Genomic DNA, 121896 nt, shown 5'->3' on the forward strand with positions numbered 1-121896 from the left:
CACCTGCATCTCCTTCTGAAGCATCAACAGTGAAATAATTCTCATCTGAAGCTTTTGTCTCTTTATCTTTCTTAAAATGATAAAGGTGTGAAAAGAAGAAAGATGTTCTTCATGAAAAAGTAACGACGGAGCGTGAAGAGGTCAAAAATAAAGAGGAGGAGGAGCGATACATGAAAGAAGAGAGAGATAAAATGGCCTTAGAGATGTATGAGAACTGGCTGGTAAGTAGAACTACTTCTGTCGCCACTGAAAAATGGCATCAGAGGTCTCGTTTATTTGTTTTTGAAACAAATGGTCTGACTTAGCAGCTACCACCAGCCTGTAGTGTGAACTCTTGGTGTTGATTTCTTCTATAATGCTGACAGTTTTCTGAGAAGAAAAGTGTTTCTAATAAAGCATCTGGAAGAGTTATTATGTCTTATTGTTGATTTTCCTTTTTCCAACAGGCACGGAAAGAGCTGGAACAAATGAGACAAAAAGAAGAAAGGCGAATAAAAGAGATACTTCAAGGCAGTCCACCTCCACCGTGGAGCCCTCCTAATAAAACAATACCATTTCGAAGATAAATTGGAAATGTAACAAAGCACCCCAACAGTATCTGTGGGTTGTATTTTACATTTGAAGTTTTTTAAAATCATAGTTGATGAAAGATGTTTTATATATTTATATTTTTGTCAGCTTTGTATTAGCTAGCAGCTTGAGTTAATATTTTTTTTATATGTTTTAAGGTAAAATTCTGCAGTTTATGAAATGTAGCAACTAGTGACAGTATGAATTACTTGCAAATACTAAACCCTTTTATAAATGTGTGGACTGGCATTGCCATGTTATATATCAGAATGTGACGCAGCAATAAGGAAACATTTTCATGTAAAAGGCTCATATATAATTAAACTGCTCATGTTCATGTTGAACTGCTGTAAATTTCCAAGTTTAATTTTGGTTTTAGATAACAAGAGGTCCAAAACATCACACAATCTTGGAAACTAAACACTCAGCACTGTTTTATGTAAAAGATTTCATTTTTTATGTAATTGGTGGATTTAATTATTATTTTTTCTGTTTTTACTCATCTTCCATCTTTCAAAACATTTACTTCAGAGTAAAAAAAAAAAGTAATCTTTAAGAAAATGATGAACCAGCACAATAAATTAGTTTCTTCCCACCAACTTGAGGGCGAAACAAGTTACTACAAAGATAGTCATTTTGGATTTACAACCTGAACACAGTGAAACCTAGTTGTCTTAATGAATGAGTGCTGTTAAATGATGTGTTTATGGCCTGTAATTAGGTCTGCTCCTACTTTATTATCCAATAAAAGACACTCCCACAAAGCTGGGAAAATGTTTTCATCCTACTACTTACGTCAGTGCTATTTGACTCCACTGAAGACAATGCATGATGAGATGAAAGATACCTGTATGTAATGGCATACTTACAGAACGTACTATACTATAAACTATAAAATGTGATGTTCAGTTATAAATGAATCTACCCAACAGTATAGGGAATTGCCTACTATTTCAGTCATCTTTAAAGTAATTTTTCATACAAAAACATATAATGGTTCCAGTTTCTCAAATGTGACACATTCACACACATTTTCTTTATATAACTCATTAATTCTGAATATTTGGGAATTTTGCACTATTGGTTGGACAGAACAGGGTTGTGAATGTGTCACTTTGGGCTTTGAGAACATTTCCTGATTACACTTAAATCTTTTACTCAAGTTGAATGCAGGACTTTTACTTGTGACAATATATTTTCACAGTGTTGTACTAAAACTTTTACTTGATTGAAGGACCTGAAAAATTCCCCCTCCAGTGTTTATATGAAAACTTATTAACTGTTGAAGTTATACTTGGTATAGTGTGTTAAAAACATTACTTTGGTAAAGGTGAAAGTCACCCAGACAAATAGTACTTGAGTAAGAGTCTTAGTTTTCTGGCAAAAAGTACCAAAGATACAAGTAAAAGTAAATTATATGATCTGATGTTCTGCAATTTTCTGATTATCTGAACCAGTGTTCTATCATGTTTTGTTTTTATTGGATTGCGGATCCATTGATCTACAAAATGCACTGCTTTGGCTCAGCTGCAGCATGTAACCTGCAAAATAACTAGTACCTAAGGTTATTATATGTAGTGAGTAAAAAGTGCAATATTTGCCTCAAAAATGTAGTAAAGTGGAAGTATAAAGCAGCAGAAAAAGGTACCTGAAGTACAGGTACCTCAAAATTGTACACAGGTGTTACATTGCTTACTGACAACTTCTTTTATTTTGCCCGTCCCATTTATATTAAAGCAACTCTATGTAACTTTCTGGAGTAAGATAATTGATTGTTGGGTCTCATTCCATCGATCCGTCCGTCCATTATCTGCGAGCACTTATCCATGACCTGGAAATGAGACTTATCAATCAACTTTCTTTCTCCAGAATCACTTTAAAGTCACATAGTGTTGCTTTAATGAAGGCAGCACAGGAATAATCTGGCGCTCTTAATCTGAAAATTCCACGCCGGAAGTGCCTCTTCCGCTCCTCGGTGTCATGAAGGAGGTGCTGGTACCGACGCCTCGGCAGAAGCGCTTCAGCGTAGGTAAAGGTGGAGCTGGAAAAGTTGCCGGAGAAGCCCTGATGGTCCGAGCTTGTTCGCCGAGCACTGGTTCAAGTTTTAGTTTGAGATATTTATAATTTATTAAAACAAGACGGTCCTTCCGGAACCGACGGCTGCCTCCGACTGGACACGGTAAAGAGAGGAGCTCACATAATCTGCGCATTCCTGAAGTTCGGTGGCTGTCGAGTTGGCAGAGGTAATGTAACGTTAGCTTAATGGTTGCTAGCCAGCTAGCTGCTTCAACATAGACGTCCATTCATTTGTTTCTTGTGTCCGGTCCGCTCACCGCCAGCTTTAACGGAGAAGAGGCAAACTAGAGGCAATCACGGTTCTGTTAATGAGTGATTTTACTTTACGAGCTGACATTTGACTTGTAGGGCAGCTAACGTTAATTAGCTGAAAGGTTTGTGGGGTGGGAGGGTGGTTCATCTGTGCCAGACGTGGCTGAGATGCAATGAAAAGGCTCTTTATTTTCTGCCAGGCTGGTACTGTAGCGCTGATGAATCATTACATGTGAAGACTGAGCAGGATGAATGAAATGATTCAGGAAGAAGAAACCAAACTTAACTTTTTACCGACAGAGCTTTGGAGAGTGTATTTTAAAAGTTGAAGTACGTTTTAGCATAGTGAAACATGGACAGATGAATGGAAATGCTCTGTGAAGTGTAGCATAGGCTGCAATTACTGGTTATTTCCATTAATAATTAGTCTGTCAGTTGTTTTCACAGTAAAAACCAAAAGCTTTTAAGTTAACTGACTCAGAGATGCATCTCTTGATCTATACATTGATTAATTGACAATTTAGTGATCAGAAATATTCAAACTGGGAACCTACTTAATAAATCATAAGAAGCCTGACTAACTTTCTGATGGAGTAAATCTACACATGGAAGTTATAAGGTCAAAGTTTAGACACTTTAGTTTTGACCTATAAACTGGTCAGGCTGTTATATCAGTCATTATCATTGCAGATTAAATAGCAGTGGTGTATTTGTCAGCTGATAAGTATCAAGAACGGTTAATGCAGAAGTGGTCTTACATAATGTGTCCACCATAAAGCACCGACAAATTGATTATAACTCTATACATGTCCCACTCAGTATGTATCTTGGCCACACTTCTTCATCCAGTTTATTTATTCTGTCATGCATTTTTTCTGTGCTCTTTCCCCTCTACACATTTGCAGATGTTTCAGATAAAGAGAATCTGTTGCATTGGTGCTGGGTATGTAGGAGGCCCAACGTGTAGCGTGATCGCTCACATGTGTCCAGAGATCACGGTGACTGTCGTGGATGTCAATGAGTCCCGCATCAAGGCCTGGAACTCGGACACGCTGCCCATTTATGAGGTATCGCATCTGTGTAATTATTCAAAGAAATCATTTGATTATATATTGATAAGATATGCTGTGTGTTTTTTCCCCTACATACTTATCTCACTTTGGAGGCAGATATCATGAAGGAGTGGTTGGCTTCATTAGTTGAACTAAATAACAGTGCTGAAACAGTAGATGTAGCTAAGCAACTGTCCTCCCTGTCATTGTTTTTGTGCAATATTACTCCACCATGGGCTGAATGAAACATAAATTAGTTCCAGACTTGCAGCTTCTCTGCGTCAACCACAACCACAAGGTATTACATCATCATGACTAGAGTAAAGGGCAGTTACTGACCAGTCATTGAGAAGTCGTATTACATTCGTAACTGTTTGTGCTACGTTTGTCCAACGCATTCACTGACACACCCGCCCTGTCTCGTTTTCCCACTTCCTCTCCCTCCAGCCGGGTCTGAAAGAGGTGGTTGAATCATGCCGAGGCAGAAATTTGTTTTTCTCCACAGACATCGACTCAGCCATCAGGGACGCGGACCTCGTCTTTATCTCTGTGAGTTCATCAGTTAACCCCACACACGCATACTCACACACACTTTCTGCTGTTTAAATAAATTTACGGCCCATAAATGAATTCATTATGAGGGTTGTACTTCCTCCACAGGTGAACACCCCAACCAAGACCTATGGGATGGGGAAAGGTCGCGCGGCCGACCTCAAGTTCATCGAGGCCTGCGCTCGAAGGATTGTCGAGGTGTCTGACGGCTACAAGATTGTCACAGAGAAGAGCACAGTCCCAGTTCGAGCTGCTGAGAGCATTAGACGGATATTCGATGCCAACACCAAGCCCAGCCTCAACCTGCAGGTGTGTATCATTGCAGAAGTATGATAATTGAGATATTTTGTTCTGCAAGTTTCTAAATCTGTACCGCTTCTGTAGGTGCTGTCAAACCCTGAGTTCCTTGCGGAGGGAACAGCTGTGCGAGACCTGAAGGAGCCAGACCGCGTCTTGATTGGTGGAGACGAAACAGCTGAAGGGCAAAGAGCGATCAGAGCGCTTTGTGCTGTCTATGAGCACTGGGTTCCCAAAGCACGGATCATCACCACCAACACGTGGTCTTCGGAGCTGTCCAAACTGGTGAGTGCAGAGCTGCGACTAATGATTATTTTCATTGTTTGATTTTCAATTAATTAGCTGAATTAAAGGGGCTTTATTTATTGCAATTTACACGTGTTAATCACTTTTTATTGACCATATGTGAGCAAACTGTAAGGTGATGTGAGACCTTCACCGTCTTTCTCGGTTGTCTAAACAAGCCTGTAGACGATTTGTTTAAGTTGTTTAATGCTGCTGAATGACTTTATACATTTTCTCGAGTGCCTTGTCTCTGTGCCTCTCTCCACTAACAGAGAGCAACAGTAGCTAACGTTAGTTTAGAAATGTAGTCCGCTAACTATTAATTAAACTAATGACAGGCTTCCAGTACAACACAGAAGTTCCACAGCACCCCTTTAAGAAACTATTGAAAAGATTGCATATTAATGGATCTCTTGCCTTATTGTTTTCTTTGTGTTTCTTTGAGTGGCCTTTAATATTTTTATAGAAGTCATAAGCACAATCTAAAATCGTAACTATGGTGTGTGTGTGTGTGTGTTTGTGTAGGCAGCCAACGCTTTCCTGGCACAGCGAATCAGCAGCATCAACAGTATCAGTGCTCTGTGCGAAGCCACAGGAGCCGATGTGGAGGAGGTAGCCAAGGCAATTGGTATGGACCAGAGAATAGGGAGCAAGTTCCTCAAGGCCAGCGTAGGTAAGAAACACATCCAGAGGATGTTTGAAGCGAGCCTCTGTGTACATTTTTAACCAGTTAAACACAGATTAAGTCGTCTTGTCCTCTGACTCCCTGTTCAGGTTTTGGTGGAAGCTGTTTCCAGAAGGACGTGCTTAATTTGGTGTATCTCTGCGAGGCCCTCAACCTGCCTGAAGTAGCCTCCTACTGGCAGCAGGTGAGACGCCTCACAGCACCTTCTTTTCCCCCTGAATGTCTCTGCTCGCTGTATTCACCTCATTGTTGCTCTCTGTTTGTAATTTCCTCAGGTGATCGACATGAACGAGTACCAAAGGCGGCGGTTTGCCTGCAGGATAATCGACTGCCTCTTCAACACTGTCACCGGTAAAAAGATCGCTCTGCTGGGCTTCTCTTTCAAAAAAGACACAGGTGACACAAGGTTGGTCTCATTTCATGTTGTACATTTTTCTCACACCCTTGTAGAAACACGTCACCTCCCAGCTCTTTCTTTCCAACAGCTTTATGTGAATCAGTAACCTGGCATTGTTTGTGTGAGAAGCCTCAAGAGCTTCCACGGTGTTTAATCTTGGTGCATATAAAACCTGCAGCGTCACCGTGATCACAACATACTGGGGTGAACTATGACCCTGATCAGAGTTGACATTAGAGTGTGTGTTTGTGTTGCAACTCCAGGGAGTCATCCAGTATCTACATCTCTAAATATCTGATGGACGAGGGCGCCAAGCTGTTCATCTATGACCCCAAAGTTCTCAAGGAGCAAATCATCCATGACCTTTCCCAGCCCAACATCTCAGAGGACAACCCAGAACGAGGTGTGTGTGTGTGTGGTTGTGTGGGTGTGGGTGGGTGTTTAACAAGGTTTAAATGAAGCTATGGACGGCTTGCAAAGTATTATAAGTATCTTTGGGGATTTCTCACCTTTTTTTTAAACATAAAATACAGCAGACTGTTTACAGGAATTAAGGGGGAATGACATGCAAAGGGTCCAGTGTGTAGGAATTTGGGGAAATAAGGAGGATCGATTGGCAGAAAAGGAATATAATATACATCAGTATGTTTTCATTAGTGTATAATGACCTGAAACTAAGATCCTACACACTGGACCTTTTTTAAATCCAGTGCTTCCAGTGCAACCCACAATTAAAATCAACTATTTTGTCAATCAATATTTAAGTCATTTTAGTTCCAGCTCCCTAAATTATGAATATTTGCTGGTTTTCTGTGCCTTCACTGATCTTTTGATTTTGGCTTTTAAACTGTTTTCTGACTATTTATAAACCAAATGATTGGGAAAATAACCAGAACATTAATCACTAATTAAAATAAATTAGTTGCAGCCTTTGGTAGAAGTTTATGTTTTTTGCTCGCCATTCAGCGATTCATTGGTGCCACATTTTATGATGACATTTTGAAACAAATTGAAATTAGTATAACCCAGGTATTTCCCATTTGTTTCTAATGGTTTTTAACTGTCTTTGATCAGATCAGACACTCAGCCTAATGTTTGTTTCCAATGCGTAGCTGTAGTGATCACTTCTAACTCTTCACTAACATACTTTTCTTTCTCTTAGTGTCAGAGTTGGTGACTGTGACCTCAGACCCTTATGAAGCCTGTCAGAGTGCACATGCACTGGTTATCTGCACTGAGTGGGACATGTTTAAGGTCTGGATCACACTTTTTTCTCCCATCTTTCTAAACATCTTCATCTGTTGTTTGTTTTTTAAAAAACCTTTAAGTCATCATACCCCTCTTAATTTGACCACAGGAACTGGACTATGAGAAGATTTACAAGAAGATGCTGAAGCCGGCCTTTATATTTGATGGCCGCAGAGTGCTGGACCACCTCCACGCTCACCTGCAGAACATCGGCTTCCAGGTGAGCAGACAGGAAACAGACCACACCAGCGCTGTACCCAATGTCACTATGAATTGTGGAAATTTTTGTTTAGAGTTTTTCAATAAATGTAAAATAAAAATGAACATGTTAGGTTTGGGATTGAGGCAGATATTTTGGGAACTGCAGATCAGATTCTATTATTTTGCTGCTTTTTCCGTCCACAGATCGAGACCATCGGTAAGAAAGTGGCCGCGACACGGATCCCCTACACCCCGGCAGCTGTGTGTCCTCGCATCACTGCCACAGAACCTCCCCCGAAGAAAGCCAAAGTCTAAAACTCTATTCACTCCCGCACACACATGCAACACATTCCTCTCTCAGCCTTTTTTTTTTTTTTATTGCTGGTGAAACATTTCATTCAGGTCCAACCCCCTCTGGTACTGTGCACGCCTCATCATCAACTAATTGCTCCCTTGCAGTATGAATGAACGAGAGGAAGACGTTGAGTGAATGTGACCCATGAATGTGTTTGACTCCCTGGAAGAAGTTTAGTGATAAACCATCCAGACACAAACAGCTACTTTTATACATTTCAATGTCAGGAAGCATTTATCAACCAAACATTTCAGATAGTTATACCAGTCTGTCGACAGTTTAAACACTATGAGTGTGAGTCTGCTTTCTTACAGTATTTACTATATAATCCAGTATCGTTATGAAAGCGCAAAATTTTATACTATTTTTTAAGATATTTTTATAAATCATCTTACTGTATGTTAATCAGTATTTGTCCTCTGCATCAGTGATTGTTTACTAAAAACGCCCATGCAATAAAATGTGATGCGTGTCCTTTAAACTGTGCCTGTTGATTTATCCAAATCAATGTAGAAAAATAATAAAAGTGACACAAAAATAAAAACCAGAAGATGTGGACTGATCAGTTTTAATTCTTTAAATATAAATGTACATTTTTAAAGATTTACTTTATCTAAACAACCAGTGTGTAAGACAAACGAACAGGTGTGAAATATTTTTATTACGTTAGAAAAAGTAAAGTTTGAGCTCAAATTGGCACAGAGATATTAAAAACACCTCCTGATAGTTGAAAAGCCAGTTTGGGCTTGAATCCCACTTTTTGTAATGTAATAGAAGTTTAAAACGGTGTTACAAGTCTTCAACAACCATAATTTGTTTTTGAATCATACGTAATTTCACCTTGAAGCTGCTGCAAGAATCCTCAGACCAAGAAAAAAAAACTTGTCCCTTGCTCCACTGAATAATCAGTCCTGAAGCAGCAGACATCAAAGAGCTCATAAACTGAGTGTCTGGTTAAAGGTCAGTAGCTCTTTACCTGAAGTCCAGGGCCCCTGAGGGGAGGGAGTTCATGTGATTTAGGATCTCCCTCCCCCTGAGGTTAACAGATTGCACTTTACACCCACTGCCAACAGCAGGCCGCATTTTCTGCTGGCAGAAGAACACAGACAGAGGTTATCTGCATATCTGCAGGCCTCTACCTGCTGCCTGCTCTCTTTGATCCCCTCTCCTCAAAGTGTAGAGCTCTGGGCTGTCACAGAGGACAACGGTAGAGGACAAGTGCAAGGGAATGGTCTCTGTACTGACATCAGTCTTTTTTGAATTGCTCAACTGCTGTTTCTGCTCGTATGTTAAATGTGTTTCTTGTGCTACGGCTACAGGATTTAAGCTGTGACTGTAAATGTGCGTGGTTATAAGAAGGGCAGAAGCTGCTGGTTTGGTGCCGTTCACTCAGCCACAGTGACTTCTGCTTTTCTCTTCTCCAGTAGATTCTTCAGGAAGAACTCGCCTGTAAAGAGAAAAGACATAGATAGGAAAAAAATATATTCTCTCTCAACCATATGAGCTTAATGAAAAAGTTGATCAGGCTCTCTATTAACATTTTATTTTGCTTTACAATGTATATTAATAAATGGTGAGTGTTTTGGTCGCACATGCGCCCAAAAATCTGTCCGGTGCGACTAAACATTCAGTGGTTGCCCTGGTGTGCCCGATTATAGTCAGGTCAGGTTAAGTACTTTTTAACAACTATAAACTGGGTGTGTAGACAGTTGCAGCATTTGGACAAATATCAGCCTACAAAAATTATAAACAACTGTGAGTCACTTCTTATGATTTCAGCTCACCATCTACAAACATTGTGTAATTGTAGAATAAAGTCGTAATCAGAAAAAGTAAGCTGAAGTATGTTTCTCACCTGCTTTGTAGGAGGATCGCACCAGTGGCCCACTGGCTGTGTAAACGAAGCCCATATCATTCCCAACTTTCTCCCAGTGGGCAAACTTCTCTGGAGTGACATATTCCTGCACCTAAACCCAAACACACATTATCATAGTGTGCATTAAGGTATCAAATCTGCAGCACTGTTGCTTTAATTAATGTGGAAACACTATCAGGTGCCCTGGTTCTTACCTTCAGGTGGCGTTTGGTGGGTTGCATGTACTGACCCAGTGTTAGACAGTCCACTTTGGACTCTCGCAGCTCTGCAACATCACCACAACAGCGTGGTCAGGAAATTGCTGTACTTCACATCGAAAACATTTCTGGAAGTATGTCACAGGAGTGTACGCACCAGTCAGGGTGTCTTGTATCTGTTGGTCAGTCTCTCCCAGTCCGAGCATGATGGACGTCTTGGTGAGCACGGTGGAGTTGACCTTTTTAGCGTGCCTCAGGACGCTCAGAGACTGGTCAATGTTAGCTCTGGGGTCACGGACGTGTCTGGAAACAGATGGGACAGATGGACAATAGATACTTTTAAAAAAGGTGAATTATATACCTCTATACTGAAATATATCCAGGTTATCATGAACAAGTAACACTTCTACAGTGTGCCTTCCCTGTATGTCCACTTGTGTAGTCCACACAGTTTGTACTCTAACAGCAGTGAAATGGCTCTTTTGTTCCACCTGCTGGTCAGTGTGTGGATTAAAGCCCTCCTGCCTACAACTGACGGCCCTCTCGTGGCAGAGCTGTGAGCAGCAACTCAAGTTTATTCAAGTATAGCAATTATTTTGAAAAACACAAACTAGATTTTATACCAGCTAGCTAGATGATAGATCATTCAAAATGGGCAAAATCAGACTGGAAAGCTGATGAAATCAAAGCATTCAGGATTTTCTTCATGTTGAAACAGAGATCAGATGCTCAGCTTCTCACTTTGAGCATTCATCATATTATCAAAACACCATTAATTACAGCCAGCATATAAAGAATCCTATCATTACCTCTGCAGCTCTCGCACTGTCTCCACATTGTGGGCGTACACATCTAACCCCGACAGGGCGATCTTCTCTACCGCTGCCAGATCACCACGAAAATCAGGGGTCAGACATTCCACCAGGATCCGAGGCTCCCTTTGATGAGGACGACAGATGTGCAGATTTATTAATTCTGCACCAACATTAAGATACAAACATCTGATAAATCCAAAAGGGATGGTAGATTACTTTTCCTTCAGGGTGGAGACTGTTTTAGCAAAGTGCTCTGCCCCTCCATCAGCAATATCTGCAGAACAAAAGGAAAAGTGGCGTTAGGAAAAAAATGTTATTTTAGAGGTGGGGACATTTATATTTTGAGGAAATGTGTTCTTTAAAAAACGACTTTGGAAAATATGATTCTAAGTTTTTTAATACCTTGTAATACCCAAATAAAATCCAGAATCCAGAATAATTTTACCTCAGTTTATCTCCTGTCTATAAACGAGTTTCCTCATTTCCATGTAAAAATAAATATTTCAGAAGAATGAGGTAGATAGACCAAGTAATGAAGCTATTACCGTCTCTGTCGACTGAGGTGAGAACCACGTAGTCCAGCCCCCAGGCAGCGATGGCCTTGGCTGTGTTGTAGGGCTCATCTGGGTCGAGAGGTGGAGGCCGACGAGCCGTCTTAACAGAGCAGAACCTGCACCCACGGGTACACGTGTCCCCCATCAGCTACATACAGAGAGAGGAAAAACCCTTAGCCGTATCCATGTCGTATCATAAGACGTTCTCGTACACAGGCAACAGGTGTAGTCATACTAAATGCATGTATTAAAACAGCACAAAAATATGATTGAGTTTGACTTTTTTGGAAAATATTAGCTTTCGCAGACAGATGCACACATTGTTGATGTACAGAGATGATATCAAAGTGTTTTTTTTAATCAAAAATTTGCACCACAAAGTCCCAGTGTGCCCTGAAGACTTACCATGATGGTAGCTGTGGCTGTAGCATACTCTCCTCCTCCCCAGCACTCCCCAATGTTGGGACACCTGGCCTCCTCACACACCTGAGAACAGACAGACTCACAGTCGTAAATGTACAAGAACTGACACAAGATCACAGGACTTTTCTTCAGTGAGTCATCAGACATTTTATATACAGATAGATCCTGATATAAAGCCGATGTTGTTTTTGTAAAAAGAACAAAATCACATTGTATTGACCCAAACTTGTCTCGCCCTCCAACCGTTACAAGAATCTGCCTTCATTATGTTTCTCCACTCACATATGCAGGTAATTCATTTAACTTGTGTCACCTGTCTGTACAACTCACCGTGTGCAGGTTGAGGTCTCTCAGTGTGCTCTTCAGCCTGTTGTAGTTTTTTCCGATGGGGATCTCTGTCTTCAGCCAGGGAGGAAGTCGCAGCCTGTCACAAAAACAGCAGCAGAGCCATTCATTAAATGAGAGAGTGGTCTCGTCTCCATGTTAAAAACCTTCCATCGCAGTTTACACATTGTTATTCACTAATTTATGAGAAGATTTTATTGAGAAACCATCTTTAGCTAAAATAACCAGATGGGAATGCCACCTAAAAAATGCCACAGAGCCCTCCTGCTGAATAATCTGCAACACTGCACAAAATAGACTAATACAACTGGAGATATTGCAGGGTGAGCCATCTTAGTATAAACAAATGGGTTGGGTGAATCAACATCACCCAACCCATCCCAGTTTTGTGGTTAGGAAACTAAAACAGATCTGACTGGTTTGTCCCTGCTCTACACACACACACACACAATAGACCCCTGTGTAATAGAGGACATGATGCTACAGGAAGCTCAATGGAGATCTTGTGAGTGAGAACAGAAGTTAATATCATTCGGATTTGCATGTCCCACACCCCCACTGAAATTCGCTGCTAAGTCAGCAGTCAATGACCATCTCATGAAGACAATCTCATAGAACCGAAACTAGACATCACTTTCCCCACAGATGTCACTGATCCTCTGTGAAGTGTAATGACAAATACATGATTTACATCAGTTTGCATCACCCTGATACATCCCACGTCCACTGATTTGACTTTATTCATAATTCCACAATCTGATTTGTTTATATTTATGTATACAAAAGTTTTTTTTATTTTACTCTAACTATAAACCTGCCATAAAAAGGCATAAAAACAATTTGTAGTGTACATATGCACACACAATGTACATACACACATAAATCTAAATATGTAGTACAAGTATACATCCTTCACTGTTGTTTCTTCAGCCTTATATACAACTTGCTCCTAGCACTGTTTGTGTTTACTTATACTAATGTCTTAAACTGACATGCTTTGGTTGTCAAACCAATGACAATACAACTACGTTCTAGTACTTGTACTGTACCTATACTTAGTTTAAAAAAAGATTTAGATTCAAGTGCATCAATGAAGTCTATGCAACAGTGGGTATTTTGTGAAAAAGCAAGGTGTCCAAAAGTGTTCAAGCAGGGGTGGGCCAGCTGGTCTGAGATAACATACACACTTGTTACACTTAAAATAAATAAAACAACAACCAATGGGGAAAATGAGCAGAAGAGCCATCACACACAGCAAGTATCAGAGTAAGATGATGATCTGGATAGCATGCCACCTCTACAATTTTGTTAAAAGTATGGCAGCAGGGACACGTAGACTTTACAGTGATTCTGCTTAACACTCTCAGGTAGATAAGATTGCGTCTGATCTGGTCTTTGAACCCTTTTGATAAAACTATTAGCTCACAGATAAACCAGCAGTCATTCTCGAGGTGCCCACTTTCTCACTCCTGTTCACCACAGCTGCAATATGTCTCCTGTCCTACCTCTCTCCCTTCTCTCTCTTCAGGTTGCCTCTGTACTCTGCCCACTTGGTTTTCTCCGACAGGTCCCCTGAAATGAAGTCCTGTAGATCAGGCCCGTCATCAGCCAGAAGCTCCTTCTTTCTGTCAGCCCGGTCTGGGGAGGATTTCGCCACAGTGGTCAGACTGCTGGTGTAACTCTGTCAAAGAAGGACTGGTGGTCAGTTCAAGTGTCACTGCTTCACACAGAGTCTTTGTACAATCACACACTTCCATGATGTTGAAGAGTTTGTGCACCACACCACTTATTTGTGAGTTATAACCAACCTAACTGTCCCTAAAGCTGAGTTTCAAAACATACGTAACGTTACTTCCAGGCCTTTGACCAGGCTCACTACCGACGGTAGCCACTAGATTAACGTCACCCATACCTTTAGTGAGGGTTAGTGGGATCATGTCCGAGCAGTGAAGTAAATACTCACATGTGGGATGCATCTTGGACTCAGCCATAGATGATTTGTGGAGAAACGGCCAGCTACACAACAACTTTGCTTCAACAGCGCCATGACTTTAGCTAGCAGGCGACTGTCATTGACAACAACGCTCCACGAGCGGCTGCTTTGGTCTGGTGCTGCATTCACGCGATGTCCGCAGAATGGGAAGATAGAAAATCCTGTTTTTAAATCAGGTAACAGTTTAAACGAAAGCTAGAAGACAGATAACAACAACAACAACAACAATAAAAATACTCATCTAGCAACAGAAACACATGGCAAATGAGTCGTTACCATAAAAAACGATTATGTTGAGGTGATGTGAACTCAGTTACTAGTTTATTCTAGGGCGTAACCACGCGTTCTTTGTGGGTGTTGTCTCTCCCCCAATAATGACAAAATGCCAACCTGTTCCCTATTAAAATATTTTAAATATGCCCCCCTGAAATGAAGCCTGCCCACGGATTTTCTTCTTCTGTGCTCAAGCACACCTATATTTCATCTCAGCATCCCTTTTTTATTTAGGCCTATTATATCCCCTGCCCCCCGTAAGAAACAAAAAAAACAACATTTATTTATGTTATTTCCCTCATTAACAAGCACTCATTTCAGCACAGTGTAAGAGTCATGACTGCCTTCTGATGTCATTTCATGTGGCATTAGTTGTCTCTTCCTCGTCTGTCTACTGTGCAGCAGACACCTGATACCCGGTAGAGTTAGGTGTGGCTCATGCGGGCAGGACTCCTGGACCCGTGAAGAGACAGGTAAAATATGCTATTTTAATTTCATATATGATTCCAAAGAAATGTCTTTTTTTAATAGATGGATATAGACTATGATGCTTTTACGTTTACATTGCCCAGGAAGAGGGAGAGGTAGAGAGGGAGAGAGAACAAGACTCAGGTCAGGAAGTGAACAGGTACTGATAAACAAAATGTCAGCTACTGTTTTGCCCACATTTATTGCATTTGTTTTACTTGTTGTCAAATTATATGTCATCTTCCCCTCTCTACTATTTCTAGGCTGATTTTCTAGTTTAAAAGGGGCACGATGTAACTTTTTTTTAGACATTTATTCTTGAACTGTATGACCGCTAGATGGGCAATTGGCTCTTTTTAATCTCATCCCACCAAAACTATAAAACACACACCTGTTTTTCTTTCAAGTACATCTTGAAATTCATGTTTGGTTTTAGGATTAAGACTTGGTCGGTAAACCCCTCACAATACAAAATAATCTGGGCTGAACAATAGTAGTATTATACCTGTGCCAATGTGCGTGCATGTGGAATATGCTGTTTGAGTTGAAGAACTGAACGATGAACGATGAACTGAATGATAATGATGAACTCTACATCAAACCAGTAGTGGAGGAATCGGGGGTGTTCTCATTAGGCAAATGTGCTAGCTGTGTATGGTTAGGAGACTCAGAAAAAAAAAAAAAGTTTTGTGTCTGAATGAGTGATAATAGTGTAAAAACTTGTTTATATTCTTTTGGTGATTTGTTTTATCCGATATAGGACACTTTTACTTTTGAGTTAAAGAATGGTGGTTAAATATATTTTCCATTTGTGGTTCCCTGTTACTATTCAGCGCATGTCTAGGTGTGAAGACCTGAGAGTTCGAGGGGATATAAGTATATGTTATTATTATTATTGTTAGAAGCTATCGATGAGTGGTCTCGTTGCGAAGCTTTTTTAATATATGCTTGTTTTCTTTTCTTATTGTTTTATTCAACATATATTGTGTATAGTTATGTGTTAAAGAGTACTGGTTAGATTTTAAATTTCTCAATACTCCTTTTCCACCACTACAATTTAGGGTTACGCCTATCGTGGTGACGTGTGATACCGCCCCCGGTGGAGGTGTGATTATCTGAGAGTGTATATAAGCTAGCTGTAAAGTGTCGGTCTTTCTCTCTCGCTTTTTGCGCTCTCGACAGGCCGTGGCTCGTACTTTCTGGAAAGACTTTTTTTTTTTTTTTTCTGGTGTGTTGATACGATGGATCTTCTGAATGGTGAGTTTAATTTATTCATTTTGTTTGTTATTATCTTATTCCTAATAGATTTGTTTATCTAGTGTTATTAATACGGTGATAGCATAGTAAACATTGTATGTATCCTGTTTTTAAAGGTTTTACGTAATAGGTAGCCTTTGGGGTCAAGAAGAAACACAGCAACCCAGAGTTAATAGCCTAACTCTTAAAGCCCGCTGGGCAGAGTGGTATGTAGTGAATTTTTATTTGGTTTGTGTTTGAATATATCGTTACATACTACTTTATCTATGTATTTATTGTTAAATTTTTATTAACACATGTAGTCATAAGACAGTGTGTGTGTGTGTGTGGCTATGGTCTTTACGCCAGAACAGTCACAAAATGTATCATCTTCTCTCAGTGAAAAGGCGTGGAGAGTGATAGCGGGGGACCGAGAGGACGCAGACGGTAAAACTTATTTATCTACTCTATTTACTTGACTAGTAGTCATCAATATCGGTTAATTATTACCATATGAGCTAACTATTTTGTGTGTTTGTATAGATTTCCAAGAAGAAACACGTTGACCCAGAGTGAATAGACTATCTCTTAAAGCCCACAGGGCAGAGTGGTATATAGTGAAATTTTATTTAGTATTGTATTTTGTTTGTGTTTGAATATATCGAGATGTATACTGCTTTATTTATGTATTTATTGTTAGATTTTTTTGTTAACACACGTAGTCATAAGACAGCCAAGTAAATAGAGTAAATAAACAGGTATAACCAACTGCGTCTTCACGGCCCTCCTCTATCGCTCTCAACGCCTTTTCACTGAGGGAAAGGCGTCATTTCACTGAGGGAAAGTTTTACCGCCCTTTCCAGTGAAAAGGCGGTAAAACTTAACGGGAATATGATACATTCACGTTAACGCCTTTTCACTGAAAAGGCGTTAACGCCTTTCCCTCAGTGAAACAACGCCTTTCCCTCAGTGAAAAGGCGTTGAGAGCGATAGAGGAGGGCTGTGAAGACGCAGTTGGTAAAACCTGTTTAATTACTCTATTTACTTGGCTAGTAGTCAGGGGTGGACTGGCCATCTGGCATACCGGGCATCATCCCGGTGGGCCGTTGACCCAACGTGGGCCGGTCCGGTCCTGTCCGCTATGTTTTTCTCTAAATTCCCTCACATTGGGCGGCCAATTGGCTACAGTGGGCTAGCAGTGTGTTACCAGCATCGACACAATTGGTCTATTGTTTGTCATTGTCAATCAATCATGGGCTGACAGTGCTGTCAATCACGACACGAACCAGGGCGGGGGCATAACATACTGATGAATGCAGCTGCCACTAATGCTAACGTAGCTGCCGCTAATGCTAACGTAGCTGCTGCTAATGCTAACGTAGCTGCTGCTAATGCTAACGTAGCTCCTCAGGGACTGAAGCCATTATTTTCTAACTTTGACAATCTAACATGTGGCAGCACATCAGCCCAGAGTTAAAGGGCTGTGATTGTTGGTAGCTGTGGTTGATTTTGTTCAAATACGCCGAATTGTGATATTATGAGTTATTATTGTTCAGATGATTTAGCTAAGCTAGCTAACAGATGCTAACGTACACGGTCTCTTGTTGCCATAGTAAACCTATAGCAAATAATACGTTTAATTTGCAATATTTACCATTGAATTTATTGTAATCTTTCAATTCATTTATTGTTTACTGAGGTGATAACTATTTAATAGGTATAATTTGTGTGTAACTAATTTGTGCGTGAATGTGTTACTTTTACTGTAGTTTTCAAATGGCTGTGTATAGTGTTGTCTTGAGCATTTTCAGGCCACAAAGATCTGGCTGTTTTGCACTGGGAAACACTAGTAAAGTGTTCTAATGAAAACATGACAAAGCCATTTGACTATCTTGTTCATAAATGATGGTGTCAGGACTTTTTTTTATGACACACACACTTTCATTGATATGATAAGTCCTTGAGCTTTATTTGTTAACTGCTATCAAGGAATATGACTCTCCTTTGTAGTATGTGTGAGAGAAGACGCCCCGAGATTTGTGGACTGCTACATAGCGTCTGCTGATAATGTAGTGGGCTGGTCTGGACAGAAAATGCCAGGGCTGAATTTTTGTCCCAGTCCACCCCTGCTAGTAGTCAATAATATTGGTTAATTATAACCATACGAGTTAAATATTTTGTGTGTTTGTATAGATTTCCAAGCTCCAAACAAGAAACCCGGCAGGACGGGTCATCCTAAAGTCATTAGAACCAATGCGGTATTGTCCAAAAAGCGCAAGAGGCAGAAGGCCATACAAACTGTCCCTGATACAAGGTATGTAACAAATATTTCGGTTGTATGTATTATCAGGATGTTCTTTTTATTTTATTTTTTTACTTATTTTACTTTCTAACTTTATCGTCTCATCACAGGTTGGTGAGCAATGTGTTGCAGCTGTGTCACCGATTACACCTCCTGATTTTAAATACCCAATACCTTGATGTCTTGATAACGGTGATTGGGTGCCCGGCGTGGACACAGCGCCTCAGAGGTGTCTACAGACTGCGTTCAGCGATTTTCAACCCCCAATACTCGAGCGTCTTGATAACGACGATTGGGTGGCCGACGTGACCATCACACCTCTGGAGTGTCTACAGCCACCCGATTCTTCTGTCTTACCAGTCGTGTCAGATAACCCAGAATTATTGGATATAAGTGGATTTTGTGAATACTATTTAGGCCCAAATGCTTTTGATCATGTCAAACTACTAAACACAGAGAATGATAGGTTTGACATAGTGAATAACAAACTAGACAAATTGGAAAGCTCTATGATTAAAAAAATAGCAGTGTTAAAAAAACAAAACCAAAACTTGTTAAAAATAGTCCGACGGCAAAGACGTGCTAATACACTATACAGACGGCGAACCACAGAGGCATTAGGTGATCTGGGTGTTAGGTTCACAGCAATTCTGCCCACGATTGACCACGCGTGGCAAAAAAATAAAAAATAAAATAAATAAATAAATAAATATTCATAGCTCTCGGTGTGTCAATAATGTTGCTTATTAGTTATTAAAATGGCCCCTCCCAGAAAAAAAATCAGACGTAAAGCCGGTACCTTGTATGTTTTAGATACCAGTGACAGTGATGAATTGAATACTGATGATGATGAGCAAACAATGTCTCACAGTATTAGTATTAGTAATAATCCTGTTGATATTAGTATTGATGATGTTGGTATGGGGACTGCTGGTGCTGACAATGGAGATGTAGGCAATGCCATTCAGACTGGATCTGCATCGGTACCAAGGCAGGTAGAACTCCGTAGTGTTGTTGTTGATGAGCCTTGTTCTGCAAATCAGATAGGTGGCGGTAGTGAAGATAGGGATTTACAGCAGAATGATGAGATTGATCCTGTGCGTGGTGCCGATTCATCCCGTAATGATGATGATGATGATGAAAACGGGCAGGATCAGATACAAGTCAGGAATATACCTACTTTCAATGCCTATGAACTGCGTCAGCGCCTTGATTTCAGAGACATCAGTCTCGATAGTCCTGAATTGGTACCCATGAGAGTTAGGGATAGGTTGTCTGGTGTAATCGATCGAGCCTTAGAGGGAGCGAATACTGGTAGTATTTTAAATGCAGTATTGAGAGGTCCATCCCTGGCCAGTGACGTGCAGGCTATTTTATACGCCGACAATCAATACAATGCAGATTTGTTTATGGAAGAAATTTCACAAGTTTTGCAAAGTAACGACACCTCCATGACTGATGACGAATTGGAATTTATTGTTACGGTGGTACAGAATAGAAGCGGTGGAGCCCGTCTCCGTTTGGGTAAAGTACCTTATGATAATATTTTGTCAAAGAAAGGACGCTTTCTGTACAACCCTGACAATAGTGGGGATAATAATAATTTGTGTTTCAGTCTCTGTCTGGCCCGTTTTAAACACAAAGATGATAAGACTTTGGCCGAACAAATTGTGTATGCGGAAAACAAACATAGGAAGGTGATGCACGATCTCACTCGCCGTGTATCATTTGATGATATCGCAAAATTCGAGGAGGAGATAAATGCAAAAATCATAATCTTCCACCATGCCGCTGACCGTAAACGATTGCTGTGTTACAAAACACATGACGCATACAACAGAGACACTGTATGGCTCTATCTACACGATGACCATTATTATCTGATAGAAAACCAGACGGGGTTCTGGGGTGTCTCATATGTCTGTCATTATTGTTATGAAACATATGAAGCACCCCTGTACCATAACTGCGATCTCAGATGTAATGTTTGTTTTACAACAGAATGTCTTGGTCAACCAAACAGTGCCAGGAAATGTGATAAGTGCAAGCGTATATGCAATTCCACATTTTGTTACAACCAACACAAACAGCTTGAGAAAGAACACCAATTGGTACCTTGTGACAGACTTAACTACTGTGAGACGTGCGGTAGAATCTACAAAGTAGGAGAAAAAGCTCACAAGTGTCAACCTATTAGGTGTCGACACTGCGGCGAGAACAAATTGGATGGTAAGGCACCGCATCAGTGTTATATCCAACCTTTGAAGAAGAAAGAACTGCATGAAAAATACAAAATATTTGATTTTGAGACACGGTATAACAACGGTAAACACGAGGCAAATTACGCGTGTATAAAAGATCTCGATGGAAAGAAATGGTTCTGTTGCGAGGGAACTAACTGTGTTAAAACTATGATTGACCTCTTCAGAAAACCCCAATATAAGAACCATACATTCATAGCACATAACGCGTCAGGGTTTGACAACTACATACTGCTGGAATACTTTGTCAAACAAGGAATCACCCCACAGCTGACGATGAGAGGCAGCAGGGTCATTCTAATGTATGACAAAGTATACCAACAACGTTGGATAGACTCCTTTAGCTTTCTGCCTATGCGCTTGTCGAAAATACCCGCAGCCTTGGGGTTTGAGGATATGTCGAAAGGCTATTTCCCCCATAAGTTCAACACAGAGGGCCACGAGTTATATGTAGGTCCCTACCCAGAACCGCACTACTATGGCTATGACAGCATGACTGCCAAAGAGAAAACAGCATTCATGACCTGGTATGACACAGTGCGCACTGAAACCTTTAATTTCAATACAGAGATTCGTCGCTACTGTATGAACGACGTGGAAGTGTTGCGCAGAGCTTGTGTGATTTACAGAGATACTTTTCTCAAATGCACCCAGCTCGACCCCTTTGCATACACCACCTTGGCCTCCAGTTGTATGGGGGTATTCAAAACGTTGTTTCTACCTAAAGACACACTCGCTCTCACGTATGATGGGGCATACCTTGAGCAGAATAAGACATATTCAAATGTGTCTATAGAATGGCTTGAATACCTGCGTCACACTGAGAAGATCGAGATAGCTCATGCGCTCAATCATGGCGAAAAGGAGATAGGTCCATACTATGTGGATGGCTATCACGCTGATACAAATACGTGCTACGAATTTGCAGGTTGTTTCTACCATGGGTGTCTCAAATGCCACGTCCAGTCAGCTGTAAATCCAGTCAGCGGAAACACCTTTGGTGAGCTCTCCTGTGCATTCTTTACAAAGATTAAAGCTTTGAAGGATGTTTATGGTAAAAAAGTCATAGTGATGTGGGAGTGTGAATGGCTCAGGCTTAAAAAGACTAGCCCTAGTCACCAGACGTTTCTGAAAGATTACCAGAAACCAGAACGTTTGGACCCCCGACAGGCTCTGTTTGGAGGTCGTACAAACGCCATGAAACTGTATCATAAGGTGTCAAATGGTGAGAAGGTAAGATATTACGACTTCACCAGTTTGTACCCGGCTGTGAACTCGCAAAAACAGTATCCAATAGGTCACCCCAAGATTATCTTTAGGGATTTTGATTCCCTTGATAACTATTTCGGGTTTGTGAAGTGTGTTGTGCTCCCGCCGAGAGGCTTGTACCATCCTGTCCTGCCCTATAGGTGTCACAATAAACTCATGTTCCCGCTATGCCGTACATGTGCTGAGGCGCTGAACCAGACGAGTGACTGCACACACAATGACGACGACAGACGGTTGTCGGGTGTGTGGGTCTCGTTTGAGCTTCAAAAAGCGGTTGAAAAGGGATACCAGGTAGTGCGTATTGATGAAGTGTGGCATTTTCCCAACAAGACCGACACATTGTTCAGGGATTATGTCAAGACATTTCTAAAATGCAAGCAAGAGGCTTCTGGTTATCCGGGACATGTCAAGACACCTGAGGAGAAAGAAAGATACATCAATGACTATCTCCAAAAGGAGGGCATCCAGCTAGATGCAGATAAAATCTGCGTAAACCAGGCGGTGAGGAGTTGCAACAAGCTTCTTCTGAACTCATTGTGGGGTAGATTTAGCATGAGGAATAACCTGCCGAATTGTGAGTTGATAACAGAACCAGCCAGATTTACACAGCTGATGTTTAGCGATCATCATGATGTGCGGCAGTTTTGTTTCATCTCAGACGATGTAGCTATGGTGCAATGGTGTCATGCTGACGTCAGGGCCTCCAGAACTAAAGATGTAAATATCTTTATAGGAGCTGTGACCACAGCCCATGCACGACTCATGCTCTATGATGTATTGGATAAGTTACAACAACGTGTTATTTACTGTGATACTGACAGCGTTGTTTTTACTTCACGGCCGGGGGAGTGGAACCCACCCATAGGTGAATACCTGGGTGATTTGACTGATGAGCTGAATGATGGTAATGTGTACGGACTCCCTGAAGAAGATTATATCACCGAATTCGTATCGGGGGGTCCAAAGTGCTATGCCTATCACACAGCACACGGCAAAACGCAGGTCAAATGCAAGGGGGTGACGTTAAATGCTAAAAATTCTGCAGTGGTCACCCCTGAGTCTCTGTTGGGTCTAGTACAATCTTTTGTGACCAATCAGAATACAGATGCACACATGGTGACTGTTTCTGAAACAATCAAACGAGACAAAAAGAGGTTCCATCTCAAGAATGACACAGTTACAAAGAAGTTTCAGGTTGTGTACAACAAACGTAGGGTGTTGGCTGATTATACTACACTTCCTTATGGATATTAGATCAGATCGTGGGTTTGATGACAGACTACAACATCCATTTAGTCTGGTGGTGAGCGGTCCTTCAAACTGTTGGAAGACATATTTTGTCAAGAGTGTTATTGAAAATGCATCGAGGGTTATTTCACACCCTTTTGACAATGTTGTATACATTTACTCGTGTTGGCAACCTTTATATGATCAACTACTACAGATGAGAGACATTAACTTTGTGAATGGTCTACCCGTATCTCTGTGTGATGATGTATTGTTACCCCTAGACAAAAACAATCTGCTTATTATAGATGATTTAATGAATGACGCCTGCAATAATATAGAAGTACAAAATGTTTTTACCAAATACGTTCACCATAGGAATCTTAGTTGTATATATTTAGTGCAAAATCTATTTATTCAAGGCAAGGCTAGTCGTACTATTAGTTTGAATACCAACTACTTTGTTTTGTTTAAAAATCCTAGAGATAAATACCAAATCACATTAATAGGACGACAAATGTTTCCAGGCAATACCAATTTTTTTTTAGTGGCTTTTAATGATGCAACCAACACGGCATATGGCTATCTTCTTATTGATTATAAAGCCAAGACACCAGATTATCTAAGACTCAGAACTGCAGTGCTATCAGATCGTCCAGTTGTGTACATCTCTAAAAAGCAGAAGGTGTGACAATGTCGTTACGTATGCAGAGGAATTTGGCTCTGTTGGAGTTGTTATATAAATCGCCACCGAGTGTACGAAGGGTCATTGTGGGCCATGCAAGCGCTGACTTTGTGAATGCTCTGTGTGAAATAGCTCTCAATGTAATAAGCGGCAACATCCCTTTGACGGACAAACAGTACAAACAGCTAAAAAAAAAGAAAACCATCATCAGACTAGTAGCTGATAAAAAAGTCAAACTTTTAAAAAAGAAAAAGACTATCAATCAGACTGGAGGTTTTTTATTACCCCTGCTAGGAGCAGCTATACCCTTTATAGCCGGTCTTTTTAACAGAGGTTGAAATGGAGCACGCACAAAAAATGTTCCTGGTCCCTCAGCATCAATTGGACGCCTTAAAAACAACAGCAGGAGCAGAACATTGGTTCCATAAGGCAAATTGCGCAAAATGACTTAGATAAAGCCATGATAGATGTACTAAAACTACCTGACACGAACGTTTATGAGAAGGCCAACAAATATGCCGGTATTCTACAACGATACCTGGTATTAGCAAAACAGAACGCGAGTGAAAATAACGTCTTGACGCTATCACTGCCAGTCAGTGAAGGTTATGATACAAACGGTCCCAGTCTCAATATCACACCACGTATTGACGACGTTGACAAAAAAGATTTAATCACAGAAGAGGTATTAAAGCACGTACCTAAAAGGAGCAGAAAAAACGCCGAATACATTTTGGATGCGATAACCCGATCAAAAAATTTGATTTCATGGACAGACCAGGGTGAGATCGTCGTCGACAAACACACTGTCCGAGGCTCACACCTATACGATTAGGTAAAAAGTGTTACTGCTACACATAATGTTTCAGATGTTTCAAGACCTATAGGGTGGGACATGTTTTTAAAAACTAAAAAAACTAAAAAACTAAAACTAAAAACTTTAAATATTCCTTTATCGGCTATCCCAAACACTATGGTGCGACGGGCTATTGCTGAATATAAAGGAAGCGCTGACACACCGAGTGATGCAAGTTTTATACCCCATGACACGTATCGAGAGAGAAAAAGGACGAGTCCTAGTAGTACACCCAGATACCGTGCGCCTCTTAGGACCCCGAGGTTGAGGGGTTTGAAATCACGTAGTTGGGACACCAGCTGGTTAAATTTTTGATTTCAGTCTTACATGTATTTTATTTTATATTTTACTTTTATATTTTTTTCTTTTTACGTATTTTGTATAATTTTATGTTTAGATTGAATTGTCTTCTTTATTGATTAAATACCATTGTTTGCTACATAAATGTTGTGGTCAGTGACAATATACCTGTATTTCCTTTCTTTTCTCACTGCCAATGGTACATTGTTGTTTTTAAAGTATTTTCATGTATATGTGAATGTGTATGTATATATATACACGCACACACACATATATATATATGAAATGATTATTATTATTATTATTTTTTAAACATGAATAAAAAAAATGATACCTTAAAATAAGATTGTGTTCTATAATTATTTGACACATGTTGTTGCGAGATTATTTTGAACCTGTTTTCCAGAATAAAATACATCCGTACAGTTTTTTATCAGAATATTATTTATCATCGTTGGAAATTTGTCAGGCGGGTGACCAAAACTGTCAAAGAAATATCCTTGTTTATGTTTTGTAATATAAATAGCCAGCCAGTGTTCACCAGGCATGTTAGAGGGCTGCGTGTTTACAATCAACATAGCAGGATATTTATAAACACCGTGTTTAGGGAGCTGATCGCATGCTAGGACCCCCAGAAAATCTGTACCCCTAATAATTCTTTTCCTAACAATACTAGTTAATTCTATCGTATTCATTATGATTTTTAGTAGTTATCCATCAATACTTGTCTCCTGTTTGATATCTCGATAACTGAATCGAAAACAAAATAACAAATACGATTAACAGTGTGTGGTGAGGAACTCTGAAATGAGCTTCCAGCCTCACATTGCCTGTTTTAATTAGTGACACATTCCCTGCACAACCTTCATCGGGTTCCAAATTGAAACAGAATAATGTGTAACCGGCTCCGAAATCTTGACGTGATATGACCAACGATCTGTCTTTTAGATGACGTCCGGTGGTCTGAATCAGCTGATGATACTCTCTTGTGTACTGACCTCTCTGAAAGAACGGTTGAAAGGGTTTTGCGGGAAAAGACTGACTGTCGGTGTATAGACTTATAAACTCTGTATCGAAGTTCTCAAAATTAAACGGATTGCACGCATAACTTCCTGTATATCCCTCATTATCAACAAAACCAACAATAACAAATTTAGGGATCTGACCAATATAGAGATTTTCTTGGTTGCACACCTTGGTTCCGGCAGGTATGGAGAAAGTTTTCAAAGCCACTCTGTCTATAGCGTATTTAGCAATAGTATGCTGTAGAGCCCTGCTATGGGCCAGACGTACAGTTGGAGCAACAGATATCTTTTTCACAAATACTCTGGCTGACATAATCTTAACTCGAAATTGTACATTTCCCGGCATCATAAGAGAAAATTTGTCCTTAGACCGTATAAATTTCAGAGAAATATCGACACCATTTAGCAATAGTTTTTCTTGGAAAAACAAATCAGAGTGTATCGGGGCGATTAACTCCAAGATTCTGCTGTCTCCGGTGTATTCTCCTCTAGCCGCCAACCCTGTGTTGTCTCCATTTATAGACGCATCGTTCATATGAGTACTAGTGTCTTTACAAAACAAACCGGTACTGAACTGTGTATCCAAAGGTCTAGGTAATCCTCCCCACTAGCCGATATGTAAAATTCCAGAGGTCCAGTGTCCGTTATTGCAGAAATAGGTGGGATTTCGACAAAAGTAGATTTCTCAATGGATGTCTGAGTGTAGGGTACTGTAAACAGATCCAACTCGGTCTTCACACATTCTTCAGACTGGTTATGAATGAGCGCCATGGTTGTATTCCTAGAGTTGTACCCTAAAATATGTCTCTAGACAAAGTCCTGGAACGACTGATCCGAGCTCTGCGTCTCTTGATGGTTGCCTTCTTTTTGATGGCTTTGTGTCTTTTAACACCGATTTTACGTTTTTTAGCCCCCGTTTGGCTACGCCCTCGTCTGGAAGGATGTCTTTTCAAAGGTCTTCTACTATACACCATCAGACCACTCCCCTCCTGTTGCCTTGATAGTGTATTTCTTGCAATATTCGACACAACATCCCCCATAATGTTTGTGGCTGCTGTTTTTAAGTGGGGTTTTGCCAGATTGAACCCACTTTTTAACAAAGGTACTGCCATCCTGAATAGACTACGAAATATGCCCCCTAACCCATTACCGTATTGAGTACTGCTCCCTATAAGTCCTGGTAAATCTCCCCCCGCCTGGTTCATGTAGTAGGTCATATATCTACCATCATTTTCTCCAATTAGTGATTAGAAAAACTGCCTCACAGGTTTGAAGTGTAGTTTGACAATGACTTTACCAAATGCAAAAGGTATATACTGATTTTGATCGTTTTTTAACGAGATCTCTATATCATCAATAATTGATTTGGAGAGTGATGTGTAGTGTGGCTTGTCATAAGTCAGAGTGGGCATACGCCTTATCTCGTCCGACACATTTATACAGTGGAGAAGTGGCACATAGCTATCACCCAATAGTTGATAATCCACAATATCGCTATAGAGAAATATATTATACGTTCCTGCATGAATATCGGCGGGGTGTGGAGCAGTATATTGTTTCCTAAAATTTAGGGTGATAGGTATTTTGACCGGCTCCCCTGGATTGAGACCTAGTAGCTCTGCTAGACGCCCTTTAAATGTTAAAGTATATCCTTCAGCCCCCGAAAAATTTACAAAATTCGTAATATTGTTGTACACCAGACTTAGACGGGATATCGGCGGGGTTACTATGCATTTTGAATTAAATTCTTTCAGTATTCTAGGTATAGTATCATAGAAGCCCACGGCTAGAGATATAGTATATGTCTTCTGTGTTTTATAGTCATAGATATCCACATCAGCATCCGCTGCTGGGAAACTATTCCATACGCGGGGATATTGGACTTCAATAACACCGACTTCATATGGTTCGTTCAGGATCGGTTTAGCTAATTTAGTCCTATATTGCCATATCTTGTTATTTGGATATACATGTAGTGAAGCATTACTAGGTAGTGTGACATAAAACCCGTTTTTCTCCATAGTTCTGATACGCACGAGCCAATATTCAAAAGTGACTCTGTAAGGAGTTAGTAAACCCCCTTTTATCACACATCTACGATATCTGTTAAATTTCTCAGGCTACCCCAACCATTTAACAAAGACCATATTTTTACGACCTAATTTCTTTCTGGACAGTATTTTTTCTATTTTAAAAGTTTTGTTTTTATCAATAATCACTAGTTGTAGCTCTGGCTTGTAGAATGTACCTTTCACTACTTCCCCCGCACAATCTAATAGCCTGTATACAGGTGGATCTCTTGCTATACATGCGGCTATTGTAAAATACTCGTCTGTGTAGGTTTGTTCGTAACCTTTTCTAAACACCCCACGAAGTTTTGAAATTCTCACTTTATCCCCCAAACTAAATTTAAAGGATGATGCTCTTGACGGTTTCAGCTTATATAAATTGTTAAAGACTGACTCACGCATTTGTCTCGTTGTCTTTATTTACAGAGCTGGGGGACATCTTTATCGATCTACGATGAGAATTGTTATAGGCATCAACAAGGTCCTGGACCACGTCTACATATCTACGCGAATTAACAGATGATAGATACCTCCACATACGAGTCTTGAAGGTTCTGTTAAAACGTTCCACCACACTAGCCTTAGTCTCATGTAGTGTTGAAAAATGGGTGATTTTATACTGATCTAACAATTGTTGAAAGTGTTATATTATAAAACTCTGTGCCCTTGTCCGTTTGGAGTTTTGTAGGTATACGGCCCTCGCTCAGAATGTTGTTAAAAGCTTTGGTAACAGACATGCCTGATTTGTTTTTAAGACATCTGACCCACGCAAATTTAGAAAACACATCAATACATGTTAGTAAGTATCTCACACTATCATTTTCAGTAGAATATTCACCCATATCCACTAAATCGATCTGGAACTGTTTATCAATACCACCAACCAAAACCCTGTTCCTAGGAAAATGTCTCGCAGCTTTGGCATGGAGTGTATAGACGTCTTGCCCCAGTAAAAAACGTTTAACATCTGTTAGCCTAGGGGTAACCCCTGTAGAATCCCTGACGGCATTACGAAGCTTGTAGATACTTCCAAGACCACCCGGATGAGCAGGATCATGATAAATCTTTTGCAGTGTGCTTTCCATGATAATGATGAGACTGGAATGGTCAGCATATGTTTCTTACACAGGCTTTTATTTCACAGTTAGACAATTGTTTTCATTTTTAAACACACACACACACACACACACTAAACAAAAAAAAAGGAATAATAAACAAAAAGGAATAAAAATAAAAAACGTATAGCAAGTGTTGATGCTACTTTACGTTGTTGTTGTTACAGTACACCTCAATGGTGTAGTCCTCTCCAATAGTCACTTATAACACGTAGTTGTACTATTTTCTTATAGTCATCACCAATCTTTGTGTCATACATTTCCTTGATTTTATCCGTGATCTTCTCCACTGATTTCAGCTCATGTAGAATAGCTTCTACAGCCCCTTGGATTCTGTCTTCGTCGACATAGATGCGTTTTGAAGTCAAAAAGCGCTGAATGGCTGGGATAAAACGGTCAGTCCACAGTCTCTCTGTAAGCTGGTCAAACCGACTCTCACAGAAAAAGTCAGGGATTCCCAACACACACTCATGATGCTTCTGACTGGGGTGGTTGATCTGACAGCCATAACAGAGCTCCTCCCAATACCTGTATACAACAATGTTGAGGAGGTGTAGGACAATGGTTTTAACCCCATCAATGAACACGATAGACAGCACCCTGTTGTTTTGGATACTAGCCACATCTTGTGTGTCACAAATCACATCTTGTGAGTCAGAGGGAGAAGGTGAAGGGGTCCGCACCAGCAGAGATGGAGTGGAGGGAGATGAAGGGGGTGTCTGTATCACCGGATATGGACCAGCTGGAGTAGATGAAAATGTAGGAGATGAAGGTGTAGATGACGAAGGTGACCACGGATGTGGCCAAAACAGTGACGGCTTAAGAGGAGATGAAGGAGGTGATTGGAAGAGGCTTGGAGATGCAGGGCTGTACTCTGATAAAACAAAAAAAACAAAAAAACCCATCATATTTAGATATAGAGTAGAAATAAACATTAACATATAAGTATGATTGCAAACAAAAATTATACATAATATGCCTGCCATTTGTTCTCAGTAGTCGGAGTGTCTGATGATTTTCGGCCTACACAAGGTAGGAGGCTGGTCACGCTGGATACCAGGCGACATATCATCAAAAACAAGGCGTTTTCTAATACTCTCATTACTACTATTGATTCTGTCTTTTTTGATGGCCTCGTCAACTTCTCCAAACAACCTTTGCAGAGCTCGCCAGTCGCACCACTGGATAAAGAAAACGTTTTTGAACCATGAGTCATATTCTCCAAGTGTGAGAGGATACGGCTGTCTTTTCCATTCTTGGAGCCCTCTGGTCGCAATCAACCTCTCCCTACCTTCACACACACTGAGAAAAACAAAATCGTCTTGCAGTCGGAAAAAACGATCAGCTACGATCCGATAAAGCTCCGGACCTGTAGCGCTGACCATCTGCGACACATAAACTGTCTCAGGAAAGCCAGGCTGATCAAGGTCTGAGCAGACAACAGAACGAAACAACTTCCAATCTTTCACAGACATACTACACCCTCGTGTATCATCATCCACAATTCCAACACACGTTTGCCATCCAACACCCAACCTAACTCTTCCTTCGTAACACTTTACAGAGTAAACATACCCATTTAGACCCAAGTATTCTAGATCCAGCCCGACCCTGAAGCAGCGCTAGCATTGGTAGTAAGGGCACCCATCACACGTCTCTTTTTGGGATGGCGAGGAGGGTCCACAACGTCGACATTAGGGTATGCAGGGGGTGACATACCATCAACAACACAGGCCTGGTCCAGATCCACACATCCACCGTTTGCCATGACTGCGAAGGGTCCCTTGTTGCTTGGAAGAAATCCAAGGGTAAATGAACACAAATGACCAAGGCTTATATATACAGTTAAACAGAGGGAGGGACCCAGGGAGGGACCAAGACAGGAGGTGTGGTCACACCCTCCCACACATCAGCAGGGGGACACACACACACACACACATACATACACACATACAAGTTGTACCTTATTTGCAGACAGAGTGGCTGCCTGAAGTGTAAAAGGGGATTTTGGCTTTGGGGAGACGATTCAGGTTAACATCGATGTGTAAAACACAGAGTTTGTTTTCCCACGACAACTGTCACAGACTAATACACTATACCCCCCCTTAGAGACATCTGAAGGTGTAAGTAACCCACCATATGGCTAACTCTAATACACATCAGAAAGGCCTTCGAAAGGTGTTTATACACACACACACACACACACACACACACACACACACACACGAGAATGCTATGGGTCATAAACACACACACACACACACATTTTTCCTCATGCACACGCATTTTCCTCAAATGCACGCGCATATTCCACATGCACGCGCATTGGCACAGGTATAATACTACTAACAATAGTACCAACCGAGGCCCGAGACCAGATTTTACCAGAGAATTAGGATTAAATTGGCCCTAAACTCATGTAGTCTGAGCCTGAGCTCTTGCAAGATGCTATTCCTTGTATCAAGAGCTCTGTCTCTATTTGTTTATAGGCCGCTTAGAAAAGTTGCATAATGCACCTTTAATAAAATCTGATTGTTTTCTGGACAAAATTTTCCTCAAGGATCCTCTTGAACACACACTATGTCCCACTAGAAACATCTGAAGGTGTAAGTAATCCCGCCAATTGCCTGTTTTTGACCACCACCAGTGATGGGGACACTTGAATAGTATTCAGGCTGGATGTAACAAGTTACTAAGAAACACCAGTTTGATATATAAATATATATATATATTTAACCAACATTCTTCAACTCAAACAGCATATTCCACATGCACGCACATTGGCACAGGTATAATACTACTATTGTTCAGCCCAGATTATCTTGTATTGTGAGGGGTTTACCGACCAAGTCTTAAAGGGGACATATTATGCAAAACTCACTTTTTCCTTGCTTTAGTATGTATATTTGCTCATCCAGAGTGCCTCCCCACCCCTTAAGCATGATTTTTCGACAACTAAGTCAATGTTTCGTAAACTACCGGAGTCAGGGATTGAGTCTCTAAACGAGCCGTTTGGATTTCGACCTGATTGTGACGTCACAATCCGGTCTTTTGCATACTCCAGTCCTCGCGCTGGCTATCTCCTCCCACACTTCGCCAGCTACCTGAACGAGGATCCGCCATTTTCTAGTTCTCGCTTCACTTGTACGCGACAGCCTGACCGCTACCATGTACAACCCGAAAGCCGAGCACTGCTGCTCTGTCGTCGGATGCACGGATCCTCCTGTTTCGCTACATCGCCTCCCTACCAAAGAGGATATCAGAGCGAAGCGGCTACATTTTATTTATCAGGGAAACGTCCCAGCTTCAGTGAGCAAAAGCATTATGGTCTGTGCCAGTCACTTCACGCCGGACTGCTTCAGCAACCAGGGTCAGGACTGGACGCTGGACTGGCAACAAGATTGTCCCTTAAAAGATGGATCCATACCCACTGTCAATGATGGAACTGTAAGTATTTAAAAAACAGTGTAGTTTGTGTTACTTTGGCCGTTTAGCACACGAGCTAACGCTAACCGTCGATGTAAATATGAGGCTGAACTAATGTGAAGTTATCAACGTTGGGCTTACTGGCTGTAGTATTCACGATAATGTTAATGTTACCAAACGTTAATTTGTCATATCAACACTCTTTTAAAACATGACAGTGAATTGAGAAAATGAATTAGGATATTGAGATTTTATCGCTTCTAACCGGCCGGTGAACCACTGCTCGGCCATGAACACCATAGACGGATTACCGCATGGGCAAAGTGGGCGTGTGCCCAGGGCCCCAGAGCCAATGGGGGCCCTTGGCCTTCAGAGTTTTTTTGTTTGTTTTTTTAGTAAAAAAAATAAAATAAAAGAATAAAAAAATATATATTGGAATGGATATGGTTTTGAAAATGTAGTATGATAATAAAATAATTTGAATTTTTGAGAAATTATAAGATTAAATGTGTGATGACACAATGACGTACGCACGCTGGAGGTCAAACATACAATGCGTTTTCAAAATGGAGAATCGAGCGCTGAGTGGAGCAGCTAAAAGAAAGCAAAGAAAAGAAAAAGAAGCCAAAGATGTCTCTTTGTTGCAGCAAATTCCGTCCATCTCAACATTTTTCACCAGAAAAGTGAGGCAAGGTGATGGTACTGACAGCAGCGGTGTCAGTACCACAACTGCAGCGGACAATGCTAGCACTAGCATTACTACGGTGGGCAGCAGCCTGGCGGTGGCGGCCGAGACAGGTCAGACCGAGCTAAGTCCTGTCACATCGCCAGTGGATGAGATATTGGCGGCCGGGAACGAACCTGAGAGTGCGGTACAGCAGAGGGATGATGATGAAGACTCCTGGTGTGAAACTGTTACTGATCCTGCGCTGTGGGGAAATATATTCAGTGGCAAAGTAAAGAGTGTTCTTATTGAAAGAGGGCCCTCTTCATTTCACAACAGACGAAGGAAATATCCTGCATCGACGAGAGACTGTGGACTAGGTGGTCGGGTTCGTTCATTAACTAATGACATGATGTGCAGTCGCCTGCCAAATGGTCAACTAGCACCACGTGAATGGTTGGTGTATTCACCATCAACTGGACATGTCTTTTGCTTTGCCTGCAAAATTTTTGGGGCAACAAAAAATGCATTTGTGGACGGTTTTTGCGAGGAGCCCAGTCCATATGTCCAACATGCTGACACTGATGCAGAGGATGAGTGGATCTGGCGCAATCGACTCAGCGCTGATAAAGCAAACTTCGGATGCGAGGGAATATTGGAAGGATGTTCTCCGACGTGTGGTGGCAGTGATCAAGTTTTTAGGAGAAAGAGGACTGGCATTCAGAGGGAATGACGAGCTCATTGGATCACCAAATAACGGCAACTATTTGGGAATATTAGAGTTAATATCCCAATTTGACCCATTTCTGGCAGAGCATATAAAAACATATGGCCAGAAGGGCAGAGGGAGCGTCTCATATTTGTTGTCAACAATATGTGAAGAGTTTATTGACATGATGGGAGAAAAAACCAGGCAGGTAATTGCAGAAGAGCTCCGTGATGCAAAGTATTTCTCTGTCATTGTAGATTCCACTCCCGACCTCTCTCATGTTGATCAGTTAACATTTATCTTCAGATTTGTTAGCAAGCAAGGTAACAGAGTGGAGCGTTTCCTGGCATTTGAGCCAATTCAGAGCCATACAGGCCAAAGTCTAGCAGATTGTGTGACTGCCATGGTGGAGAATCTTGGGCTGGATTTATCTAACTGTAGAGGCCAATCATTCGATAATGCCAGCAACATGTCGGGCCGGTACAATGGACTGCAGGCACATTTGAAGCAAAAAAACCCATTAATCCACTATGTGCCTTGTGCTGCGCATTCTCTAAATTTAGTGGGTGTGAACAGCATAGAGGGAAGCAGTCTAGAAGTGGGACAGTATTTTGATTTATTACAATCCTTGTACACATTTTGCGCAGGATCCACTCACAGGTGGGAGCGAGTTTTTCGGAACTCTGATATTCACATAGACTTAACATTAAAATCACTGTCAAACACTCGGTGGAGCTGCCGAGCTGACTCGACTAAAGCTCTTTGGCAAAACTATGTTAAAATAAGGGAGGCATTGGAGAGCATAGCTGAAGATGAAACTGAGAAAAGAGACACCCGAAGTGAGGCCAGGACACTTGCTGTAAAATTAAATAAACTGGAAACTGCGTTCATGGCTAATTTCTGGAATACAATTCTGGCTCGTTTCCAACTGACAAGTTTACAGCTCCAAAAAGTCGACATAGACCTCATGACAGCTGTGCGCCTTCTTAAATCTCTGCGTGATTTTGTATTAGCACAGAAAGGTCTTTTCACAGACTTTGAAAGGGAAGCCTTAGCTGTGCCAGGCGTGTGCCAGATGTACAAATATGACCTCCAGCGCACCAGAAAGCGCAAACGGTTTGAGGATGACAGCGCAGAAAAAGATGCGGTATTTGATGGGAAAAGCAAATTCCAAATAGAAACATTCAATGTGGCTATCGATAAGTTAGTCAGCTGCCTCAGTCACAGAATTGATGCATACAAGCACCTGTGTGATCTGTTTGGTGTTCTTTTCATGAACTCACTTGCCTCTGCCTATCCCGCTGACCTTGACATCAAACTTGGAAATGAACTGATTCACTTCAGAGCTTTCATCAGATCAGACGGACAGAATGTGCCTCCACCGAAATGTCTGAAAACAATACTTGATTGTGGATTACAGTCAACATTTCCTAATGTGTACATTGCCATAAGACTGTATCTGACGCTTCCTGTGACATACTGCGAGGGAGAACGGTCATTCTCTCAAATGGCCAGAATAAAAAATGAACTAAGGACAAAAATGACCCAGAGACGCCTGAACAGTTTATCACTCATGGCTATAGAGTCCGAACTCGTTCGAGACATGAACTTTGATGATCTGATAAAGGACTTCTCATCAAAGAAAGCCCGGAAAAAGCCTACGTTTTAGGTGAGTCTCACTGTGGTTTTGTGTGGTCCTAGCTGTGGCTCTTTACTGATGTTGATTCATGTTGCCTTTATTACTTTAACGATTTGTGTCATATGGTTGCCTATATTTTAATTAAGGTGTGTTTTACTCTATAATACTGCGAGGACTGGCTGTGCGCTTGCTGTCTCTCCCATAATATGTTTATTGTGCTGTACGTGGCACGTGCCAAATAAAACAGACCTAAAATTACAGTTATTTTTGTGTGGTTGTGTGTTGCCCGGTGTTATGTGCCGCCGTTCCGCGCGCACTGTTTGCGTGTGTAGACAGGGGCCCGTGGCGAGTTTGTGTCCAGGGCCCATGGTCATGATAATCCGTCTATGATGAACACGCAGAGGAGATTGTATGAAATCGTCTCAGTTGTTCGCGGACGGTGAGCTACGTTAATTCATTAGCATGATGTGCTAAAGGACAGTGACCTGCACGTTACCTGCAGTAAAGCAATCACTACTTTGTTTTGGAGCCGGTGACAGGGGTTAGATGCTACATGTCTGCTGTGCTACTATCAGTTATATGCAGGCATGGACACAGAAAAGTTGCTTCGCAAATGTGTATAGCTTGTTGCCATGGTCACGCGATGCTGTCCTCACGTCTTCCGCCTGGCAGGAAGAGGTGGGCGGCGCATGCAGTAGCTCATCACCTCTAAAGGGAAAGGCACTCAAACCAGCCGCTTAAAACAGGGCTGTGAAACTGGTGTGTAAACACCCCTGCTGTGCTCAATCCTTCGGTTTTTCGACCAAAGCATGTTACTATCATTCCATTTAGACATCAAGGAACCATGTCAACAAGCAGAAATGAGCATAATGTCACCTTTAATCCTAAAACCAAACATAAATTTCAAGTTGTACTTGAAAGACGTATGTTTACATTTGCATGTGTAAACATTAGAGAAAAACAGGTCACGCACACGCATTTTTCTCACATGCACGCGCATTGGCACAGGTATAATACTACTAACAATAGTACCAACCGAGGCCCGAGACCAGAGTCTACCAGAGAATTAGGATTAAATTGGCCCTAAACTCATGTAGTCTGAGCCTGAGCTCTTGCAAGATGCTATTCCTTGTATCAAGAGCTCTGTCTCTATTTGTTTATAGGCCGCTTAGAAAAGTTGCATAATGCACCTTTAATAAAATCTGATTGTTTTCTGGACAAAATTTTCCTCAAGGATCCTCTTGAACACACACTATGTCCCACTAGAAACATCTGAAGGTGTAAGTAATCCCGCCAATTGCCTGTTTTTGACCACCACCAGTGATGGGGACACTTGAATAGTATTCAGGCTGGATGTAACAAGTTACTAAGAAACACCAGTTTGATATATAAATATATATATATTTAACCAACATTCTTCAACTCAAACAGCATATTCCACATGCACGCACATTGGCACAGGTATAATACTACTATTGTTCAGCCCAGATTATCTTGTATTGTGAGGGGTTTACCGACCAAGTCTTAATCCTAAAACCAAACATGAATTTCAAGATGTACTTGAAAGACGTATGTTTACATTTGCATGTGTAAACATTAGAGAAAAACAGGTCACGCACACGCATTTTTCTCACATGCACGCGCATTGGCACAGGTATAATACTACTAACAATAGTACCAACCGAGGCCCGAGACCAGAGTGTACCAGAGAATTAGGATTAAATTGGCCCTAAACTCATGTAGTCTGAGCCTGAGCTCTTGCAAGATGCTATTCCTTGTATCAAGAGCTCTGTCTCTATTTGTTTATAGGCCGCTTAGAAAAGTTGCATAATGCACCTTTAATAAAATCTGATTGTTTTCTGGACAAAATTTTCCTCAAGGATCCTCTTGAACACACACTATGTCCCACTAGAAACATCTGAAGGTGTAAGTAATCCCGCCAATTGCCTGTTTTTGACCACCACCAGTGATGGGGACACTTGAATAGTATTCAGGCTGGATGTAACAAGTTACTAAGAAACACCAGTTTGATATATAAATATACATATATATTTAACCAACATTCTTCAACTCAAACAGCATATTCCACATGCACGCACATTGGCACAGGTATAATACTACTATTGTTCAGCCCAGATTATCTTGTATTGTGAGGGGTTTACCGACCAAGTCTTAAAGGGGACATATTATGCAAAACTCACTTTTTCCTTGCTTTAGTATGTATATTTGCTCATCCAGAGTGCCTCCCCACCCCTTAAGCATGATTTTTCGACAACTAAGTCAATGTTTCGTAAACTACCGGAGTCAGGGATTGAGTCTCTAAACGAGCCGTTTGGATTTCGACCTGATTGTGACGTCACAATCCGGTCTTTTGCATACTCCAGTCCTCGCGCTGGCTATCTCCTCCCACACTTCGCCAGCTACCTGAACGAGGATCCGCCATTTTCTCGTTCTCACTTCACTTGTACGTGACAGCCTGACCGCTACCATGTACAACCCGAAAGCCGAGCACTGCTGCTCTGTCGTCGGATGCACGGATCCTCCTGTTTCGCTACATCGCCTCCCTACCAAAGAGGATATCAGAGCGAAGCGGCTACATTTTATTTATCAGGGAAACGTCCCAGCTTCAGTGAGCAAAAGCGTTACGGTCTGTGCCAGTCACTTCACGCCGGACTGCTTCAGCAACCAGGGTCAGGACTGGACGCTGGACTGGCAACAAGATTGTCCCTTAAAAGATGGATCCATACCCACTGTCAATGATGGAGCTGTAAGTATTTAAAAAACAGTGTAGTTTGTGTTACTTTGGCCGTTTAGCACACGAGCTAACGCTAACCGTCGATGTAAATATGAGGCTGAACTAACGTGAAGTTATCAACGTTGGGCTTACTGGCTGTAGTATTCATGATAATGTTAATGTTACCAAACGTTAATTTGTCATATCAACACTCTTTTAAAACATGACAGTGAATTGAGAAAATGAATTAGGATATTGAGATTTTATCGCTTCTAACCGGCCGGTGAACCACTGCTCGGCCATGAACACGCAGAGGAGATTGTATGAAATCGTCTCAGTTTTTCGCGGACGGTGAGCTACGTTAATTCATTAGCATGTTGTGCTAAAGGACAGTGACCTGCACGTTACCTGCAGTAAAGCAATCACTACTTTGTTTTGGAGCCGGTGACAGGGGTTAGCTGCTACATGTCTGCTGTGCTACTATCAGTTATATGCAGGCATGGACACAGAAAAGTTGCTTCGCAAATGTGTATAGCTTGTTGCCATGGTCACGCGATGCTGTCCTCACGTCTTCCGCCTGGCAGGAAGAGGTGGGCGGCGCATGCAGTAGCTCATCACCTCTAAAGGGAAAGGCACTCAAACCAGCCGCTTAAAACAGGGCTGTGAAACTGGTGTGTAAACACCCCTGCTGTGCTCAATCCTTCGGTTTTTCGACCAAAGCATGTTACTATCATTCCATTTAGACATCAAGGAACCATGTCAACAAGCAGAAATGAGCATAATATGTCACCTTTAAATTCTAAAACCAAACATAAATTTCAAGTTGTACTTGAAAGACGTATGTTTACATTTGCATGTGTAAACATTAGAGAAAAACAGGTCACGCACACGCATTTTTCTCACATGCACACGCATTGGCACAGGTATAATACTACTAACAATAGTACCAACCGAGGCCCGAGACCAGAGTCTACCAGAGAATTAGGATTAAATTGGCCCTAAACTCATGTAGTCTGAGCCTGAGCTCTTGCAAGATGCTATTCCTTGTATCAAGAGCTCTGTCTCTATTTGTTTATAGGCCGCTTAGAAAAGTTGCATAATGCACCTTTAATAAAATCTGATTGTTTTCTGGACAAAATTTTCCTCAAGGATCCTCTTGAACACACACTATGTCCCACTAGAAACATCTGAAGGTGTAAGTAATCCCGCCAATTGCCTGTTTTTGACCCCCACCAGTGATGGGGACACTTGAATAGTATTCAGGCTGGATGTAACAAGTTACTAAGAAACACCAGTTTGATATATAAATATATATATATATATATATATATATATATATATATATATATATATATATATATTTAACCAACATTCTTCAACTCAAACAGCATATTCCACATGCACACACATTGGCACAGGTATAATACTACTATTGTTCAGCCCAGATTATCTTGTATTGTGAGGGGTTTACCGACCAAGTCTTAATCCTAAAACCAAACATGAATTTCAAGATGTACTTGAAAGACGTATGTTTACATTTGCATGTGTAAACATTAGAGAAAAACAGGTCACGCACACGCATTTTTCTCACATGCACGCGCATTGGCACAGGTATAATACTACTAACAATAGTACCAACCGAGGCCCGAGACCAGAGTGTACCAGAGAATTAGGATTAAATTGGCCCTAAACTCATGTAGTCTGAGCCTGAGCTCTTGCAAGATGCTATTCCTTGTATCAAGAGCTCTGTCTCTATTTGTTTATAGGCCGCTTAGAAAAGTTGCATAATGCACCTTTAATAAAATCTGATTGTTTCCTGGACAAAATTTTCCTCAAGGATCCTCTTGAACAATGCATTTTCATTCCTTCATTTAATTTTCATGCAATGATTGTAGATTTATTTTGAAACAAAATTCCTGGGCGTTGAGGAGTGATGTCCCTGACCCCAGCCCTGCAGACTTCACCCACATTAAATCTTGCTCCAAACTAAACTGAAAAGTTGGCAGCTCTGAACTAAGATCTAAATGTACGAATATTTACATAGAAGTATCATAGGGAAATTAAAAACTCTGACAGAGGGCTCTCATTTGGAACCCCTGAATGTCAATACCACTGTTACGCCCTTGAGGCAATCAGTAATAATACTGAATTTAATTTCAATGTAACTGCAAGCGACAGTGACTTAGAGCCTTTTTATTTATTGACACTCCGATAGTTTTTCCCACCAAGCAAGATAGATGTCAAACCTCCCCTCCTGTTCACATTATACAACCATGACTGCACTCCCAGACATCAAGAGAACTCCTGATGTCTGGCACACAGAGACTGTGCATTATCGCTGCAGCTAAGGCTCACCATTTCTCCGCCTTTGTTTGTTCACACTGAACCAAGCCGCTTCGGCTTAAAGCCACTCTAGTGTGTCGATTCATACAGCATGCTGGCGCTGCGTGACAGTACACATTATGACGTTGATATCTGTGTGTTCTTTTCCAACGTGTTTCCCTCGGTGTCCACCTGTTAATTTAAACATGCATCGGCTAACTGTTTATAATCATATGGATGCTGTTATAATGTGTTGTGGTTGAGATCCTGACCCACCATGCATCCTGGAAAGTGACATAAATTACGTTTTTCGTTTTAAATTACATAATTACATAATCGCCACCTGTAAACAGGACGCTGTCTGGCTCTCTCACTCGCAGGGAGGGAGGCTGTTTTCTGGGGGAAAGTTCACTGAAGTCTCGGTCGGGAGGGCTGACCGTTTTGATGATTTTTTTTAAGACAGTAACTACAACAACACAATAGTGGAAGGAGACAAACACATGGTGAGTTAAAGTTTTTTGCCGAGGACAGACGCTGTTTTACGGGCAGAAATGTGACAAAGAGTTGGTAGGACTGACAGGACGACAGACAGTGTTGGGCAAGCTACTTGGAAAGTGTAGTGAGCTAAGCTACCAGTTACTCTACATTAAATTAAGCTTCACTACACCGAAGCTACCCCCCAGAGAAATGTAGCAAGCTAAGCTACAGCAACATGGCAAAAGTAGTTTAACTACATCGAAGCTATTTTTTTTTTTTATATTGGAACAACTTCATTCCAAGGCAAAGCTATCTCAGTGATCAATAAAACTGTCAATCAGCTCACGTTCCATTTCCATGGAGGCCATTTTAGTTGGGTGGACCAGCTACAAAAGAAATAAAATTCTACAATTTTGTATATTGTATTATTCAACTATCAATGCACACTTAATTCTAACATCCATGGACAATCATGCACCTTACTACCATAGCAATATCCACCTGACTTGCACTAATGTACAGTGTCCTACACTGTAGCACATTAACATAATTAAACAGTGTATACTCAGCAAATAGTATATTATAGTTATAGTTTTCGTTAGGGTTCTCTAGGCTGTATTCTAGTTTCAGCTTTTATATTTATATTTTATATTTGAGTTAGTCTATTTAGTTATTTATATAATTCAGCCTTTTAATTGTATTTGTTTCTCATTGTTTTTGTATTTTGAATCATGTCAAGTGGCTGTAACACTTTAATTTCCCTTTGGGATTAATAAAGTACTCTATCCATCTACCAGTATCCCATATAACTGGCAGTTTCAAAAGTGGTATTTTTATTAGGCCCACTCTGTACTAGTAGCTATATCTACATACATTTTAAGCTGATAATTTTGACTAACCACCATACTTTGATTTTGTGTTTCTCTGTTCCCTCATTTCCCCACCTCTTACCTCCTATATGTAACGTTACTGTATTTGTTTATTATTTAAGTTTGTCTTTTGCAAGTCTTGGACGTTGAGAGCAGCTTCTTCTTGGGGTTGCACAGCAAGCACCTGAACACATAATTTTTCTCTGTTGTTTCATTCAAACTCATGTATTTCTCGAGGTACGGCCACGGCGACTCCCTCGGGATCAATTCGTCTCCGTCCTCCTCACCCTCTGCCATCTTTCCATCAAGTAACGTAACTCACTCAAGCAAGCTAACTTGTCTGTATTCCCCTGCAGCAGAGACGTTGTAGCCAGCCCAAGGATTGGTCCGTGATGTCACCGTCATACGGAAGTGCTTCTGTCGGCTCCACATACACGGCCGTGTATGGCGGTGGCGTCACTGACTGATCCTTTTATTTCAGACCGCAGCAGAAAGCTCCGCTACGCTGAGCTTCAGAGATGTTTGTAAAAATGTAGCTTGTGTGGACGCTACCGCACTACTTGGTTAATAAAAGAGCTAAGCTACTGAAAAGCTATTTGATTCAGAAAACAGCGACGCTACCACCACGCTACTGAGAAATGTAGTTAAACTAGTAACGCCGCTACTTGTAGCGACGCTACTGCCCAACACTGACGACAGACACTTTTCCACGTATAACTGCGGATTTTCTTTCCTCATATAAGTTGCCAAAGACACTACCAGTGACCACAGTACTGTTGTTTGGTCCTGTAACGTTGCTTTGTTGGTCATTTCTCTTTTATTTGATGAGTGAAGGATCTGTTTAGTTATCAGACTGTGAACACCATCAGATCGACACACCCCTTATCCACGCCTCTGGGCTTTTCCATTCACACAGACGCCGGCTCGCCTCTACTGCGGCTCTGATACTACCTCGGAAAGGGGACATCAGAGCCGCAGTGAAACTGTCCCCCCTCTCCACATCTGTAACTTTCACACAGACTACGATCCGGAGAATCAGCGCATGATTCCCACACTGAAAGGGCAGTGTGAATGGGGCTACTGAGAACCTGTCTTAGTCAGCACACATCTGGTTAAAAAAGCACAGAAAAGGCTCCACTTCTGACAGAAACTCAGACTTAGACTAACTTCTGGAGCGAGATTGTGGTCAACTTTGACAGAGGAGCCATAGAAAGTATCCTGACATGAAACATCACAAACTGGTGCGGTTTGTGAACGGCCCAGAACATCACTGGTACCCAACGACAGAGCAACAGTGACATCGGTGAAGTGAGATGTCTGCACAGTAGTGTTGTGACGTTCATGAACGAACCGATTCTTTTGAACGGCTCGTTAACATGAACGATGGGAACCGAGTCGCAGCTGGGAACCGTTCTTTTTTTATTTTTTTAATATCACTGTGTGTTTCACGCAGATCCACACAAAAGCTCCTCCTTTGCTCCTCCCCTGAGTGGGACAGAGAACAGGAAGGGAAAAAAAGTTACATGGGGAGGAGCGCAGCCAAGCTGCACGGTGCTGATTTGATATGCAAATGTAGCATGACACCACCTGAGTTGTGCAAGCTGCCTTTGCGTAAAAAACAAACAAAAAAAACCCAGAAACACATGACTGCCCCTGCCTCGGAGAGCAGAGCAGCTGCAGCGGTCTTAATTAGGAGGAGGACAGTCAGTCTGTCGTGTGTCGTGACGTCGTTGTTTGGACAAAATGAGCCAAAGGAAACGGAGCAGCATTTGGATGCACTTTTCTCTTGTGGAAGACAGTAAGGCAAAATGCAATATTTGTCAGAAAAATATTTCTTTTAAGTCTGGTTCAATATTTCAGAATAATTCAAACTCAAATATTGGTGGGATATCTAATTTTGTATTATTTTGTTCCAAATCTTACCCCATCATACCTCCCAGTGATTATTTCGAAGATAAAATGAGTTACCGCCAGGCTGGCTTCTTAAAACTTAATAAATATAAAAATAAGTCAAATGAGCCAGTTTTTTGAACGGCTCTTTGAAAGGAACAGCTCCCCAAGATCAGGCTCCCCTCAAAGAGCCATAAATCCCATCTCTACTGCACAGAGCCCAAAGGATACTAAAAGACAACACCCACCCCAGCCACAGTCTGGTCACCCTGCTGCCATCTGGCAAAAGACACACAAGTATCCGCTGCCATACAACCAGACTACAGAGCAGCTTCATTCCCCAGGCTGCGAGAGTCCTGAACTCATCATCAAAACTCCATTGTCTAAAAAATGAAGATGTAGCAGGACTCAAACTTTATGTTGTTTTTTAAACCCTTGACCCTTAAATGTACCTTTTACCTTCACTATATCTCGGATTCGGAAATACAAGGCTGATGTGAACGGTTTTTCCCACTCAGCTGATCGAAGTTGCGCTATTTTCGATATCACTTGAACGCGGCAGAGCTAATATGACGAATGTTACTAAAACCTCCCGGTTAAAAAAAAAAAAGTCATGCCAGGTGGATTTCGTTCCCGATTTTACAGCTAATGTTTAGCTGATTTCTAAATATTTGTTCGAGGTAAAAACCGACTTTGCTAACTGTACAACTTAAATTTTGTGAGGTTCGTCGATTGTCTGGTCGCGACTGATGACGGCACGTACGTGCTCTACATCTGCGTCGTGACGTCCTTCCTTCCTCCTTTCCTCTGCTACCGGCGAGGTGAGGATAGCCGAAAAATTTACTCCTTGGGTTTCATCTAATTCCATCTGTGTCAATTAAACACAAGTTGGGCTTAATTTTCCATCCTTATTTGTGGATAGTATTATATTTCACTACACAAGCTGTATTTTGCCTTTAATTTAGGTTTGTTAGGAAATATGTTGGTTGTTTGGGGGCTGATTCTGCCGTCAGTGAGGCCGGAGGTCGCGGCTCTGTTCGTGCTGAAGGCCGCAGCGGGTTGAACAGTATTATTATAGTATATTAATGGTATGGATTCAGCTGTTAGTCAAGCCCACCAACATGTTGCATAATTTTATCTATAAAGTAATAACACATGGGTGACTCGGACCTCACTGTCGCATGTAGCTCCCATTAGCATTTGCGCTAATGCTAGTTGCGATAATGCAGTGTGGCAGTGATCAGTTGTTCATGCTAGGCACTAAATTTCAGTATTCAGTATTCAGCGACACAGTTGCTCTGTTGTCAGAGAAACGTGTTTCACACTGAAGATGTTAGTGTAGCTGTGATGTACTATGTTAGACCAGCCCAGAACAAGTCTACATGTCATAGCTAGCTGTGGAAAGTAAATGTCACAATCACAGGATGCTTCAGAGCAATAACTAAAGCTTTGTTTCTGTCTCTTCAGAATGAAGACCATTCTCAGCAGTCAGACTGTCGACATCCCCGACAATGGTAAGAAACTGGTGATTATTGCAGATAATCCTGAGATGCCTGTTTGCAATCGGTAACATCTGTGGAGTGTGGCTTCTGACCCTGGATGTGTTTTTGTCTCTTCTTCTTGCTGTGTGGTGGTTCAGTCGAGGTGAGGTTGAAGGGCCGGACAGTGATCGTCAAGGGCCCCCGTGGCAAACTCGTCAGGGAGTTCAACCACATCAACCTGGAACTCAGTCTTCTGGGCAAGAAACAGAAGAAGGTAAGGCGCAAGGCTTGCAATGCAAGACAAACTGATGCACAATGGACAGATCTGAGTTCCTGAGAGTTTCTCATGTAATGCGTACATCAAAAAAGACAATAACTCGCCAACCGTGTTAAATAGTCCTCCTCTTTTTCGTTGGTTTTACCGGTTGACTAAAAACCACACCGCCATCCACTGTAATGGAGTATATGACATCATGCTATTCACTGACGGGAGTGCTGTCTTGAGTGAGAACGGGATGCACGGCTCCAAAAATAGAAAATCTATGTGGCGGCCAATGTTGATATTGTGATGGGCCGCAACAAATGAATGTGTGGGAAACACTGGTATAAAGGGGTTATATTGGAAGCATACATGCTTTGAGTTGGCATCTGTCTTTCTTGAGCTGTTAAGAGTTTATAAGACAGATATCCTTAAAAGTGAATTTAAAACGTCCCAACTCAGTTGAATGTAGACCGTTTTGTTCAGGAAAAAAAACATTCCTGGACTCTAAAAGTGATGAGTTGATCAATTGTTGTTTTCTACTTGTTGAGGTGATGCAAAATTTAGGGCCTCAACTAATAATTGCGGTAGATTGATATCATTATGGCGACGTTTCCTTTTCCCAATGAAATTAATCAAAAATTGGCAGTCACACTCATGGCAATATCGCATGTATATCTGACTCCTTCAAATGGCTTGTGTTTTTCAGTGTTTAACAGTCCAAAACTGAAAGATAATATCATGAGCAATGGTTTTTGTAAAATTCTGTAAAATGAAACATCAGAGGTGCTTGAACAAGCTAATTCTTCGGATTTTGCTTTACAAATGACTTGGTAATTGACTGATACATTAATTAGTTGCCTCAGGATAAGTACAATGTGATGTTAACCACTGTGCTGTCCTCCTCAGCTTCGTGTGGATAAATGGTGGGGTAACAGGAAGGAGCTGGCCACAGTCCGCACCATCTGCAGCCACGTCCAGAACATGATCAAGGGAGTCACTTTGGTAAGACTCCAGTTCAACTTACTGGAAATGGCTACCTTTAGCACTGTCCGACTGGTACAATAAGCTCTATGACCATTGTAGGATTAGTTTATTTTGTGGTCATGATTTCTGTTGTGTGGCTGTAAAGCCATACAGCAGGTTATTGTTGGGAGAACAATTCATTTAATGTATGGCTCATTGCCTCGCTCGCCTCTTGTCTGACTGCAGGGTTTCCGCTACAAAATGCGCTCCGTGTATGCCCATTTCCCCATCAACGTTGTCATTCAGGAGAGTGGAACTATGGTGGAGATCAGGAACTTCCTGGGAGAGAAGTACATCCGCCGTGTCCGTATGAGGAGTGGTGAGTGTGAAGTTACATGTGGATGTGTTTTTGTTCAGCACCTGTCCAAACCTGAAATGGACTGGTTATTATTTAAGGTGGCACGGGACATCTCACTCTTTACTTCTATTTATGTCAATCCACTTTTGGTTTAAATCCACTTTGCTTTGATTTCTTCATCAATAGAAATTACACATTCTCAACATGAAGTGCTGTATATGTGAGCTAGACATCCTTAACTATTAAGTTAACAAGTAGGAACATGGAACACTTACCTGATGCACGCAGACATGACTCAACTGAGAATAGGGTTGCTACAAAGTGCCGTGTGCACAGCTAAGGACCCATTGAGGGCTCGGCTGCAGTGTAGGCTGCCCTGTCTATGCCTGACTCGGGGAGTGTGAATAAAAAATGTTTTTCTCCGTCTTCCAGGTGTGAACTGTACAGTCTCAGCTGCCCAGAAGGACGAGCTGGTGCTGGAGGGTAACGACATTGAGCTGGTGTCAAACTCAGGTACGCTGTGCACCTTTTTTTCTCTACAGCTGTTCTCTACATGAGTCATTTTCCTCCACATTAGAGAGGAAGCATTCATAACACACCACCACTTGGAGTAAAATACTTTTTTCGTTCTATCAAACGAAAGGTAAACAGACAACAGGAAAGCTGTTGGTGACATGTGATTGGCAGAGGGCTGGTACCTCCCTGTAGACATTTCTGCAGCACTTTGGTGTCTTCAGTCTGTGCTGCTAGTTTTTCATCAGTCCTGTGTTGTTTTAGTTAATCCTCAAACCCTGTGTTCCCGTCCCTCTTCCGTACTACGAAAAGGACAGAATATTCCCCAAAACTGTCAACATGAGTTTGACACTTTTCTGCCACTATGACAGGACAGTATCAGCTTTCCTGTCATATACTGCAAAGTAATACATGTTTCGTTTAGTGGTGCACTCTGTGATCTTTTTTAAAAAAAAATGTTTTTAATGCATATGGTAACATTAAGTAAATTCCAGTACCATTAGTATTTTTCATATTACAGTGATTACAGAGATAAATGGCGTCAGTGGTTCCCAAACTTTTTAGTCTTGTTACAGTTTATATTTAAGCAAAATCCACATATACCCTCCCTGTCAAAGGTGACATATGCTGAGCTGTGAGCACTTCTTATAACAAGTGATGTAGTAAATCCCTGACCAGACGATGAAGTGTACTGATGATCAGCCATAGTTGAACACACATTCACTCCACTTTCTGTTTTATCAAATAATTCTCACCAAAATAATTTTTATCTCACAGCACCTCAGATATACCTCGCAACCCATTGACTCTGATTAACTATAATGTCAAGAATGATGTCCCCTACCTTTATTCTCCAATGTAATGTACAACAATACCTCAGTTTTAGGTATGTCTCTGACATATCTATAGATTTTGATGTGAACCCAACTCCCTCTGTTTCCACTGGTACAGCGTTTGTAAGTAGGACAGTGACATCTTTCTCTGTTTTGGCTCTGTTCTTCAGCACATTAGATGAGAAATTAAATAATTCGACTGCTTCCTTTCATTTTAAGTGTAGGAGTTAAGTGCAAAACATCGCAAAAATCCTAAACAAAGAAAACAAAAGTGTAATGAGTGATCAGTCTCTTTATCACTTGATGTAAACCTGGTTGAAGGTACAAAGCTGCTGAAGCCTGGCAGAGCATCACTAGAAAAGAAATGGCTGGTTTGTATCTTGTAGACTTTGACTACAGCAGATATTTATATTATGTTTTTGCACAATACAGTTTGGGCCCCTCAAATTTGTGGGGTTGTGTATTAAAATATATATTTTTTTAATATGAAATTGAATTAATTACAAATGTGAACTAGAGCCAAAACTACAAAACTGTCACTATCTTTGTACTCTGACTGCAGTGCATCTATAGCACTCTCCTCTCCTCAGTGTCTTTCCTCCAACCTCCTCTGTAATGATTGTGGTGCTGTTTGACGTGACGTGTTGCTCATTATCCCAACCTCTCTCTGTTCCAGCTGCTCTGATCCAACAGGCCACCACAGTCAAAAATAAGGATATCAGAAAGTTCTTGGACGGTATTTACGTGTCTGAGAAGGGAACAGTAGTGGAGTCGGATCAGTAAAAGTTGTACCTGCACTCGTATAGAGGTTAGACAACACCGTCGATGCCTCCCTCGTGGCCTATTTGGTTGCATGCTCCTGCTGCTTTGCATGTTTTGCTTGTGATGCAAAGACATTTGTCTTTTTTTTCATTGCTCCAGTGATGTCTGCGATTTTTATCTTGTGCGATGCAGATATATTTTAAGGATGTGTGGTGTTGGGGCTTAGCAATATGTTAAGACTGATGTAATTGTCAAGGAAATTGTTTATAAAAAGCCAATTACAATCTTCCAGAGCCTAAAATGTCTTTAAACTGCTCTTTTGATCTGACTCATGATTCATAACTGAAATAATTTGTTTGCATGAAAAGGAAAAGCATCTAACCATAAATGTATGAAGCTGATGTATTTTACCATTACATCAAGTTATCAACTTTTTTATAATTTGGGCCACCGTTTTAGATAAAGATACAACTGCATGATGGTATGGACCACAAAGTGTGCTTACTGCTTCAGGCGCCTCATTGCATTTTTGACTTTAGTTTATTGTCTTAATTTAACACTAACCACAACTACTACTTCTGAGTAGTTTAATCAGTTATTTTAAAGTTTTCCAAAGAAACCAATGTGTTTGATTGGCACCAATGTCATGCAAGTTATCAAGCAACAGTAATTTAGCTTGTTGTGCTAATGTTTTCATCAAACCAGCTGCATGTGATCAGGTTTCAGGCTTCTCACTGCTCTTGTGTTTTGTATTTTAGCGGCCTTGATCCAACAGGCCACCACGGTCAGAAAGAAGGACATCAGGAAGTTCCTGGACGGCATCTACATCAGCGAAAGAACCACTGTGGTGGAGCAAGATGTCGAATAAATGTTCACCATGTCCTGTTTTGACCAATAAATTTACCATCTTTTCCAATTAATCTGTCCTCCGATTCCTTTATTTTTTTTTGACTCGCTTAGCTGTAGGTCTGAATGAGTTCAGTTGAGATGGCACTTTGCCTCCAAAGTATTCAAATAAAGTTAAAATGTGAAAGGAGGAGACTTGATCTGCATCTGAAAATCACAGTATACCGGCATTGTTTCCCTTTTGCTTGTACTTCATGAAGAACTTTGGGAATTGATACAGGCAAAATATAAGCCATGAATTTGTCAAATCTGAATCACAAAAAGCCATTTCATCCTGCTTGTTCTGCCTTTTGGTCATAACATCCAATCACATAGTTAAAGGCCAGCTCCCACTCCAAGAGTATTGAAATCAGTTTGCATCACATAAGGAGAATCTTAAGATAGTCTCTAATCTTAAACCTGCACACATGAGATATTTTGGAAAAATGTGCATTATACACTACAGGATATTGACATCAATGAGCAAACCTGTGAGTGTACAGTTGGGATCAAAACTGGGGAAAATCTGATTGTAAACCTGGATACTATCAGGAAATTAATGAAAGTTTCAGAAGTTAAATTGTTATATGAAGCAAAGGCAGGCTTTCTCAGATTTAAATCATGGCTAGACTCAAGTTTTCCAACTGACATGCTTTCCAAAAACCCTGGAGATAACAGGAGAGAGAGTGATACCACAGTGTCAAACCCACAGTGAGACGTGGTGGGAAGATTCAAGTCTGGACACCTGCACAGAAATTGACTCCACCCTGACTAAGAAGAAAGACAAGGAGAGACATGCTACACCCTTTGGTTTGATCTTTGTGGAGAAGGATTCATACTGCAGCAGGATAATGCACCTGAACACCTCAAAACTTTGAAAGAACAACTTGAAGATGAAAGAAGACCTCAAGTCCTCCAGCATCACCTGACTTCAACCCAGTGAACATTCATGATGTGCTTAAGTGGCAATATGTAGTTTTGGAGAAGAAAGTTGAACTCAGAATTTTAATATTAACAATATTAATGAAGTTTATAAGACAAACTCAGAAATATTTATCTTTTCCATAACTGAATAAACAAGCTGTTCTCAGAGGAAAATAAGATGAGGTGGCAGGGTCCGCCAAATATAAACAAAGTAAAACAGTATGAAATTGACATGAGTCATATTTCTGTCTGTCTCTCTACATTAAATGCTCAGAGTCTGGTTGGTGTCTTTGTTGCTTTTCTTTCTTCTTGTATATTTTTGTATTAACATGAACACATGGGCACGCAGAGCGGAGTGACGCACAGACGCACGCCGATCTCCCGGGCGTGCGTCATCTCCTGGCGACAGCAGAGTCCTACTTCGCGCCAAGCAGTTGAACGTTTTCATCACTTCTCTGACATCGTAACTGACTATAAACAGCGAGAAAACCTCTTCATAATGGTATGTTACGACTTTAAGCCACTTCTTCGCTCTGACTGCGAGCTGTGTGTACAAACAAAGGGGTTAAATAAAGCGAAAAATAATCCTGTTATCGTGTTAAAGCTGCGCGCTGCTGCACGTCAAGTGGGCAGTGTTAGCTACAGCTAAAGAGGACAAACTTGTCAAAATAGTGATTTAAAGTTCAGCGAGAAACGCAAGATGATTGACTTTTGCTCTTTTATCGTGTAATGGTTGACATTTGAGTGCTGTTTTGTTATCGAAGCTTAACTAAATGATGCACATTTTCCTGAAAAATCAATGTTAGAAAGTGAAAGGTCCAAACAAGTCCAGCTATTTGCAGTATTTGTATAATAGTGCAGCGTTGTACTTATCATACACAATTGACAGGCTCTTGCTGCGATTTGACTCTAATTAGATTAACATGTCATATATGGTGTGTGTGTGTGTGTGTGTGTGTGTGTGTATGTGTGTGTGTGTGTGTGTGTGCAGGATATCAGGCGGTTCTTTCAGCCGACTGTAGCCAAGCCTGCTGTGCAGAAACCAGCCTCAAATGGAAACACCAAAACAGAGGAGGAGAAGAAGAAGAAGAAGAAGAAGAACCCCCTCTCTTCAGACGAGGAAGTGAAAAAGAAGAAAGAGACCGCCAAGGCATGAGATAGGCTCATCTTCTGCCCTCTTTCTTGTAGTATTTCCTCTGTTTCATCATCTTATTCATCAGGTTTTATCGTGGTTTTATGTGCTGCAGGTGAAAAGCTCCAAATCAGAGGAGAAACGCAAGGATAGTGAGAAAAAACGAAAGAAGCACGCAGTCATAGAATCAGGTTTGTGTCATTTCATTACTATGTGATTTCCCCCTCAAAAAACTACTCTGGCTGCTGCAAGACTCTTATTTTTTAGTCCAAATTAAAACAGGAAATGACACACCTCTTTGCCCCTTTACACAAAAAAATACTATATATGCAAGTATTGAAAAATTCAGACAAATCTAAACAATAGTAAAAGTTTAAAGTTTGATTAATGAAGTACAAAATGAGCAAGGAGATATGTCATTTCCAGCTTTGTTTGGAATAGGAAATAGAGGTGAAACTGGGAAACAGGTTGAAAATCTTTTTTAAAGATTTAATTTAAAAACATTTTTTATCCAGATAGTGATAAGAGTTTTAAGGGATTCTGTAAATACCTTTTAGAATAGCTGTACGTGTTGTTAAATAACCTTAGTTTTTTTTTAAAGGAGAAGAATGAGATACTTAGCTCTGTAAGAGGCACAAACCAAACTTTTTGATAAGCTACAAATGACAGCTGGATTTGCTGCTTCTCACCCCCCTTGCATCTTTTCTTCTTGGCACATGTTCTATTTCCGTCTCTCCAGACTCAGAGGATGAGGAAGTGAAGAAGTCAAAGAAATCCCCCAGAGAGAAACAGAAGACAAACAAGACGGAGCCCCCTCCCAAAAAAGATCCTGTGCAGTATGTCTCTGAAACAGGTAATGGGACTTTGGTTTATCGCCATATCACAGATCCATGTTGTGATTGTCGCATTTACCTTGGTGACTGCAAAGGGAAACGTTTCTTTTAAGTATATTTATGCTCAGGATTGATCTAATTCATTATTTGCCATGTTGAGTCAATCAGTTAATTTATAGAGCTCATGAATCTCATGTATCAAAACAAATGTTTTAAATATTAAAAATACATTTCAGAAATCCAAATTTAAGTGGAACGGGCAAAATATAAACATTCATGTGGTCATGTTTTAAATTTGGGAGACTCAAACTCATTTGTAAAAAGATCCGGCCAGGTTGAACATGAGGCATGATGTTTAATGTAATTCATGGAAAATGTGTGTTGAGAGGATATTTATCTTTGTGTTTATAGATTCAGACAGTGACAACTTTCAGACCTTGAAGAAAGCATCCAAACCCACGCAGAACGGCATGGCCAAACCGACAAAGTCAGATGTAGCGAGCGCTCGTCCAGGAGCCAAAGAGGGTCTGAAGTCTCCTGTCAGTCCAACATCCACCCAGGGGAAAACTGCAGCGAAGTCTCCTGTCACCCCTAAGTCAGCCCCGCCTCCTAAGCCCAAACAAACCCCCACCTCAGTGTTTGACTACTTCGGCAGCGCAACTATTCAGCGCTCAGATAAGAAGCTCGTAGCCAGCACCAAACGAAAGGCTGTGAGTCCTGAGGGATTTCTTCCTGTTTTCACTCTTCTCATGAACTGCTTTTTCATCCTTTTTAAGCAAGTATCAAAAACGATTCTTACAACAAACTGACTTTGTAAACTTATCTTCTCCTCAGCCGACTCAGGACATGGATGATCTGAGTGATGAGCAAATCGCCAGAGCACTGCAGATGGACGAGGAGATGGAGGTAGGCTGTTTGTTCATTGCACTAGTGATTACAGCTTAAACAAGTGGGTGATTAGATTGATTGATTAGTTGATTGACAGAATAATCTATTTTCAACCATTTTTTGCCAATCAATTCAGTGTTTCAGTCATTTTTTTTATGTTGAATATTTAAAAAATGTGATGATTTGGGTCTTCCTAGTAGCTCAGCTGGTAGAGCAGGTGCCCCATTTATAGAGGCTTTGTCCTCGCGGCAGCTGCCCAGGATTCAAATCCAACCTGTGGCCCTTTGCTGCATGTCAGTCCCCCTCTCTCTTATCCCATTTCCTGTCATTCTTCCAGCCGTACTCTCAAATAAAGCCATGAAAGGGCCAAACAAATTATAAATATAAAAAATAAAATGTGATTATTTGATGCTTTACTGGTTGTAAACTGAATATCTTCGGGTGGTAGGTTGTTAGATAAAACATGCAGTTTGAGTACATAATGTTGCCATTTTTGATTTCTAGACAAATCAACTTGTCTGTGAAAATTATCTATAAATTAATTGATATTGACAGTCAGCATTTCTAATGTTTTACCCACTATAACTGCCCATAGAAGTATGAGGGCAGGTGCAGTCATTGAAAGCTTGCAAAACGTTGAAAGTTTGCCTCTAAAGCTTGGAAATGGTTTTGAATGTCATGAATCTTTAAGTGATTTACTGAAATTCTGAATGATTAATTAATTTTTGCTTGAATCCTTGAATGTAAAAATCCAAGGAGCAATACAGAAAATGTGACAAAATGTGTCTCTTTTGTAAAAACCTCTTAATGCTGGCACTATTTATAATTAATAGTTGAGCTTGCCCTCTGCTTTCTCATGCTTCTTCTTCACTCTGACTTCCCTCAGCTGGAGAAGCAAGTCCATGATGATGAGGAGTTTGCCAGAACACTGGCCATGCTGGATGACGAGCCTCAAGCGAAAAAGGTTATTAAAAAAATACAACAACACAAAGGCGCATTCACTTTTAATGTTAGTGAATGTCAAATGTAATTTTTTATGTGTGTGTCCCTATCCAGGCTCGTAAAGGCTCGGATGAAAAACCAGCTCCTGCCGCACTTCCCAAAAAGAGCAGTACAGACTCCGCTGCTGCCAGCACGAGCAGCCCATCAAAGACCAATCAAAGGGCCAGCGTGTTGGAGGATGTGATTAGTCCATCTCCTAAGAAGAGCCAAGCTCCCGTCAAAACCAGCTCCAAACTGGCCATGATGAAGAAAAGAGATGAAGGGCAGAAGAGCAAAACACCAATTTCACCCACAAAAATTAAAATCTCTCCCAAAAAGGAGCCCGTCACTTCATCGAGCTCAGACATGAAGTTCACACCCAAAACAGGAACCACGCCCACTGCAGTTAAAATTTCTCCCAAGAAACCAGAGGTGAGCAAGTTGGATGCCTCATCTGTCTGCTATAATGTATAGTGGCAATGTCATGATCAACTGGATCAATTAATTTATAGGTCCCCGAAGGAGCAGAGAAATAGAAACTCATGATAAAACGCAAAGAACATAAACACAAAGTAAAATCAAGTGAAAAACGAATTTAAAAACACGTTGAATGTTCTCCTCCCTGTCTCTAAATTAGAGCACAAGTACGAGTCCTGATGACGCAGAGAAGAAGAAGATCAATACGTCTGCTTACAGGAACTTCCTCAACAGAGACGGACCACGAGCTCTGGGCTCCAAGGAAATTCCACAGGTAGCACAGAGAAAACCCTTCGTTTAGCTGACCACCATCTTATCTTGTTTAATCACTAACTGTATTGTGTGTGTGTGTGTGTGTGTGTGTGTGTGTGTGTGTGTGTGTGTGTGTGTGTGTGTGTGTGTCCAGGGTGAAGAGAACTGTCTGGAGGGCTGTGCGTTTGTGGTGACGGGGGTCCTGGAGTCCATGGAGAGGGACGATGCCAAATCCCTCATCGAGCGTTATGGAGGCAAGGTGACTGTCAGCATCAGCAAGAAGACGACCTACCTGGTGCAGGGCAGAGACAGCGGAGTCTCGAAGCTCGAGAAGGTGATTGACCTGCTATCACCCAGCGGCATCTGGCTTTTGTCTTTTATTGAGAAAGGGTTCAATCAGCATTCATTCTTATTATTCTTCATTTGTTTTCTCGAGATCTCGAGTTATCTCGAAATAACAACTGCCGTTTTCCCGAGATAACAGGATAATTTTCTCGAGATCTCGAGATAACGAAACTTTGTTTTCCCGAGATAACGATATAATTAATTCGAGATCTTGAGAAAACAAAATGATAGTGTAGTATATTAAATCATTGCAACATCATTCAGTGTAGCAATGTCAGAGGAGCAGGAGCATATCGATCACTGCGTCACACATCTTTTCAATCAAGGCCTGACACAGGCTGAAATAGCATTATGCCTTGCTGTTACAGATAATGTACACATTAGTGTGCGTAATCTAAAAAGGCTTCAGCTATATCGGTGGCGCAATCTAAGTGAGCCTGATGTCGTCGTTAACTACATAGCTGACCAGTTACAAGGTCCCAGGTGTCTCCATAATCTCATGCCTATCATATCAGTCATTATCTCGAGATCTCAAATTAATTACATCGTTATCTCGGGAAAACAAAGTTTCGTTATCTCGAGATCTTGAGAAAATTATCTCGTTATCTCGGGAAAACGGAGGAAATAAAATGTATGAATGCATGGCCCTTTAGGGCTTCCGTAGGAAAGGAATCAATCGCCATTTTTTAGCGGGTTCTTCCATGTTAAGATAACTTACATATAGGTGCTTATTTTGGTGTAGCAATGTTCAAATCAGACCTAGAGATGCATTTCTTGAAGAAAATATGTTGGCTGCTGAGAGCACTGATGCTGATTGGCCTGATTTTTGGATAACTTTATAAAGAAATAAAAACTAATTAACCTTATTGTTTGACTGAGCTATGGATGCAGTGGATGCGAATGGAAGCTGAGTTTCAGCTGTGCCATAAATGTAATGGATGTGTATGGGATTGTTTTGAAAACAAAATAGTTATCATTAAGGGTAAGAAAATAAGAATCACAGCACCCGTATGGAAATAACTGAACTTTAATCGTTGTGGTAACTGTAGGGAAGATGCAACCAATTTAATTCTTTCTTTTAAAGAAAAAGAAGCGCATTTGTATAAAAATGAAAAAGTGAGTAAAATTACACACATTGAAATATAAACCTTTTCTGTAGGTCTGTCCTAATAACTGCGTTTGTCGGACGATATATATATATATAAATAAGCCACTTATACTGTATAATGATATAATAGCATCAAGGTCAACAAAAATGATTGAGGCCAGTATGTTTATAAGCCGATAAAATATGTAGAATAAATTGATAATGTAATTAGGGTGACAGGACTAGGTATGTATAAGCTCCAAAAAATAATTATCAAGCAACAGCAACTGCACTATTTCCTGTATCCATTCATCAAATACAGTGAATGGGTTTGTTTGTTTGTCCATTTGGCTCTAATCAGGCGGAGAGTCTTGGCACCACGATCCTGGATGAGGATGGTCTGTTGGAGCTGATCAGAACCAAACCGGGAAAGAAGTCCAAGTACGAGATTGCTGCAGAGGCTGAGGTCAGCGCCGTATTTTTACTTGAATCATGCTGTTTACGAGTCATTTCATTACACTGGTGTCATTTTAACACAGAAAAGTCAAATGTCAAAGAAATTTATTTTTATATTTAATATTTTCAGAGCAAAGCCTCAAAGACCAGGACACCTCCCAGCAAGACCACGAAGAGGACCCCCACAGCCCAGAAGATATCTCCCTCTAAGGGTAACTCCAGGTCCCCTCACACCCCGAGCCCTTCAAAGACCGGCTTGGCTCTAGGCCACATTGCCAGGACCAAAGATGGCGGCACTCCACCTGGGAGAGGTTCACGTCACACAGCCCGGAGGGAGCTGGGCCTCTCCTCCTCCTCTTCATCGTCAGCCCCTACAGCATCATCCCCATCAACGTCCGGAGAGAGTCTGCTGTGGGTGGACAAGTACCGCCCGCTCTCTCTGAAGACTGTGATTGGCCAGCAGGGAGACCAGAGCTGTGCCAATAAGCTACTCCGCTGGCTGCAGAACTGGTACAAACATCACAGTGGGGGTGCCTCCAAGCCAGCAGGTATCTGATGGTTTAGCTCTGTTCATGTTGTGAGGGTGTGTGAGCAGAGTAATGATAGAAACTAGATACCAGAGCTAATTGTGTTTCATGTTGTCTTTGTTTCCTGTTTCTTGCTGCACAGCTGCAAGGTTCGGTAAGTTTGGAGGTAAAGATGATGGTTCAGGATACAAAGCTGCTTTGCTCTCTGGACCACCGGGAGTGGGGAAGACCACCACAGCTGCCCTGGTCTGTGAGGTCAGTCTGAAAACACACACGCATGTTTTGGGGTGTTTTTTCTTTGTTTTTCTGTGTCTTTACACTGGTCTGTATTGCTACATCCATGACTCCCACATTGGACAAATGGATCTCAGTCTGTTTTTGACTGTGTCTTGTGTGTTGGCCTGCAGGAGTTGGGCTTCAGCTTTGTGGAGATGAACGCCAGCTGCACTCGCAGCAAAAACAGCCTGAAGGAAGTCGTCGCTGAGTCACTTAACAACACCAGCATTGAGAACTTCTACAAAGGTGATTTCACTTTTGTTTCTCTGTGTTTCTGTCTGCTACACATTTTAATCTACATCAACCTACAATGATTGGCTTGTTTCTCGAGAAAAGAAAAGCACCGAAAGAGCCCAACCGGTAAATTGGTCAACCACTTTTATCTGCTGAATCTATCAGATTTATCAGGATCGGTGTTGTCAGATATGTGCTTATATGATGAAATAACTCTTTACTGTTTCAGTGCACTGATGTCTTTTTGGTGTGTAATATAATTAATTGTTGTAAGTGATATGTACACTTGAGGAATCATTGAGAAAAAGAGTGACTGTAGAGTAGAGGTGTTGCTACCTTCACATGCCATATTTACAGGTTTAGCTCCATCTGTTGAAGATTTTGTTCTTCTCTAAAGAGGTGAAATTCTTTTCTGTTAAATAATTAATGTAGCATACTGTTCGTCTTGAAGTGAAGTGAATATTGTGTGTAATATGTAACTGTTGGTGTGTGTTTCGTAGGCACGTCTCAAACAGTGACCAGTAAACACGTCCTGATCATGGATGAGATTGATGGCATGGCTGGCAACGAGGACCGTGGAGGGATTCAGGTAAAAAAAACAACACATTTTTATGATGGCCTGGACAGATTTCTGACATTTTGATGAAGTTAAATAGGTGGTTGATCATACTTAAGGAGAAAGGGACTGAAAATGGCAACATGTGGACAAATACATCTCGTTTTCTTGACACTGACCTCTGACCTTTGTCCTCCTGTAGGAGATGATCGGCCTGATCAAAAATACAAAGATTCCCATCATCTGCATGTGTAACGATCGTAACCACATGAAGATCAGATCGCTGTCCAACCACTGCTTTGATCTGCGCTTCCAGAGGCCGCGAGTGGAACAGATCAAGGTACTCACTCACTCACTCACTCACTCACTCACTCACTCACTCACTCACTCACTCTCACACACACACACACACACACACACACACACACACACACACACACACACACACACTCTTTCTTTCTCTCTCTCTTAGATTTTTTAATTAAAGTAAGCTCTCAAAATAAATATTAATTTCCTTCACTTTTTTCCCTTTTCCTGTTCAGGGAGCCATGATGTCTATCGCTTACAAGGAGGGAATCAAGATCCCGCCCCCAGCACTTAATGAAATTATCCTAGCCTCCAATCAGGACGTCCGACAGGTAAAAGTAGACACAATATCTTAAAAGTCGATTCATACTGTGGTCATGTTTTCAGTCTCCTCTCATCACGCTGGCTGTTTTGTCTCCAGGTGATCCACAACCTGAGCATGTGGTCGTCCAAAGACAAGGTGATGACATACGACCAGTGCAAGTCTGATGCAGCCAAAGCTCGCAAGGACATGAAGATGGGGCCATTTGACGTTTGTAGGAAGGTGTTTGCCGCAGGTGAGGAGACGGCCCACATGAGCCTCATGGACAAGTCGGACCTCTTCTTCCACGACTACTCGCTAGCGCCGCTCTTTGTTCAAGAGAACTATCCACATGTTCGGCCAAGGGCTGCAGGGTGAGAGAGGCTCACTGTTTCCACCCGTTTCCAATCTTTATGCTAAGCTAAGCTAATCACCACGTCTCACTTCATTAACACTGAAGACAACAAAAGAGCCCTTTTCCAAAAATGTCTCTCTTCTCACAGTGGTGATCTGAAGTCCCACCTGGTGTTGCTTAGCAAGACGGCTGACTCCATCTCTGACGGAGACCTGGTGGACAGACAGATCCGCTCCAGGCAGAACTGGTCACTGTTGCCCACCCAGGTATATCATTAATTATTGTAAACATGCTCATGCTGTATCACAAGCTTATTTACAAGCTCCTGTGCTCATTGTGTTGGCCTGTATGTGCGCCTGCAGGCAATCTATGCCAGCGTGCTGCCAGGCGAGCTCATGAGAGGCTACATGAGTCATTTCCCCACCTTCCCCAGCTGGCTCGGAAAACACTCCTCCACCACTAAACATTCCCGCATCGTCCAGGAGTTGGCCTCACACATGGGTTTAAAGTGAGTAGACCTCGATCGCTGTCTTTTAACTGTTTACACAAACAAAACATCACACTTGAATGTTTTATTTGTCTGGATCCTGCAGGACGATGAGCAGCAGACAGGCGGTGAACCTGGACTACCTGCACTACATGCGGCAGGCGCTGTTGACCCCACTTCAGAGGCACGGAGCGGAGGGCGCCGCCCAAGCCGTGCAGCTGCTAGACGACTATCAGCTCATCAAGGAAGACGTGGACAGCATCATGGAGATCAGTGTCTGGGGCGGACAGCAAGACCCCTACTCCAAACTGGACTCCAAGGTCAGCAGGAGGCGAGAGAGGGGGTGTATTTTGGATTTTTGAGACGGTCCTTTAAAGTCATGTATCTGGCTGGTTCAGGCTACTTTGATTGGTTGATGAAACTTGCAGCATATCCGAGTATCATTCTGCTTTATTTACCCGCTTATAACTGTGCATCCCAATGCTCAATACGCACCTTAACTGGTGTGAGTGGTTCTCCAGATTAAATTTAAAGCCCCTACAATGTAACATGTAGGATTTGAACAATTCCCACTTTGGCAACTCCCAGTGACTGTATCAAAAAGACATCATGCTCTCCAGTGCCCGTTTCTTCTTCTGTGGTGTAGCTTGATGCGATCAGCATTCATCAGATCCTGCAGCTTTACAAAATAAAACACACAGATTTTGGCCTTTTTGACACCTCTGCTGTCCGTCTCCTCCTAGGTGAAGGCAGCATTCACACGGACCTACAACAAAGACGTGCATCTGACGCCGTACTCCCTTCAAGTAGTGAAGAAGGGCCGTCGTGGTGTTGGCGGCGCCGGGGAGTCGGAGTTGGGAGGCGAGGAGTTGGAAAAGGAAGCGCAGGAGTCTGAGGAAGAGGGAGACAACCTGAAAACTGACGCCATGATCAAAGTAAGATTCCTCAAATGTGCAAACCCATTGCACATTTTATTTTCTGTGTTCTTAAATGTTGTCTATGTCTTGTTCTTTTGTGCAGCAGAAGAAGGCCAAAGCCACCAAGGAGTTAAAGAAAGAGAAGAAAGAAGATTCTGGGAAGGGGAAGGGCAAAGGAAAGGGCAAAGGCAAGGGAAATAAATGAACGATGACCACAGGAGGAGAACAAACTGCCTTCTTCCGCCTCCACAGACTCTAATATTTTTCTCTGCACTTGCAACGATCCTTTAATGAGCATCAGGAAGTCGTTAAACTGGTCTTCACCTCTGCAGGTAACTCATCTGTCCCTCATCCAAACATGTTGACTCCTGCCACACTAAGAAATGTCTTTCCTCTTTTTAAACTTCCTGTCAGAACTCCATACTGAACAAATGATGCATATTATCTGCTCGTTCCATCATCATGTCTGTGCACCTCTGTATTAACATGTGTCTCAACAGGAGTGTAGTGCATTTCCTCTGTCGTCAGTTTGTGATTCAGGTGTCGAGGCTGTAAATAATGTGATGTAAAGGACTGTTACTTTTTGCTATGACTACAGTAGAGAAATGCTTTAGCACCACAGTTAGCACTGACGCCCCTGTAAATTGCAATTTTGTAAAAAATTCACGAGGATTAATAGAGAAATATGTTGCTCGTGAGTGTCTGTGATTTTTCTTTTTTCCAAATAAAGAGAGATACTAGCCATGTTCCAGAAAGCTGACCGGTTTAACAGACACCAGTAGAAGATGGTTCCAGGGAGTTGATAAAAAAAGATATTTAGATTCCAAAAGTAAAATGAAAACTGCAACTAATGATTATTATAATTGTGTAGATTAATCATTTGATCTATGAGATATGAAAACAGTGTAAAAATGGCTGTCACAGCTTCAGTTATCAAAAAGGTGACGTCTTCAAATGTTCTGACCTTCATAACCCGAAAATCAGTGTGCCAGTGTGGTGTTGTGTGGGGAAAAAAATCAGTGTTTGACTGAAAAATGACTTCAAACATTAAATCAGTTTTCAAAATTTGTGCTAATAATTTTTCTGTCGATCAACTAATTAATTTATCATGACGACTTTTAGTCATAGCCAACAATGACAAATGGATTAAGATATCAAGGTTTAGCACTTTTTCTGCAGTTGGATTAAGTACAAAAGTTGCCTCTCCGTCAGTACTGCTCCTTAAGACTAAAAACGTTAATTGAGATTCAAAGTTCATTTTTGAACTTGGGAATCTCACCCTGAGGTCCATTTAGTAGCTTTCAGTCTTATCACACGGTCTTCTTCAGCAGACTGAGTTGTGGTGAAATGTTTTGTCAAAAATTAAAATGTTTGTTTTAATTTTTTTTGTATTTGTCAAACTATACAGTGTAAACTGCACAACTTGCCACTACAGCGGAGCACAAAAAAGACAGGAATGGTTCTTGGGATCTTTGTGTGCCCCAAAAAAACTGAAAAATAGACAAATAATAAAACATATTTAAAAAAGTTTTGCAGATAACCTGCAGAGAGAATGAACAGCTGAGAATCCAAATCCTGTTTTACTTTTCACAGACCAATATTCAATAGTACAGAAATATCTCTGTATGTTTGAAGCATCCTCGGCCACTAAGTTTACAAAACACATTTCACAAATATACTTTTCCTGTTTGATTTATTATATTTTGGTTGTTGACATCATTAATAAAAGCTGAACAAGCTAAACAAAACTGAAAGCTGCAAACATTCAATGTAAAATATATATTCAATGTATTTTAACAAATAGAAAATCTGTCATTGGACTGCCATGACATTTATATACATGTGATCTGTTAGTTTTTCTTCTTCATTGATCCAGTTCATCAGCCTGCAGGTATGGAGAACAATCAGAGATCTTCTTCACCTGTTTGACACTCAGAGTCTCAGAGCACATGGGACACACTTTCTCCGTCTCCAACAACCTGGACACACAAACAGTTCAGTGTAGATTTGTGATTGATAGCCAGGAGACACCTAGCTTAGCATAAAAACTGGTAATGGGAAAACAGTTAAACCCTTTCACATAGGACAAAAAAGAGCTTAAAAAAACAAATCCTAGTGTCCTAAATGAGAAATGGTCCAATCTGCATTAATTCCCGGGAGAACTGACTGCAGTAGTCACAGGTGTTTAGTGGCTCCTGCTCCAGTCAACAGTGGTAGAAACTTGAAGCCTGGGTGGACAGGCTATTTTCTGCCCCTTTTTCTGTGTTTTTACGTCGTTAATGAGGTGATGAGGTATATGATCTGCTGCTTCTACTGTTCCCTGTTCCCAATTTTTTTGACAAACGTGACCCATCAGAAAATAAAAGGGCAAACTCGTCCACTGGGAACAGGAAAGGACTCTGTATATGTACATTACTCGTGAAAACCTTGCACCTACATTACCCACAGCTCTGTCTGAGATTTGGGCGTGTTATGCTAGTGGTGGCTCATGTCTAGAGCTGATGGGGAGCAGGCTACAGAGGTCTGATTAGCTCATTTAGTTTTAACTCCACAGCCCCAAACTTTAACCCCAACTGTCGCTGACTCAAATGACATCACTTGAAGGGATACATCAGACTTTATACTACTTTTTTCACATATTAAGTAATGCTTCCCAAGACTTGTAAATGCAATTTCATGTGTAAAGATGGTGGAGTTGCCCTCTAAGTAAGGGACATTCAAAAGTAATTGTCAAGATGGAGACAAAAATATCACTTACAGAATAAACTGAGAGTACAGAGCCGGAAATTCACAATGAGGACACACAGCCCAGTCTTCTTTCAGCATGTGACGACCCTGACAAAACAAAATGGGCACAGGGATCATCTGGTTAAAAATAAAGGTTCAGAAGCAGCTATTTTGTTCGAAAGAAATATTCTGTGTGTGAATAAGTCAGTGAATGTGTGTTTGTACCGTGGCGATGCAGTAGGGCAGGTTGTTCTTGCAGGAGATGCACAGCAGTTCGTTCTGTGGTAGCTGAAAGCCACAGAAGGGACACGGAGTAGTTTCCTCCTCCAGCTCCGATGTGTCTGGACGTCTGTGGACGAGGAATCAAAACGGTAGAGCAGGAGGTTAAAGAGAGGACCAATTAGGCGTAAATCAGAATGAAGTACAGATTGTGTGAAGAAGGATGGAGGTCAGGGAAGAGCAGGAGAGGGAGACAAAGAAAACAGGAGGTGTGGACTCACCGAACCATCGCCTCGATCTTCTTCCTGTACTTTGGGTCGATATCATTTCGGTACTCTGGTCTCATCAGCATGGCAGCGAAGCTGAACGATGAGTTCTTCAGTCCGGCTCGGTGACACTCGATGACCGCTGACGTGAGGATGGGAACAACATCTACACACACACATGAACACCGTTTAGACTTCTGCTGGACAGTTTTTAAACTTCATTTATTTGCATGTTGAAAGGTGAATTCTCTGTGCGGACTCACGTGCAGGAAACTTGCTGATATTGTTGCTGACACGAATGAGCATGCGAGCCCCCTTCAGGTGGTCTCCCCTCTTCACATGGATCTACATAATAACACATCATTTATTAAGTCAGACACACTGCACTCATGTCATTTTAACATTGGGAGGCTTTATCATTAACAGTAAATGGACATGCCCATCACACTTTATTAACCTTCTAACAAAAGATGCAGCCTGCACTTGTGCTGACATTTAAAACGTGAGAGGGGGAGGTAGTGGTTTAATGGTGATAATTACCAGTTAAGTAGAGGTTAATATAAAGTATAACACATCCAGAATGACATCTTGTTGCTGATATAAAACATAATTCTCCTACTATTTAGACCCTGTGTTGAATGGTTCATTATCCATGTATCTGTGGAGTACTGGGAGTGTAAAAACTGTATGTAAATGAAACCCTCTCTCTATGATGGCCAGCGTCTCAACATGCTGTACAAACTAATTCTGACCATGAAACATCTGTCAAAATCATCTATCTACTGTCGGCTAAAGAATTGTTTTTTTATTCTGGACAGTACAGAGCAATTGAGCGTGACCAGTGAATAATCTGCACAAACATGACAGCTGTGTGTGATTCTGCTGTGCTCACCTTGACCAGTAGGTAGGAGTGGAGGATCATCAGGTTGGTGGCCATCTCAGCAGGGATTTTAATCTTCTGCGCCTGCAGCTCCGTGTACATGCTGAACAGCACGTCATGGGCATTACGGTAGTTCCCTGCAGGAGCAACATGCAAAAACAAACACAATCAAAAAACAGAAATGTAGAGAAGCTCGTATTATGTTAACGTTTATCTACAAATGTGTTTGTACCTGCACACTGCTCTTCTCTGGCGATGATGATGGCGGTGCGAGCAGCCTCCCTGTACTGCTGCAGCGCCATGTACAGACGGAACAGGTACTTGGCGTCCTGAGGAGAGGACAGAAAGGTCACTGACTGTGGTTTCCTAACACCTGTAGATGTAGTCTGTAAAGTGAAAGTGTGAACTGCAGCTTAAGGGAAAAAATCAAAAGCAGTGACGCTCAAAGAAAATAAAATCTTTCCATAACATTTTATATGACTGTATTTTAACTCAAACTTCCACCTGAGAAAATTTAAGTGGACAACTATTCAGTTACTATACTACTGGCCAATGTGCAAATTTGCGACTTTCAGCAACATTAACAGAAAAAAACAACAACAAAATGATCTTGCTGGGAAAGTCACACCCACTGAGACTACAAAGAGAGAAGGCTTCAGTGTGTCAGTGTATTGATTACCTTGGGCATGCCGTCACTCTCTCCCATCAGGTAATCTATCAGCTGATTGGTCAAAGAACCGTCCTTGGCCTGACCCACCTGAAACACACACACATATTTAAAAAGCACTTCATCGTCATTTAGTACATGGACTGAGATATTTGATTGAGCACACTCACCGTCTCTATAGCCATCTCGACAGCCACGTTGTCCTCAGTGTTGGGACACTGCAGGAAGTGCTTCAGAGCCTGAGAGATGAAAGAGCGAGTCGATGTCAAAGTCGAAAACTGTTTTCAACATTTAAAAAAAGAGTTAAAAGAATGATTCGACAAGGGAGCGTTCTTACTCTGCTGTACTGCCCACACTTCTGAAAGAACTTGCCGGCCTGCAGGTGTTTTTTTTCTCCCTCAAAGTAGAGTGCGATGCTCTGGTAGTCCTCCTGCGTCGCCTCGGGACCTGATGAACACACGCCGCAGCAGTCAGGAAATTAATATTCAACTTACAGACACCTTTCACTTGCTAGAAAATCATAAGCAAATACCGCAGCAGGGAATAAAGATCGGCCTGCTCAGGATGTTTGTTTCAAACTGCAAAAATGTCCATATGGTTTTTAAACACATTCACATGAAGACTGACCGATGATGTCTGCGTAGACCTCCATCTGTCCGTGCTGCTGCGCCAGTTGGAACGCTTCATCGTTGCACTGAGACAGCACCAGGAAGTGGATGGCTGAGCCGTAGTCGTTCAAACCCAAGAAGAACCTGAGACGAGATTAATACGATATAACTTTATTAATTCCAAAGGAAATTGTTGTGCCAGTACAATAGAAAAGCCAGTAACAACCAGTGGGCTCCCTGAGTCAGGGTCACACACTGGGCCCAGTTCAAGACTATAACGATATTAAATATTAGTGAAATATACAAAACATAAAGTGTTTAAGGAGTAAAAGTAAAAAAACAGTGCATTATACAATCACAATAAGTACAAGAGGAAACTAGAAATGATCTAAAATAGAAATTTGCAGTGATATGTTTGTGCGTGGAGACACATAAACACATGTCAAATGTTAATTACACAAATGGGAAAAAGTAGCAGAGGGAAAAGAATTGGAGATGAAACGAATAGTTGAGCAATCAATCAGTCTTCAGAAAATCAGTCAGCATCTATAACCATTTAAGTCATTTATCAATAAATAATGCCAACATTTGCTCATGCCATGGAAGATTAACATCTCTTCTCTGTTTTATAAAAATGCTAATTGAATTTATTTGAGCTAATGGCTGACAAAACAAGCAATTTTGAAGACCTCACTTTGGGAAATTGTAATCAGCCTATTCACAGTTTTATTGGACATTTTGCAGCCTTAACAAACCATTACAAAAAATGATCTTCAGATGAATCTGTAGTGTAAATAATCACAAGTTGCTTGACACTAGAACATGATAAAAGATAATAATGTGTTAATGTGCAGTTTATCCTACCTGGCAACCATCTTTGCTCCCTCGATGCTCTGCGTCTCCCTTACAATACGCACAGCGTCCTCTGGGTTGTTCAGGTGGTCCAGCAGCACACGGATCACGTTGTCCCAGTCTTTGGCGCTCTCATAGGCTTGTGCAGCTTCCTTATACCTGGTGACCACAGTACAAGTTAACATCGGTTCCTCCTTTTGATTTCACTATCTTAAACGCGGCAGATGTTCAAAGTGAGAACCTACTTGCCGTCCGCCTCCTTGGCCTTAGCGTACTGCAGGTGGATCTTAGGAGAGGAGACATGTGGGAGCAGCTCCCCCACCTTCGCCCTGCGAGAAGAATAAAAATAAAGTAGAATTGGATGCAGAGGAGAGAAACTAGCAGGTATGAGTGTTGGCATGTGTTGATGTTTGTCTCACCAGTTCTTGCAACGAATGTAGACTGATGCAGCTTTGTCATAATACTGGCCTTTTTCATAGAGCTGAGCAGCTTCAGAGAATTGCTGCAAGGGAGCAAATAAAACCACAGAAGAAGACATGAACAAAAGGACATAATTAATGCTACAGTGCTCTAGATACATGAAGACATCAGATGCAACCACCAGCTGATTATTTAGGAGATATCGCTGTCTTCTACCTTCATGCTCTCCAGTATGGCTCCACACTCCTTCTTCAGGACTCTGCTCGGGTGCTGAATCGCCTGAGCGGCTCCTCTCCTGATGTCGCCCATCCTGATGGACATCCTGGCTACACCTGCCTGACACGCCTCATCATGCTCCTGGAACGGCACAACATGATTCTCTCCACCAAAAATGATACACACAGCTTCACAAGGTGATTGAAATGTTTTGCCAATTGAGTTTTGAACAGTTGAGAAGTGAGTGTTGTAAAAACATGTTTCAGATTTCTATTGATCTGTTGTGAAAACAGTGAAATTGTGCTGAGAGTTTGGCAGATGGAAATTTGTTTTTATGCATAATAAGAAATATATCATCAATGGTGAAGCTATGATTTTTTTGTCCTACAGCACCTTGGTATCCTACTAACAATGTTTATAAATAATAGCACCTTTCAAACAAATCAAAAGTGTTTTACCAGTGATTGAAAAAAACTAAAATGGATTTAGAGACTAATGCACACCACTTGCAATAAAATGAGTAGTTAAAATAAAAGATAAAAATATATAAAAACAACAATAAACAGTAAAATATAGATACAAAAGAAAACATAGTTATGATAAAAACAAAATGGGCATAAACTATCCACAAACCATAAAATTATAAGACACTAAAGCCAGACTGAATAGAAAGGTTTTTAGTATAAAAGTATCAATCAATTAAAAGAATCGCCTGCATGAAATTATTGATAAATCATTTAGAATAACGAGCTAGTGAGGTCACATGTGAAAAAATAAGTTGTGAAAGAGAAAAACAATATTGGTTACATTTTCTATGGAGGTACCTTAATATCTTTAATGCATTAAAAGCACATTCAGTTTTGATAGTTATAATGTGTTGAGTAACCGTGGACTCAGATTCTTCTTTCAAACACTTTAGTCACTTTGGAGGTATAAAGTATTATGAACGCTGAACCTATAACATATTATGTCCACCATATGTAATACTTTATAAACCTTGTTATAGGTTTTGGTGCATGATGCAGGAGTTTTATTAAGTCTTATAAATCCATTTTAATGTCTCATTAACGTATTTATAATGCATTATAGACATGATGTTCATAAAAAAGTGTTACCAAAACTTTAATTGTCAAACTCATAGTTTTCATCTTGTTATGTTGTTATCACTACAGAGAGTTTAGATCAAATATACTGCACTCACTTTATTATTGTGGGTCATGCCTTTTTCGTAGTGCGCCAGAGCATTCACATAGTCTCCACTACAGAGAGAGAGGGAGAGAGAGGTTTAGATGCAGTGTAGATCAGGATCAGGTCTACTGAATGTGTGTGTGTGTGTGTGTGTGTGTGTGTGTGTGTGTGTGTCTGTGCACTTACATAAACTCCAGATGGACGGCGTATTCTTTGGAGATGAAGGAAATTTGGTCTTCTGCTAACCTCTTGGCTAACATAAGAGCGCTGTCCCAGTGCAACAGGTCTCTCCTCATCTAAAAAACACACCAACACACGCACGCACGCGCACACACACACGCACACACTTAATGACGTCTAATGCAGAATGATAAATAATTAATTGATTACATTTGATAAAAGACACAAGTGATCAGCCTTGGTCTCTTACACACAGAAACACATGCATACACAGATTGTTTACTCTTAAACTGAGTGTGTGTTTTTACCTCCAGGGCAGCGATTGGGTAGCTCGAGGACAGATAGAGGTCCTGCGCCAGGTTGTAGTCACCTAGAAACATGGCTAAATGTCCTGCCCGTAAATTCATGTCCTCTGTACCCTGGACAGAGAGATAGGGAGGGTGAGTGTATCAGAACTGTCAGAATAGACTGAAAGTGTCTCTCTGAACTGTGGTTTGTGTGTGTTTTGTACCTGGATGGCCTGCAGTGACAGGACCATGGCCACGTTGCCACTCATTCGGTAGACCTGGATAGCCAGCTCCACCTCCATGTGGACCAAACAGGCTTTGCCAAGCTCTGCCCAGTCTGAGTTACTACCTGCAGACTTACACAGATCGCAGGCTTCATGGAACCTGGAAAGAAAAATACACACACACACACATATATATGAATATTTGTCACCTCTACAACTCTCAACCTAAACAAATATAATTTGGTACACTTCATTACATTATTGTGAAGACCTACTGAACATGCATGTCAGTTTTGTTTCACTGCATTAAATATGTCCAGATGAAACCAATGTATTATTTTTGGTAGCACATTTTTCATTTACTGTGCGGACATTTGGTGACTTCTTTCTCCAAGTATATATATGATTTTTTGCATTTTTAGCAACCCTAACCTCTTGAGCATGAGCGCCTGGCTGAGCTGCTTGCCGAGCTCCGGCGGTGAATCTGTCGACGTGCTGGTGGAGTGCTTGAGGAAGGAGTGTGTGCTCAGAGTCACTTCACTGGTCTTGCCACTCGCCGTCTGACATGTCAGCTCCCCGTTGTACAAGAGCAAAGGCTTCTGGGAGAAGAGGAGAGCGGTGCTCCCCACCAGCACCACCCGCGGGCCTGGGCAGACAGAAATAAAAGTTTAAATTAACGCTCACCTAAATTTATACCAATGGATTATGGTAGCATGACTATTTTAAGGGTACTAGAAAACCTGATTTTAGCATTGTGTTTGAATTTTTGCATCCCCCTACCATGTATAGTGGTTTTATGCAGGGCGTAGGTATAGACTTTGTCATCATCGTAAGCTACAAACACTCCTCTGTCAGCGTGCCAGTTGTCCCACAGCACTCCTGTGATGGTCGGAGAGAAGTTGGGCAGCTCAAAGCAGGAGTCTGAGGCCTAGATTGGACAAACACACACACACAAAATTAGTGTTATTCCCATCGTCTCTTGCAGTGATATTTTATCACTGTGTATTTAATTACCTTCTTTAATCAGAGTGCAAAGAACCTCAGAGTTCACTATGTATGTGTGTATACTATATGTTTAGCTGTACGTGTGGATAGATGTGCCATGTGACCGTATGTACTCACGCTCGCAGGGGAGAGCAGGAAGCCGCCGTTCTTGTCATCGATAAAGACCAGACGGGTGCCATTTAGATCCGGGAACACTTTCCTCACACCAACTGGGTGGCTGTAGCTGCTCACAGTTGCCCAGTCCTCCACCAACACACATGACACATTGCCTGACTGAGAAACAGACAGAGAGAGAGGGGATAATGCTGATTTGGAAAAGAGAGGCAGGGAGAAAGAGAGATGGGAAGGGAAGATAATGAAAAGAAATGACAACTGAGTGTGGGGAAAGCATGAGAGAGACTGTTAAAGGGAATGGACCCGCAATCGAGAGAAAGACTTTGAGCACAATAAATCAATGAAACTGAAACACATGAATAAAAACTTGATTTTGTTTGTGTGGCAACTTTAATATTTTAAGTACATGTATGTCTTTCTTGGGTTTGATGACAAAAAGGAGAAGAAACTATAACCAGATCACTTAACACTCAAGATTAGCCCTGATCTATGATGATGAAATAACAATATACAGTTCTATACAGAACAAATATCAGTAACTCTCTTGTAAACTAGCTTCCAGAGAAACGCATACATTCACACAATCTACAGAGAAAACATGTGACATAAAAAAATGGACTTCCTTCGTGGTCTGACTGAAGTGAGGTTGGGCTGAGCCTTACGTCTGTGCCGTAGTAGAGGAAGTCAGCGCTGAGGGCGTGGCAAAGGATCCGACCTTTTCTGTCATCATCTGGAAACAACTTCATCTGTTTCTTCTCCTCCTGGTCTCTACCTTCAATCTAAAAAATACACACACAGATACACAAACAAAAACTCAATCATCATTCACTGGTCAATACAAAACAGAAACAAAGACATGTAGATGACTCACCATGTGCAGCTGCACTTTTCCCTCAAACAGCGCTGCTGCGTAGTCTGCATTAAGGCACATGCTGGCTATTGTCCCCAGATACTCGATGTCCTTCAGCTTGTTAAAGCCTGAGTGACAAACAAAGCAGTTGAGTGATACATCCATTCATACAAGGTTCAACAAATACCAACACACCCCATAACCTGGCTGACACATCACACACACACACACACACACACACACACACACACACACACACACACACACCCACCCACCAGGTCCATGATCTACAAGGGCGTAGAACCAGGCTCTGTTGTTCATTCCCACAGCCACATGGTACGGTCCCATCGCAATGAACGTAGGTTCGACTTCCACTTCTATGGCAACAGGACTCTCCTGAGAAACATACAGCCCCAAAGATGGATAGAAACGCTTTTATAATCTAGCATTAATGTATTACTTCTTTTAGAAAATCAGCTAATATGAGCACAGGTTTATGATTTAATATTTTGTGTTTGAGTGTGTGAGTGTGTGAGTGTGTGTGTGTGTGTGTGTGTGTGTGTGTGTGTGTGTGTGTGTCCTCACCCCCTCCACCTGGTTGGACACAGTGACCTCCAGCAGGGAGGTGAGGTAGGCCAGCCGGGTACCGAAGCTGTCACCCAGGATGGGCAGCTTGGTCAGGAAGACGTGCAGCGTCCCTTTCTGTGTGGAAACTGCCAACAGCTGGCCGTCGTCTGTCCAGCACAGCTGGTCCAGACCTGCGGGAGGAGAGAAAGGGTCAGATGAAGAAGAAGTGGGCAGTGCATTAAACATGGCCCTCTGACAGCATGGACAGAAAAGAGGACTGTCTCACCTTTGGTCTCATCGTCCAGCCGAACTACATTGCTGATGTCTTTGAGCTCAGACAGCTCGTGGATCTTAATGCTGCAACAAGAAACACAGGGATTCCTTTTTCTCACTTTCACAACAAAAAAAGAGATCCACTTTGCTTCTTTTTCAAGCCTGTGTGTACCTGTTGTCCCCGCAGGAGGCAGCCTTGTTTACCGCTGGTGAGATGGCCACGCTGTTGAGACTATCTTTGTGGTTGTGAGCCTGATAGAGCTCCTGCCCAATCTCCCTGATGTGGGTGGAAATGACCACAAAGTACCCATGGGAGAAGCCAATCAGAATATACCCGTCACCGTACCTGGAAGGGACACGCAGAGGAAGAGAATTAACCTCAGTACAAATATCTCACTGTCATATTTCTGTAACAGTGTTTGGTCAGTGTGTGATGATGTTCAGTACCAGCGGTAGGACACGATGTTTCCGTAGTGACGCTGGAAAGTCAATTCTATCCGGTTTTCAGGGTCCATAACATTAAAAAGCATCAGGATCTTCTTGTCAACAGACAGACTCACCTAAAGGGTCAATATAAGCAGGGAACAATGATTTCACATATGCAAACTTTCAATTTGTAATGGTGAACAGATTTGCGCAAAGAAAGTACATAGCCATGGGTAAATATGAATAAAGTAAACAGGTGAAACTACAACAAAGTCAAGACACACAATGTGAACATGTTGTAATAAATGTGCCAAAAATGATTTAGTGTGAGAAGGGTTAGGAAAAAAAGACAAACTTACAGTGTTCTCCCCTTGAGCGGACCTTTCATCTGTCTTCATGGCAGAAAAGCAAATCTCAGCAGGTTCACCGCGGAGCGTCGTCTAGCAAAACAAGAGAAAGGCTGTCCCTGTACTTTTGTTTGCTCGTAATGTGAGTGACCAAGACAGCTGACCTGTTTTAACTGTATAGTTAAATGGCCAAGGCAATACATTAAATGTCTTATTATAATGCAGGTCAAGGTGCTATATGAAAGTATCAAAACATTTAATCTACAGAGAAATGCCCGTTTTCAAATACTGCGTCTTTAAATGAGTTTAAACTATGCAGTCACTGCCCTCAGAAATGCCTCCAGCACGACCATGGTTGCAAAAACACAGGCAGAACTGATGCGATACAATTTGAGTGGTGCCTGCTCAGGCCTGTGAGAGCTGACCCATCAGAGCAGATGGGGCTTTTCAGGAGGTGGGCCTTAAAGAGACAGGCACTAAAACAGAGGCTGGGTAGACGTATAATGTGTTTTTTGAATGTAAAAGCAAGTAAACATTACAGTATTTAGTAGATACTGCCTGTGTGTTTATGCCCCCAATGAGTATGTCTGACTACCTGTCTGATGGTGTCGCCCTCATGATTGCTGATGCTAAGAGTGTTATCATCACTTCCCAGAGCCAGTAAATTCTGATTACTCCAGCACCCACAGGTGATCTTCTTTGTATGTTTGCCTAGCATTTGGGGAGAGAGAGGGAGAGGCAGTCAGTATAACAGAAGTGAGCATAGACACAACAACACAAAAGCATGTGCAGTTGTGTTGTATGTCTTTTACCCAGTACAGGGATCTTGCGTGAGGTCTGCTGATTGTAAATCAAAAGGTTCCCCTTGATTGTTCCCACTGCCAACAGCGGGCCTGTCTTCGACCACAAGATGAAGGACATCTGATCTCTGTTGAAACAAGCAACAGTAAGAAACAAGAGTATTAGAAGTGATAAACAATATTTTACAGCAACTGAGCTCTTTGGAAACATGTTCCATGCTTGTCGTACCTCATGCCGCTCTCAATCTGGGACGTTTTATTGACACTGGCATCCCAGAGGTAGATGGAACTAGATTTTGCAGCTATCACTGCCAAAATGTCCCCATCTTTATCCCAGTCCATTCCCACACAGCGCCTGAGAGGAGCAGGAGAAAGAAGAAAAAATGTAAAAGACTTAGCAGACTTTTTTAACAGTGAGTGAGCTGAAGATAAAAATTGAGTCAAAATTTTGGTCTTAAAATTACCCAGGCAGGTTAAGTTCAGTCCACTTGTGTCCATGTCGATCAAACACTTTCACTGAGTTGTCCTGTCTGTATGATTAGAAATATCATCCACAATTGAAGTAATGTACTGATATAAATCTTGTATAAACTGAAGCAGATTACTGCAGACTTCTTCAGGATACACCTTCTACCACAACAGTTTACTCACCCTGCAACAGCGATGTAATTACCAAGGCTTTTCTGCCACTTATACAGTAGGCTAGAACCTGCCCAGGCTTTGTCATCGAGGATGAAAACGCTCTGTGGACACAAAGATTGTTTTTTAAGGTTTTTTTAATTTTTAAAAGACACACAAATACATGAAATTTTCATGGAATCCAGAGTGGAATACCAATAACATAAGCGCCAACTCAATAATAATTGCAACCAGTGTTGTGTAAAGTACCTACATGTCATACTTGAGTAAAAATAAAGATACTGTGTTAAAACATTACTTTGTTAAAAGTAAAAGTCATCCATATGAATAGTATTTGAGTAAAACTCTTAAAGAATCTAAAAAATTAAAGTATCAAAAGTACAAGTAAAAGTAAATTATACATATATTTACATGTAAGTATATATTGTATACGATGGGTCGATTGATTATTGTTCTGGACAATTATCGGATCTGATATTCAACATTTTCTAACCAGAAAATTGATCAGAATCAGTCGTTTCTATCCGATTGCCAATAAATAAATCAATTTAAAAAATGTACTTGGCTCTTATGCAGTAATCAGGAATCTGCAGAGAAACTAGCAACTAAAGTTATCAAATAAATGCAGTGGAGTAATAAGTACAATATTTGTCTCCAGAAGGTAGTGAAGTGGAAGAGTAAAGTAGCAATAAAAGGAAATACTCAAATAAAGTGCAAGTACCTCGGATTTGTAGGCTACTTAAGTACAGTACTTGAGCAAATCTACTTAGTTACATTTTTTTTTTTTTAATCACTGGCCACTCTTGACTGTCTTATTGGGTTTCAATCACAGATCTTGTTTAAGACATTACCTGGCAAGCCCTTTCATTAAATAATACTTAGAAGAATGCCAAGCCAGTATATGTCTATAGCATTTGCGGAGATAAGATCCCATTGCAAAACAATATGTATTATGTGCAACAGGTGTCCTATAAAATGTGGACTATCTAAATCTGTAAGACATTTATTTTCAATGTAAGTTAACGCAACAGTTTTCTTCACTGCCAAAATCCATCGTTTACTGATCATTTACGTGTCGGCTGTTACAAACCAACCAAAGCAAACATCGTCTTAGCATCAGGCGACTACTTTCGCCAAACACTACATGTTTTTGTTATCTTTATAAGATGCGTGGTCTTGTTGAATATCTTTTCCTGACATCTTACCCAAGTTTGACAGAAGCTGTTTGATAAAACACATAAAATGCAGCTCGTAAGGAGACTTTACTTCACGCTGTTGCCGCCCAGAAAGCTGGTTTAGCTCATGTAAAACGTTAACATTACATTAGCTCGCTGTTAGTTGTCTAACTACTAGCATGTAGCTAGTTCAGCTAGCTGGCTGAAGCTCTTAATGTCATTAAACACAACACTGGAATCGTAAAAACAGAAGCAGCGTGATGCCAGTATGTGAAATGAATGCGCTGGTACAAACTTTCATCCTGACGTCGTTCAATCGCTTAAACTTTGGATCATTTTTCTCTGTTTAAAGGATCTTCGACAGGACCGCTGTGTGTATCCCACAATGCTTCACTCTGAAGCGTCTGCAGAAGCTACGGCGATGTCATAGCAACAGTCGTCCTCAGCCAATGAGGAGCCTCCAAAACAGAGCAGAGGGGAAGAAAGAAGGGAAGTTTTAAAGATGTCAGAAGATGGAATAGTAGAGCTTATGTTATTTATTATATCAGTATGATAAATAAATAAAGTTAAACAATTATAAAGAGCATCAACTGTATATAAAATAGATTCTGATTGATCATTTTAATATAAATACATACATAACCTGTAAAAATAACCCAGACTGCTACTCTCCTTGGCACAAAATGTATTTAACATTAATGAGATGTCTTGTGTCTGTTTAACCTTTTAAAATTATATAGAAAACTGAAACTAAACTATAAAAACAAATAATAAACGTAAATATGTATTTGTAAAATCCTTTTTTCCCCTGCGTAAACCAAAATACTACTGATACTATTATGTGCCTGTATTTATTTGTATGTGAGTACACTGTTACTGCACTCCTTGATGTAATAAAAATGCTTTGACTACAACAGGAATCCTGTTCTCTTCTTTTTCCTCTTTCCTGCAATATAGTATGTACAGTTACTAGATGTACTGGGATGTACCCTGTGGATCTTACGTAATAAAAACAACAACAACAACAACAATAAAAAGCAGAAGAATATGGTTGCTTCTAGAGGAAAATAGTTGATGAGCAGCAGCCACACCATCTATACTACAGACTTTTTAAAAAAAATAATAAAAAGAAGAGTCTGGAAAAAGAGAAACATAAAGCTTTATGTTTATGTGATACCTACCACATCTTAAATTAAGTGCTTGAGCTGCTCCCTTTAAGGACAAGTGCAATGGATCCAAACACTTTTAGTACGTGCAGTAAAACTGATTAATTTGCGCTCCAGCAAGTAATTTCCACCACTCACAAAATAAAATACTGATTTTATAACTGGTGTTTAAAATTGTTTTTTTTTACCTGATTTAGTTATTTTTACTTGACTTTTTTAAGGTAGATCATTTTTATTCTGTTTACTGTTTGATGAGCTTGTTTTTGCTGCTGCAAGCCAAATGTCCACTGTGGGACATTAAAGGTTCGACTGAACTAATGGGAAAAAATCTCTCAATAGGCCTTTTAAATGGAGAGCAAGGTTGCAAAAGCAAATCAGCACTACCATTTAATGCAGCATAAGTTTCATGTTACTGTGTAACATTTTGGTCACAGTTTTGTATTTCTATCATTTTATTGCATGTATCTATTTGCCTGCTTTTGTTCTGTTTTAATTCCTTAATCTATCACTCAACCACTGCTGTGACATGTGAATTTACCCATCAATAAAGTCAATAAGGGATCAATAAATTCTTATCTTATATCTTAATTTATCTCATCTTATCAAGCAGCTTCCACAACAACAAAGCCTCTTATGATGATATACTGTACAATCGAGCAATACATTTTCTTTTTAACCAGAGGCTAATAAGATCATGTGATTGCGATGTTCACAAGAATTTAAATATGTTAAGTTTTGATTATTTCATCAGACTTTCACATCATCTATAAATGCCTACATAATCATGCTTCTTGTGGTTCCTCTCAGAGTGTGTGGCACAGTAACATCTGCAGCATCCACTGGGAAATGTGAAGTGCCTTTGTATGAATCCTCATTTGGACAAACAGCTTTTTTCTGATTGGGGATCAGCATGTGCAAATCCTGACTGGGATCATTTTAAACTCAAACTGTTTTGAAGACGGATCAGTCATTTCGTCATCAAAGAGCTGGTGCTTGTTTTGTGGTGTTTTATTTTCATGTATCACAGTTTGTGTTTTTTATTGTTCTGTCTGTATTTTCTTGCTCCTATTGATTGTTGAGTGCGTGTTTGTATTCTCTTCTGTGTAGTTGTTGTTTGGTTTTATGGGCCCAAATAGGGATGGGCACTGCAAATTGCTTAGGCTATAAATGCTGTGGTGTGTGGCATCAGTTAATGCTCCATACTTCTAACTATACAAATAATCAATAGATTATAAATTAATGACAGCTGAAATCCATTTAGCCGCCTCAGTGTCAGCGTGCTGGATTCAGCAAACTGTGACAAGTCAAAACGTCTGCTGTGAAAAGGCCTAATATTATATTTTTCTTGTATTCTTGCACAAAATAAACAGTAAACAGAGACAGAGAATCAGAAAATCTTGCAGATTTAAAGATCTACAGGGACTGTATCTTTCCACAGAAGGATTAAACTGAACTGACTGTGAAGCTGAAACACAAGAGGTTTGAAAGTCTCCCTGTTTTTCCTTCCCTCTTTCAGAAAAGCTCATATAAAGTCAGCCTTGAGGTATTATATTGTGCACATAATCTCTGAGTGTGCATCCAGCTGTGTTTGCTGAGGATATATATCACATTATGCACACACTATAACAGTGGAAGCACCGATTTGAGCTCTGCAGCTGCCTCAGTGCTCCTGACAGGACGCTATACAGTAAACAACTGCAATAAACTGAGAGTTGTTAACGACAATACAGACATTTATTAGATGTTTTGTTGAGTCCAACACAGCAAATAATGGGACTGATATTTTCTTTTGTCAGAGAAACTTCATGTGCAGCGTTAGCTCTGAATATATGATCCCATCCGGTGCGTTGTCCAAATGCAGCTTGTTAACATCCTGCAAACTTCAATACTGAGACTATAGATAAATCTAGAATCTCCCAAAGGCTTTTTCTCATGGCCAAGCTCAGCTTTAAGTATATTAGATCCATTATAGTGCTGTTTCTGGATGTATGCTGTAGATAAAGACTACCATGACAGAAATACTGGATAGTTAGCAGCAGAACAGTAACCAGATGTCACCTGTTTGAGGTTTGGTTTCCTGGCAGAAGCTGCACTGTTGCCTTACACAAAGCTGCAAGAGACAGTGTACATAAAACACTGTGTACAGCACAGACTCTAAAATCTTTGTCTTCGTTTGTACAATGCAAAATGAATTAAAATGAAATTATGACTCTTTGGTGATTTTTATACACATCAATGGGCAAGGTAGTTAAAAAAAAACACTGTAAGGATTTGTAGATTAATCGATTAGTGGTTAGAAAGAAAATGAGTTGCCAACTATTTTCACTTCATTGTTAAGTCATCATTCAAGCAACCATTAGGTTGTAAAATGTGAGGATTTACTGCTTTTCTTTGTCATTTATGATGGTCAATGTAGAGTCTCTGGGTTTTGGACTGTAGGTTGGATAAAGGAAGCAATTGGAAGACGTCAATTTGGGCTCTGGGAAACTGTAATATTTTTCACAATTTTCGAACAATTATTCATGAAAATAATCAGCAGTTGCAGCCCTAATTAAAACCAACTAAGAAAGTAAAATAAGAAAAAATGTGTGTTAAAAAATATATAGAGAGAGCTGCCCATTTCTGTATATGATGTGCTTCCACCACAGATCCACTTGACGGCGACCTTGCACAGTTATTAGGACTTCATCATTCAGATGTCACAGCTTACTTTAACTGTTCTATCAAATCCTTTTTCTTTCTGTTCTTTAAATGATCAGCGATGCTCTTTTACCATCTCCAGCTTCTCCAGCTCAACAGTGCACAGGCTCACTGTACTATACTTCTTTTCTCCCGAGATAAATCAAGGTCAACGGCTCCTTTTTCTCCTGTTATTTCATTATTAATGACAGACAGAGAAACACACTCTGGTGACACAGCAGCTTCTGTGCTTCTCCATACATTGATGGGAGGGTGACAGCTTATTTCTGCTGTACAAACCTGGGAGCTGGAAGGAAATGCCAGCTGTGTGACACAAATATTCCTCACCAGCAGAATACACCCTGCTGACTCAGATCTCATTAAGATGCACTGAAGGGAGCAGCTGCATGATTTTCAAGCAAAATGGTAAAATTAGAGCAGAGATGAAAAAAGAAATGGTGGATGAAAAATGAATGTTGTGAAATGTTTTCGCCAGCGAGACAATAAACCAGAAGTGAGCAGGGTGGCTCAGTGCTTCTGCAATCCACGGATTCAATAGCATCAGAGAAATTCAGTTTGGTATAATTATCTTGTAATTCTGCAATCAATCATGAAAAGTCTGTGATTTACTTTATGTATTCACATTCACCTGCCAACATTCAACTCCTGTGGTCAAAACTCACTTTTATGCAGTTAATGAATCTGCTCTGAAATCCTTACAAAACATCCCACAGAAATAGGCTCATGTTCCAGTTGTGAAGAAGTCCTGTAGGAATGATGCAGATCTTGTGAACTTATTACAAATCGTCCTGAAGACATGTTGTAATGTCCACGTGAAGCATTCATTGTCTTGCAGGACAGTTGTAGGGGACACCAGTGGCAATTGTAACAACTCACGTTAAACCAATCAGATCTACTGTAGAATGGTACTCAGTAGAGTGCATACCTCCACCAAGGCCCAGCAGTCCCCTTTGGGTCTTACTCACAGATACCCACTACCTATATATGCCTCATAGTTTCATCATTTCATTAAAGAAAGTGAGAAAATAATCCTGGATTCGTCCCTTTATCCAGATCTGACCCAAAAGTTAATGGGGTCTATTCTGGGCCGAGACCCATCATCCACCCAAGTTTTGTGGAAATCTGATAAGTAGATTTTGTGTAATCTTGCCGACAAACCAACCAACCAACAAGCTGACACGTGGAAAAAAAACACTCCTTGGCAGAGGTAATGAGACAAATGAAACCTTGGACACGCTTTATGGTGAGCCATCTCTTTTGCCAACAGACTTGTCAAAGTTATAATTGTAATATTAGTTTTTAGGTTTTTATATTTGTATAACTACGATTAATCTTACTGGTTTAATTAAGCTGAATTGATTTGTCAATGTATACAAAGTGTTTTAACTTCTGTATATCTATATTAGTACTAGTAGTATAGTTTATTGTGGTCCTTGGTATTTACATGAAGATCTTACATGTGTTGTTACACTTGCTACATATGCTGTTACGATCAGATGTAACATTTGGCTTCTATGTGTTTCAATGAATATTGTGACTGATATTGCTTGGAAAACATTTGATGACATAAGTGGAAAGCAGATACAAGTTACCTATATAAAGACTGTATCCATATAGCTCGAGAGAATAGAAAAAAGAGACTTTTGAGCGATCGCATCTAAACAAAAAAATTGTTACAACTGCCCCAGGTCTCCCCTATATCTTGCAGGTATATCTGTAGATCACAGCAGCACTGCTGGACGTTACAGTACCTTTAAGACTGATGTGGGCCGGTTAATTCCCATTGGGCCGCTGTTCTTTCCCTGCAGGACAATCTCATTTTGCAGGATCGTTTTTCATGCTTCACTAATTAAACAAGCTGTCTAAGAGCCACGCACATACTTAATTATCGCTGCAGGAAGTATGAAAACATATTGCAGGCGTTTAGTTAATCAACAAATCACTCTATTATTAGTCTTCAATACTATATAACTGTCCTAAATCAGTCCAAACTGTACAGTAAATCTTAATTACATGCAGAACCAGAATACAGTGCAAGATCCCAACACAAAAATCTCTCTGATACCAATGATTGATAAGTAACCGATTTGAATAGATGTTATTTACACCCCGACATGCTGTCGACCCACTTCAGATGGGGTGCCTGCTAACACTTTTAGCTTAGCAGCTACAGAGAAGATTTTGGCTTAAAAAAGGGTGTCAGTAACACCTTTGCAATCAGTTTGGGATCTAAGTGCTTCTGGAGATTTCAGTTACGCTGGATGAGCTGTAAGGAGCCTTAACCTTAAAGGAACTTTTCCTTCAAGGTTATTCTTTATTCAAATATATGTCCTATATCATTTTTTGATTCGAGGTATTTCTGCTGTTCTCTGCTACTAGCCCAGAAGAGAAAAATTGTTTGTTGTTGTCACATTAGCCTACATTTATCTTTTAATAAAAATCTAAAATTTTATGCCTTTAATGTTGCATTAAATTTGTCCAGTGGTGTCGAAAATGGTATCAGCTATCGATATTTTTCAAGGTAGTACATCAAAGCAGTAACTTCGTGCATCTGCGCACAGCACTGACAGATAAATGTGCAGCTGCATGTCTGAACTGTTTGCAGGTTACATCTATATGTGGATGTGGAACATGTGGAGTCAGACAGTCCAGTGCTTTCTGTCTCCTTCTTCTCCCTGTCAGACATAATGGTCTCAGGTGCTGTTAAGGTGGTGAGACAAGGTCACTGGCGTCATTTCTCAGCGCCACTGGGAGCCGTTTGTCAGAGTTGGTTATGATTTAAAGCTTCCCATGTAATAAATAACAGAGTGAATCAGTTGGCTACAGGCGGCGGTCCCGGGGTTAACGTATCCGTAAATTGTGAGAATTCCTCTCCCTCATACACTCGTTTCACACCGAGATCGCTTCAACCTGCTGCTGTGTCTCTGGCTCAGGCTGCAGCGTTTAATCTACAGCATTCACACTTAAGAGTAATGAGGATTCATATTAACCTCCAGGCTCAGGGAATTAATTCAGAGAAGGAAAACACACATAAAAATATAGAAACCTCTGATCTACAGAGGCCATCACTAGGTCTGGTCTGATGGGGAGGCTGTTACAGATAAGAGCCACATATAAACACACACATTTACACCATAATGACATTTAGAGTGTGTTTGTGACAAATGGAAACTGCTTGTGGAAACATCTGCACCATAAACATGATTTAGTTGTTATTGTTAAACTGCTCTACATAAAAAAAAACATAAACAAGTGTTAAATCACATCTGGACTTTAATGTATAAAAGACAATAACAGCATATTACAGCAGCATATATATTGTACATTTACATTGTACAGGAGGATGTGTAGTATTCTGGTACAAAAAGAGGAGATCAGCAGCTGTACCATTTCTTAATCTCATTACTTCATCTCAATTCATGGTAAGAAAAGAAACACACAATGACACATGGCATATTTAGTGTGCACTGTATAATATACAGCATGATGCAAGAAGTATGTAAGCACATCTCTGACAGTTGAAGAAAAAAACAAGATGAAAACTAAGCTTGATGAAAAAATATTCCCATGGTAAATCATGATTATGAGATAACAAACGTAGAACATATGAGACAGAAAAGTCAAAATGAGTTAAAAAGTCATAATCGTGAGATAGCAAATGTTAAAATATCATGATAACAGTCACAGTTATGAGATAAATTCATAATTATGACATACAAAGTTGAAACTATGAAATTAAAAAGTCATAATCATGAGTTAAAAAGTCATAATCATGAGATAACAAAAGTCAGAATTTCATAACAGTCACAACTATGAGATGAAAAAGTCCATTATGAAATGAAGTCATAATTACTCTATGAGATAACAAAAGTCAAAATCACGAGTTAAAAAGTCATAATTATGAGACAAAAAGTTGAAAGTATCAGATAAAGTTGAAAATGTGAGATAAAATGTCATGATTATGAGAAAAAAGTTTAAATTATGAGATAACAAAAGTCAAATTTATGAGATAAAAACAAACATGTATCCTATAATTATAACTTTGGCTTTTATCTAATAATTTCAACTCAACATAATAATTTTTTACCTCATTATTTCAGCTTTCTATCCCATAATTTTGTTTTTTTCTCTTAATTTTGACTTTTTAACTCATAATTACATTCTTTACCTCAATAGTTTGGATTATTATCTCATAAGTATTACTTATTTCATATATTTTCGACTTTTTATGACTTACCATGGGAATCTTTTTTTTTAAATCAAGGCAAAATTTCATCAATTTTTTCTTTTTAACTGGCGGAAATGTGCTTCCATAAATAATACTACATACAGATTTCATATTTATTTATATACATAATATACACTCAATATATAGATTGATTTGGAATGTCTGTCTTTATTTTGAACCTCCGACTGAAATCTGCACAGTGGAGGTGACACACTTCTCGTGCTCTGATCTGAAGAGAATTACTCTCTAAATAAACAGCAGGCAGGTTTGAAAGAGAAGAAAATAGACTAATGCAGCGATGCATTAGGCCTGAATAAACATCAGCTCAGCTGTGGGGAATCGCTGGCCTGCCCGTCTATACTTTTTTAGATGTCATGCCGGCAAATATGGGAGGCTTTTCAATCTTCACTGGCTCCTGGGGCACTTGGCTTTCAGCTGTGTGGTTAAGTGTGTGTGTGTATGTGTGTGCGTTTGTGTGAGAGATATGTCCGTGCGTGTTTATGGAGTGCGTCCTGGGGGCTACATTAGCTCTAGATCTGTCAGTTCAGACAGGATGCCTGCTTTGCCTCTCACTGTCAGGCATTTGCTTTCTGTACACTAGACACACACACACACACACACACACACACACACACACACACACACACACACACACACATACACATACACATACACATACACACACACACTAGAGGAGCAGACTGAGCCATGCAGGGGAAATAAACAATTAAGCATACAGCATAAAATGTTTGTGACATTTAAGTATCGAACCTACAGTCAGCATCTTTGTATTCTTCAGGTTTCCTGACGTGTACGTTTCCTGAATCGAGCCCGCAAACGACCTCATGTGTTCGTAACATGAGGTCGTTTCATTTTCCACTCCAACGTGTGATACTTTGTCTGCAGCAGCATCAAATCTAATAACGCTTTGAACTCGACATCAAACAAAACGTCGCACCGGCTGAATCTGCGTTATTAAATTCATGGTCTCATTATATGGTCTGTTGTTCATTTTGTCTGGGTGTTCAATTCTGCTATAAAAGTGAGCGTGAGTGTGAGTGTGTGTGTGTGTGTTGAAATGGGAAAATAGGAATGAAGAGAAAGCAGCAGGGAATTGAAGATGTGGGGAGAGGGGAGCGGGAAGATTCTCATTTGAGATAAAAATATACTCCTTGCAATCTCTGAACACCCAAACAGATGTGTTCACACACGCACACGCAAACACACACACACACACTGAGGAAACAACTATAGTGGAGAGAAAGACAGCTAGAACAGAAAAGCTCGAGTGACCCTGTATTAAGACCAAGCCTGTAAAGAGCTGACCTTTGGCTCTGTGGGAAAGTGAAAATAAAATTTCCCTACAGGCATCAACAAAGGGATACACTCTGGCTATAAACTCAGTAACAGCACTTCATGGACCTCAATTATTTTAAAAATGGCACAATTAGACTGTAAAAAGTTGGATAATTTGCCTGTGTAGCTTATAAAAAAGCTACAATAACTCACAGTATACTGTATGCTTCAGATGTGAGCTGATGCAACGTGGAAGACATACTCACAGAAATGTTAGATAAAACGTGATGATATGTTTTTGACTGAAAAGAAGAAAGAATGTCACAGTTTGTTACAGTACAGCTGCTCATAAGGTTGTGCTGATTGTGTCAAAAGACTTTCTTTCATCCGTCAGCGGGCAAGAAAGGAAAAGAAAAGAGAGGAGGGGAGGGGAGCAGTTGCCGACTGCAGCATTAAATAATAGGGAATATATTAAAATAGCATCAATACACACGATCAGATATCGTTAGGAAAACCGAGTGCGTAAAATGATGAGGCATCTCCGCGGCCCTGACAAGCTCTCTCTGTCTCTTTCACCTTCCTGTCAGCAGAAATAGAAGCTGAAAGCAGACATGTTGGTTTATGTGTGTGTGTGTGTGTCCCACCTTGTCTACAGGAAGAAAATAATAGGCATGAAAAAAAAGAAGCTGCAAGACAGCTGTTCTGTCATGCTCAGATAAACACTGCAGATTCCTCTTCATCTGTGGTGTCGGTGGCGCTTCACGTCTGTGGCAGAAGTCATCAGGATGTTCACATATGAAAACTTCATCCGGAACCTGACACATGACTTAACCCTAAACAAACCCTAAATGTTTTAAATCAATCGCAGGCAGTCGTTGAGGAGAGTAAAATGGGACTTCAGTAATCAGCCTGTCACCTTCTGGTGTTGGTCACATGCTGGCAGGCAGATGAGTTTCTTGGTGTAACTTCAGTAAAACCCACACCAGAGCAGGGTCTCTGAGCCACATCATGAACAGTCCTCTGATGAATATTTGGTGTTTGTGTTTTCACAGTCGGACGGCCACCACGCACGCTCCTGCTCTGCCCACACACAGGGGTGCTACCTGGAAAGATGAAAAACAAAAGAAAACAAGAGAGTCACAATCACAGATGGATACCAAATGGTGCAGTGAAGGACTGTCTAGAACTATCTATGTTTTCAGCTGGTTTAAAGGTCAAGTGTGTCGGATTTAGTGGAATCTAGTGGTGAGGTTGCAGATTGCGACCAGCTGAACACCCCTCATCTCACCCTCCTCTACAGCGGCCACTAAAATTGCTAAAGACCCTATTTAGAGACAGTTTTTGGTGTCTGTAGAAACATGTCTCAAATGGTTATTCATAGTGTTTAATAGGTTGCATGTAGTGATGAAACAGTCATCAGTTATCATGTGACTCTGAAGCTTTTAGTTTCCCACTCTATGACTCCAAATAAATGCTAATGCTGCTCTCACTTCTTGATTTGTAAAAATGCAACTGTTTCCATGTTCACCATGTCAACTTTAAAAGTGAGCATGCATGAACGGCTTGTTACATCTGTCTCCTGGGGGCCAACATACTAGTTATAGGAGGTTTAAAGTGCTCAGACAAAATTGCATTTTAAACATCTACATTTCTGAGACCACTGACCAACCTGATCTGCTAAAAAGATCATGTGATAATTGAAAGCTCCAGATCGTCCACTTAATGGACCACTTAATTCCAAGGTCAGGAATGAATGAAGGGAATGGACTTCTTTGTGAATGTAGGATATGTACAACACTGATATTTTGTGGCTAGACCTCCTTTTGACCTCCCCACAAGGATACACCGACTACCACACAGCAGGGAGTCGGGAGTGAGGATAATCCTTTGGCTCTAAGGGAAGCTTTGTGCCTTTTGTGGTTGTCTAGTCCTGTTAGTTTTTTTAGACACGGATAGTCAAAGCTGCCTGTCAGTCAACTAATTTTAAACATGAACTTACCACCCACGTTACGTGTCTCGGAAAAGAAAAGATTGACAGATTTGTGCTAAAGCAGGCAGGGGAAGTGTTGCTACGAAGACGGGACAGACAAGACATCCTCTGGTTTGTTTTTTCAGTATCTGACAATGAACAGAGGACACATTTAATGGTCTCAACATGTCCTCTCACATCTCCTCAGCCCTCTGTGTCAGTCTGAGCATCTCTGTATCTGCCCACCTACACCCCCTCTTGTTCTCAGCATGGTGCGTGTCTCCAAAATAGCAGATTTCCAGCGACTTTGGTTGGAAATCCTCTGAGGCGATGCAGGAGATGAGTTATAAACAGAAGTGCGATACACTTGAATGAGATCGCTCAACTTTGAGACAGTCGCCTCTTTCCCTTTACTAACGCAGCGGCAAGGACAATATTAGCATGAGGAAAACATACATTTACATAACAATGAAAACATGCCAAGATACACAGGAGAGGAGCTGGAGGAAGGTCAAACTGACATCCTGTGTTTATATAACAATTTTATTGGTGCATATAATGATTTATTACTTGTTTTTACTGAGCTACAGTCAATGTACATGTATATGTTTGTGTACCTGTGTCCACTCGTTCGTCTGAGGGTCGTAAGCTTCTACAGTGTTGAGATACACCTGCCCGTCATAACCGCCCACAGCATAGAGACGGTCACCAAGGAGACAAACACCGACGGCATCTCTGCTGATGCTCATGGGGGCCACTGCCGTCCACACGTCTGTCTGAGGGTCGTACCTGTACACACATAGAGAAAACACACACAGGTTTATACAACACACAAAGTAAGAAATTCAATTTAAACAGGTTTACTGTCCACAGTTCAACATTTTGGGATATACAGTTATTCCCCTGCTATTCAGAGTTAGATGAGAAACTTGATATCAAATCTCTCGTCTGTGCATTAATTACAGAACTGGAGCGAGGAGGCTATAGCTAAGCTTAGCATAAAGACTGGAGGCAAGGGGAAACAGCCCACACCACCAGCACCTCTCAAGCTGATTAAGTAACATGCTGTATCTCATTTGTTTATTAATTTATACACAAATAGAGATGTACAAGAGACAATTTGTTGTTTCATTAGTAGTTGTCACAATTTCTTTGCACAGTAACTTCTTCTGAATTTTCTTATCATTGTGAGGTATGGTGCCAATGTTGGACAGATGGATAAACTGTTTTTCAGGGAATAATAAGACCACGCAACTCCCCTTAAAATCTCAAACTGTCTTTTGTTTGTGTCTCAGTTAAATAAACAAGAATGTAAATTTGTGAACTTTGCAGGTGCTGGTATTGGTATTTTTTATTCCCAGGATAGCATGACCTGAACTTCTCTGCTTCGGATTGGCTTACTCCAATATTCTTACCCTAAATCTAATCAATCTCACTCCTCGGGGCTGAACCTACCTGACCCTACCAGCAAAGGCAACGAGTTCTAGCAGAGGCAGAGTAGAGCGGGTCATGACTTAGCTACCCTGCAGGGTTGAAAATCCAATATTAACTAAGAGGGGACAACTAAATTAAATTTTCTCAAGAGCAGTTCCTGAGGGGGACACCAAAAGTGCTGTAACTCTGCTAACAAACTCTGTCAGCCGGCTCAGGAAAACTACACTGCGGTATTTGGTACCACAAACACTGGATAATATCACTGTAGCTTGTTAGCTAATGTAAGCTAACCACTAGCTGACATAAAAAGTGACCTGTAATTCAGTGTTGAAAAAAAAAGACTGGTGACAATTATAAATGTGTTTTTATTGGATTTAGAGGGAAAGTAAATAAATTACTAACATATAATTTCTTTGAACAACTTACTGGAGGTCAGCCACCAACGACAGACTCAGATTCTAATACATGTACTACATCTGCATCGTGTATGATTGCTGAGGGCCAAGGGGGGAAGTTCTGGGTCGTATGGCCCAGAAATCCCCCATCGTTTAGCTCTTTTTGGTCCGGCCTCCAGACTCCCATAGTTAAATAAAATGGTTTTAATTTATAAACTAATCCTCAGGTATGGTGTTCCCTCAGTGCTTTTGGTCACGAGGCTGACCCAATATGCGTCTCTTGTTGTGGCTGTGACAGCATATCAAAAAGAAAAACAAATCACATAAAAAGGACAGAAAAAAACCCCATGCATATTTTTACATCACACAGTAAACTGTGCATTACGCATTTTACATTTCAAACAGCAATAAATATGAGACATCTGTTACATCAAACACACACACAGTACACACAGACTCACCTCTCCACACAGTCACTTAGCCGAGATGCAAGGGATGAGGCCGGCGCATCATGACCTCCGATTGCGTACAGGAAGCCATGCCATGTGGCCACGCCCACACCCCCACGCCTTTTAGCCATAGGAGCACAGCCGCTCCACCTGCAGATGGAGTTTGTAACCATCAGAAAGATAAAGCAGACTTTTTTCAGTCTCTAACATTGAGGAACTCAAAATCTTCCACATTGTGCTCAGTGATTATTTACCGGGGACCACGGATGACTTCGTATCACGCCTTCCAGTGAAGAAAATAATGAATGTACCTGATAAACAGAAGCTGTTTGAATGTGCTCTATTCTAACGTCCTGAGAGGGTTAGCTGTCTCTTTTGATCTGTGGGTAAATAACCTTTAAAGCAGAGATGCGCTTCACCAGGAGGAAGAGCAGACAGGAAATAAAGCAGGAGATGGCAATTAATTCTGGTCAAATGAAGTCCCTCGACTCTGACCTGTTGGTGTGGGGGTCGAAACACTCCACTGAGCGCAGGCAGGATGAGCCGTCACGACCTCCTACTGCATACAACCTGAGGAAGACAGAAGATTGTGTTACCCCTCTGGACACAAAACATTGCACACGTTTCTGGACTGTGGAAGTATCTTTTCAATTTAGTGACAGTAAAACAGATGGTATTAGGGTGTGTTAGTGTGTGTTTGTGTGTGTGTGTCTGTGTGCTGCAGGATTTGGGGACAAAGTGAGGTGAGCAAAATCAATCAACCAACACTCCTGGGGCATCACAACCCCGAGCAGGCACTGTGTATGTGTGTACGTGTGTGTGTGTGTGTGTGGATGTGGATGTGGAGTTGGGAGAGCGAAGGAAGAAGTGCATCAGAACCAGTCGAGCAAGTAATGAGCTCCATCAGGAAAAGAGCCCAGAGAATACACAACACATACATGCACACGCACAAATTTACGCAGCCTTGCACACACACACACACAAACACACATGCTACTGTTGGGCATGCTTAGTCAAATCAGTTGTTTCTGTATTAATTAGCATCTCTAAAGCCTTTCTCTGTGGCGTCTCTCTGAGGCGCTGAATAATAAAAACAACGGGGGAATATTGCAATTCTAATAAAGTCTGCTGTCGGCTGCTGGAGAATTCTGGGGCAAGTGAGGAGATTCTGACGTCCTGAACTTATAAAGTCCCACTATTAAAATGTGCATTTGTGCATGACTGACTGTGAGCATGTGAATGTGTGTGCGTTCGCTGTGTGACTGTGAGCCTTGTCACTGTTTCCATCACTGTTTGATACTGCAGTTTGTCTGTGCAGGGGAGGAGTAGTTACAGTAACATAACCTCGACTCTGTTACTTTTATCTTGAAACAGAGACACAACAAATTCACATTTTTTTCTCCTCTGGATAAAATGCTTAGGTGCTTCCTGTTGGACCAAAACTGTTTGGTTTCAAGCTGTTGAAAAATCTTTTCCATTGGTCTCTGCTCTCCAAACCATGAGCACTGGATTAAGCTAACTAACTGACTATTTTTCAGGCGTAAAAAGGCTTTTTTGTATAATGAGCAACACATAAATAACTCTCTTTCTTCTGATTAAGAACATTGAGGCAGTTTTTGTCTCATTTCTGGTAAAAATCTATTACATTACATTAATTAGGATGACCCTTTTGTCCAAAGCGACTTACAGTAAGAGAAAACAGTATCCATAGTAACAAGAGCAAGATGTCAACAAAGTAAAAACATGTTCATTGCTTCAGTGAACATACAAATATTAAATCTTTAACTTGAATTTAGTGTAGATGTTTGAAGCAATACATGAGCTCACTTACTTGCTATTGAGTACAGCTACTCCCACTGTGCTTCTGGGTGTAGCCATACTTGCAACGAAGCTCCACTGGCGAGCCTGAGGGTCCCACCTGGTAAAAAAGATGTAAACAACTTGTCAGTCCAGCACATAATAAAACACGGCAACAAATCTTAAGTACAGTTCAGAGATTGTGTTTTCACTTTACTGCATCATTCAGCTGCAACATCTCTCTCAAAAACAGTTCAAGAAATGTTCTCTTGTTCTGTATCAGAAGTGAGCTAAAGCTTTTCCTGCCAGGATTTTAAATCTGGTCTGGAATGGTGTCAGAGCCAACCTCTGACACATATGTCAGTGCTCATTGTGAGCCTGGGACGATATTGCTTGAATAATGTTCACAGTGGAGAGAACAGAAAACCTTCATTTTCTGTGGTATGTTTGCTCAAATGACTTCGTCTCATACTGGCGCTTTTAATAATCGCCACGGTGTCGGAACATATGAGACATGATGGATTTGAACTGCCAGCGGGAAGAATGAACATGTCATTCTTTATTACAAGCTCTATTAGTGAACTCAGCTCTAGATAATCCACTGAAACTGCTTATATTTGAAACTACTTTCAACTAACAAAAATATATTTTTATTTGTAATGTCAATGAAATGATCCTTTAAGTAGAGTATATAAAATAGAATAAAACAGCTGCGTGAAGTCTCCTCTTACCTTTCCACTGTGCTGAGGTAGCTCCAGCCATCGTGTCCTCCTACTGCGTACATGGGCCCCTCCAGGACGGCTACACCTGCGATACACAAAAATACTCGATTAAATCATGGCAACTAACCAAAACACAGTCCACTCGGACAAGCTCATAAAACCACACACGTTTAGGACAAGAGTGTGAGTTTTGTGTGTGTGTGTGTGCAACCACACCAAGGGCATTAGGCGTGCAGAGTTAGCAGCATGTTGACACCTCCATACGCAAGGGATTTATCTGCCAGAACATCTGTAGTGCCAGATGTGTGTTTCAATCCTCTCTTCCCTTCACACACACATGCACACATTTATAAAACACTGAAGCAAAAGCACCACACGCCTTATCAAATTTTGTTATTGCACAGTGAGTGGGGAGGCTGTCCTCCAAACAAGAAGACACAGGGTCAGACCATCGTGCTGAAGTGCTCTTGATTATGAACCACTTACTGCGGAGGTGCTGTTCTGTAGCTGAAACTGACCTTTGACCTCACTGTGTTAGCAGCAAGAAAGACAATATTTTTTTTACCAAGAATACAAAATTAAACAAATATATTGAAGCATTTTTCTTTAAAATACGAACCCAAATAACAGAAAAAGCCTTCATCCACCTCAAGACTAAGATCAATTGACCTTTCCAAGCACTTTTAAACTCGTTCTTGTACTCACCTAAGCCATGCCTGTGTGTGGACATCGGGGGCATGACGCTCCACGTCTTGCTGTGCGGGTTGTAACACTCCACAGTGTTGAGGGTCTTGAGTCCATCTCGGCCGCCCACAACATAGAGACGGCCATCGAGGACAGCTACGCCGAACTGCAGTCTGCGTCCACTCATGGTGGCGACCTGCCTCCACGTGTCCCGGCGCAGACAGTACTGCTCAATGCTGGTAGCACCTGGAGAGAGTAACAGGAAAATGTTTCAGATGAAACTGTGACGGCTGCTTGCTGTGCTCTAATTTTGCACTGTTTTGAAGTGTCCAACTACTGAACATGGAGTTAGTGCCCATGGCTACATTTTTTATTCTTTTATCTCAGCAACACCTTTTTTCTTTTGTTTTCTGTTTTTAAAACTTTCTATTAGTTTAAAAAAAATTGTTTTCGACTAAGATATCCACTCTCTAGACGTCAGGTCAAAGCAGGACTATACCACTACAGCTCTGTTTATGATGATCTCTGCAAGTATTCTCATGATTACATGATACAAGTCTACTAATTATGAGATAGTTAGTCCTTTAAGCCATAATTAAGAGAAAATTACTATGAATTTTGTGTTGTTTAACTATACATCGTGCTGCCTAAGGGTCTAACATTAGGGCTGCAATTAATGATTATTATTAATTTTTTTAAATTAATTATTTTCATTTACAATTAATCTGGTTGATTATTTTTGTCACTCAATGGATTAGTTGCTTTGTCGATAAAATGTCCAAAAATGTTGAAAAATTGTGATCAATGTTTCCCAAAGCCCAAGATGAAGTCCTCAGATGTCTTGTTTTGTCCACAACCCAAAGATATTCAGTTTATTGTCATAGAGGAGTAAAGAAACCAGAAAATATTCACATTTAAGAAGCTGGAATGAGATAATTTTGACTAGTTTTAAAAACATTACTCAAACCAATTAATTTATTATCAAAACAGTTGTCAATAAATCGTCCGACTTTAATTTCTTGTAAACTCTCTACTGGGAACTATTGAATGAAGTTGAAAATGACCAGGGAACATGAAATATGTACAACCCTAACATATATGGTATATGTAATGTCTGTTGTGTGTGGTTATATGGAGGTGACTGTTCTACCTTTCGTAGCATCCATGCCCCCTACGGCGAACATGGCCCCCACGGTGGCCTTGCGTGGCCGTGTGCGGGGACTCTGAAGCAGGGGCCGGCGCTGAGGCAGGAGGTGATACTTCATCCCCTCCATCAGCAGCCGCTGGCACTCCATACTGTCTCGCAGCAGAGGGTTGGACTCCAGGTCTGCCAAGAACTACACACAAGTAGAGAAAAACACACGCACATGAATACACAGGGGTGTGTGAGAACTGCTATAAACAAGCAGTTGAGACAAAAGCAGGGTGTGTGTGCTGCGATTGTGGGGTACGATGTTACCACTGATTGTGGAGGTCTAAGGGTCGAAAGAAAGCTGTTCTCTCATTGATTGAGAGATTAGATCAGATCAGACCAGCGGCCATTAGTGCTCACACACACACACACACACACACACGCACACATACACACACTGATCATCTGACACACTAGAGGACTAATCTGTCCTCGACATCTCATCAGCTTTCTTGTCCATACCCTCTAACCTCATCTACGATCACACACATATACACACTAACACACACACACACACACACACACACACACACACACACACACATAGAGACAGCCAGGGGCTGCAGCATGAAGCACTTCAATCCAGCAGTGCTCCCTAAAATACATCCACAAGAAAATCACTGCCTGTGAAAGAGGCAGGGCGGTGAGAAGCAAGTTTCCCCTGAGGGCAAGAAGGCATGAATTACATGATTTACATTTAGATAGGTGTGTGTTTGTGTGTGTTTGTGTACGTGTGTGTTAATAGATGGAAAGCAGCAGAGGTTCCAGAGGAGACTGATTTTTTTATTTTTTTTAATAAAAGTAATTTGAAGTTTCCAGACTGTGTACCGCTCCATGTTTGTGTGTGTTGACTAAGTTAAGTCAGAGGGGAGACGTTCAAAAATGGCTGCTAACATTCTATCGTAGAGTAACAAGTATAAAAGAGATTATTTATAAAAGAGAAAAAATGTTTCAATTATTTTTACACCCTCTTGTTCCTGTTTGTTTTCCGCCACAATTCCCACAAACCACCACGAAAAAAAAAAAATTAGGTCTAAATAATTCAATTTGGTCACTGAATATAAAATCAATTTTCTCAGCCAGACGTGGAGAGTGTAAAGCAAGCATGGTAAATGGATAAGCAGCTTACACGCCAGGGTGAACCCTGCTTTCACTGCATACAATCACAGAGGGACAAATTAGAGTGAACCCTATTTCGGGATACGTTTGTGTTTATGTGTGTGTATGTGTGTGTGTGTATGTGTGTGTGTGATAAAGAAGAACAGAGATAGGTGAATTGAGTGTTTGTCCTCTCCTGGGCTATTTATCCATCACGCTGTGAAGGATTGAATGTGGAGGGTGAGATAAGACTGAATCCTGCAGGCATCCCACCTTCTCCTCTCTGTCCTCTCTTTACCTCACAGCGGGCAACGAGACAATAGTGCTCCCTGCTCTCTGTTTCAGCTCACACTTAAAAAAGACACCATGGACATTTAAAAAGAAACACACACTCTCATAGAAACAGCTATGTGTAATACTTAATACTTTACTCCCCTCTTATTTCCCTTGCAAGACGTGCTATTACTCGCTCCTACCTGTCTCCAAGAACACTCAGAAAACAAACCAGAGCTCAAATTATGAGTAAATTAATCCATTATTTGACAGAAATTCAATCTGAAAATATTTTGATGATCATTTAGTCATTTTAGATGGATGGCAATGCTCAGGCAAAATGCCAAAAATTCACTGGTTCCAGCTTCTCAAACAAGAAACCTTTCCTCTGTTATCTGCCTCTGAGCTTCACTGTGTAAAATGAGTTTTACACCAGAAGCCTGTTTCACATAAAATGTTCTCTGTGCTCACTGATAATCTGATTTTAAGAGGCACGCCTATGAGCATGATTTACATCATTACAAATAATTTGGAAGCAGATTCTGGTCCAATATTCAGCATACACTGGTGGAGCCTACACTGAGAATGGACTTCACAGTGAGGTGGGAAACATCTCAGTTACTGGAATTTTTAATGCGGGAGAAAGAATACATGCAATTTTAAGTATTTTAATGTGGTAATTATACTTTTTAAACAATGTCAGACAAACAGATATTTTTCCTGTTTGCCTTAATAAATGTGTTAAGGCAATCATTAAGAAACAAGCAAGCTGTGATGGGATATTTTTAAACAATTCTTTGCTATTTTTGAAACCGATTAGTCAAGAAAATAATCAGAACATTAATCAAGGATTGTTGATGAGGACACCCACACACACTTACTGCCTTTTAAATCTGTCCGATTAACAGCCCACAGATGCTCCTCTGAGAAAATAAGACCAAGTGTGTGTGTCTGTTTGTGTGCGACAGTGGTGATGAGGAGAAAGGATTAAAGGTATTAATTTGGTGCATTGACTTCCCCTTGATGAGTAATCGCATGGCGGCCTAGATAGAGGGCTGACTAATTGGTTGATGAATATTGATCACTTGTCTGTGTGAGGTTTATATGTCGTTCTATTGGCATTTCACAGCTCATGAGGTTGCTGACTGATAATTCATTTGTCAGTGTAATATGGTGGCGGTGGTGGGTGATACACTGTTAAAGGTTGAATCCACCCTCAGCTTTATGTCTGTCTCGCTGTTGCTCTCTCTGCTCTAGTGCTATTCCACTGCTTTACCTCCCTGCCATCCATCTTCTCCCCTGATTACATGTTACAGCTACTTGTGATTTCAGCTGACCTGGGCAAAGCCATATATCTGAGGTGTTCATACTGAGCAAAACCTGGGAGATGTATAGACGCAGGCAGGGAGGATGGAAAGAGGAGGAGGCGGAGGGGAGAGCCACAAGGGGAGTTTTATCTTTACAGTTTCTTTATATATAGTGAGGGAAATGACTGATGAGGGAGATGAAGAGAACAGATAATTTAGCCGCAGTTAAGAGAGATATCACACTTAATTAAGGTTTGAAACGTGTGTGTGTGTGTGTGTCTTTGTGTGTGTGAGTGCATCCAGCGCCCTAGGCAGTAACTGAGGTTCTGCCTCGCATATAAACTTCTCAGCATCACATTACCAATCAGAGTCCCTGCTACACAAGCTAGGAAGACGAGAGAGGAGGAGAAAGAGCGCGGGGACTCAAACACACACTCAGATACACACAAGTACACACCTGACAACATAATGGTTGTGAGCTACGGTTAGTGTAATGGCTATAGTCTCTCTAATTGCCTAAAGAGGACAGTGAGTGGAAAATGACCAGCAGATCATGAGCAGGAAGATTTATACAAACTCTTTTCCTGTGAGAGACATTATAACGTGAACAACAAATCTCCTGCACTATTAATGCGGTAAAGTTTTAGCTTCGTGTTGATTAATGGCACACACACAGAAAAATGGACAACAACCTCATGAACACAGCAGATAACTAATGTGCTCTTGTTAGTGTTTGTAATTAAGCTTTTCACCGCTTGACTCTCAGATTCATTATTGCCCATTTAACTGATTTAAGAGTGTGAGAGAGAAAAAGAGACAACAGGGTAGACAGAGGAAAAAGGAATAGACTGAGGGGAAAGAAGGAGGTACCTTTACTGCAATGTAGTGACACTGACAGAAATTGAACCAACCCAATCAGTATCAGTCTGAATACTAACTTTACAAGTTGATCAGACATAGGCCATGACGGGACTGATCCATATTGATATGGTTTCTTTCTTTGTCAATGTTATTTTAAAACTTGGTGTTTCCTCTATTGATTACAGTCAGTCATGACTGTTGACTCAGTTTTTAGTGCCACAGAAAATCCTGTCCTCTTTTTTCTTTGAATAGAAATTTTTCCAATGAGTTTGATGCAGTGAGATGTAAAGATTTTGAACTTGAAAAAAGAGATTACCAGTGTTGGATTGGGTTATTACTAAGCTTTTAAAGGGGCATTACGTAGTTTTGGGAAGAAATTCAAACTCACTTTTTTAATATTTACAATATTAATGATGTAATAATACAAACTCAGAAATATGTATTTTTTCCATAATTGAATAAATAAGCTGTTCTCAGAGGAAAATAAGGCCCCTAGAACACTGTTTGAAGCTAGAAAAGTGGCAGGGTCCGCCAAATATAAACAAAGTAAAACATGATGAAACTGTGTTGTCCTTTAAGGTCGGTTTGTTTATTCAGTTTGTTCAGTCATAAAAAAGATGATAGTTTGTTTATTAGGTTTGTTTAGGCATAAGAATTCAGTCAGTGAATATCTTTATCTAATTTCTTCCCTAAAACTACATAGTGCACCTATAAGCCAAGTCAAGTCAACTGTATTAACAAAGCCTAAAATTAGGAAGCACAATGGCTCAGGGGGCTTGGGGTGCTGTTCAGTGTATGCCACCCTCTGTCTTAAGACCCTCGTTTCAAGTAACAAAAAACTTTTAGCAGGAAAAAAAGGAAAAGGAAAAAAGCTGCATTAACATCCAACAGTCAAAGAGCAACTTTATCATTCATTTAGAGTTGTTTTTCTGGCTACCTGATGAATGTATATCCAATATTCACTCGTTTTTTTGCTCTCTTTTGGTCTCCTACTACCTACTCCAATATCTGGCTCTCCAGCTGCTAAATGCTCCACTATGTTCACCAGCCAGTTCACTAACTCTTTTTGTCTTTAATTTAGTGCTAAACAGATAATTTACAGTAGTTTTTTAGAGCCTGGTGCAGCCCAAAATGGCACAATGAGAGCAGTGAGAGTGAATCAAAAAAGGGAGCCAATCAAACTCTCCGTAAAGCTCCATTAAGCCAAGGGGAGCTGCAGATTCAGATGATAATTCTCTGTAAGTTCATTATTGCAAGCCATCCCTTTCACATTGTTTTCACCTTATAATTTGGAAAAATATTAATTATAGCCGCTTAAATAAAACAGTTACAGCAATACGAAATGCGAGTTCTCTTCAGAGCTCACCTGTGGCTGCAGCAGTGGCAGTCGGATGTGAGCCAGCAGCAGGGGTAGGTGGCGTTCCCGTGTGGCGCCATCATGAGCGACCCACGTTAGCAAAGAGGTAACTACGGTTTCCTCATCTGGCACATTAACATCATCGGACGTGAGCAGCCTCTCCATCTCCTCCACTGGGAGCAGGAGGAACTCCTGGCCTCCCACAACCTCCAAAAAGTGCTCCTGGTGGAGATGAAACGGGTATAAGAATAGAGAAGGGAGGAGTCAGATTAGTCTCACAAGACAAATGAATAATGAATTGAAGAGGAAAAAAGGAAAGAAGAGGCGGAAAAAAACGATAGGAAGATATGAGTGGAAAGAGGATAGGGGTCGAGGGCTGGAAGGAGAGGGGAAATAAGGAAGGAAATGAAGGCTTGAGAAAGGTCAGAGGAAGATGGATGAAAAGCCGAAGAAAAAAGGGCCTGGACGAGAAAAGGTTGGAGTGATTTAGTGGAATGAGATGGAGAGGCTGCTTGAAAAACAGAGAGCAGAGCTTTAACGAAAGATCATTTTCATTATCGATTAATCTGTTGAATACTTTATTAATTATTAAATTATAATTATTAATTATTAATCGGTTAAGTGTTTGGTCTTTAAAACATGCAAAAATAGTTACAAATGTCCATCACAACTTCCTAAAGCACAAGGTGATCTCTTTGAATTTCTTTTAGTCCGCTATCATAAGACATTCCTCACAGTTAAGACGGTGGAACCAGAGACTGCCTATAATTTAATTAATTTGACACGTAGCCCACATTATGCTTAGTAACTGTGACATAAGGAAGGTGATGGCAGTGGTGATTATGGTTGTTGTTGTTATTGTTGGAGCTATTACAGACATGTTTTCTTCTTTCTCATTTGTGTTTTTGATTCTTCTTTTTTTATCAGTTTTGAGGGAAAGATGTTTTGTGGAGATTAGAAAACGGGAGGAAAAACATGCAACATGTGAATGTGGTGTGATTCCCATGTAAAACATTAAAAATAAAAAAACAAAAAGAAAACAAATCTAAACTTCTCTCTGCCTCGTCTATTGTAGTTCCTACACATTGTCCTTAATAACGCTGTGAGCTGTGTATGAGTGTGTGAGTAAGTATGTGCGTGTGAGTGAATTACAGACACAGGCAGACAGTCACACCAAGATAACGCCACCTCTACGGCATAATTACCGCAGATTAAAGTTTCAAAATAATCCACTTAGAGAGAAACAGAGAGAGAGAAAGTGAGAATGGGACGAACATTGACACTGACAGACACACAGAGGGAGGCAGGCTGGAAGAAAAAAGGCACGTACAGACAAGAGAGAAACCGAAAAGAAAAAGAATAATCAAGTCGATGGAGGAGCTATTTCATAGTCACCATAGCAACCATGTGCTGAAACAGCCATTGTGGCGAGAATGGTGTGTGGTGCGTTGAGAACGAGGAACCAATTTGTTACCAAGAATAACATCAAGGCTTGAAAAATGACCAAAGTGTGACAGGGGGAAAGGAGAGCGAGATTATGTTTATTGTTCCTATATGAATTATTAAAACCTCAGATCACCTCACATCATCTGTGGGCTACCTGAATCTACATCATCATTCTCTGATCTACCTTTTCCCAAGTTTCATTCATTTTCTCGCAGCAGCTCTACGATCACTGGAGCTCTACCCACCATGGTGTAGGCATGAGCAGCCCTCTGCAGGTCATGGCAGCCCTGAGCGTCAGCGTAGGAGCGGATACCCAGACAGTTGGAGGGGTGGAGCTGCTTCATGAGGAACGAACAGCAGGCCTGAACCACAGACGACAACTGGAGCAGGCAGGAGGCAGACAGCAGAGACTCAATGGTGTCCTCCCTCAACTCGAGGCGGCCTGGAGAGAGGAGAAGGAGAAGGAATGGCAATATCTTAAAGAGTCTAAGATTTTTTTATACAACTGAGACCAAAATGAATCCATTGAGTCAGTATAGACAACATGATGGCTGCTGAAGACGCGTACCTGGGGATCTTTTTCACTTTTTTTTTTTTTTTTTAAATCACGAAACAAAACCTACAAGGACTGAATTCCACCTCTTCAGGATTTCCCACTGTTTTACAATTTCTGTTGGAGGGATTACAAAAATGAACTCCACATGTAGCCACAATAGCCAGAATGGTTTTCAAATGTCTGTCAGCAAGGGGATTATCCCAAAAATATATTTTAAAATGTGTGACCCAAGTTGATGTAAACAGTGGTGTAGACACAGAGGAGTCTCAGGGCTCAGGGCTAATATTTCACACTGGTTGCACTGGTGCACCAGCACATAATTTAGGTGCACCCAATAATACATTTTAATTTAATTTCTCATCACAAATTTTAAAATGATTGTCAACAGCAATAAAGATGCAAATACATGTTTAAATCACACGCAACAAGAACTTGTAATGAAATAACATGTCACCCAGTTCAAAAATGTGGCTCACTGATGTGTGTTTAATTTAAGTTTCTATTAAAAGTTGAGGACTCTGACAGTATATATTGATCTTTTTTCAAAAAAATGCAATCAGTGTGTCTTTGTACCTGTGTATGCATACTGCACCAGGACCCACAATGCATCCGGGTCTACTCCTTCCATCTTCACCTCTTCCTGCTTGGCCTCCCTCACATCACTAGTGAACATGGCTGCGAAGTAGTCCGACACGGATGAGAGGACCAGTCTGTGAGGGGAGAGAGTGTCAGGCATCAGTCAGAGAGGATGGATAGCTGTAATGGAGGAACAGAGTACTTTGACCTTGCTGACAGGACGGGTTTCAACTGAAAGGGTAAAGATGCAGAACAGAAGGCAACAGCAGCCTGGAGATGATGACACAACGAGACAACACACATCACGATCATACTGTAAATAAATACAAGAGTAGGCACACATACAAGTCACTACGAAGGTATCAGTGTGCTCCAAATGAAGTGCTTGTCTGATGATTAAACAGGGTCTGAAATCCTTCTATGACACATTTGACCTTTATTAAAAAATTGTGACTCCTGCGATTTGGATATTGTGGCATACATATAAAGCAACAGCTGAGAAGGTATTAAGTATGTCGATGGAGACAACTGTATCTGATGCATCTGACCTATCGGTAAACGGAAGCTGAATTGACGACCACGTGTGTATTCTTAGTTCGTGGAAAGTCTGCAGTTGCATGACTGATGATCACAACAGATATGTGTTTTGGAATAAATTAACAATCATCTACAGGAGTGGAAAGAGTATTTTGAGGTGGAAAGTATATCGTCAATGTGTGAAAAAGAGCTAAACCTATAAGTAACCATGACAGACAAGTTGGAACCAGCAACCCTGAGTAAAGTCACGTACATCTGTGGTTTCTTAGAGCATGTGCTCATTGCCTGACACACTTATTAGATGCATTATTCATTATATTTAGACTTAGGCCCATTTTAGACCCCTTCACGTTCATGTGATAGCAATCTTATATGTAGGTATCATGTCTGAATAAACAGAGAATTATGCTAGTTTTGTAATGTAACTGCCTTCTATCTCTCCAATCAGTTATATGAGGACCGACCAGTGTGCTGAATAACAGTAAATAAATGGACTGTAATTATAACTGTGGTGGAGGGAAAGAAGTCCTTCATGTACGCACACCAGGCATAATTAAAATCACTCATTAGTGCGTGTAATATTAAATATTAAATTGCCTGATTTCCCCTAAAGAAATAAATCCCCCTCCAAACGGGACTCATCTTGTATATTCCTCTCTGAAGAGATGTTGTTAGATGTACAAGCAAACTGTGCAAACAAAAGCCTGGCATAGGCCTGAGGCATCTCCAGATGTTTGTGCATGGTGAGCATATTGTTGAGGATAAAGAGCTCAGTGTCCTCAGACGTTTAAATGCCTGGTAGTCAAACTGCAGTGGAGCAAGTTTTCCCTTACAAGAATCACGTTTTTTTAAAATGTAAAGTCGTGACAGAAGGGAGACTGACCTCAAGTCATTTATTTGTCTGGGATTATTTAATCTTTAAAACCACTGCCATATTAGAAGATCTCTGAATTATGTGAATCTAAACTGATATTTAGAAAAGATGTTGGCAGAAGTAGCGCAATGTACACACAGATGCCATGAGGGCCCGGAGCTTTTCTCACATTAACGCATTTTAACGAGGCGGTAACACATCTCCTGGCTTATAGTTATACTGTCTGAAAAGTCAAACATTTTACAACAAGAAGCAAAAGAATAAGAAAAAATGACATAAGCCATGCTCTCTACACTATTCAATTCCTTGGTTACACACGACACGACAAAAAAATGTCTATCTTTCTATGCAGATGTGTCCACACAAAACAATATAAAAGAAGACACAACCCCGGCCAGATCAAGTCCTGGCATGCAGTATAAAAGACATGCCAATCCGTGCAGTCAGAGAGGAGAAGATTATTCAATTTGCATGTGTCAATCACAGCAGCTGAGCTCATGGACGAGAGGGAAAGAATGAGAAAGAGGGAGAAAGAGTAATGTGCTTAATATAAGGTCAATGTAAAATTTAGAGGCGAGAGAGTCTGAGAAAGAAGATATACTGTCTGGCATAATGGAGAGCGAGCCAAATGAAGGACGGAGAGGAATTATCTAAAGGTCACTGGTGAAAAGACAGTTAATTAATTCGCCACCGCAACAATCCATTACCCTTTCATGTCACTGTGAAGTTAAACACACACACAAACTTGAAGGCATTAAAAAAGTAACAGGAAGTACTCGCTGCTTAATATTTTATGCAGAGAAGTTTTTGTTCTTTGCTCTTGGAGATGTCTTCATAAATGAGGTGGTGACCGACTAATGGATGCAAAATGACAGTGACATATGCAGTAGTCCTCCAGATCACTGCAGGGCAATGTCCTGATCTTAATATGGCTGAGGATACGTGAACGGATCATGTTAAAGCTCACATTAGAGCTCCATATGGCTTTAAAATGGCTTTGTGTCTTGTTTACAATTTTCTGCTGACAGTCTGCATCCACTGTTGTGTGTGTGTTTGTGTGTCCTTCTGTGTTTTTTCTACCTCAGGGTCAACTGACTTAGATCTGTATGCATGTGTACTTGTGTACTCAATGTGTATGTGTTATGCACATGTACATTCGGTAATCTCATTACTGAGTGTGACACTGGGACCTTGACAGATAGCCTGAAGGAGAGAAGAGTGGTGTGTGTGTGTTTTACAGACAAAGATGTCAAAACACACCATAGTCAGCAGGAAGTTGCTCTGCCAGTCGGGTATGTCTTATCTCTCTCTGTGGGCACGCGCACACACACACACACACACACACACACACACACACACAGAGCATTTTGACTCCTAAATTTTTCATGTGGGTCTCTGTCTGACTCGCAGTGAGTGACACAGGCTATATACAGCAGCAGGTTATTTACACACACACCGTGCTGAAGACAGAGACATGGCAGGCAGAGTGTGTCACACTGTAATGGAAAGAGCACCGAGTAGACAAAATGCCAGAGTGAAGAGAGCAGGAAACAGACGAGTTGGACTCAGGAAAGAAGGGCATGAGCTGGAAACTGAACACTGTGAGTCTGTTTGTGTTTGAGTGTGGATGTGCTGCTCGGTGCTGAGATACAGTAATGGAAAAACAGAGAGGGGAAAACAACAGGAGGCTGGGTATGGGAGACTTGCTCAACTGTTACGACTTTTCTCTACACCGACTCACAACTAGAGGTATAGGAGAAGTACATTTAGAGCCATGCCTTGCTAATGGTGCAGCTCTAGGGATGGCAGAATGTCAGTTTGCAGTCAGTCACCACTTTAGTCCAGACTGAAATAACTCTATTAAATGGATTTCCATTATATTTTTCTATTCAAAATTTATATTCCCTGGAAGATGTTTCCTTATGACCTCGGTGATCCCCTGACTTTTCCTCAAACGCCACCAACAGGTTTTCAGTTATCCAGGGAAACACAGTATCTCTACATCTACACCATGGATGGGCACAAAATGGTATACAGACATTCATGAGTCCCAGGCGATGAAACCTCTGACATTGAGGATCGCCTGACTTTTCCTGCATGACTGCCATGAGGTTCACATTTGTGGGTTTGAGTTTATGTCTCAAATATCAGATGGATTATCATGAAATTTGGGCAAAATTTTTAATTTGTCCAACACTTTGGTTTGTGGCCAAATTCCTGCAGCACTCATGGAAAATCCCATCCAGCTCAGCTGTAAATGTTAGCGTGCAACCAGTCTGTTTGTTCTGTTCAAACATGATATTTCTGCACAGTTGCAGATAAATAAATAAATATAAGGCTAAACTAATATCATTAGTATTATTCTATTCGTAGAATTAGATTTTAACATTTCAAATGTCAAAGTTCAAAAGTCATGATTGATTGAAAAAATATAGTTGTATTCATTTCCAAAAGACTAACTAATTTAATCCAATGAATCGCTTTGTATAGATTGAGGATTTTGAAGGATTTCTTTTGGCATGTTTGGCATGTGACATTTCCAAAAAACATGCCCCTTCCGGTGGACCACCATGGGACCTTATTTCAGAGAAAATATGTATGGTGGTTAATGGCTAGAGAAAAATATTTTTTTGATCCTGTTTGAGTTGTGCCATGAATCATGTTCGTCAATTTAAAATATAATTGTTCAACTCTAGAAAATCACAGCTCGTCAAGTAGTCTGATAATGAAGTCTGATAATAGTGATGGCCATATTGGTGATGGTGATGTATATAGAGTGAGATGATGTAGTTCACTGAGCAGATCTACACAAAACCAAATGGTATTTTGCTATCTTTACGAAAAACTGCGACCTTCTTGACTTGCAAAATTTTCTTTTAGGATAAGATCCCATTTGGAACAATTCAAATGAAATAAAATTATTTGTCTCTTCATATTTACTACTGTACAATTTTTTTTCCCAATATATGGTCCCACTGAGCACACCATAAGGGGTGGGACTTCACTCTCTCTCTCTCTCTCTCTCTCTCTCTCTCTCTAAAAAAAGACATTCGGTATAGCCCTTATTGTCATGTGAGCATGTTAGCATGCTGACGTTTTCATTTAGCTCAAAGCTAAATGCAGCCTCAGAGAGACGCCAGCATGTCTCTGTCTTGTCGTACTAAAAACAAACAAGAACCATATTATGAACACAATGGGTCCCGGATGCACAGGATCTAAATTAACAGCAAATGAAAGTATCTGAACTAAAGGTATACTTCCTAAAATCAGTTAAGGTAGTGTTCATATGGGGGTACAAAAATAGATTTGCAGGGTAATGTATTTCTGTAGGGTACAGCAGCCCCAGAGCAAAAGATAAAGTATAATTATGCTCTACTTTTTTAAAGTGCATATACAGTAGAGCTTAGATTTTGCTGAAACTGCGCTGCTTGCAACAAACTCCACAAGAAATATGCAGCTACATACAATACAAGTGGCCTATTCGGCATGTGCAGAGCTTTTGTTTGTGTGTACATGTAAGACAGAGAGAGAGGGAGAGAGAGAGGGTGTATGTTTTGTTCCCAGAAAAGCTCTTTTATCCTACACATACAATAAATCAATTGCAAGCAAAACAACCACTTCCAAACAACGATGTCTTACTCTACCACCCCCTTGCTGGCACGCACACACACATACACACAAAACACACAACTTCAGATGCTGACACACTCTTTCACATGCACCATTAGGATTCGCGTACAGCAGGGTCTTTTGTTTGTCACCATCTGTGCCTTGAGGACTACATGAAATGAGGCAGAAGTGGAAGACAGTGAGAGAAAAGGAGTCTTTCTGCTGGTGGAGGACCGCTCCTCTGTCTCATCCTCGTGCAGATGGACCCTGCTGCTGCTGCACCAGTGGCCTCATGCCCAGCGAGCAACAGCAAGAGAGCAGTGTAAAAGTAAGAGGTTATGAGGTGGGTGACAGGCATGTGTGTGTGTGTGTGTGTGTGTGTGTGTGATGCATGATTCAGAGTCTCAGTTGACTATGTGTGGCACAGAGAGACTACAAAAATAAAAGGGACTTTTATGAGCGTGACTGTGGCTTTGCTGTGTGTATGTGTGTGAAAGATTCTTTCCTAACAGTGCCTTGTGAGTGCAATACGTGTCATGTGTGTGTCATATGTGCAATATGTGTCGTGTGTGTCATATGTGCAGTATGCATATTGCATGTGTCATGCATGTTCAGCAACATGCATGACACATGCAACACGCAAGAGTCGAGGCCTTTGCACACCAAGTCAGTTTTTTTAATATGCATTTTTTTAAATCCGTCGCCCAATAAAATTTTTTTAAACGTGCTGCAATTTCGGAAGAAAAAATTGACTTGGTGTGCAAAGGCCTTAGTCGGAATGCTTGTGTGTGTGTATGCATAGTGAAAAGTTTGATGTACATGTTGGATTTAGGCCTGCATCTAACAATTATTTTCTTTATTGACTAATCTGTCAAATACTTTTCCAATGAATCAATTGATTGTTTTGTCTATAAATGTTAAAGAGTTGGAAATAGCAATTCCAATTCCTCATTTCCCAAGGTGATGTCTTCAAGTTGCTAGTTTTGACAAATCAACAGTCCAAAACAACTTTCCCTAGAATGAATTAGAGAAAAGTAGGAAAGCAAATCCTCAGCTTACTGAAGCTGAAACCAGAATGGTTTGATCAGTTTTGCTTAAAAATACTTTATCAAAATAGTTGCAGATTGATTGTCAACTAATCAACCAATCGATGGATTCTTTCAGCTTTAGATGGGTTCATGTTTCATTGTATATCAGTGTGTATGCATTTCTGAGTGAGTTTGCATTTTTCAGTAACTTGTATATAGATGAAGTGAGAATACATGTGTGTGAGTGTTTGTGTGTTAACATTTATCATGTGTATGCAGTTGCCCAGCAAATTTTGGGCAGAATATCCGCAGCAAAGAAACATTACCTTTAAACAACATGAATCAAATTTAACTCTTAATTATATTTCTGCCTTATGATGTAGATCTCAACATCTTCTATGCAATACATGTGCATCTTTGCTCCTACCTGTGTGCAGGTATCCGTCTCTCTCCAGCCACCAGTATGACATCACACAGCTGTCGGGACCTCAGGTAGCCCTCCATCTTGCGGAAGGTGATGTCGGCGTGGGACAGAGCGGTGAACATACAGTCCTCTGGACATGCACATGGCTCCATCGACACGCATGAGGACAGTGTGGCACTGCTGTTCGACGTCCTGTGCCCACAGAGTGACAAGCAGACAAAGACGAGCGTTCATATGAACACACACAAACACATACACAAGGACAAACAGACACAAAGAGAAGGAGACAGAGGCTTTGAGTGCATGTGTTGATGCTCATTCTCTTTTGTTCAAGACAAAGAGACAGATGTGTAGAGGGAGCCATGCCAGCTGCTCCGTGTTTTCCTTGTGCCATTCCCTCACACGTTTTCGCATCTCTCCTTCACTTTTCCAACAGGGTTACTAGCATGTCGCCAGAAGCAGACAAAAGCTCTTTAATGGTCCAATTACTAGGAGTAAATGGCCAGATAAATTTAGCCCACTTAAAAGGGAAGCTGCCAATTAAATAGCTGTGGGAGACGAGCCCATAGGATATGCAGTAATTTACTCTGCTCCCTAATGGCAACCAGTTTCCTTGTATCTATACCAACAATGGGAAATGAAGCTGGGTTTTGAGCCAGGATGGCTTCAACACGAGCTCTCCGCTGATGGAAGTGTTGAAGCCCAAGGCTGTTATGTCTTATTCTTCCAGTCTGAGCTGATGAGGTGTGTGAGCGTATGCGTGTTGATCAAAGACAAGCACCGAAGTATGGCTACCCAGTGAATCATCAGCCATCAGGGCTCCCAAACCAGCTTTTAATTTATGAGAGCCAGAGCTCTTCTTCCATTTTTAATTTAACAGCAGAAATGGCAGAACTGGCCCTACAGCACAAAGCGATAAGAAATGAACTGATACTCCAAGGATGAATAATTTTTCGACTCTACATTGTCGAGAAATCACACTCTTCTAGGGAATGTGTGTGTGTGTGTGCGTGGGAGGGGGGTTTCTTGCAAACCGTCCTAAATTGCAATTTTCCACATGCATATTCTCGAAGGAATAAACAGAGCGAACGCAAGGCACTGGAAAATGTGACTACACAACATGATTTTAAATTATCTAAAATTAAAGTCTGAAGTCTGTATCTGTAGTGTGTCTTCTTTCTGGAATTTGCTCAAAATCTAATTCATATTTGCACCTTTGTTTCTCCTCTGTTATCTTTGTGTTTCCCATTAAAGGGTTTTATTGTGGAGTTTATAGTGGCTCTAATCAATATTTTGATATCGGTTATGACATTGGAGCATTTCTGTGTCTTTCAGCCCATTGTTAAGCCTGTCATGATATTTACGCTATGGTAAATATCTAATGTTATATCATTGATTTCAATGGCCATTTTCGCTGACATTGAAATTGCCTGTTGTGTTCACATGCAATCATGTTAAAGCTGCTGTAAGTGACATAGTTTTATTAAAATAAGTATCAAATAGCTCTATATTACAACATTCATTACTGTGTTTGGTCAGTAACCCGTGTCTCTCCTTCTCCCACTCATGCAGTTCAAGAAAAGAAAGAGGCAAAGAGGGCTGCCTCATTAAAGAAAGGAGTCGTGCAAGTGTGGTGACATAGGGAGGAGGGAGGGGATTGCTAAGTTGGCTAAAACGACAACAAAGCTTACAGCAGCTTTAACACAGTCCATTTAATCTATTGTTTTAGTTGTGTTTTTTAATTTGTTTTACTTAATTAGGATATTTTAATATTTTTTCACGTTCCAATTCCAATGTCTAAAAAATAAAGAATTAAAAGTTAATTGCTCTTTGAAAGGGTGTATATGCATTATAATGCTATTATATTATTGTTTTATCAGTGGCATACAATGGTCTTAAAATGACAGCAATATTGTTAATCGCAGTTTTTTCTGGATCAAAATATCATCAGATAAAAGCAGTTATCATGACCTTGTTGTTTGAATCTTCTGTCCAACAACTTTATTGTTTTGGTTCACTCTCATCAGCATAGTTTTCAGTGATTCATGCAAGACAATCTAGGATAAATCGACAGTACACTACCTGCTGAGCACCGAACGGCAGACAGACAAAGTTCAAAACTAGCTAATCTAGCTAACTAGAAAAGAAACAGAGCTAAAAGAGAATCAATAAAAGAGTAGCCATGCAGGAACAAGACTCTGAATGGATGCAAATTTTGTTCCTGTTGTTTGCCAATGAATTCACAATATCAACTTAAAGGTATTAAATGTCAGTGTCCTCTACTGCTGCCAGCAAATATCCCAGAAAAAAAAAAAAAAAAACAGCTACTGCGGGTTTAAAGCACTCTGAGGCCAACTTTGATTTTGGGGCTTATTGAATTAAAAATAATCTCATAAACTCTTAAAAAAAGTTATAAGAATTTGCTGCTATAAGTTGCGTTCACTGTGTGTGTACTGCACACATTCAGGATTTTGTGCTGCTGCTGATGTGTCATCCTCCCTCTGTCCTCTACACCTCTATATCTGTCTCCCGTCCTCACTTATATATCTTAAACTAATCCATCACTCACTTCATCCCACCTCATCCCATCATCCCAACATCCATCTCTGTCTCGGTTTCCTCTCTTCCCTATCCCGATCTAACCCTCCAAGGAGGCTTTTTGGCTAGCTTTCCCGTCCTCTTGTGTGAGTGTGCGCGCATGTGAGTGTATATGTAGACGAATGGTGTGGCTAAATACTGCCAAAGGAGATGGCTTTGAAGTGGGGGAACGCTGCCTTCCAGTCCCCTTAATTGAGCCTGGCAGGCACTCAACATGGGCCGAGGAGAAACAGAGAGAGAGGAGAAAGAGAGAGTGTGTCTGGGGCGAATCAACACCATGCAGCCAGATTTTTTAAACCCCTGCACCAGGCAAGGACACTCACACAGCTGCCATTCAGTGTCTCTCTCCCTGCCTCGCTCTCTTTCTCTCTTACTCATTTGCACACACACTCCCTTGTGATTAACTATCTAGCCTGATTAGCCCGTCGGCTAACGGCTAATGCAAATGAAACTTAGTTCTGTAAGCTGATATACGACGTGATCATGCAGCCACGGAGCCTGCCTGGTCACATGTTACACCCTCCGTGACACACATACAAACGCTTTTGTTTCCCACACACATTAGAGGGAGAAAAAAAGAGAGGGCAAATGAATGGACAAGGGTGGGCAGAGATGAACACGGGACAGAGGGAGGGAGAGAGAGAGACAGAGAGAGAAAGGGAGAGAGACAGAGACAGAGAGAGAGTAAGGGAGGCACACCAGGATTAAAGGGGGTGAAGCTGGGTGGGGTGAGAAAGTAAAAAGGGAGAGGAGGAGATCAGTGGAGGCGAGCCTTGAGCCACTCTGGGATTCCATACGCATCCCTTCCCATGATCCCATCTGGGATTCTGCCACTCTTGGAGTATCATACTGTAACCAGGAGCTCTCAGAGGGAGGGGATGAACAGCATATAGAAAGACACACACACACAAATTAAAAAACATACATGCAGGGAGCTGCACATGTATGCTGCAGACACTAATGTCTGTGTTGGTATGGCAACCATGCATGTGCAAGGACATGGCTATATGAACAATGCATACTCAAGATCTGCTCATACTCACATCATATTCCTCCTTCTATGCTAATGAGGCTTGTGTTTGCGCACATTACTATTAAACAGAAGTAATTTCCTGTGTAAGCGCTGCCAGACTTCTATCATCACTGAAGATATGACATCACGCCTTGCATAACAATAGATATTTTTAAAACCATAATTCTCTCCTTCTTTCCGCCACTCACATGCAAACATACACAATCACGGCGAAAACAAATGGGGCATAGAATGAAAGAGCATCAGACATTAATCGTTTTCTTTTTTTTTAAAAATTATGCCTGCATTTGCTCCTCCTGAAAGCTGTTTTAAAAGTGTGAGTGTGCATGTGCATGTGTGTGCGTGCGTGTCCTATGAATCATTTATTTTTTCTGATGTGTGTCTTGGGAACGCAGAGCATGATAGGAGGCTTTCAGATGCATCATTATGCCAGTGTAGTAAACACACACATCAACACACACATAAACACACACACACACACCGTCTGTATTTCTCTCTTTACTTCATCACATTTACTGCTGCATCATAATAAAAACACAAATCAGGGAGTCTGTGCAGATGTGCTTAAAGAGGAGTTATGATGCCCTAATTGCTTTGTTTTGCTGTCTCCATGGCAACTATTAATAAAATGCCTTTTCCCACTGATGCAACACACTCCATCATGCATGTCCGCACAAACGCAGAGCATTAAAGATTGTGAGTAAAAGCTGGAGAATCAGTCGCTGAAGACAAAACAATATAAATGTCAAGTGCAGTATGCAGCTACATACGGAGCTCAGCCCTGGAGTCACATTGTTAATTTGACTCTGAAAATCCCTTATTCACAAGAGTGTGCATTTGTGTATGCGTGTCTTCTGGTTAGTGAAGCCTCATTAGGAGGTGGAGGGGAGAAATCAGTGGACCACATGCTGTCCCAAAGGTACTAAGCCATCATTTTCACTCTCCCTCTTCCCGTCTGTATGTAATGTGTGGCCCTCAACTACTGCACTGTCTGAGCAGCCTCTTGTTTGGTGAATCACCCATTTACTTTTCTATATATTCAGTAGGAGCACAGTCACAATTTCCAGCTGCCCGGCAGTAATGAGTGACAAAATGAAAAGCCAGTTATCTAGAACCAAGTGGCTAAAATGTGATTAATAGCTCCAGCTGCAACGATTAATCAATTAGTCGTCAACCATTAAATTAATCGCAAGCGATTAATTGATGTGAGTAATATTTAAGACAAAAAAAAATCAAAATTCTTTGATTCCAGCTTGTTAAATGTGGTGAATCTGATTGCTTTACTTAGTAAACTGAATATCAAGACATTTAAAGGACAATAATGGATATGTTTCACTGTTTTCTGACATTGTGTAGACGAATAACTTGATTAATCGAGGAAGTAATGCTTGGTTGCAGTGATAAAGCACAATGATTCATCAAATTATCAAAACACTACTACTACTTTACCCTCCTTTAACTGTGAGCTAACTCGACCAGTGAAGAAGCTCCTCACTTGCTCTAACTTTTTAAGAGTGTGTTTTTAAGTTTAGTTTCAGCCACAAGGTCGCAAAGCAGACATTAAACTTTAGCCTCCTCCTCCTCATACCTGCAGGAGCTGGAGTCAGTTTCCGGGTGGATGTTATCTTCAGTGCCCGTCGCTCCCGCTCCAGCCGCCGCCGCCGCCTCCTCCTCAGCCCCGACATGAGCGGCGGGCTCGGTCACCAGCACGGCGGCTTCGACCGGTGGCTCCATGCTCGTCAACGGCCGGGAGCGACGATGAGGCGGCGGGGAGACCCACGACAGCCCCGCGGCGGAGCTCCTGCACTCTGGCTGACTGAAGGAGCGGGGACAGGAGCTCCCCGTCGCTCCAGCTGCCGCTCCCCCGGGACCGCCCCGACTCCCCGCCGGATCAGCAAACTTTCTGTTGCTGCCGTTACACAGGTTAGACCCAGCGCTGCCGCTGACCACGAGACCACCGTGACTCCCCGCGCCGGGGTTTACGCCGGCTGAATTCGGGTTGCCACAGCCGCTAACTGAAGGTCCGTCCCCGGAGCTGCCGCCCGTTCTCCTCCCGGCGAAGTAGTCTCCCAGCGGCGGGGAGTGAGGCGGAGGGACCGCGGGGTGACCGAACCACCTCCATCGGATCCTGAGGATCTGCTTCACGTCGAACTCCTTCCGCGAGGAAGAGCCCGAGCCGCTGCTCGACATTCCAGGGCTCGGCACGAGGAAATGGCGGGGGAGAGCCCGAGCCGCTCTGCCGTTAAAGCTGCGCACTGTACTGACCGAGCGTCTCTCCTGGCAACCGCACGCCCGGTAACCGCGACTGGAGGTAGTGAGCGGAGTATAGAGAGTATATGAACAGAGAGGGAGGGAGGGAAGGAGGGAGGTCTACAGAGTTTTACCGTCAGTGCCAAAGCTTTTCGTGCTCAAACCAAACCACAAACATTCACCGCAAGGACAAATTAATGTCACATTTCTGCCAAATAATGCAACACTGGCCACAGGCATGTTGTAGCAGGGAGGAATGATGATTATCATCATCATCATCATAAGCATTATTCAACAGGCCAGACATCAGTCAATCAATAATATCAGCCAATCTGTTTGCATACAGTATATGCAGCCTACAGAGACTTTTCTGTTTAGACCTGAAACAGATCTAATCCAGTTCTTGCTTTGTTATAGTATTTGTTTTTTTTTTATTTTAATTTGTCAAAAAAAGACAAAATATACAATAAACTAGAGCATTTCTTTTTCATAATAGCGATAATATTGTTATCGTGAATTCTTCTGGCCATGATAATCATCCAGTGATGAAGCCTGAACTGAAACGTTGCTCAATTATCAATATTCAAGGCAAACACTCCAAACACTCACTTGTTCTAGCTTCTACAATGTAAAGATTTGTTGCGTTTCATAATCTCGCAAAATGAGTATCCATGGATTATTGGTGGAACGAACCAAGACAGTAAACGTCTCACCTTGTAGTTTACTGCCAAATGCATTTGGCCTTTTAAATATTTTACGACTCTTAATAAAGAGTCATGTAAATAAACAAGCCATAATTGTATTGTATTACTCACAGAAGGTAAAAACCATTGATCACACAGCCACATGAAGACTCACCTCAAAAAGTACATCCTCATGAGCATAGGTGTCATTTAAACTGGGGCACTTGCATGTCCCTATCACTTTTTCAAATGGCCCATTTTGTCCCTATCACTTTTTAAAAGCATTATCTGTTTAAAAATGTGTTGAAGGCTAGGTAAGAGTAATATGGAGGAAACTGTCATTAGATATGATCATGCTGATGGTGTATACAGTTGTTCATACAGCCACATGAAGATTTACCTCAAAAAGTACGTCCTCATGAGGTACATCGAACATATATTTTTGGGTTATGACTTGGCTTCTGGTTAAGATTAGTATTAAGGTTGGGATTAGGCATTTAGTATTTTTTTTTTTTTTTTGGTCAAGGTTAGCATACCGTCTCTAGGGAGTAAATAAATGCAATTTAAAAAAATGTCTTCGTTTGAGAGTGGGTGCACAGACAACAGCAATCATTACATGTTAATCAAAGACTCTGAAATGCAATGAGGCGGTGGACACATCCTCTTTATCATCTTCATTTCTACCCTGTCTGGCTGTCTTCACTCACTCCTCCGGTCTCTCTCCGTCTTATTGCCTCCTAACAATCACACTTTGTTTATAAACCCGCCTGCAGTAAGCTGAAGTGATGATTTGTTGTTTAAGCAGATATTGAAAACAGAAAGATAGCCAGCATTACTTCAGATCACCACAGTGGGGGACCTGAGTGTCCTTGAAAATGAAATCTCACTTGTCCCTACCCACATGTGCACACACACACACACACACACACACACACACACACACACACACACACACACATCGTTATTCCCCTTTCCCATTTCTCCACAAACCATTGCTCTTCTCCACCCATTACTACACTTCCTTCCTCTCCTTCACCTCCCTCTCTTCCCTCCATCTGCAATGCAGCAGCTATTCATAGACAGTAATGATCAGTGGGAGTGGGTCCTGTGGGAGCCATCCCATCCAGGCGCCCGGGGCACCCAGCAGCAGACCAGTCAGCCAGAGCCTTCCTAACCTTCTTCTGCAGCAACCTCGGGAGGACCACAGGATGAGCCAGAGCCACGGAGCCGGAACACAGTGTGTTCTGGATGGAGTACCACCAACAGGACGGGAGGGATACTTTAGGAGCCCCACTCTAACAGAAATCAATAAGTCAAACAGCCGAGGTCAGTTTGTGAATTACACAGACGGGAGATGTGTTACTCATAAATTGGTCTCACAGACTTTCACAGCCAAGCGTTGGGACTCATTTTTTCCACAAATAAAAGACTGAGCGGAGCCGGTGAATATGGCCGATTTAACTTTTACCGCTTTTGTTTGCCAGATTCCGAGAAAGACGGGGCTTTTCTTCAGTTTCAGGATGTACTGACAACTGAGTGCAGGACCACCCCGCTGCTCTATCTGATCAATACTACAAAAGTCAATACACACACACAAGCCGAGTCTGCAAGGAGGCATGAAAACAAGCAGACGCTGTATCATTAAGGCGAAGAAATAACAAAGGGTCAGAGCAGGGGAGCAAAATGTCACGGTGAACCAGGAACACAATGAGCTCTTCGGGAGGATTTGGAAACTTTGGTCAAAACACCAACCAAAGAGCCTGACCCAAACAGACACTGTTATAAAAAATGGAAACTATCCATGTGGCACAGAGCACTCTACACTATAAAAACACATTGTTTTTTTGAAGATTTTCAACTAGGGGCATTATCACATGTAATATAAATATTTTTTATATGTTTAATGTTCTTGTCCTGTCTCTTCAAAGCCTTTACTTAAAGGAGATGTATTACGCTTATTTTAAGGATCATAATTTTATTTCGGGTTACTACTAGAATAGGTTTACATGCTTAAGTGCTCAAAACACATCAGTTTTCTCATACAGCGGCTCTGTATTCCCCCTCTGTCTGAAACGTTCTGTTTTAGCTCCTGTCTCTTTAAGGCCCCCCCCCCTCATATATCTAGTCTGCTCTGATTGGTCAGCTCACACATGCCTGAGTCAGCACCGCTAACAACAAGACAGCAGCTGTGCAAAACTAGCAGCAAGGAATTAATTACATGCAAATGTGTGACTCTGTGATGAAGGGTGATGTCACACAGTTACAGAGTTAAAGGTGAGACTACTGACGAGGCGTTTCAGGAGGAGTGTTTCCTGTGGGAGAGAGGAGCTTCTGTTGGTGCAGACTTTGATCTTTTTAATTTTCATGCACAATATGCACAAAAACCTACGTAACATGCTGAAGGAAGGGGAAAAAATAAAAAAAGGATAATGACTCTCCTTTTGTGGAAAAAGACAACTTTTCCTCCCACAGTGTTTCCAAATGGTATTATGGCTGGTTCTAAGACAACTGTATCATTTCTGTTACCAACAACGCAGCATAAAACGTGAGTATATTTGTTAATTTAGTCTATAATGGAGACGTGAAAGCCGATAGAAATGGTAGTAGGCTGCCACCCTGTCTGGATCACAACTCAGCCTTCTTTTTGTCTCGTGAGATTTCGTGCCCGGTGGCTGTCAAAATTGCATAGTGAAAGCAATGTTAAACGTTGATGGTGCCATTATTCTATAGTCATTACATTGCGTAATCAACATTTACTTCTTTATGATACGATAAAACAAAAAACTTGTCTGTTGCCAGTTTAAGTGCCTGCAGAATCTCTATGATCATAAGCTTGTGCATGTTTTAAATAAACAAGCTCCAGTGTGGGAAATTCTTGCTTTTTGTATAAACCCCAACTAAAATATTCATTTGTGTAACTGTCTTGCATATTGATTGACTCACTTAATTCTTCTCTAAGCATTAAATGCATCAGGAGACACATTTGGCCACGCTCCCTGCTACAGGTTTGTATCTACCCAACAAGAATGATAATATGTATACATCAGCCTTTGATTTGGGGAAAGAGAATGAATTTCATGTGTTGTTTCATGCTGTTTGAGTTTGAAAGTCCCAGTATTAAAGGACACCTATTATGCATACCTTTATGTTTTTCCCTATCCTTCAGTGTTTTATATATCTTCTTGTACATGTAAAAGATCTTGAGTGTTGAAAAGGTCCACACGAACAAAAGCTCCCCTCTCCCACAGAAAACACTGCTCCTGAAACGCCTCGCCTTTTATTTCATGACTTTGTGACCTCACACTATGCCACATGCCACATGTCACATTTGCATTAATTTATGCTTGGCAGCTAGCTGGTACGGAAGAACTCATGTGATACACCTGCTCTGTTGCTGTTATGGCTCAGGCATGTGCGGGCTGACCAATCAGAGGAGACTGGGTATTTGGGAGGTGGGGCCTTAAAGAGACAGGAGCTAAAACATTTCAGACAGAGGTGGAATACAGTGCTGCAGCACTGGACAGTATGAGTAGACTGATGTGTTTATTGAGCACTAAAGCATGTAAACCTATTCTAATAGCAACCCAAAATAAAATTATGAACCTGAAAATGAGCATAATGTCTCCTCTTAGGGGATATCTGGATAACTTCATAATGCTTCCTTTTAAATTTCCACCCAGAGTTGTTGTCCCTCCTACGGAGCCCTGCCCAGAACTCTAAACCAAAGCATTTCTGCAACACTCACGATGGAAACAACGTCCTGTTTCTGGGGGAGGCTGGGAATGGGGCTCTGAGGGCGAATGAAGCTGAGGAATGACGGGCCATTCAGCTCTGGTCTCCTTCAGTTGGATCTAATCATTGGTCACTTGGCAGGAGCCTCCTTGAGCCGCCTACTGTTATTGGTCTCCTGGCTGTGGTAGTCCAAGGCTATCACTCAAAACTCCCTGGCACAGCTTTACGGCTCTACGGTACTCTGGACACACAAACACACACACACACACACACACACACACACACACACACACACACACACACACACACACAAACACACACACACACACACACACACACACACACACACACACACACACAAACACAGACAGGCATGCAAGAAAATGACACCATGAAATCCTATTCACACACTCTTCACACCCGATAATCGTCCTGTTTATGTATTCACACATGCAATCATGCATGCACAGAAGCACACATACACACACACAATCGGTAGCATGCAATCCCATTTATGCATACTTTGTACTTTATAAGCATTCAACTACACACACACACACAAATACAGAGCCAAATAAAAACAGGTAGCAGTCATCCAGGGAGAGCTGTCGTAAAAGATTTTATGGGGCCAGAAAGTGAAACATTATCTGTCTGGCCCGTCTGTGATGATCAGCTCATCTCTCATGAATGATGTTGGTCCTCAAATGGCCTCCTTCCAACCTCGCTCTCTGTTATCTTTCTCTCTTTTCTCTCCCTCTTCTCTGTCTTCTTTTTCTTCCCTACACTCAGTTTGAAACCTTCTCCTCCCTCCTCTCCTCGCCACCCGCACTCTCCCCTATTCTCCCCAATCGCCTTTCCAACCTCAATTTCCTGCTTGCCATCCCTGCTATTATACTGTGACACCAGGGGATTGTGTGTGTGTGTATGTGTATGTTTGTGTGTGTAATGGTGGCACAGCGGCTGTGATTCCCTGAGGTGTAGACCTGCAGGGACGGCGCTACAAGAGCCATTGTTCTATATAGGCTCACAGGCACACACGCATCATGACTTGTGTGCATATGCCCATGCACCCACATACACACACACACACACACACAGCTGTAGAAAAAAACATACACCTACTATACATTCTGCATGCATACACATAAAAACACAAGGACAGACTTTCATTCAAGTCACGGCCCATACATCACACACACGCTTCTACACACACCCTCACTGGCTGTTTCCGTTGTGTAATCGGAGTGTTGGTCGGTACTGTAGCTGCAGGCGAGGCCGTCCTTGAGACTCAGAACAGGCTCAGACTGGCCAAGCAAATAATTACCTCTCCAAGCTGACACGCCGGCTCCTCCCAACATATGAACGGGAAAGAGGAAGAGTGTGTGTGAGTGTGCGTGTGAGTCAGTGCAATTAAATTGATCGGGAGGCACAATATTCAATGCTATTGAACAGAAAATTAATTTCACACCGAGCCAAGAAGGCTCGCAGGGTGGAGGGAAACCCAAGGGTTGAGGCTGTGTGTGTTTACTTGTATGTCAGCTTTGTGTGAACCAGCTTGAGTTTTAAACCTTGGGGGTGACATTTTGGACGCTCCACACTTTGGACTGGACCTTCAAAGGGCAGTTTGGTTAAGACCTGGTTTCAAAGAGCGTTGTCAGATGTACAACAATGACCTTATTTGTGCAATAATTTGTACCATCTTCTGTATAATGTATGATCAATAATGCAGAAAAAGACATAATTTCTGTTAATTAACTGTTTTGTGATGCTAACATTAGCAGCTGGTTTCCGTCTACGTCGTCTTGTTTTAGTTACTTCCCAGACATGATCATGATAGCAAAATATTGATCCTAGGTCTCACCTGACCTCTTTTCACTCATTCAAAATGACTGTTCAGGTCGAGTTGTTTTGAATGAATCACTAAGCCCAGTTATTTATTTCTGTAAAATGACACACACATATATATATACACATATGCATATTAGTTCTTGTGGATATGACTAGCATACATAAATCTCCCCGAGATACAATCATTTTAAGCATCCAGAATGATAGTTTAACATTCCCCATTCGGAATACAAAGAAATTGATGTTTTATTTTTTTTGGCATGTATTTTTAAAGAGGCTCTGTGAAACTTCTGTGTTATGCTGGAAGCACAAGGTCACATCCTTTGGACTGCGTGGAAAATCTGACCTGAGTCCTTCACAAAAACATCCACAGTCCAGCAGCATTAAACAACTTAAACAAACCGTCCGCAGGCTTGTATAGACAATCAGGAGATACAGGGAAGGTCACATTTTTCATGTCACGTCACAATCCGCTCACATATGGCCAATCAAAAGTGATTAATACATGTGAATTGCTACAATGTTACATAGAGCCCCTTTAAATAGGTGCATAATATGACCAGGGATGTGGTCTAAAAGTGTTAAAAGGTCATTTTTCATTTCAACTCGATTTCAGGTTTAGGCTAGAAGTAGGCTTAGGTTCATTTTACAGTAAGAGATTTGTCATTTAGTTGACATGGTTAAAGGAGTGCTCCACCAATTTAGTATCACACCTCTGTAACACTGTGGGAATCACAGTTAAACAAAAAGATTAAAAATCAATGCAGCAGAACCACAGATATCTTTATTATTCTACACCTTTGTCTTCCTTGTCAAAACCTTGCACCTACATTTGATATTTGTCATGCTAGTAGCGGCTAATGTAGCCCCCAAGCAGCTGGACTCAAACAGAGATGAGGAGCGGGCTACAGAGATCTGCTCATGTCTTTCTAACTCCACACCACCAAATTTCCTTATTTGTTTTCATTTCACTTGTAGCTGCAACCAAGTGACATCACTGGATGCAATTTATCAGATTTCGTGCAGCTCCCTCTGGAACCACAAAACGCTTTACACAACTTTTTTCCTAAACACTTGCAGTCGCCCTCCTAAAGAGCTGGAAACCAACTTTGTTGTGTAGGGGCTCGGGGATGCATTATGTAAATGAGAGTCCTCAGAAATATAGAAGCACAAACATGTGTGTGTCTAATCTGGATAAAAAGCAGACCACCTTCAGCTGGTAATTTCCCTCTTATCCTCTATCGCATCAGTCAATACGAGACCACACAGATCCATGACTGCATTCTCTGTGGTCGGTGCGTGTGTGTGTGTGTTTATATGTGTGTTTGCGCATTGGGCTCTATGTGTATTTGGGGAGTGTGTGTTTTAACTTCAGACGGACTATGTTGTCCCAGTTTCCCGAGATGTTACTAATGGGAGAGATGAAGGAATAAAAGGAACTTAACATCAGTCCATCAGCAAATT

The 121896-nt window shown here is 41.1% G+C and overlaps 6 protein-coding genes across 6 annotated transcripts in view; 3 read left to right on the top strand and 3 right to left on the bottom strand.

Annotated features, from left to right (window-relative positions):
- map9 (microtubule-associated protein 9) overlaps nt 1-1261 on the top strand; it is a 5644-nt gene extending 4383 nt beyond the window's left edge. The window contains exons 12-13 of the mRNA XM_073474576.1: nt 86-221; nt 447-1261. Of these exons, the coding sequence (XP_073330677.1) occupies nt 86-221; nt 447-566 (256 nt within the window). The 3' untranslated portion in view covers nt 567-1261. The remainder of the gene's footprint in view (nt 1-85; nt 222-446) is intronic.
- Nucleotides 1262-2517: 1256 nt separating this feature from the next.
- On the top strand, nt 2518-8514 carry ugdh (UDP-glucose 6-dehydrogenase). The gene is made up of 12 exons (XM_073467323.1): nt 2518-2813; nt 3804-3965; nt 4398-4499; nt 4611-4811; nt 4887-5084; nt 5610-5757; nt 5859-5953; nt 6045-6175; nt 6430-6569; nt 7329-7420; nt 7524-7634; nt 7820-8514. Exons 2-12 carry the CDS (start codon nt 3804-3806, stop codon nt 7928-7930), a joined length of 1491 nt encoding a protein of 496 aa, XP_073323424.1. The 5' UTR covers nt 2518-2813; the 3' UTR covers nt 7931-8514.
- Nucleotides 8515-8522: 8 nt separating this feature from the next.
- On the bottom strand, nt 8523-45738 carry lias (lipoic acid synthetase). The gene is made up of 12 exons (XM_073467324.1): nt 45584-45738; nt 14144-14334; nt 13686-13861; nt 12166-12259; nt 11818-11898; nt 11404-11560; nt 11075-11132; nt 10853-10981; nt 10201-10346; nt 10041-10111; nt 9826-9937; nt 8523-9417 (listed from the first exon to the last, which is right to left on the bottom strand). Exons 1-12 carry the CDS (start codon nt 45702-45704, stop codon nt 9356-9358), a joined length of 1398 nt encoding a protein of 465 aa, XP_073323425.1. The 5' UTR covers nt 45705-45738; the 3' UTR covers nt 8523-9355.
- Nucleotides 45739-51348: 5610 nt separating this feature from the next.
- On the top strand, nt 51349-62122 carry rfc1 (replication factor C (activator 1) 1). The gene is made up of 23 exons (XM_073476827.1): nt 51349-51472; nt 51962-52120; nt 52218-52293; nt 52842-52955; nt 53347-53645; nt 53770-53841; nt 54710-54787; nt 54880-55236; nt 55442-55555; nt 55688-55867; nt 57327-57431; nt 57552-57969; nt 58091-58203; nt 58356-58470; nt 58959-59047; nt 59217-59354; nt 59557-59652; nt 59742-59995; nt 60125-60242; nt 60339-60484; nt 60570-60783; nt 61207-61398; nt 61484-62122. Exons 1-23 carry the CDS (start codon nt 51470-51472, stop codon nt 61583-61585), a joined length of 3552 nt encoding a protein of 1183 aa, XP_073332928.1. The 5' UTR covers nt 51349-51469; the 3' UTR covers nt 61586-62122.
- A 934-nt stretch (nt 62123-63056) lies between these two features.
- Nucleotides 63057-76680, bottom strand: wdr19 (WD repeat domain 19). The gene is made up of 36 exons (XM_073490145.1): nt 76606-76680; nt 75148-75239; nt 74961-75026; nt 74726-74851; nt 74509-74624; nt 74292-74407; nt 73709-73789; nt 73371-73483; nt 73096-73269; nt 72937-73007; nt 72669-72841; nt 72359-72479; nt 72105-72211; nt 71896-72012; nt 71237-71392; nt 70895-71042; nt 70547-70760; nt 70115-70274; nt 69912-70022; nt 69610-69719; nt 69437-69494; nt 68236-68376; nt 68019-68101; nt 67845-67928; nt 67612-67758; nt 66767-66891; nt 66477-66586; nt 66310-66378; nt 66152-66229; nt 65705-65801; nt 65485-65609; nt 64856-64937; nt 64608-64758; nt 64333-64456; nt 64139-64215; nt 63057-63359 (listed from the first exon to the last, which is right to left on the bottom strand). Exons 1-36 carry the CDS (start codon nt 76609-76611, stop codon nt 63245-63247), a joined length of 4044 nt encoding a protein of 1347 aa, XP_073346246.1. The 5' UTR covers nt 76612-76680; the 3' UTR covers nt 63057-63244.
- A 7469-nt stretch (nt 76681-84149) lies between these two features.
- klhl5 (kelch-like family member 5) lies at nt 84150-114109 on the bottom strand. Its single transcript, XM_073472893.1, has 13 exons — nt 113508-114109; nt 108292-108480; nt 101814-101950; nt 100930-101126; nt 99248-99460; nt 94301-94487; nt 93172-93396; nt 92476-92551; nt 91779-91865; nt 90443-90517; nt 89960-90097; nt 88287-88458; nt 84150-86803 (listed from the first exon to the last, which is right to left on the bottom strand). Exons 1-13 carry the CDS (start codon nt 114107-114109, stop codon nt 86747-86749), a joined length of 2355 nt encoding a protein of 784 aa, XP_073328994.1. The 3' UTR covers nt 84150-86746.
- Nucleotides 114110-121896: the final 7787 nt, after the last annotated feature.

Source organism: Pagrus major, chromosome 1, assembly GCF_040436345.1.
Source record: "Pagrus major chromosome 1, Pma_NU_1.0".
In the NCBI taxonomy this organism is placed as follows: Eukaryota; Metazoa; Chordata; class Actinopteri; order Spariformes; family Sparidae; genus Pagrus; species Pagrus major.

Coding starts and splice junctions, on each gene's coding strand:
- klhl5 (XM_073472893.1), bottom strand. CDS start 114,109: ATGTCGAGCAGCGGCTCGGGCTCTTCCTCGCGGAAGGAGTTCGACGTG. Junction 90,518..91,778: donor GTAGCTGTACTCAATAGCAA/GTAAGTGAGCTC, acceptor TGTCTTCCTCAG/GTTGTATGCAGTAGGAGGTC. Junction 86,804..88,286: donor AGACGAACGAGTGGACACAG/GTACACAAACAT, acceptor TCATCTTTCCAG/GTAGCACCCCTGTGTGTGGG.
- rfc1 (XM_073476827.1), top strand. Junction 53,646..53,769: donor CCAGCACCAAACGAAAGGCT/GTGAGTCCTGAG, acceptor TCTTCTCCTCAG/CCGACTCAGGACATGGATGA. Junction 61,399..61,483: donor AAACTGACGCCATGATCAAA/GTAAGATTCCTC, acceptor TCTTTTGTGCAG/CAGAAGAAGGCCAAAGCCAC.
- lias (XM_073467324.1), bottom strand. CDS start 45,704: ATGTGGTTGAACTCCCTGACGAGTTTGCCACGGGGGCCCTTGACGATC. Junction 12,260..13,685: donor AAGAGAGAGAAGGGAGAGAG/GTAGGACAGGAG, acceptor TTTTTGTGACAG/GCTGCGACTTCCTCCCTGGC. Junction 11,899..12,165: donor GAGACCTCAACCTGCACACG/GTGAGTTGTACA, acceptor GTCTGTTCTCAG/GTGTGTGAGGAGGCCAGGTG.
- ugdh (XM_073467323.1), top strand. CDS start 3,804: ATGTTTCAGATAAAGAGAATCTGTTGCATTGGTGCTGGGTATGTAGGA. Junction 4,500..4,610: donor CGGACCTCGTCTTTATCTCT/GTGAGTTCATCA, acceptor CTTCCTCCACAG/GTGAACACCCCAACCAAGAC. Junction 4,812..4,886: donor AGCCCAGCCTCAACCTGCAG/GTGTGTATCATT, acceptor CCGCTTCTGTAG/GTGCTGTCAAACCCTGAGTT.
- wdr19 (XM_073490145.1), bottom strand. Junction 72,013..72,104: donor GAAAAGTGCAGCTGCACATG/GTGAGTCATCTA, acceptor TGTATTTTTTAG/ATTGAAGGTAGAGACCAGGA. Junction 64,216..64,332: donor TGCCCTACTGCATCGCCACG/GTACAAACACAC, acceptor TTGTTTTGTCAG/GGTCGTCACATGCTGAAAGA.